Source organism: Epinephelus fuscoguttatus, linkage group LG18 (assembly GCF_011397635.1).
Source record: "Epinephelus fuscoguttatus linkage group LG18, E.fuscoguttatus.final_Chr_v1".
Taxonomy (NCBI): domain Eukaryota; kingdom Metazoa; phylum Chordata; class Actinopteri; order Perciformes; family Serranidae; genus Epinephelus; species Epinephelus fuscoguttatus.
Window position 1 is genome coordinate 30391709 of NC_064769.1, and position 144179 is coordinate 30535887.

Genomic DNA, 144179 nt, shown 5'->3' on the forward strand with positions numbered 1-144179 from the left:
GGGCAGCTCCCTGTGCTTGTTACATTAATTTCATGGCTCTTGTCAGTCCTTGTCTCAAGTGTCTTTCCTGACTGACACTTCACTAAATGTCATCACCACATTCAATTTTAGAGTGCATGAAAATTCTTGAGAATGCAGCAGCACTGAACGATTTACTGTAATAGCACCGCGTGGTATGTAAAGAGCTGTAAGGCTAAATCCTGCACACACCTGGAGGAGTTTCCAGGAGAAATGTCTGTTAGGAGAAATCCATCCAAAAATAAAGGAAGTGCTGTTGTTGTGTGTGACTGGCTCAAAGAAACTGAACAGGTCTGACAGTCAAAGGAGATCCGACTCATGAAAGATTACTGTGATACTGTCAGTTTGACCACACAAAGGCAGATATACTACAGCTGTTTTGCCCTCAGCAGGAACGAACCATTATGTTTTGAATCTCCGTAGCTCAGTTTGCATTGAGATGTTTTCAGTTCTTTTTGTTAAATGGCTTTCTGTCACACATGCACACTGATTTTGAAAATTACCTGAAGAGATTAAAGTCACACAGTTGCAATATTAAAGACACGACTCTACTGGAGATGCTGTTTTCTTTTAAGAGTACATGGGATTTTAAGAAATGGTTGGAATTTTAATCAGTCAGCCCTCTTGTAGGTATCCTAAGCTGTCTAGCATGTAGCAAACATGATGATAATGAAAGATACACTGTACAGCTGCAAGTATGTGGACACCTGAATATTACACCAATATCAGAATCATAATTAGCTTTATAAGCAGAGTGTGGTAACACATACAAGGATATTATCTGGTCTTATGTTGCCTTCAAAACCTTTAGGTTATGGTTAGGAAAAGATAATGTTTTAGCTTGAAATTAGTCCATACCCATTGAGTACAGCATACCATACCATGACTTAGTCATACCAAAAATTAGGGAAAAAAAAAACAAAAAACATTGGGCCACAGGGGGAGCCACAGTGATCGGTCGCATTTTAGCCATTTTTAAGCATTTTTCTGTTGTTATAGCGCCACCTAGTTGCCAATTAATTTCTCCAGTCACCTTGAGGCGTCCTGTTCTACATATCTACCAAGTTTAGTAAAAATCCATATGGTGGTTAGGCCTAGATAAGAAATTAGCTCTCTAGCGCCCCCATTTTGTTTGATGGGGTCAATAATGGAGGGGTCCCCTCAGATTATGTGTGGTCATATGCCTACAAAGTTGCGTGGTGATGGGTGAAACCCTTGAGATGTTATACACCTTTATGTGATGAGCCACGCCCTCCGCAATATTCATTGCCTTATAGAAGCTCAGTTTGAGTAAGTTTTCCAACTTTTGCCAAGAGGGAACTTTAGATATTGGTCCCTAGATTATGTTCACCCAGTTTCATGCAGATCGCTCAAACTTCCTAGGAAGAGATCGATTTGAAGTGTTTTTCAAAAAATTCAAAATGGCAGAAAATCTATATAACCGGAAGTTATGGGTTCTTGAGGCAAATGTGTTCCTCATGAGGAGAGGCATCTCCGTGCAAAGTTTCATGTCTCTATGACGTACGTGGCATGAGATATGCCCATTCAAAGTTTGCAATTTCAACCGGTTGCTATAGCGCCCCCCCTTTGGCCAATTGATGTAATATTGCTTCATTCAACAGTACACAGTAATGGGTCGCTAAAAAACACCCACATTTGGTGCCCAAAATCCACTTGAAAAAAAAACAAAACAATAGGGCTGCCCCCTGAGAGTTGATCAAACGTTAGTCAATCAGAGAGGTCATTTATCTGCAATATTTCATTGGTCACTCATTCGCAGAAAAAAACAAACAAACAAGAAGCTGTACCTTGTCAAAATAAATCAAAACCTATATGACTGGACCATGTGGGAGTTTAATTTGAAAGGACAGCCAAAGGAAGAGGCCACGCTCAGCAGTCAGACAGGACTCACGTTACAAACCAATCACAGCCGACAGATATCTTTCCCTTCTTCTGTAAATATTCAGTCTGATAAATACGGAAAAGTTGATCATGTTAGTGCAGGGCTACCCAGAGCTTTACATCTGTCCCACGGATGATAGGCCTACACACTTAAGAACATCACCTTTAATTTCCATGGCTGGTTCCTGCGGTTATTCCACAGGCTAGTTAATAACATGTCGGGCAGGAAATCCAAAGTGTGGGATCATTTTGAGAAGGTGAAGGACGAACCCAAGGTGATATGTAAACTCATCTTCATTGGTCGACTACAAACATGACGTATCATCTGAAACATGGAAGTAGCTACATGCCCATTAGCCCACAGCGTCATTAACAGGCGGCTCGCTCAGTGTGTGACGTGCAGATAAAATATAGGCCTATATTAATGAAGGTTCATTAGTACGGTTTGTATTTCTCTGTAACGTAGCACAGTGTTAACAATGTTACTGATACTATTCTTTCTCACACCTTCAACTCAAACCATTGTGTTGCCCCGCCCAAAATATATCATTTAGTACTTAGTCAGCTAATGGCCCTAAATGACGACTATTGGTCGATGAGGAAAATTCTTAGTCAGGGGCGGCCCTTAAAACAATCAGTTGTGTTGTATGTTATCTTGATTAGTGGTCTGCAGCTCAGCAGGCTTCTCGCCAAGGTGTCACACCATCCTCCATCTCCTCCGCCTCCTGATGACAAAGTTAGCTCATGAACTGCATCACTTAAGAAATGTTGCTATGGTACATATGAAACATGCAAGTATCATAACATATCTGTGCAATGCCAACATTTCCTTCTGCAGACTTGGCTGTGTAAAAGGATGCTTTACATACTTTAGGTAGGTGGATATGACAAGATACACAACATGCATGGATTATGTTTAGCAGTTGTTTACATGTTTACAGTGACTGTCTTAAAGATTAAAAAATGTAATTTGTGATTGTTAAGCATGTCTTCCCAAACCCGCATGCTTTAATATGCTGCTCTAACAGCCTCCACAGTTGAAATCTTGTCCTCAGTGCAAAATCTCAAAGCCTGACTGAAGACAGAGTTTATCGTCTGTACTTGCTCACTTTGAACCTCGTGCTTTCAATGTCATACTGTCATAAAACTTTCACTAAGTCACTGTATAGTGTGCCAAGGCTAACCCAGAAGTCAAGTCAGGCTGGAGCCATTTCTTATAATGGCCACATTTTTATAATTGATCGTCTTTTTTCATCTCTTGTGTCTGAATCATCCGGAATAAGTACCAATTGGGAGGCTAAACATGAATCTCAATATGACGTGATTAAAGAAGAGGGGACTAAATCAAACATTTGAAAGTGTTATGGACTGTGGGTATAACTCCAACTGAGTATTTTAAATTAGAGAGAAATGTCATTGCAGGGGGGACTGGTATTATTGCCAAATAATACTTAATTACGGCTATTTTTAATCATACCAGAATCAAAAAGTTATTAGGGCTTGAAACAACCATCGTCTCTCTGGTTCAGACAGTGACATGCTCCCTAATGAGAGAGGCTTTGAAACGCTTCACTACAGTATAGTTTTTAAAGAAAATCTCTTGGAGAGCACGTCCAGCAGCATCCCTGCTCCAACAAAACTCTCGCATTTAGCCTTCCCATCCGCAATAATTATGCAACAAGAGGTGGGATCAGGCAGGCTACCCACTCATGCTATAATGATGACCACATAGAGCCCTCAGCATATCCTCCACAACACCTGCATAATGGACTTATAGAGGGGAAGCATGGTAAAGCAGGGCGGGGGGGAGACACGGCTCCTGCATGTGTGATGGTGTCGGTGGTGATGGAGACGGAAAAAATCCGATCCACAACAAAACAAAAGCAAATCTCACATTTGGCCAAATCTGCCTACAGCTGTTCAACACTGCATTGAATGCTTTTCTCCCTCTCCTTTTTTTCCCCTCCTCGCGCCTGCACACGCGCGCACACGTCCCCCACGCAGCCGGGCGCGCACACGCGGACCTGCTTGCCAATTGCACTGCACAGCTCAGGAGCCCCTGACAGTGCCCGTGCCTGGCTGTGTGATCGCTGCCTGGCGTCTCTGCCGCTCCGCTGGATGTTTGCGCAGAGGACACCTGCCTCCGCCGCCGACTGCACCGTCCCCCGCGGCAAGAACCCAGCCTCCTTTACACCTCTTTAACTTTTGCAACGTGTGACTATCTCTTCTTCTTGTTGTTTCCGCGGGCACCTGTTCCAACACTATGCTTGCATCGGGTGAAAAAGCCCTGTAGAGCCGGGCGTTTGACTCCCAACTTGGCACTTGATGGATATTTGTGACAGCTGTGGAAAGTTGCCCTGCGTCGGGGAGCATGGGCGCAAACTTTAAAAGCTTCTCTGTATAATCAAGAGACAGTGGGTTTTTTTTGTTGTTTTTTTTTTTAAACAATGAAGGCAGGTGAGTCACCCCTCGCGTGAGAGGCGCGCAAAGCTCCGGGGCTCTCCAGGTACTGGAAAAAGGAAAGGCGACACGGAAGAAGTCGTGATCTGTGCGGCGGATTGCGCCACGGAGGACGGAGGGAACGGACCGATGAGACAACATGGGTAAGTAGGTGGAAGATTGTGTCGTTTTGAAGCGAGCACCCCGGGAGACTGTAAATCATCACTGTCCGTGTAGTTGAGCGCACTTGTGGTCCTTAAAATAACACTATGGGTTGGTGTTTGGTCCTTTGGCGCATCTCGGAGTGTGTGGATGTGGAGAAAAATTCTCCCAAATCTTTTGCGGTTTGTTCCTGCGCAGCGAGCTGGCATCTTCAGACTTTTATTTTCCTCCAAATATTTCCTTGAATTTTAAAAAGCAGGAGTGTTGGCACCTCTCAATATCAAAGGAGAGGAGAGAGACAGTCTCTCACCTTTATGATGTGGAAGGGAAGTAGCCCCTACAATGTGTCAATCGTGGGTTTAGGTGCCAGTGCAGGATGAGTTGGAGCTAAAGATGATCTTCCCCATGACGTCCTTGTTACTGGAACAAGTTTGTTCCCCCCCCCCTTAAATCCCGACCTGACCTTAAATGGCCGAAGTGTGATGAGTGCGTTTTCTGTGGCCTCCCCCCTCCTCTCCATCACCACCACCACCTCTCAGCCCCCTCCTGTCTTCTCCCTTCAAAGCTCTGACATGTTTTGACTCCGTCCTATTTCTCCTACCTCCCCTCTTCTCCTGACAGCTCTGGGCACCTACAATCTCATCCCACACTGCCTATCACCTCCTCCATTTTACTGACTGTGGGTGCTCCAGAGCTAACGTTAAATCCACCGCTCAGCCTCCACTTCTTCTTCTTCTTCTTCTCCAGTGTTTCAGCAGCTTTGCGATCCGCAGCTCTCCTGTTTTTTATTTTGTGCATATATTTGGAGGGGCTCAGAGAGGACTGTGGGTGTCCAGGATTGTCACTGCAAACGCGATGAAATGATGTTGACTTTGAAGCACTCTGCAGCTGCTCTCACTGAAAGCCTCCTGATATTTCACGCCCTTTTTCCTTTCAGTGCAACTTTACTCGCTGAAATATCTCAGTGAAGGACTATTATTCATACGTGAGGCACGCGGACGCATGCACGCGCGCAAACACCGAGAACAGGGCATGTTTGATAGGCGGCTGGGTGCAGGGAGAGAGAGCCGTTTTGAAACTGCACCACTGTGATTCATTTTCTGTCTCGACTTATCTCACTTGTTGGATTCATGCTGCTGTTATGTTTATTTTTATTTCTTATTTTTGATTTCTAAATGGACTGAAAAGCTGACACAGGCTGCAGAGATGCATGCTGCCCCCCCCACACATCTGTGCACAATTGTGGCACTTACCCAAGAAATGAGCGGCTTAGTGCAACTAATGAGCACATGCTATTACGGTTTTAATTATGTCATCACAATTACTATAAGCCAAAATAAGTGCCTGCATTTGTTTGGATTTCAAAGCTTCTTACTGAAGCTCTCTCACAGGAGCCCATCTTTATCCACTGCCTTTTTCCCCACACTTTAAATGGGAAAGTTTATACCATCTTCTAGGGGGATTTTTTTTGCACCAAAATTCCAGAATAAAACATGACATCAACATAATTTAATTATCATCCACACAGAAGGGCAGAATCAGTTTTGGCAGTGCTTGTGAGTCACAGCCAAGTAACAACTGTTCACAGTGTTACTTCAATATTGATCAGTTATTTTTCTGACAAATGCTCTTTGCAATTTCTTCCAAATTGCATGCTTTGCCCAACCAACCAACAATTCACAGCACCAAAGTATCCATTTACATTGATGTTAAACAGAGAAAAGCAGCATTTGACGAGCTGAAACTTCACATTTGGCATTTTTGCTTGATAAATGATCATCAAAACTGTTGCCAGCATTTTGTGTTTATTTGCAATTCAGTTAATAGACTGAGCGTTTCAAACCTACTGTCAAGTAATTTATTGTTTTTTAGTAAGAGCATTATTTTGACAGACAAGCCCAACACTGATACATTCCAATCACTTGTCTTTATCCATCGACCTGTTTTCCACATTTAAATTGGGAAAGCAAAGTTCATACTATCTTCAAGGATGAAGTTTTTTCCACCAATATTCCAGAATAAAACATGACATCAACATAATTTCATTATCATCCACACAGAAAGACAGAATCAGCTTTGGCTGTGTTTGAGAATCACAGCTTAGCAGCAACTGTTCAGAGTGTTACTTCAATATTGATCAGTTATTTTTTGGCTAAATGCTCATCCCAGTTTCTTGCATATTGCTTGCTTTGCCCGACCAACACCAGCATATTCAGTATACATTGATTTTCAACAGAGAAAAGCAGGAAATCTTTACATTTGACAAGCTGAAACTTGAGAACATTCTGCATTTTTGCTTTATAAATGATCATCAAAACTGTTGCCAACATTTTCTGTTGACTGGCAAATCATTTAATAGACTGAGTGTTTCAAAACTCTTATCAAGCAATGTGTTCATTTTTAATAAAAGGACATACTTTTGACGGACAAGCCCAACACTGACACATTCTAATCACATATTTGTGGCCTAAGCTGTTGAATTTAGATTCAGCCTCTGTGCAAACGATGCACAGAGGCTACATCCTCGTCTGACATGAAGTCAGGGCAGGGAAAGCAGGAGTCATTGTGAACAACACAAGGGCCAGACAGTCTCAGTCTTTATCCACTAGGGCTGCAACTAACGATTATTTTCATTGTCGACTAATCTGTCGATTATTTCTTCGATTAGTCGACTAATCATTCTGTCAAAAAATGTGTTAAAATGTTGAAAAATGTCGGTCTTTCTCTCCCAAACCCCAGAATTATGTCATCTAATGTCTTGTTTCATACTCATGCCAAAGGGTTTTAGTTCACCGTCATGTGAGAGTGTGTAAAGCTGCCAGTATCTGAATGGAAAAAGCTGCAATAAGAGTATTTTTGGGGTACTTTTATTGTACTTTTCTATGAAAAAAGACTCAAACCGATTAGTCGACTACTAAAATAGTCCCCGATTATTTTAATAGTCAATTAGTCATCGATTAGTCGACTAATCGTTGCAGCCCTATTATCTACCGCCTTGTTTGCTGCATTGTCATAGTGTAGTACATCGTCAAGAGTCATCAAGAAATGTCATAGTATAGTATTTTGTCCAAAATGGGAAAGCAAAGTTTATACCATATTCTGGGCTGAATTTTTGCAACTTTTTTCTGTTTAACATCCAGGTATACTGAATACTTTGGTGTTCTTTGGGCAAAACACACAATTTAAGAGAGACTGTGATGAGCATTCAGTCAAAAAATAACTCATCAATATCGATGTTAGTCAGAGAAAAGCAGCAAATCTTCACATTTGACATGCTAAAACTCAACAACATTTGGCATTTTTGCTTGATAAATAATCATCAAAACCATTGCCAACATTTTTTTGTTCATTGGTAATTAATTTAATAGTCTGAGTGTTTCAAAACAAGTATCAAGCAATGTATTATTTTTCAAAGAAGAACATTTTATTTATTTATTTAACCTTTATTCAACCAGGAAGTCCCATTGAGATTGAAAATCTCTTTTACAAGAGAGACCCGTCCAAGGTAGCAGCCAATCAAAACACATTAAAATGCAACAAATACAACATTTAATACAAAAATCCACAACAAAACAACTATTCAAACATAGTGGCCTCTCAAGAAAAACAAGCACATGCCTATCATCACAGTCTTTATTAAGCCCTTGAATTTATCAATGGATGTAAGTGCCTCTTTTTGAAGATTGTTCCATGTCCAAGGTGCACAGTAGGAGAACGCAGTTTCCCCAGATCTGTTAAAACCTGGGGAACATTAAAAAGCAGCCACTTAGAGGAGTGTAGCAGAAGGGTGCAGAGGTAGGCCGGAAATTTTCCCAATATTGCTACATGGATGAAAATATACCAGTGCTGTTGTGTGCGAATGGTTAAAGACATCCAACCCATGAAATCATAAAGAATGAAGTGATGAGTACGGGACTCTGCATTTGTAATAAAACATAGAGATGTGTGGTACGCTGAATCAAGGAGGATGCATGCACATACAATATGTCACCGTAATCAATCACAGACAGAAAAGCAGCATCCGCAAGTTTTTTTCTGAGCACTGAAAGTAAAACAAGACTTATTTCTAACATACTTTTGACGGACAAGCCCAACACTGATACATTCTAATCACATATTCGTGGCCTAAGCTTTCCTTCAACCTACAACAAAACTGTGCAAACGATGCACAGAAGCTACATCCTCATCCGACATGAAGTAAGGGCAGGGAAAAGCATTGCAGGAGTCATTGTGAACGACACAAGGGCCCGACGGTCTCCGCTCTGACTGTGCACACACTCGTTCTGCCGTAGTAGAGCTGCTTAGGCAAGAACAACAGGGCAATTAGGCTCAAATAACCTTCAATTTATTCGATAATCCATCCGTTTCCTAGAGCAGACACAGACAGTAATTGGCCCACGGAGCACACGTCTTGGAAACCTAAGCTGAATTTCTGGGGGAAAAAATAAACCTGTGGACACATTTTTTCCATTCTGCTTCTTCAAACTTATAATAGTGCAGTTAATTAGTGCTGCGGAGTTATTCACAGGTTTGCCACTGGCACAAAACCACTAACTTTTTCCTGCAGATAAGGCCGTTATGTTAGTCCTAGGCAGCAGATGTTGATCTAGTTTTTAAGCTCTGGTTTATTGTTAAAATTAATTAGCGCAGTCAAACTGCAAAGTTCTTATTCAAATAAAATCCCTATTATTTCAAAGACAAGGTCTCTCCGTTCTGCCGATTGAAGCAATAGAACAAAATGTACATTTGTTTGGCTTTATGATTCTTCTTCCAGAGCCATGTTATGTATGATAAAGACCACCTATATGTTAAAGAAGAAAGAAGAAAACCTAACTAACCTTGAGCAGCGTAAATGGCTGCAGTCGTAGCACCTTTAGAAATAGCTGAAGCCATCAATAAGGATTATTCTGTCAGCGTGAGGCATGTTTCCTCATTCTGAGCCTGACTGAAAGCCCCCATCAGGCAATTTTTGCAGCAGTTTAGTAATATTCACTTCACCACTACCCACACACGCCATCAAACCGTCATAACACAGCATATCACATCGAACTCTTATACAGTACCTCCAGGTCATTCGTTTCACTTTATTTGTCCCTGTCGCTGTGCAGAGCGCCGGACTATCTTGAATTTCAACACTCCCTCAAAGTTTGCATTCGTCTTTTTCCATTTTGTATTTTTTCCTTGAAATTCTGAAGTGAGTGTGAAAGACTTCCACCAAACAGTGTGTCCTGCACATTGAACTCATGCAGTGAAATATGGGCAGAGACACAACACTGAGAACAAAGTCTGGCAGTAGGCACTTGGAGCTGAGCTTGCACAAAAAAAGGCTCTGCAACAAGAAGCACATGATAATGTATTGTGTATATTTGTATGTCCCTGAAGCACACTGCAGCCTACGTGTGGTTGTCATGGTTTTATACATTTGATTCTTCTTAATATTTTGGATTTATTTTCATGCACGTCCTCCAGTCTGAATGACAAAAGATCATTTGTTAGTGCCTTTAGAAACAGCACGTGATCTGCTACCTCAGTGGTTCAGGTTTGATTAAGTGTAGGCAACTAAAACTCCTTGGTTAGGGTTAGGGAAGATCTTGGTCAACACTGAAAGCTCAAACATGGGCATCTGATGTGAAATGGCAACACCACAGAAGCAGCAGTGTTTTAGAAAAAGGTCCCTATTTAGGCAAAATGTTTGTATATTACAGATACCCCCATTAACTTCCTATACATTTCTATTTAAGTAACGCTACATGAAATTACAGCACCACAGAACTAGCAGTACTTTGGGAAAAGGTTGCTTTTTATATGTAAGAGGTTTGTAAGGAACCAGCCAGCTCATTTCATCTTTTATATTTTCTTCTCATAAAGCACAGCTTGTCATAACTCTATACTATGTCAGATAACTGCTGTTGTTAGGATTATGTGGCAAGTTAAGTTTTAGACCTGTAGATGTCAGTTAAAGGTCATGATAGCTGATACATGGAGGTTCTAAGATTGGTTGGTGGTTCTAAGCTTTACTTTTTCTTATTTTTAGTATTTGACATGTGACAGCACAACGGTTAAGATCTGTAGTAGTATAGCAGTCATAGTTTTTCATTTAGCATTGTAGAGTTACAAGCTTCAGTTGTTGTCATGATAATCAAAGTACAAAACAGCATTCAAATGCTTTGATTTTTGTTTTTTCACCACTAAAATGGTGCAGGAAAATGAAGGGAGGTGGCAAGTGTCAGACACAAATGAGTCCAGTGTTCTCAGCGCAGTTATGGGACTGTTATCTGCCAACCCAGTCTCACTCCCAAAGTCGTCGAAATCTGGTACTGACACTGACAATAAAAACCTGTACTTTAACGTCAGCATGATACGCGGCCAGTCGCCGTTATAGTTTAATGGCGCTCGGCAGCATCAGGAGGAAACGGGGTGGGACAAGAACGACAGTTAAGCTGGCGAAAGTTGGAGTAGGGCGGGTAGGAGAGGTGCTGGATGGGTAAGACAGACATCGACTTTCACCAGGGAGAGTGGTGTTTGCGTCCCGTAAGATTCTAAAGCCAAACCCTGTTCTTTTTTCCTAAACCTAACCATGTGTGTTAGTTGTTGGAGGAAAAAAAAACCATCAACTTGCGTTTATATGCTGACGTAGTGCGTTTATTTTGAAAGAGACTCTATGTAAATGGTAAATTTACTGTGAAAACTGAAGTGTATTTTGAAAGAAGACAATGCATGTAACAGGCAGAACTTGACAAAGATTCCCAGAACATCAACAACCAATGCACCCGGGGTACCTTGCATTTCATATCTGGACGTGCAAAGTCCATGACCAAATGGGATGAGGTCGGATTGAGAATGTGTTTTATCTGCGGTTTTCAACTGTAGTGAGGTTCTTGAATTGCATCTAGTGATGAGGCCCACATGCAGCGTTCCAAGTTATTAATTACTTACAGAAACATTGCTTGCAATAGTCCACCTTCCACCTTCTCTTTCCTTTCTTTATCACTCTCTTTGTCACACACTAGTGGCACTAAGTCCCACTAAAGTCGGCTGATTAGTTTATGAGTGTAAATGAATATGATTCATTGCAGGGTGGAGGTGTTGGTCATTTCATACTACAAAGTGAAAACAAGGTAGAGATAGGGGCAACAAAGCAACTTGACGCTTATGGTGCGGGTTCGACCATTTGAAGCAATAGAGGTACTGCGTCAGATGTTTTCAGTGCATTTGGGCCTTGACTGTTGGTAGAAGACGAAGTGTTAGGGCTGTACACATACACATGGCGTGTCTTTAACCCCCAGTAAAACATGAAGTCAGGGTGGGTGATTTGGTGTTAGTCCTGTGCCTTTTTTTGTGCCTGTGGCAGCAAGTTGCGTCTGAGCTTGCTAAGCAACCCTAACAAGCATCGTATAGCCTACTTACCTGAAACCCTGAGTGCAGAGCTGATCCTCTTCCAGCCGCTGTTTATAAGTGTGTAGGCCTATCATCCGTGGGACAGATGTAAAGCTCTGGGTAGCCCTGCACTAACATGATCAACTTTTCCGTATTTATCAGACTGAATATTTACAGAAGAAGGGAAAGATATCTGTCGGTTGTGATTGGTTGGTCTTCATCACATGACATGCGATGCGCACTGCTGCGTTCCAAAAGTTGTACTCTGTTGCGGCCTCAAACATAGGCACGTCACTCTGGCATTTGAGCAAGCCTGCTGGATGTCTACATTGAAAACAATGAATTTGAGGGCACAAAAAAGGCAGCACGGGTGTGGCCCCTTAAAGGTAGGGTCTGGAGGGTTTTCCAGTTGCTGTTTGTAAACACACATTCAAATTTGGCCCCTCCTATCAGGCTCAACTCTCCCGGGAGTGCGGAGCCCGGAGGTACGGAAGAAGGCTTCACAGAAGAGGTTTGGGCAAGGCTCGCGCTGGTGCACGCTCAGACATGCTCGGGCACAGCACCTGCGCTCTCTCATTGGCTGGGGAAATCTCCGCCCAGAAGTGGTCCGAGCTCACAAAAACATCAAAATACAGTTAAAGGGCAGGAACTCTGCAAACAGAGTCACCACCACACATGAGTAGAAGCCCATAGGTGATGATTAAGCAGGATTTCATTTGTACATGTCTATATTTTGTTTTGTTTGAAAATCCTCCAGATCCTACCTTTAACCAACAATTCTGCCTTTACTCTTAAATTAATAGTGCTCAGCCGCAAGAGGTCATTTAGCCAAAGAAAATGCAAACATGGGGCGTTTCAGTGTTTAAGTTTTCCCTGAAAACTACAAAAAAAGTATATCTCTATAGCATAAATATTACTGTAATGACTACATAACAAAGACACAAAGTTAAAGTTCTGAAAACAACATCCTTAATTATTGTTTAGAGTTTGACACTCAATAAAATCTTAAGCTTATCTGCTTTAGCAGCACTGTGGGTGTGGTTTGATTAGATTTAATTGACAGTAGCCTGGCAACATTAGTAAACAACTCCTCAAATGTCATCATCATATTTGGACTCAATACTCAATACTGCTAAATCCTAATTGGTGCATGGCAGTATATGATGCAGCCCACTGGCCAAGAGAAAATGTTGGCATTCTATGTTTTGCAAACCAGATATGTTGCGTTTTTACATTTCATAGATATCATATTCAGTCGAGTAGTTCTGATTACATGTATATGAGCTTACTTTGTCATGGAGGGGTGGAGAGATGGTGGATGGTGACACCTAAGTGAGATGACTGCCGAGCTGCAGGCAGCAGATCACTGTTCGAGGCCAACAAACAAAAGCTGTTGTTTTTTTGCGAGACATTAGCAGCATGTTCAGCCGTGATTTTGCCACCAAAAGTGGATATTTTAAGCCAAAACCTGATCTTTTCCCAACCACCACTAATTTTCTTTTCGATAACTGCAGCGTTGTTGTGAAGAAAAATTCAATATATCTGCTACATAATAGTGTAGAAATGTTACATATCTGTGGTTTGCAGGAACCTACAATGGCAACATTTTTTCTGGTGGTAGGGTCACCTGATGTCACCCTTTCTCTGCAAAGCCCCACCCATCACAAACCAGCGATAGAGCTTAGATAAAAACACAAATACAGAAGTTTCTTCTGTGAAACAACCTTCACTGCTCTGACTTTGGCAGGGGGAAAAAATGTTAGTTCACGTAGCAGCTCATAGCTCATTGCAAGAAGCTGACTTAGAATGAGGTCTTCAGGGCCTTTAAACAAATGACCACGGCTTTCATTTTTCTGATGAGGGCAGCCTCTTTGTGTAAAGTATTAAGCCCCTGGAGGGACGTGCAGAGAAATAGACACGAAGGAGGGGGAAAAGATCTATTAATGTGTAATCTCAGAAAAAGTTTAAACACACAGGTTAATGTTATTTGAGGTCACTTGGACTTTTGGGAAACAGAAAAAGAAGCACCAGCAGCAGTAACATTCACACGCACCTGTGATCAGATCAGCAGGAATGTTTCATTTATGCTGAATGTGTGTTCTTTATTTAGTTACCATTGGTGCAGATGGTGCTTTAATTCTGGAGGATTCACATCAGATTTGCAAAACAGTGTATGAAAAGGTCTTTAATATGATTTCATTCACAACCCTTTCACAGTCAGGAGGAACAGCATAAAGGGCAGTTCAAGGTTCAAATAGGGAAACAGAAAATTGCTTTGTCAAGGCTACGTACATACAGTGTATATACAATGGCATAGTGTGCTGAATTCTGGTTGAAGGTAAACATTGTGTCTTGAATGGACCTGCTGCTGACCTTCACTGATTGCCTGCATACCACACACAAAATCATCATCCATGATGTCAACTCCTCAGTCTTTACAACCGGCTCGCCTCATAGTGGCCGGCTTAAACTTCTCGGTCTGTGCTGATCTTTTGACACCAGCACTCATATCGATTAGTGCAGCTCTCTGCCTCTCTGCCTCTCTGCACGGATTTCTAAACCAATAACGTGTGAGTGTGTGTGAGTTTAGGTCCATAGGAAAGCCGGTGTCAGTAAAGTTCCTGATATGGGTGATATTATGGTCCTGTGAAGAGTTTCAGCTGTCACTTTATGACAGGCTGAGTCCGGATGTTAAGCGCCATGGGTGGAAAGGTGGAATACTTTCAGTTATATGGCTGAGTTATCGTCCGCGGCTGCTGGAGAAGCGAAGTGTCTGCCTCCTGCTGCTGTGTGATCTGAGGAAATCTATATTTTCTCATGAAGGGAAAATGAATGTCCTTCTCTCTAAATTGATTATTAAAAATAAAATAAGACAACTAAAACTCAGACCTCCTCACCCCAATTAGACGCCATCATATCAAATAGTTTCCATTGTGCTTTAATCATTTTTTAGGGAAAGGAGTTGTTACGTTTTTGTCTATTTTTACAGCCAAGGAATTAAGCTACTGCCAGTGTCTAAGAAAGATAAGCAGCACAGTAGCCGGATGAAGAAGCAGATATCAAGGCACAAAATAAAATCTGTACACTGTTTCATAAATTTAATTATCTATTGCTGCAGTTTTGCTATCTTTGATGGATCTTCATCAGGCACGAACCTCCTGTCAGATCAAAACACTGCAGCAACAGATAATTAAAGTTTTAATGGGAATATTAAGCAGTGTGCAGATTTCACTTTTGCCCTGACCTCGCCTAACTACCACCACCCAGCACTCGATGCACACGTGGTTTTATTAAACACACGTGGTTTTATTAAAATACAATCAGGCTGCACAAACATGCTTAAACAGATGTACGATTAGGATATTCACAAGGCTCAAAGTCAGTCGAATATCAGGCCGAGCTGTGGCTGAGAGAAAGCAGCAGGCACCAAACCAGAATGATTTGGCCGAAGCTCCTGTAAAAAGTCACTCCTCCAAGTGGACTTCCATCCAACACGTCTCATTAAGGCTGCCTTTTTCCACAGCGGGCAGCTTTCATGGCCACACAGAACCTGCTGGTGTAAAAATGTTGACATTCAAAATAACCAATTAGCCTTTTTAAAGGTCTCCCTCCTTCCAAATTATATTTTACATCCTCGACGAGCATACTTAGCGGCTTCCACAAATAGGCGAACGGTAAAAGGGTGTGATTTCTGTTTGTGATTGACTTCTATCATATGTTTGGCGGCTTCACATCAAAGTCAGAATGGAAATGTCAAAACAGATTTATTGAGGTTGATTAATTAATCAGTGCCAACAGAGTAATAACAGAGAACTGTGATAAACAATGCATTCATTATAAATTGGCTGTTTATTGTTTATTATATTCAGATGCCAGATTCTGGCTCCAGCTCCTCAGATGTGATGATTGTGACAAATCAGGGGAGGAAGACATTTCTTGAACACACTCATCTTATATGATTTGAGAAAAGTGCTGCATCCTGATTCGCTATATAATCAAGTCTGAAAGTCTTTCCAAAGGAGAATATGTTAACGCTCTGTCTCCCACACACGCACACTGTAGTGGCAGCTTGTTAAAAACCGTCCTCACCACTTCCTGCAGGATGTAAAGCAGTGATACTCAATGTACAGCCCGTGGGCCAAATCTGGCCTGTGATAGTGTGCCTGCTGGCCCACCGATCATTTCCCAACACACAGTGAAAATAAATTAATTTATACTGGCGGCTTTTTTTGTACTTTGAATGTAAATATGTTGCCAGAGTGCATTAAAAAGCAACAAAATAGGGTTTGTTTATTTAAAACTTTCCCCGCCAGAGTATTTAATTTGAAGTTGCCAGCCACCGCCAGCACTTTTGATCATGTTCACTAATATTTTAAGACCCACAGAATAATTAGTTCTATTAATATGTAAACAGTATATACATGAAACTAAAAAAGAGACACTGTTTTTTAAAGCAAAAAAACCCCATTTTATTTTATCTTATTACTTTTTTCCCCAGCACTTGAATTTGTGCATTTTCATAAAATAAAAAAATAAAAAAACATTTCGAACAACAGCCTGAGAAAAATATTTGTCAGATGGTCATTTTCAAGTACAAAATAAATTTCACATGAATATTTTTTTTCTCATTTCCTTACGTAAGTTAGATTTGTATGGATGAGAATAATGTTGATAATGATAATAAAGATAATATTCTCTGTTAGGTATAGTGGAACATGTCATGTTGTCCGTGTGTCACTGTCATGGAGATCCCGTTTCATCCCACCAAACTCGTTTGCTTCTTCTTCCAAATCGGATTCAGAATGTTGATCAGAACAGGAATTGTCAAAGTTTGACGCCATCAACTTCTCCACAGCTTACACAACTGTAACTTTTTCTTTTAGTGCAGCATCTTCTTCCAGCGGATCTTCCTCTTCATTTGTTTTTGGACACTGCAGTGGTTTTCTATTTCACAAGATGTGTAACAGCGCCCCCTATCTTATAACAGTGAAAACACGGATTGCCGGAATATCTCGTCAGTGGTGGGATAGTGATAAGAAGAAAAGTGACAGGGGAGGATCTGTGGTCCAGGCTAAGCCCTGAACATCTATGAATTCTAGAAACACCCCAAGTACATCTGACCTGTGCAGGATGGGGCTGAGTGATATGGCAAAAATTCATATCTCAGTATTTACAGGCTGACCAGCAACACACGATATACATATATATCTGTATGTACTATGAAATGGGCTACATGTTTTCAGTTATAAGTCAAAGCTACATTTCAGAATGTCACAAGCACTTTTATAAAAACAGACTGTGATCAAAATAAAATGCAGAGACAGGGATTTTATTCCACTGTTTGAAAATATACAGCTCCACAACATGTAAACTAGTCCATACCCACAGAGTGCACAGTTGCCCACGTGCAGTTTCATATGGTGTGTGTTTGGGATACAGGTCATAGGAAATTGCAGATTAAATAGTCAACTGAACCCATTAAGAAGAGCAATGTATTCAGAGTTTTTAGTACCATTGCCAATAGTGGATAGTTAGTGGGCTAAAACTGTACATTAGTAGTTGAGGTAGCACGTTGAAAGGCAGATAGTTAAAGTGTTCAGATGTTGTATTGACTTAAAAGTGGGGCACACTGGTAGTTCACATGGGAAAGGTGCGGCTAGCCGTTGTTGCAGCAGCATATCATACCATGACTTAGTCATACCAAAAATTAGGAAAAAAAAACAAAAAATTGGTCCGCAGGGGGAGCCACAGCGATTGGTCACATTTTAGCCATCTTTAAGTATTTGAAGTATCTGTTGTTATAGCGCCACCCAGTTGTCAATTAGAGTTAAATTTCTCCAGTCACCTTGAGGCGTCCTGTTCTACATATCTACCAAGTTTAGTAAAAATCAATATGGCGGTTAGGCCTAGATAAGAAATGAGCTCTCTAGCGCCCCCATTTTGTTTGATGGGGTCAATAATGGAGGGGTCCCCTCAGATTATGTGTGGTCATATGCCTACAAAGTTGCGTGGTGATGGGTGAAACCCTTGAGATGTTATACACCTTTATGTGATGAGCCACGCCCTCCGCAATATTCATTGCCTTATAGAAGCTCAGTTTGAGTAAGTTTTCCAACTTTTGCCAAGAGGGAACTTTAGCTATTGGTCCCTAGATTATGTTCACCCAGTTTCATGCAGATCGCTCAAACTTCCTAGGAAGAGATCCATTTGAAGTGTTTTTCAAAAAATTCAAAATGGCGGAAAATCTATATAAGTGGAAGTTATGGGTTCTTGAGGCAAATTTGTTCCTCATGAAGAGAGGCATCTCTGTGCAAAGTTTCATGTCTCTCCGACATACGGGGCATGAGATATGCCCATTCAAAGTGTGCGATTTCAGTCGGTTGCTATAGCGCCCCCTTTTGGCCAATTGATGTAATATTGCTTCATTGGCATCCCCCCATGACCCTCTACCACTGTGCCAAATTTCACATGGATTGACCAAGTCAGTGAGGAGAAAAACGTGGAACAGACACACAGACAGAGTTTTCATCATTATATAGTTTATATAGGTTTAAAGGTTTGCAACACAGGACACAAAACTAAAACATGAGTATATACGTATCAAGTAGGTGTAGAACAATTAAAAATCTATGCAGGGGGAGTTGAAAGGTTTCCATGGCCTTTTTACTGAATCTAGAGCTGGAAAACCATTTAAATACTTTATTTATTCAGGATATTAATCTTATTTATGCACAGAGCATCAACAGAGAGGCCGCGGGAGGGAAAGAGCGAGAGATACTTTGCCCACATTATATACATCTTATATATGAAACGTCTGTGTTGTTGCTGCATTTTGTAAACAGATCTGTGGCCTGCATCCAGACGCTGTCTCATTGTCACAAAGACTACCACTACCAAGAAGAGCGGCGATGTGCCATTTACATGTTGCTAGAAAGTACATTGATATATCACTCATAGTTGTTATATTGCCCAGCCCTATTGCAGGGGTGCCACAACTGGATTTACTTTGGGTTTTTTTTTGTCATTTTATCAGATGAATATTATTATTTGTTTATTGGCTGGCCCCTGGCCTCCTGTCATTTGCAAAAGTGGCCCCTGGGCATAGCAGTTTGAGTATCCCTGATGTAAAGGGCTCTGACTCATGTAGACAACCATGTCCAACTCCAACATGCACTTCTGGAGGCTAATAACTCCCCTCAGTCGGCTATTCAGTGATGATGAGGCTCATAGAGAGTGAAAAGCAGTTTATCCCATATGCAATGATGGATTATCAAAAACTGACCTTTTGGTGAAATTGAATTTCCTTGAGCTGTTATAGGGTCTACAATATGTGGTCATAGAAAATGGTGATTCAGAAGCTGCTCCGTTGAAACTCAAAGAACCCAAATTGTGCAACAGCAGGACAAAAAGTGGAGCGCAAGTCTTTATAGGACAAAGACACATAAAAGCACATTCAGAACAAACAACATAACCAACGACTTTAATTCTGATGCATATTGTGAGTGGCATAACACGATTTACTTTTGCAGTGGCAGTCAACATACAACATGGTTCTTACACACCTTTAGACATAGCTGTTTGTTTATGCCGTGCAGTGGCTAAAAGTCAATGCACACTTGCCGGCCAATCAGAACAGAGAATTTACAGTGGCCGTGGTATAAATGAGAGTGATAGACACGTCAATCAATAGACATGGCGTCCGGCTCAGCTGCACTGCACTTACAGTGAGAAGTTGATGTACGTTACAGGCAGTTTCTCTTGTGGATAAATAAGAATTCTACATACCGTATGTTGCTAATCCCATTGATCTGGAATGTTAATGCTTAGACTTAAAAAAATCAATACACCTAATCATGGCATCAGGTCTTTAAGTGGTAATCATTTAGGCCTTTCTCTTTTTCCTATAAAGAAGCCAGCAGGCAAAGCCGGAGCAATCTGTCTGTCTTTATTCCCCTCTTTCACTGTTACACTCGAGTAGGTCGTAGACTCGCAAGACCTCCGTTACTACAGCCTTCACAAATCCAGACAGAATAAGTGAGCAAACCAAATTGACTGTTCATTTCATTTAAATTTTTAATGGATGCTGCCCCATTTAAGCTGCATTTCGCCATTACTGCTGCGATATTAACAAGCTGCGCTGCAGTTTTCCATACATCTTCTTCCCGTTGTAAAGTATAGTATGTGTTTCGGTGACTGGCTGCTCCTCCTATCTCCGCATGTATGTGCAGCCCTAGTAGTAGTAAAATAAGCTTTTATCATAAATCAGCCGTTTTATACCGCTTCCTGCTTTTGCTGCGAGTTGAAATTACAGCTGACTCCAATTTTCAAATTAATGGGCTTAAAATAATGGGTTTTAAGTGTGTAAAAGGTACTTCATTTCAATATTGTAATGCCAGTGTGTCCAATTAATCACCATTGCATGATGGGCTCCGTGACTGGTAATATGTCACACACTTCTGTGCCCTGAAAGTATTTTTAATTTTATGTGCCTTAAATCTGAGCGCACACACTCAATAATGTAATATATCACACATGCTGTAGTGCCCTAGAATTTTGCTTGCCTAAGCTCGATCACACATCACACACTTTAAAACCCTTGGCTCTCGTGTCAGAGAGTAAGACAGTCGGGGAGGGAAGGGAAGGCAGGAGGTGGGGTTGGGGGAATTAACGAGTCCATATCTGAAGCTTTAAGTTCTGTAGGAATACAGATTATATGTAATACAGCCTCCGAGTTCTGTTGTGATCAGGCTTTCCCTAAGAAGGCACCATGCATACATTTTATACATTTTTTATAGGGATACTTTGCGGATTATAAACGGGCTTTGGATCATAGAAATGTGGGTAGTATGTGTGAATGAACTATGGTAGACGTCCCTCCATCTTACCAGTGCCAGATCTCTCTGCTCATCGCTTAGCTCAAATCCATGTGTCATCCACCGAATGGTGTGATTTTGGCTGGCTCTATAGGGCTGTTGCTCAAACTACAGATTGTACTTTCTAATTTTTGAATACCACTTACCATAGACACAAACTAGTATAGAAGTGGATCGAGAGAGACCTGCCCTTCTCTTTCACTTCCTCACAAATCAGTGGTAAAATTAGACAGAGCTGATCAAATATTAACCAAGATCCTGTTACAGTGTTGCCTATTCCTCGTCTCAAATGTCTTCGGAAACCTATTGCAGTGCACTGTTTGGCTGCAATATGAGAATGTGTGAACAGGAAGTGCGTGCTAGGCTTGGGCAGTATCTGTTTTTTCAAACCTCCATACCAAGGTATATGGTATTTGACGGTATTTGTGTGCGCAAAATAAAACTCACTAAAACCGTCTTGGTTAGTCTTGTTAATCGTGTAGTTGGTTAGTCCACTGTCCCACAATCACCGTTTACGCATGTTCACGTGTTTGAGATCATAAACGGTTATGAAAAATTAGTACACGAAAAACGTTTTGTTTTTTTTAGGGGGGAGGGGGGTGATACTAATTGTTGACTAACTGTGATAGACTGTGAATATGACAAGAAATGGTGTGAGACCGGGTTTGGCAACAGGTCAAGTAGCCTACGTGCTCCGTTCTATTAAAACGGTCTGCGTAAAAGCGCACACAATTCTGTGTCCTCTGACTGCGGATGCTGTGATTTGATGGCCTGGTACTCATTGTAGACTACTCTTATAAGACCCAATAATAATAATAATCATAATAATAATAATAATAAGTTACTGTGGACCTATATGCCATGCTTTTTAATAAAATTATCAGAGGAGTTCGCTGAAAAACAGGTAAAGTCAGCCTGAATTACTTGCGTGCGTTCCCGGTGAAAATCGCTGACATGCATGGGAAATACGGCTTCTACGGGCTCGCCATAGCTTACTGTCAGGACTCAGGGACCAGAATTCGGGATGGCGAAAAATTACCCACTCTAAACGTTTAGAGATTTTTGTACACGAACTCACCCCTAGTTTGGACAAACTACTACTTCAATCGACCAAATTACATGTGAAAATATGCTGTTTTTCCCGCTGTTTCTCTCTGCTGTATGGGAACAGCTGTTTACAGTCCTGTACCGTTATCCCCACCACTGGCAGTCACCATTAGAGGTTGGCAATATGGCCCTAAAATAAAGTCACGGTATTACAGGGTATTTGTGTGATAACAATATTCTTGATGATATGATAAATTAGTAAAAAAAAAACAACGAATTGCAACAAAATAAGTGATATAGTTTCACAGTTTGCCTTCAAATATTCAGTAAAAACGAAACAAAAATGATCTCTCATTTTTTCATCAACAACAACAGTAACTCAGAGTGAGATTCAGATTCTGTATACAATATTAATAGTTCAACAAAATAAAATGTACCACAAATTACACATTTAAACAGCTCCCAAATACAAAAAAAGTGTCCCCTGGGATATATATATATATATATATATATATATATATAGATAGATATATATATCTATATAAAAAAAAAGTTTTGTTTTTTTTAGGGGGGAGGGGGGTGATACTAATTGTTGACTAACTGTGATAGACTGTGAATATGACAAGAAATGGTGTGAGACCGGGTTTGGCATGCTCATGCCATTTCTCCTCTAATCATTTAGGCTGTAACCTGTGATCACCTGTTCATGATATATATATATATATATATATATATATATATATATATATATATATATATATATATATATAGATAGATATATATATATCATGTTGGTTATACATTACCATATATATATATATATATAAATGAACAGGTGATTTCCTTCTGCCAGAGGAGCCACTGAATGAGTTTTGCGGTACCTGGACCTTTATGCTCTGCCATTTCTGTTCTAATCATCAGGCTGTAACCACAGTTTATTGATACCACTGCAACTATGCACACATTTTATATGTAGATTTTGTAATAATGCTTTCAGCATCATGTTGGTTTACATTACCAAGTGAGAGAGAGAATGATGTCAATATGTCAACAAGTGGAAATATGGCGAGCCACTGAATAAGAATTTTTCCCTGGCGGTAAAAAGTCAGAGAAGTCTAGTAACACTGTGTTACTGCCTAAACCTAGTGGGCACCTTGCTGTTTCCTGTGCTGTAAAAACTTAGATCAAACAGTAAAACTCAGCAGTGCTGATCAAATATAAACCAAAATTCTGATACTGCATTGCCTATATATTTTTCAAGGTTATTTTTCTGGCTTTTCTGCCTTTTTTTGATGGACAGATCAAAGGGGAAGAGAGGGAGAGGGGATGACATGCATCAAAGGGCTGAAATCAAACCTGCAACCACTGCGGCAATACCGTTGCCTTTATACATGGGACACCCACACTACCTACTGAGCTAATGGGCGCCACTGCGTTTCTTACTTCATGCCTAGAATGTTTTTAGAAACATATGTAGGCTTACTGTTTAGAGATCATTTGCTACCAGCTGGTTATCATATTATTTGCTGTGGAAAAATGGACAAACCTGCATTATGTCACACACCAGTGTGAGCATCTGTCGGTCCAGTGTGGCGCAGTGCATTTAGGTAGTTGTAGGTTTTCTACCTCCTGAGCTCAAGTGAATGACATAGCCCCTTTTCTCTGTTTTTTCTAATCATATAGCACCAATTTGAAAAGGATTTTGAGTTTTTCTACTGCATAGACAGCTTAGTTTTATTTCCTGCAGTGAAATACCTCATTAATAAGAGGTGACAAATGAAAGAAAGAGGGGAGGCAAGTGTAGTATAGTACAAAACAGCTTAAGTAAAATTAAAACATAAAATGTAGCATGTCTACACTAGATTCATAAATCCATCTTTAAGATGTGGATGATGTATTACCTCCAGTCTATAACCTTGAGAAGCTGCCACAAAGAAACCCTTCCTTTTAATGTGTATAACCTGTGCTACAGTAGACCATTTAATAAGAAATATTTTGTTTTCTTGCGCACTTTTCATTTCTTTGAAGTGCCCCAGCGTGCGGCCTTAGCCCCGCTGGCCAGCCCACTTGGGCACTCTGGGTAATAGCCTTTGCATCAGTGCTCAGAGCACCGTGCATTCAAATGAAATATCAACTTGTCGCACCGCCAAGGAAGACGACAGCTGACTCTGTCGGGCCTGCCAGAATCTGCTCTGTCCCTGGAGGCTGGGGAGGGGGGGGGGGGCAGTCTCACTTTTATGGGATTTCAGAAAGGTTGCCACTGGAACTTGACCGTAGGTGAGGTAATTGGGGATGAGATATATTTTAGGAAATTATATAATAATTTAACTTTTGCTGTTTTGTGCATTCACAAGCTCATTTTAGTTGACATTTAGTGTGAACATTTGAGTCTAACTTCAGCAAACTACTCCCAGTTGGGGAGTAGTTGAGCCCAGAGGGAAGCTGGAGCACAGAGGCTGTTCTGTAATGGATATTCATTGGCTGCGATTGCATCTTCATCAAACGCAAATTGTGTTGAAGCATTATTCGCTGCACGCAATAAAATAGCAAGCAATGTGCTCCAGATTTCTTTGAGGCACAGCTACCCATCTTGTCCCTCTCCAAGAGCGCCATTTTGCTGGCTCAAGTGCAACACACTGGGTTTTAACTGAAATCAGCTTTAAATAAATGGCTTTAGTGTTGCATCGTGGGCGATGTAGGCGCCAGGATTTGACATAGGAGAAAAATACATTGAATTGTTGGTCCCTCTGCCTTGATTTTATGTCATTTTCTAACGTATATAAATGCATCATAAATTGGTGCAATACTCTTCATTTAGGATTTAATCTATATTTTTTGTATTGCATTTTTAATTCAGTTTAATTCAAATCAGGTCACCAAACTACGATCTCTGGAAAATTGTAGCAAACCTTTGTTTAAGAGGTCAGTTGAATTGCAACAGCACAAAAGAACAAAAGTCTTTGAGTTCCACTGTCTGTTTCAAAATAAAAGCCCTCTAGCATTTCATACATGATCCAGACATATACTTTTTACCCAGTCTCGTTTTTATAATCAGGGACAAGGTATTTAAGTCAGGAACAGTTTAATCAAAGAAAATTTCCATTTGTGGTATTACGTTTGGCAGTATGGCTCTGTACTGGGGCCTACGTGGAAAGCCTTATGGCAGAGACAGCACACCTCTCTGCCCTTCCATGTGCAAACAAGGAAAGCCTGAGGCAGAAAGAGCAAACTTCCCTGCCCTTCCATGCGCCTACATGGAAAGCCTAAGACAGGGAGAGCAGCAGCAAAGACCCCCCAGGAACAAAACAGAGCAGCATCAATGACAAACAGAAATGACATTGATAAGTCAGACACAACATGAAAAGGAGGAGCTGGGGTGGAGGTGGGGTGCAAAGCAGCTTGCAAAGGAAGCAGCAACAGTAGGCAGGCCAGAGCAGTTTAAATAGGGCACACTGAATGAGATTTGCCAATTGGTTGCATAGACGGGAATCATGTGATCTATCAGCTGACTCCCTTGCATCAATCAGCTGATCCTGATCAACTGTCAATTACAAAATACTCAAAAGTTATTGAAATATATTTTCAAATAAATAGTTGAGGTAATGTCCCTGTTTAGTATCTCAAGTTAACTATGAGGAAAATTAATATCTAAAGAACAACAAAAGTCACTCCCACTCATCAATCTTTACTGCTGGATGTTCAGATCCAGATTTATATGGCTTATTTATGTAGATGTTGATTAATTTCAGTTTGATATTTGTGATCCAAATTTATTTAGGTATTACTTTGGCTTAGATGTTCAGTCAACAGTAGTTTCTAATAAAGTCCAAGGTTGTTTATATCTGACACTGTTTCAGTTGCTATTTCTCACCTATTCCAAATTATTGTTATTAGATCAGCCTTTAAAAATCAGTCAACCTCTACTGTGTTGGTTTCACAGGTGGATCCCCTGTGGAAAAATCAGAGCTACTATAGGCTCAATTCACCTACATTCTATGACAGAAATCACTCAGTGCGACAGTATTATCAAACCCACAGCCTATCACATAAACTGGGTTTGTGTGATAGGCTGCGGGTTGTATTAAGTTGCCATTTTCATCCACTGCCATTCATACTTAAAAAGTTATTAGGCACAGCTTTATCTTTGTGATAAGTACACTAATGTGTACTTCTGTGTTACTGCACTGCAAGTTGTTCAAATCTCCAAGATTTAACTTCTACGAGATATGAAATCTCCACAGCCCTGTGGCTGTGATTGGTCATGCTCTACTAAGAAGAGGGAGCCAGGTAAACAGATGTGTGTAGCTTACCACATGAGATCAAATCTCTTCTGAGGGGGAGCAGATAGCGATGCCTGCCTGAGCTGTGGCTGCAGCATTTTCACTCATATGTGAGATTCTGACTGTTTTCTCCCCGCAGTGACACATGTATTGATGTACATCCGTAATATACATTTAGCCATAATGGCCGTTCCAGGCGGCTACTTTCTGCGGTTGCTGTCGGTCAGACTTGGAGACAAGCGTTTGAAATGATTCATGTGAAAATTGTGTATATTTGGAAAGCTGTGGGAGGCTCTCGCAGCTTTCCCCCATTGTTCTGCGGGAGTCCTCGTGCCTTGCTTCTTACAGCATCTGATGCATGAAGAAACAAAGAGGAAAACCTGACTGATGCCTGTGTAGAATACCACATTTAATGACTGGACCATCAATCTGTGCTAAAGTGAAAGTCTCTCTTCATGCTGCTCTGTGCAGTCTCTCATGGGGGCCGGGTGTACACATGTCCAGCGGGTTTTTGTTACTCTTCTGTCTCTGCAGAAATCCATGCTGAACAAATGTGTGCTAATTAAAAATAGTGTCTTGTGGAGGCGTCAATGAGCCAGTGGCTAAATGTTGTGGCTTTCTATCACATCGCACAGCCTGGAGTTCTCTAACATCTAAAATATGTTTGGATCCTCAACTCCGTTTGATCCCAAATGTAGTTTTAGTGATATGACATCGTGAGGTTTCCCTAAGGGCTTCACAACAGACACTTCTCAATGGGATTATCATGTAGGGAAGACTGAGGACTGGGTATAGTGCCATGGATGCTTGGACTACCTAATGGAGGTGATGGAAGTGGCACTGCATCTTTTGCTTGGAGGACTCAAGGGATTTATTTATAGCTCCCAAATCCACATAGCATGCATCTTCACTCAGTTCTCATACACTCACTATCACTAGACCTTATTTACTTTCTCTATTGTCTTATGTCCTCGGAAGGCTCTCCTTTTTGCTTGTACTCTGGCATATCCATGAAAACCCAGCAATATCTTGCACTCTTTCTTTGCTTTACTTCCATATGTTATTTTTAGTAAATAATAATCTTTAAGATTAAATGAATAATATGCCGAGTTCACACTACATGATACCAGCACCGTTGCCCGACGCAGTGTTGTATGGTATATCGTTTCATCTCATGTAGTGTGTCATAGCAGACGACAGCTGACGCCACGCCTTGGACACCTCATGACATTCCAACAGAAAGTCTAGCATGTTTGATTTTATTTTTGTCGTTCACGACTTTTCCCGTCGCAGCTGTCACTTGGACCAGTAGAAACACAGAGCAATCTGCTGTCGTGGACAACTGTACGTCAACGACACCCAAGTTTTATTGATATTTCCTCTAGGGGTGTTACCACAACAGAGCAAACAGGAAAAAAATATGGCATGAAAGAGCACAGGCACTTTAGCTACCCAGTGAGTACTGCCATTAGCATCAGTGGAGCAGAGAATGTTATTTCCTCATAATGGAAGATATAAAGTATGAAAATTAAAAAATAGTTTTTGCGCCGACACAGTTCAAGATGTCAGAGATGTTACTCTTTTTTTAAATTGAAGAAAACAAAGAACATGAGGTCGTCATTGGTGTTACTGTACATGGTCAAATCACAGTACATTTTTTAATTACATCCAGGCATACAGTGTCACATTTTTCTCAACAGCATTTATACACAATCCATTTCTCACAGTATTTTATACATTTCTACTATCTCTAGCCTTAAAATAAAAGCAAGTCTCTCCGTACAGTATATAATCCCCAGCCACTGGACCAATGTTGGAGGGTTAATTTGCAACCATTTGCAAGTTATGGCTTTCCTGCTACTTGCCAAAAGTATCTTTAATAAATATTCACCTTTGTGTGGGACAGTTTCAGGTATTTTTCCTCAGTATAATGTGACAAATGAGTAGACTAAATCTATCTAATTATCTTGTGAATCTCAGCTGCAATCTCTTGCCATTATGGTTGTATTTTTGGGCACACCCAGAAAACATGATAATGATTGGCCAAAGCTTACTTTTTTTCTGATAACCTAAGATTTAGTTGTTCAGTATGTTTTTATGCGGAGCTGATTTATCTGCAGAGGTCTTTTCCTCTTCGAAACAAACAGTCATGGTAATTTAATCAGTAAAAACCCTTAAAGGGATAGTGCACCCAAAAATGAAAATTTCAGTCATTATCTACTCACCCATATGCCGATGGAGGTTCAGGTGAAGTTTTAGAGTCCTCACAACACTTGCGGAGATCCAAGGAGAGAGGGGGTAGCAAGACAACTCCACCTAATGGAGGCTTACGGCGCCCCAGATTCAAACATCCAAAAACACAAAACTGAAACCACAAAATATCTCCATGCCGTTCGTCCGTAGTGATCCAAGTGTCCTGAAGCCCCGACATAAAAAGTTGTTTCGAAAAACGTCATATGAACTCTGTTTTTAGCCTCATTGTAGCCTGCAGCTCTGACTGCTTCTACACCAAGCTCACGTGTGTGCGCTTGCATGCAAGACCAGCAAAAACATGTGAACACGCATGAAGGCGGTGCCCGTGTCTCACAGTCTTGCGCAAGCGCTACACACGTGAGCGCGGTCCACAGAGAGGCAGTTAGAGCTACAGGCTACAATGAGGCTAAAAAGTTTAAATGACGTTTTTCCAAACAATTTTTTATGTCGGGGCTTCAGGACACGGACAAGCAGTATGGAGATATTTTGTGGTTTTTGGACATTTTAATCTGGGGCGCCCAGCCTGCATTATGTGGAGTTGTGCTGCTACCCACTCTCCCCTTGGATCTCCGTAAGGGATGTGAGGACTCTAAAACTTCACCTGAGCCTCCATCGGCATATGGATGAGTAGATAATGGCTGAATTTTCATTTTTGGGTGCACTGTCTCTTTAGTAAAGCAGTCTCACACCACAAATCAGTGTTTATGTGACACTGCTCGTCACAGATGAGCTTCTAACTGCAACAAACAACAACACAAATGGCACTAGTGTTTGGTTTGTCTGTTGTGGGCTGCGTTAGAAACATGGCAGTTGTCCATGCAGTCTCCATAAATGAGTACCCACTCCCTATGTAGATATAAATGACTAAGGTAAGAAACAAAACCAATTCTTATTTTCAGGTGATTACACACTGAATAAAATATATTTGTTTTATTGTATGCCATTTCTGCCAATATAAATCTTACACGCTGGGCCTTTACGTCAGTATTTATTACCAAATGAGCTAACACAGTGGTGTATGAGTTACGGCCCACTGATGAAAGTATTGCAGTAATTATGAACTGAGTTCTGAGGGTGATGATTCACAGAAACAGTGCTGTATGAACTTACTGCTTATGCAAACCCAAACGTTTCCCTCTGCTGCAGCTTCATGTTTAAAGCATTTAACTGGCAAAACAAAGGTTGACAGGGAATGCAGTGTGTTTGTCAGTAAGCTTGGCATCAGAAGGGCATCTACAAAACAGGACAACAGTCAGTTTCAGCATCTGTTGAAAGCAAATGAGTTGAAATATCGCAGGGAGTAGTGGAACAGTCAGGAGGAGCCACGGTGAGCTGTTAAATGAAGAGCTGCAGGTGACAGGATGCAAACCTCCAACTTAGCGGGGTAACCAACTCTTTTCACTGTGCCCTGCTGTCTGCAGACTCGCACCGTGTGCAGCATAAATCCGATCACAGTTGCTCACAGAATGAAGGAGAAAGGCCAATTAGTGCCTGACTTCTTTATTAAAACGACAATAGCTTGTTTTGTTCTGTGACCTGTAGAATTAAACTGCATTTGTTACCTCTAGTAACTATAGGTGACGCCAAATCAACCACGACTGAAATCTTTGAGACTGCCACTTTGAATATAGCACAACACACTTTTTGATTGCCTGGTTAGGAGGGAAATCATAACCATTAAAAGTGACAGTTTTGGTACTTTGGCTTTTTTAAGCATACTGAACTACTAAACTCAAAAGAAAATAATCTCTTAATATACCTCAGCTGTCTATCACTGTTTATTTTGATGCTATTCTAGATACACATCAATAATTTGTTGACATTTTGTATTATTAAAATCACAAATTCAGAGGACTGTGTATTCAGCTTCAGCAGAGGTACATCCTCTTTGAGTGCTTTTTACTCATTACATGACAGATGTAATTGGGGCAGATCCATTAAGCTTATACAGTGGTGTGCTCCAGAACATGTGCCCTAATTTAGGAACTTAGGCTGCCGCTTTCAACTTCCCTCCATGCAATTTTAATAAATATTAACTGTAAGCCCCAAACAACCTACTGTTCCACCCCAGACACAATGCAGCCTGCAGGAAATATTAATAGCTTGAGTACAAACTTTGAAGTCACTGAAAAGATGGCTTGAAATAGTAAAAATACATATGGTATCCAGGTTAAATGTCTCACTAAGCATCCAAAAAATCATGGTGACAATAAACATTGATAACTATTAGAAAACCCACATTAAACACAGATCATCTCATCACATCATCATCATCACAGGACATCTCTCTAATACATCAGTTACATATAACATATAGCTTATGTTAAGTGATGGTGAGCAATTTACATTATTAATCTCCATGTTCAGAACATTAGAGATGTGATGTCTGGAAAGGGAGAGAGGATACAGCTCCAGCTGGGAGACATAGCCGTTATGTAAAACCCATAGCTTTCTGGGTGAAATTCTTGAATCGGTCTGGGGAGTGAGCGCTACATAAATTGGAGTTTGTGTGGATGACTCCACCACAGTTTACCAGAACATGGGGCTGATGGTTTCTCCGGATGCACTGCAGAAGGAAAATAAAATATGGACATGTTGTCATATTGGATGGATCACCAAACGGACGGATCAGACACAGTGTCAGGAGGCCCCCTGACCTTCACTTGCAAATTGTCGCTCAAATTAACTAAGTACTGATTAGGGTGAGACTCCAAATGACCACAGATACCCCTTTTCCACCAACATGGAACAGTTATAGTTCCTGTACCATATTTTAAACTCTTCAGGGCATTTAGACCAAAAAAAAAAAGGCAGGTTTTCCTAGAACTAAAGTGCGAACTGAGATGACATCAGCAGACGTGTCATATTCTACAATTTGGCAAGAGAAGATGGCGAAGCATGATGGAACTAATTATAGCTAAAATACTGAGTGATCAGTTGGTTACCTTGTGGAACTTTGAGAGGATACTGCTTTACTGACAGCGTCATTAACAGGCGGCTCGCTCAGTGTGTGACGTGCACTTGTAGATAAAATATAGGCCTATATTAATGAAGGTTCATTAGTACGGTTTGTATTTCTCTGTAATGTAGCACAGTGTTAACAATGTTACTGATACTATTCTTTCTCACACCTTCAACTCAAACCATTGTGTTGACCCGCCCAAAATATTGAACAGGCGGGCAACTAGTCGACTAATGGCCCTAAATGATGACTACTGATGGACTGGGAAAAGTCTTAGTCAGGAGCAGCCCTAATCTTTTTCAGGTTGTAGAGGTTGCTTTCCATTTAAGTAATGGAATTTTCTGAATTTACCAGACTGTGTTAGCTGGTCTATGATTTGCTTTTACCCACTTAAGTACTATTTGGACAGGAAAAGTTTTACATAGGGATGTGGACTAATGTCAGTTTATGACAGGATGTCTGTAATATAAATTTCCGATTCACACAGGACAAGAAATCTCCATAATTCTACCAGAGATGGGAGTGGTAACTCAGTTTGCACCCTGGTGTCACCTTCCTCTCGACATGTGTGTGCTACGTTGCTTCCTGTGTTACGTTTATTAGCCCAATATGAAATATTGCCCATGATCAGGATTGTGTGTACACAAAGATTAGCAATATCGATTTATATTAGGCCTACCTAACACAACCAGAAGTCTTGTGGTTCTGAAAAGTGCTTTCTTCTCGACCGTTTTGATTGGTCTCCCACGTAGGGCTATGCGATCATTAGAAGAATGTCCACTTTCACAACTGCCGACAACACTGAATGCCTCTTCAAGCACCTCAATCATCGAAAAAATGCGGAAAACTAGTTGTAAGTGCAGAAAAATGGTTGTTAGCAGGATGTGACGAAATATTTACATACATTTTTTCAGAGGATCGCGATCGCACGGGATTAATATACCCAAGGTGTTTTCTCTGGACCATTTTACAGAAGGTAAAAGTCGCTGTAATTTTTACTGACATTATCCGTAATGATCACAGACATGGCACGTTCGGATGGGACTAAAATCCTTGGTAATAATTACTTTACCCCATGTCTCCATGTTAAACTAATCCCGTCTGAATAGGGCTTTAGTCGTTATATCCACATCACTGATGATTATCAAGAGTCATCACAATATGGATGTTGAGGTATTAGGTCAAACATTTTTGTGATGTTTGATTTTCTCCACATCAGCCGACCCTAATTCGTCAAAATTTGCAATACTGTTCAGATGCTTACTATTATGTACATAATAACCCAAATAACAGTTTGAAGGCTGCTGTGGATTTGGGTTTCTGGTAGCTTTAAAACAAACATTAAATAATTGAAGTAAAATAAATAAAACATCCTTTTATGAAAAAGTCAAAAGTTCATATTTTTTGGCTAAAAACAAACCTGCCTGTACTGAAGTATAGCATAGTGACACACAGGTAGCTTGTGATTTATGCAGATCAAGGAGGACAGTGCATGTTTGCTGCCTCTTTAGCATGAAATTGTCACAGTGTTGTGTGACACCCCCGTAGTTGTGGCATAATGATGCATAATAATGTCCTCTGCATTGTATATTTCAGACAACGGATGAAGGGATTTTTTCTTTAGTTACAGCCTAAAGTGCAACAGCAGGTCAGCACTGAGAAAAGACAAGTGATTCTCTGTTTGTAAAATAGTTCTGTTCTGGAGTCTTGCCTTGAAGCCAGCTTTCTAAGGACTCATCAATGTGAATATAAAATGACAAGAATGCACAGGATGTGCAAATTTACGAATTTGCATTGTCAAGTCATGCAATTTTCCATCATTACTGTTGCCTCCTTCTGTCTGATTATGTCTAACAATGTCTGTCTGTCTGTCTACAGAGTTCTGGAAAGCAATATGTCTCTTCAAAACTTATGTATACGGAGTAGCACTTTCTGCCAGCAAGCTGATGCATTTCTGTTTTTATATTTACGTCATTGGCTCGCTGTCATTTTACAAACCTTGTTCAAGGTCAAATCGTCACTTGCTATGCATATGCCAAACAAATCACAACATTTGGGGTTTGTGTGTGTGCACTTGTACTTTTAGGACCAATTTGTGTGTCAGACCTTGAGAGTAAGGACATTTTTGGAGAGTGAGGACAGTTTGTCCAGACCCTACCTCCACAAAGGGCTGTTTGTTTAAATGTTAAGTCTTGTTTTAATGCCTGATGTTAGTATCAGGTCTAGGTTAATATGTATGTGGTAATAATGGCTACGGATATAGGAGCTAAGGAATGCAGTATGTCAGTGAGGGTCCTCACGAGTATAGTTGCACCAATGTGTGTGCTGTACACATAGCTCCTGCCAAGCACAGTCCGTGGGCAGCTAACATCAGGTCAACTGTTCATAAGTTATGTTTTAATATGCATGAATCAATGCTAATGTTTAATCATGAGGAATATGATTTCCTTGTTCTGTCAATATGTGTTTTCTCATATTGGCAACCCATGTGTACAGGAAGAGATAGGTGAAGGTATTCTTTGTTCATATATAATATATGCAGAGACTTGTAGCCCAGAGCTTGGTGCAATAACAGCACTTTATTAACAAAAAATCCAATCAGTAAAAATAGGGGGAGGAAACTTTAACTGAAGAGAAGACTAAAAATACCCGAAGAGAGAAATCAACCAGCAGCTCATGATGTCCTGAAATACTTTAAACATCGAGTGCATTTTTAACCTTTAAAGGAGCCGTGTGTAGTGGCATCTAATGGTAAGCTGAAATTGAACTCCTGAACTCCTGGTTAGGATTCCGTCAGTGTTCATTGTTCAGGAGGTTTCTACCAGGAGCTGAATTATCTGCAGAAGTCTCTTCATCTCCGACAACAAACAGAGCAGGTGAATTAAATCATGAAAAACACAGAATAAATTAGTTTCACATAACAATCAGTGTGTCTCCAACGCTGTTGGGTTCCCCTGCCTAGCATCTGCTAGTGTGTGCTCACCTTTCTTCTCTGATAACTTAAGATTTAGACAATCAGGAGGGTTTTACTGTGAGCCGAATTATCCGCAGATGTCTCTTCCTCTCCAGAACAAACAGAGCTGGGGAGTTAAGCTTGTAAAAACACTGAATAAAGCAGTTTCACATTTGAAAGATGTTGTTCATCGCTGTTCAGCTTGTTGCAGAGGGGCTGTCGACTACAGTGGCCGAGGAGAACACGGAAACTTGAAAAGCCCTGTCTAGAGCCAGTGTTTGGTTTGTCCATTTTGGGCTACTGTGGAAACATGGTGATGCAACACTGCGGCCTCCGTGGAGAAGAACCGCTTCTAGTGTAGATATGGATGGCTCATTCCGACGATTCTTATTTACCTATGTTACTATATAACTACTACAACTACTACTTTACTTTACTTATTAAAATATATTCCATTTCTGCCCTAAATCCTACAATTTGGACCTGTAAAGTGATAGTTTGGTCAGTGTATTAACAAAAGTAGATGATGCTCATCAAGCCCCAAGTTTGGAGAAACAAACAGGAATACCAGTACGGACACAGAGTAACGTAAAAAAAAAAAAAAAAAAAAACCACCTTACCTTGCCATCACACAGCCCTTTCTGGCACTACATTTTCTCTACTATTGTGCTTCTGTATTCCTACACACAAGCGCAAATGTGCCGTGCACCGGATAACCCATTTAAAGAAATAATTTCGCTATCTCTCTCTGAGTTTAACAATCACTCACACACACACACACACGCATACGCAATTATAATCTTAGCAATTCAACAAATGATAGTTCTCCACCACTCAAATTAAAAACCCCATACCTGTGACAGCATTTATTATTAAAAACTACTAGACCTTGAAACCCACTATAATATAAAAAACCTAATTGGATACCTGCTGTAACTACTGCTTTATACATCTCCACAATGCTGCTCGTCATCCCTGCCCTCACCTACCTCCTACTCACAGAACCATTGCCATCTCAGCCTGTCCAAACAAAATTAACATCCTTTATGCCTTTGTAGACAAGCTTCTTATTGTTAATTGTCAAATCTGTGGTTGTTAACATGGAAGCAGCTGCTGCAAAACCGAACAGAGAGCAGAGAGGTGCCTGCGGGGAGGTAAAAGTACAATATGAATATCCTTAGTCTGAGCATTAGTCAGAGCAAGACCAGATGAGAGCCCTGGGTCAAGGATGTGTCCCTTGACATATAGGGCCGTCACAGCATATTAGGACAGTGACACATCTTCTAACGGGTTGGCTGTCCACTGCAGGGTATAGAATCTGAAATCAAACAAGACTTTAAGGTTAAAAGGGCCAGCTGTCAGCTTTAATTTGAAGGTGCTGGCATCAGGTGACGGACTCCGATGGTCAAGAGCATTCCACTCGTCTGCCATTAAAAAAAAAAAAAAAAAAGCCTTGATCGCCTTGCCTGTATGTTGAGGATCATTGTCCAGCTGGGTTGTCCTAAAATTGTAGGACAACGTAAAAAAAAAAAAAAGGTGCCAGGAGTCCTTGACTGGTCACACGGTGTGGTTAGAAGCACCCTCCAGCAGAACCTGTAATTTGTCAGTCGTTGCATTTGCATGGATTTTAAAGGGTAAGGTTGCCATTGATCCAGATTACAAGATATTTATATTCATAGACTTGATCAATACAGGTTCCACCAAGACTGACAGATAAAGATCAGGCAATTTCAGACAGATCACATCTGAAGCCGTATTCACAAACATTTCAAGGCCCCTGCGTTTTAACAGCCTCGGGTGGCTTTTTGAGGTTTTCAGTGAAAGTGAAGCATTTTGCGTGCTGCTTTTGCGTTGCTGAGCACCTCACATTATTCCATGCTGCACTTTTGACTTGAAAGCCTCAAACTGAAAAACTCAGAGACGAAAAGAGTGCTCAACATTATAAGCGTTTTTACCCATTGTTGATTCCGATAAAATGAAAGACGAGCCTTTTGTCGTGGCAATAACAAGTAAGGAAAACACTGTGCACAGTTTGAATTATGCTAACTTAATCTGAGCAAACTGTAGTCTCAACTACTTTCTAACATTTTACCAACCATAATTACGCCAAACCATTGACAGCAGAACTCACAACTTGGGAGTGAGTTACTGCCCCAAGCAAGGGAGTTCAAGTATCTCGGGGTCTTGGCGGTTTTGCGAAGCATCTGCAGTGATGCGGGCGCTGTGCTGGACCGTTGTGATGAAGAGAGAGAGCTGAGCCGTCCCAACCCACACCTATGGTTGTAGCCATGGGTAATGACTGAACGACTGAATTAAAGAATGAGGTCGCAGATACAAGCGGCCAAAATTAGTGTCCTCTGTGGGGTGGCTGGGCTCGGCCTTAGAGATAAAGTAAGGAGCTTGGACATCCGGAGGGAGCTTGGAGTAGAGCCGCTGCTCCTTCGCACCGGGGTCAGTTGAGGTGGTTCAGGAGGAGCCTCCTGGGCACCTCCTGTTAGAGGTGTTCTGAGACCCCAGGGCAGATGCAGTACACGCTGAAGACATCATATATCTCACCTGCCCCGGGAACGCCTCGGGGGTCCCCCCAGGACGAGCTGGAAAGCGTTGTTGGGGAGAGGGATAAGTGCTTTACAATGGATGGATGGATTGACAGCAGATTGTCAAAGTATCCCCAACTCATCCTAAAATAAGCTTAGAAGCAACCATTATCCGAAGAAAGTTCCTGGATCAGCTGGTAGCACTCTGCGATTCCTTCTCTTTCTGAGGGTCTCATATATCCTTGTGGATCTCTTTTTCTTGTGACCAACATATTATTTGGGAACAGCCTCCCACATTTAATCAGAGCCAAGACAAGTACCCTCCACCTGTCCATTTTTTATACAGACCACCTGCTCTGTCTTACCGGGGCCTAAGAATACCCCTAATGTAATGCCTAAAAAATGATTGCAGGAGTCTTACCATAGGAGTGGTTTAGGAAAATTCTCAGAGCAACTTTGACGAAGAGGGAGACAGAAACTTCTACCTTAGTGCGGAGGTGTGGTTGACCCCATTGCTTGGTGTGATACATTCATTTCAATGATGTGATTGGTTGTCCTTTTGTGACCCTGGAAGGTGTGGATGTCCAGTGGAAATTAAATGAACTGCGGCACAATATGAGGCACTGAAAGTGCTGTAACTGTTAGCATGATCATCCTGCTGATGAAAGTTGACACAGACTCAAGTCATCACTGCTGCACTGATGGTTCTTCCAGTAGCCAAATATGTTAGTGTTGTGATCATTTTGTTTCTGGGGTTGTGATGTAATTGCGTTGGATGGGAGATGTGAGCGTATCTCTAATGAGTAACCATAAACATTATCCCAGCACGTTCTAATCTGTAGCCTTTCATTAACTCACTGTCATTCAGCATCATTTCTCCTACCTCTTTGTCTTTCTGCCATTTTCTTCCTCTGCTAAAGAAACTCTTAAGCCTCTTAAATGTCCTCCCCCTACTCCTAACAGTTTTTCACCAAAGCAGTTCTCTTAAGGGCTAAGATGCTTTGTGAATAACTTTTATCTTTACAAAGATCCAGTCTTAATTGTAAGGAGAACTTCTAAGAAAACGTGGTAATTCTGAACTTTTTCTTAATGGAACCTTCAAGCCTTTGTATTTCTGTGAATTTTGTTGGAAAAAATGAGAAATATCTGCCAAGGTCAAGGCCCTGGAGGGCCGTAACCCTTAATGGAATTCTGGACTGCCATTATCCCAGTCTCCTTTTTATATTTAACATACAGTGTATATTCCAGTGGATAGGGAACTGTGAAAACCTCTTGGGGTGGGGAAGGGTGAGGTCTAGCTTTTCTAAGAAATAGGAGATGGAGAGTGCAGACAACGATCACAGCATGTCTCACTGTAAGGTAGAAAAGACGCTGGATTTTTCTTTGACAAAGTGAAAAATGCAACCATTTCCCTTTTTACATCAACATCGGGATCAAAGGGTTCATGCAAATGATGTGGGGGGGCTTGTGCCTCTCCTGAGAAACAGCACTTTCATATGGTCCTTTGAAAGTTCTCAACTCTGTGGAGTTCTTGGTTGTTTTAGAATTAAGCACCGTGTCTCTCTGTGTGATTACCCTTGACAGATAAGTAGAATGTTTGCCCAGATGTTCATCATCCTTGAGAAGTCTTTGGTCAGCATATAAAAATGTTTAAGGGGAGCATCATCTTAATAAGTGTACATTTGCAGAAACCAGTGTTATTCCATGATCATAGGAAGAGAGAAAAGATTGGTACACAAAGTATAGATTATGATTCATGCTACAGCTGCTTTAAGAATGAGTAGCAGTATGGAAGGGTATAGAACTGCAACGATTAGTCGATTCATTCATAAGTTGATCGAAGGTTTATCTGCAACTATTTTGAAGACTGGATTAATAGTTTCTGCCAAAATGTCCAAAAAATACTGGTTTGAGCTTCTTAAATGTGAGAATTTGCTGCTTTTCACTCATTTATGATAATAAATGAGTCTTTGGGTTTTGGACTGTTGGTCGGACAAAAGCAGCAAATTGTCACTTTGCATTTCTGCAGCGGCCATTTGTTAAAGTCAGTATTTTGCAGTAAGCTTTCATGACTTACTTCTAAAGATTATTTTGCTATTTAAATCACCTGAGCTTTCTGTCTAGTTTTTCTATTCATATGCTTCAGCTCTTTTTTTTACTATTTAAGAAAAAACTTTAAATGATCTCTAAATCTGTTCAAAAGGTTGTGAATTCCTTTGCTTCACAAAGGATACAGAATTTTTTATTTGTCTCTGGCCTTTTCTAATATAACACCTGAAAATGTGACTTCTGTAAAAATCCCTACATTCCTCTCATTCCTCTTCTCTCTCATATTTTCTTATAGGTCCATTGCTGTGTGATGGACGACTGACACACCTCCTCTTTCCTCTCCTTCTCCTCCTACGGGCTCCCCTGCTGTTCAGCTTTGGTGAGCGCACCTGTCCCAATAGCTGCCGATGTGAGGGGAAAACTGTCCATTGTGATTCGGCTGGCTTCTTAGATGTCCCAGAAAACATCTCAGTAGGCTGCCAAGGCCTCTCCCTGCGCTACAATGATCTGCACACCCTGCTACCGTATCAATTTGCTCACCTCAGCCAGCTTCTCTGGATATACTTGGACCATAATCAGATTTCAGCTGTTGACAGTCGAGCATTCCAGGGCGTCCGCAGGCTTAAAGAGCTGATACTGAGCTCCAACAGGATCACATCCCTGCACAATTCAACATTCCATGGAATTCCCAATCTTCGCAGTCTGGACTTGTCCTACAATAAATTGGAAATCCTGCAGCCGGGGCAATTCCATGGCTTACGGAAACTGCAGAACCTACACCTTCGCTCAAATGGTCTCTCCAACATCCCGATCCGAGCATTCCTGGAGTGCCGAAGTTTGGAGTTTTTGGATTTGGGCTACAATCGAATCAAGGCTCTTACCCGCACCACCTTTCTGGGGCTGCAGAAGCTGATGGAGTTGCATCTGGAGCACAACCAGTTCTCACGGATCAACTTTTTCCTGTTTCCACGCTTAGCCAATCTGAGATCACTCTATTTGCAATGGAACCGCATTAAGGTGGTTAACCAGGGCCTCCCGTGGACTTGGTATACACTGCAGAAACTTGACCTGTCTGGAAATGAAATCCAGACCCTGGACCCTGCTGTGTTTCACTGCTTGCCCAACCTTCAAGTCCTCAACCTGGAGTCCAACAAACTGTCCAATGTGTCTCAGGAGGCAGTGTCGGCGTGGATCTCACTGACCTCCATCAGCCTGGCTGGAAACATGTGGGACTGTGGAACTGGCATATGCCCACTTGTAGCTTGGTTGAGGAATTTTCGGGGTAGTAAGGACACCACTATGATATGCAGCAGCCCAAAGTATCTGCAGGGAGAAAAAATTATGGAAGCCACAAGGAGCCATGGTATTTGTGAGGAAACTGATTATGTTCTGACAGAAACACCCTCACCAATGTCAGAGCTCATTTCTGAAGCCACCGGTGAACCAACCTTTGCCCCCACTAGCGGCTCTCCACCTTTGCCACCAGCCAACACCTTTGGTCCTGTCCCGCCTTTCAGACCTCGACCGATTCCTCACCCTACCTTCCCAGGGCATATGAGCAAAGACCCAAGAGACTCGATTCCTCGCGTACGACCCACTCTCCCACCACCCCCAGAGCTGGAGCACATGACTCTGCACAAAGTGGTGGTGGGCAGCGTGGCACTCTTCTTCACCATGTCCCTAATCTTGACAATTATCTATGTGTTGTGGCGGCGCTATCCCGGTGCAACCAGGTTGCTGCAGCAGCGATCCATGGTGGGGCGGAAGCGTCGCAAAAAGAGTCCTGAGCCGGAGCAGAACCTGAGCTCCCAGCTCCAAGAGTATTACATGAGCTACAACCCTGCTGCCACACCAGAGGCATTGGAGGTGCTAGGCAATGGCACTGGTTCCTGCACATGCACAATTTCTGGCGCCAGGGAGTGTGAGGTATGATTCATCGCATCAGCCTAAAAATAAAAACTCAAAATCAAAATACAAAGGCTCGACAGAGAGGTAAATCCTTTATCAAGTATGCCCTGTAAAAAGACACTGTTGAATCACAGTTAAGCATCCTTGATTCTTCGTTCATAACATGCTTGAATTTGAATGTTAGACGTCTCCAATTATTCAGGTTTTACCTTAGAAACTCTAATGTGGAAAACAGAAAATAATTAATGTGAGCCAAAGAAAGCAATCTACAAAATGGGTTCAGAGGCCCAGAGTTTAACAAAAATGCAGTACCAAATATTTGTGCTCTATGGTTAATTGAGTGTGGCCTTAACACTGAATTCATCTCTATTGAATTTGCAGTTCAAGGCCTCACAAATGTTCTTCACAATATATCAACTTTCAGGCACCATGAATGATTGGACACTGTCTAACTATTTTGCAGACACCACACCAAATCAGCATGGCATGGCTCATACATGTTTGGCGTGTGTTTGCACTGTATGTGTGTGTGTCTGTGTGTGTGTGTTTGTTTGGGGGAGAGTTGAAGGTTAATTTGTGTGTAGAACTGATTTCTCTAGGAATACGTTGTTTTATGTATTGCTCATGCAAACTTCCACACTGCCTTAACTCTTTTCTGTACACAACATTATCGATTTGTGCAGAAATCATGGTAGGGGTGGATGAGGTGTATCGGGAAGTGAGAGAAGAGAAACATCGCTTGAGAGGTGTTTAATACGACTAAAAAGTGGATCATGCAGACTTGCTCAGTACAAGGTTAAACATCCATTATGGGTCACTAAGGTCTGTGTGGTCTTGTGCATGGATGTGCACTGCAGCTGCCCTTCATGTTAAACTGAGTTTCCCTGGAACAGCAACAACGGAGATTTATGGTAATCTGCACCGAGGCGAGGCACTACGGTAATCCCAAAGCTTATGATATGGCTTAAATGTGGATCCCTCTGCTGTGATAAGGAGTATATTTATAAACCAGGGTAATTACACTCAGCTCGCAATTGCAGGTCGTCTTGGTTCGATCTGAGGAAGCATCTTTGGATGCACACCTGTGACAGATTCACCGAGAGTCAGACAGAGTTGAAAAGGTTAATTGAAACATTCTGCTTGCTAAATATTTTGTTTCAAAAGAAATAAAAAGAAGTACTTAATAGTAATAATAATGACAATAAACTTTATTTAACTAGCACCTTTCATACAAAGAATGCAGCACACAGTTTTTACAGTAAGGGAATTCAATGCACTGAGTGCTTCAAATGAAAATAGAGAGAATGAGCATAAAGCAGGCCAACAAGGCTATTCAATATAAAAGGGTAATTAAATACAATTAAAAAACAAAATATTAGATGAAAATATAGTACTTAAAGCCACCGTTGCTCAATATAAGCAAAACCATAAATCTTAAAACCATAAAATTGTAAAATCATAAATTATAAAGCTCTAAAAAATGTAGTAAAACATGTTTTTAAAAATTGCAGCAGTGCAAAGTGTAAAAAAAAAAAAGTTTCAGGCCTGTATCAGGGAAGTCATAGCTAGTTATAGGCTCAAGTGAAGCGATACATTTTTAACTTTCTTCCTGAAATATTTAGCAAACTGACTTCCCTGATATCTGTAGGTAGTAGGTCTGACAGAGGCTTCATCCCCAATTTTCTTTTGGCTGTTGCTGGGAACCTCCAATGAACTAACAGGAGATGATCGCAGAGTTAACAAGGGAGTTAGCAGTAGTTCGGTCCTAGCACATTCAGGGCTCTGTATACAAGCAGGAGGACTCTGTAATTTACAGGAATTTACAATAAGTAACATTAATTTTCACAACAGAGACAGAACGTGCAAAACTTTGAATATATTGTTACGCTGCTATGCTATACCTGGCTTGTGAAACCTCATTAATTAAGGCTAGTAAGCCCGTAACTTAGTGTTGCATTAGACATGGGAAACATGCCTGGACTTCCCTGGGTGAGTGTGACCTCTCCTATCTGCGGGTGTGTGTGTGGTTGACTCATTACCAGGCCACTGCTCTTGCTCCTTGCAACCAACTAGCTTGGACCGGACTGCTCTGCTGGACACTCCTAGGGTGTAGTTCCATCAGACCAGTCGGCCAGCTCGCTCTTCTTCCTGGTTGTTTGGAGTGAATGTGTATTGACATGGATAATTCGTGGTGGCGTGTCAAACGCTGTCTCTTTTGTCCTCAGAGTGTCTTGCCTCCGGCGTCTCCCCCGTGGCGTGCCCGCTCAGCTCAAAGGCCTCACCAGCTCTCCCTCCAGGTGCGACTTATAGTGGCTAATGAGTTATTACCACGTACCACCAAGTGTGACATTAGTGCTGACCATGCCTCCTACCAGCTGCCTAAACCACACCCACAAGACATTCATTAAACTACCAACAAAGCTATCATAACAATATGTATATTCTGAACTTCAGGCTTATAATTGTATTTTCTCATTATTGGGAAAATACAAAAGGCAACAAGAAAAACATTTGCAACATACACAAATATTTGAAATGATTATTTTCTACGGAACAACCTGTGCTGTATAATGTAGTAATGGTATTATACTGTACCTCACTGCAGCTTTTCTTTTACTGTATTTTTTTTTAACTGTTTCAGGGAAACTTGGGTATTTTCAGCTTGGACCCTATTTTCTCATGATTTTGTGTCTAACTGACAAATGGAGACAACAATTTTGGAAAATGTTCCAGTCTTGAGCGAGAGCGCTCCAGGCGCAGCTGGGAAAGGGTAATTGAGAGCCTTCAATTTACGTCCATTAAAAGTGTCTGTTTTTGCCAGTGACACACTCAGATTGTTATTTCAGTCAGGAACACTTCAGTCAAAGAGAACTAAATTTTCATTTGCAGTATTACATTTGACAGTATGGTTCTGTTCTATGGCCTCTCTAGAAAGCCTCTTCCACATGTCTACATGGAAAGCCTAAGGTGGAGAGAGCTCAATTCTCTGCCCTTCCATGTGCTTAAGTAGAAACCCTTAAAGGGATAGTGCATCCAAAAATGAAAATTCAGCCATTATCTACTCACCCATATGCCGATGGAGGCCCAGGTGAAGTTCTAGAGTCCTCACATCCCTTGCGAAGATCCAAGGGGAGAGGGGGTAGCAACACAACTCCACCTAATGGAGGCTGATGGCGCCCCAGATTCAAACGTCCAACAACACATAATTGAAACCACAAAATATCTCCATACTGCTCGTCTGTAGTGATCCATGTGTCCTGAAGCCCTGACATAAAAAGTTGTTTGGAAAAATGTCATTTGAACTCTGTTTTTAGCCTCATTGTAGCCTGCAGCTCAGGGTTCAAATGACATTTTTCCAAACAACTTTTTATGTCGAGGCTTCAGGACACTTGGATCACTACGGACGAGCAGTATGGAGATATTTCGTGGTTTCAATTATGTGTTTTTGGACGTTTGAATCTGGGGCGCTGTAAGCCTCCTTTAGGTGGAGTTGTGTTGCTACCTCCTCTGCCCTTGAATCTCCGCAAGGGATGTGAGGACTCTCAAACTTCACCTGAGCCTCCCTCGGCATATGGGTGAGTAGATAATGGCTGAATTTTCATTTTTGGGTGCACTATCCCTTTAAGGCAGAGAGAGCAAACTTCCCTGCCCTGGAGAGCAGCAACAAAGCCCCCCCCCCAGAACAAAACAGAGCAGCATCAATGACAAACAGAAATGACACTGATAAGTCAGACACAGCATGAAAAGGAGGAGCTGGGGTCGAGTCAGGTTGCAAAGCTGCTTGCAGAGGAAGCAGCAAGCCAGAGCAGTTTAAATAGGGCACTCTGAATGGATTTGTCATTTGGTTGCATAGAAAGGAATCATGTGATCTATCAGCTGACTCCCTTCCATCAGTCAGCTGCTCCATCAGTTGATTGGGCTGTTTGAGATGTGTCCTGCCTGAACTAACACTATGCTCAATTAGAAGTGTCTGATAAAACTATATAAAAGATCCTAAAGAACCTTTGGCTGGTCTGTTTTGTCATTGTGATCAAGTCTTGCTCAAGAGTGTTCAGTGTCATGGCTGAATATTTATTTGAATTTGACAACATGGAAGAGTCTGCAAGGTTTTAGAACAAGATTTCTTTCTCTTTGAGTGAGACTTGTTCACACACTTAGAAACAGACAGGCTCAGCAAAAGTTAAGGAAAAGCACTTAATGTCTGTGTAGGGTTTTTTCTGTGATGTTGTCAGGCACTTCTAATAGCAATCTGAGCCTGTCAGTGGCAAACAAACACGTTTAATGGATGTGAATTGCACAGATGCCCATAGGGACTATACCGCAGCCTGTTTCACCGCTGTGGCTTAAACGGTCTCTCTCAATGCTGGACTACTTTCAAAAATAGGTGTCCCAATTAGTCACTTAGACACAAAACATGGACAAACAGTGTCCAGGTAAAGAAAAATACTGAAGTCTCTTTGCAAGAGTGAAAGTATTTATTCAATATATTTGATTACGCACAGCATAGGATATATTTTATCCGTGGGATCTGTCAGCGTTACGGCAACTTGAAGGTCAAATAAATATAAAGCAAGTCAACAAAGTCAGCCCACTCTTTATAAGTCATAAATCTCTTGATATTGACAATGGAGCAGTTCCAGCTTTTATCTTTTTTACGTCCACTGTAAAATTGTTCTCAAGCTCCTACTTGCAGTTATGGCAATTTTCTTTATTGCATCCTTCCTCGTTCTCTGTGAGGAGATGGAAAGCTTGACAGTTACAACAGAGCGAGTTTACTTACATGATGAGCCCTAACATTCAGAGCTATAGTGGAACCATTGTGATTGCAACGGATTATGATTCATGCTTTTGTAGCGTGTGAGCATTTTGAAAAGACAGTGGTAAAGAACAATATTATGAGATCAAATTGATTTCTGCGGCTTCTCGAAGCACAACTGAAAGAAGATGTTTTATTCCGCCTTTGAGCTCACAATCTGTATGCGCATGATTTAGTAAGGCAGCAGCTAATCAAGCAATCAGGGACTGGGACTGTCTTCGAGGTGCTCTCTCCAAGTGAAGGAGCACTTACAGAGGTACAGTCCGATGGTGATTAAGGGGCAAAACCAATATTAAATCTAAACCCAATTAGGATGCTATTCATGCAGAAAGCTTCGACTCCTTTCATAAATTCAGCAATTCCACTTGCATACTTCCTCAGTTTCAACTATGACTCATGTCTCCATGGCTGGGTGGAGAAGTTTTGAATTTCTCACTGAAAAAAATTCATGTTTGCTGAGAAACACTCAATTTTGTGCCACAGCTTGATTTAGCATGTGCCACACTGTAGAACTCCACAGTCATCCAGAAACTATTGAATGCACATTAAAGAATGTGGTTTTGTAAACACAGAAGCAGGTCCCTGAGCAGCGACATCTACCCAGCACTGAACTACTCTCCAGGGATCAAAAATGCAGTTTTCTCAGAATAATCAACTGTGGGGCCTGTGCACTGTGCATGAAATAAAAAAAAACACGTCTGTATCCATTGCTTGATATGTGGGCCGGCCAAATTAATCACCTCTCATTATCTGCCAGGTTTTGCAAAGTTCATTAAGTGTGAGTTTGGCCCCTGATATGGTAACCTCTGTGGCATTCGCAGGAAATATATCTTGTGACGGGAGAAGAATGTTGGAGAAAATAAATTACGTTCCTCTCTGAATTCAGACTTATCCAATTCTGCTTCACAATCCTACAGAGACTTGGTTAAAAAAATCTCAGGCACAGCAGAAAATAGATGTTGTGATTATTTACATTCCAAATTAGTCTGTAGCATCCAAGTTTTCAGCTTTGTAGAATCGGAAGAAAACAATGTCTGATGTATATTTAAAGAGATATGAACACATTAGACATATTCCAAACCTGCCGTTTACATATAATCAATTTAAAGCTTCCATGCTCTATGCTAAATATAATATAGTATGTCATAAACAAATTTACTTTATGACATACCGATTTATTTCAGGACCTAGAAACAGGCCCAGGCAGCAGTGTGCACAGCGCTGTGCCTGCTGTGTTAGTCATACATCTGGCACCAGTACGCAGCTTGACTTCACTTTGCTACAAAACAAAATCGGTGTTCTGTTTCTCTATTCAAGCTGCAAGTATTTCTGTAGCAATCAGCGTCACTGTATTGTCTCTCTCTACATAACCATAATCCAAATCTCATCATCTCAAAAACAATCTCTCCTTTTCAACATCACTGACGGTCGTCTGCGGTGGTTTGTTGAGGAAGGGGGGGTTCTACACTGTTGCTTGTTTCAGGCGTTAAATAATTGAGAAGCTGGCTTAAGCTTGGTTTAGTTTGATGAAAGTGCCATCTTGCTGGCCAGCGCAGCTGGCTGTGCCTTTCATTATGGCTCTGTGCAGCGCCAGCAGTCTCTGCGGATGGCAATGTGGAAGAACAAAAGGCAACACAACACATTTACCCTGCCGTGGCTAGGATTCAGTGAGGTATTGTCAGGGCTGACACAGAATGGTGTCAGAGCCCAGCAGGGAAACAGTTTGAACAGTACACTGTCTCTCTCACTTTGGGGTTGGATACTCCAAACTTAAAAGCCCCTGAAAAACCAGACAGGTGTCATTATTTACTCTGGCTGATTGGACTTCTGCTCTTGTTGAAGTTGTGTGCAGCTATGCTGGCAGTTTGCTGAAATCACCAAAATGTATTCACTAATGATGCCTAGGGTTGGAATCGTACACAAAATTCCCGGTTCGGTATGTACTTAGGTTTTGGTATCACCGAGGTGATTGGTCTGCTGATCTGCTGTATCAAAAATTGGTATATTTTAGATACAGCAGGTAAAAAACAGAAAACAAAAAAAGTAGATTTATTTTTAATGTTGATATGTAAAAGTGGTTTATTGTCCATAATTGTTACTGTGAAAGTAACTCACCACTCAAATATTGGCATATTGTTCATAGTAATAATAATGATAATAGATTTTTTTTTTAAATTCATTACTGCTTTTTTGATTGATTGATTGATTGATTGATTGATTGATTGACAAGACTCTGACCTGTTAATAATTCCTGAACTGCAGTTACCGCTCGTTTATACAGAGTAGGCTGTAGGCAACAGACTGACTACAGTGCACATGTGAAGGCACATTATAGTGGAGCTCACACACTTTTTAGCATTTGCTTTAATTCAGTATTCTTTCCTACACATATTTTAGTGTGGCAGTATATCTGCAGCAGTAAACACTCCTGTAGCATTTCCAAATCAGCAGAGAGAGGCTGTCTGAATGCTGTGGGGAGAAGGACTCGCCTTCCAGTCTGTTTTTGTCTCGATCTGCAAATTGACACATTCAGGTGAAGCTCTCTGACATGAAATGTTCGCAGTGTTTCTGCAGAAACACTGGACTTCAGCTGAACAGTGTCTGCATACAGTTCGACACAAATCGTTGAGCTTGACTGACTTGGCAAACCGGGCTAAGCTGACTAGCATGCTATGGCTGATAGATAGACAGCAACTGGTGCGCTGTCAGAGTGTGCCAGGTAAAACTCACTCTCTGGGATTTCTGCTCCCTTCGTGTGAGTAGTAGACATAAATAGACAGTCCAGTCAGGACCACTTTAGAGCACACCTCTCTGCCCTTCCATGCGCCTACATGGAAAGCCTAAGGCAGAGAGAGCAGCAGCAAAGACCCCCAGGGAACAGAACAGAGCAGCATCAATGACAAACAGAAATGACATCGATAAGTCAGACAATATGAAAAAGTGGAGCTGGGGTGGAGGCAGTTTTCAAAGCGGCTTGCAGAGGAAGCAGCAACAGTAGGCAGGCCAGAGCAGTTTGAATAGGGCGCCTGGAATGAGATTTGCCAATTGGTTGCATGGAAGGGAATCATGTGATCTATCAGCTGACTATTTGCTTGGGTTACAGGGTGAACCGAACAGATGTCACATACCAAACCAAACGTTCTGACAGCTATAATGTCTCCTACAAGGAGAAAAGAACCACAAAAGTGTAACAGACTGGTCCTAGAATGACTGCAAGGCCATCAGCTCTGGCAAATCCAACACTAATACTGATTAAAACAGTTACATTTTTCAATGTCAAAGTGCAGTTTCCAAATTGCCAAAGCCTCAATTGTAATTGTAACTGACAACAGTGCCTTAACAAATGGGGTGATGGAAATAGTTGATTCAAATAAGACTTGAGATTCTTGTCTTGTACGATTCTGAATCAAGTCAGAGATAGTGAAAGTAGCACATTTAATCTTCAAAGAAGCCTTGTGTTTGGGTGCATTTTGGATCTAAGAACTTGATAAGTATCTTTGCAAGATGAAAGTGCATCATCACCCAGAGACTAGCTTTAGAGAGTGGATCGTTGAACTCCAGCACTAACAAACGGGCCAACCAACCAGCACACACCACACAACTTGACAAAACTTCAGCCAAGGAGAATGACTCATTTTGACAGAGTTGTATCAATACAATTTTGTAGATAATGATAGATTTCCCTGGTACTAACCTTTCAGCACAGAGAGTGTACTCCACTGCCAGAGATATAAAAATATAGACAAACGCCCTTCTATTTTTTCCTTACTCTCGAACACGTAGAGTCTGGAGTACAAAACTGGTATTTCTGTTGTACAACAACATTCATCCAGTGGAAAATAACGTCACACATTCATTTAAGCTGTCTACTCCCACGCAGATTTCTCTGCTCAATGTGACCTTCATCAAGACTAATTAGCTGAACTGCCAGTTAGATTTCATATTGCATATCAGCAAACTAAAAACATGATATTCATTCATGAGACTGAGAATCTGCTCTGAATAGCTTTTCGCATGTGGTGTTTTACATCAGTGTGATGTCCAGATGGAGGGCAAGCAACTGGAGGCAAAGACTACCAGCACTGTACAAATGCCTTTGACTTGCGTTGTTTACAGCTGTTCCAGTCAATCAAATATGGAAAAACAAAGGCCTGAAACGTTAAATGCTCCAACTTTAATCCCCCAAGTTGGGTGAAATTACAGTGTGCTGACACAACACATTCTCACGATCTTTGTTCACGGACTTTCCACGTCCTTGTATGACGTGAAAGCTACCCTGGGTGCGTTGGTTGTTTACATTCTGGGACACCATGTCAAGTTCTGCCAGTTACATGCATTGTCTTTCAAAGTACACTTCCATTTTCACAGGAAATTTACTGTTTACATACAGTCTCTTTCCAAAGACTCGCAAATTGACGTTTTTTTTTTTTCCTTCAACAATTAGCATACGTGGTCGGGTTTAGGGAAAAAAGCACAGGATTTGGTTTTAAAAGCTCACAGGAAGCAAACACCGCTCTCCCGTCTGAAAGTCTGTTTGTTGGACCCATCTACCAACCCTCCTGCCCGCCCCACTTGGACTTTCGTCACCTTAACTTTCATTTTTGTTTGGCCACGTTTCCTTCTGACACCACTTGGTGCTGTTAAAGTGTAATGGCAATTTGACGCATATCATGTCAGTAGTAAACAACGGCTTTTTTTTGTTAGTGTCTGGTTAGGTTAGGTTAGGTTTTATTGTCCCCAAGGGGAAATTCTTTTCCATAGTACTGTACTTGTTGAAAAACAATGACACACAAACACCGACACCATCAGAACACATCACACTGGCGAGCAGCACACAAAAAGCAACAACATACAGCATATAAACATGACGCAATCAACGGGCCCTGTTGTTCAGAGCAGCTATGGCTGCGGGAATCAGGCTTTTCCCAAAGCGAGCCCTTCTGCACCTCAGCGTTTTATACTTGCGTCCTGGCAAGATGTTCGTTTAGTGGGTGTGTGGAGTCCTGTTCTATTGAGGTTGCGATACGTGTGATGGCCCTGTTATTAAGTTCAGTGAAGTTGGGTGCGGGAAGACAGATGATTTTTGCGGCAGTGCCAGTTATGCGTGTGAGTTTAGTCTGGTTTTTGACAGAGAGCATGGTATAGAAACAGGTAGAACAGTGCAGCAAATACAGTCCGTGCTGTCGCAGCACAGCGTGCGCCATCTTGAAATCAAGACGCTAGTATAAGTCACTGCCCAAGCACCGGAATTCATCGACTTCGGAGTGAGACCGGGTTGGCTGTGACAATATCGCCGTTTTTTTAGCCACAACCCAAATTTTTAATGGTGTTTCACTAATCCTCCAGGAATAGTTGATCAGGTAGGTAAAAAATAGTGTCTAAAGTTAGCTAACGTAGCCTGACAGCAGAGTTGAAATATAAAGGCAGTTATACCTAAGCATATTTACTCACCCTGCCAAAAGCAAGATGGCAGTTGTTTCGGTCGTGGACCCAACCACACACAAAATAGTTGTAGACTCTTGTACGCTTTCATCTGCTCGCTGTGTAATTTTGATAACATTAGGAGGTGTAGAGGACGAGGTAATTTGTAATGACGATCATATCCACACCAGGCGACTTAGTCAAGTTGTTTGGAACATTGCTCTTCTTCTTTCAGTGTGAGTCACATCCAACATATTTCAGTTTTCTGACAATAACTGCTACCTGCATATTCATCCAACCCTTTTATGTGGTTGCGTTCACACAGTATATGGATTTATCACCCCCTGCCCATCTGGATTTTGTGCATCATTACAGTGTGATTGCAAACAAGCTACTGAATCGTGACACCTCGAATTGGAATCAACTTGCAATGCTTTGTACATAAACAACCTAGGTGATTGCTTGGCAGGAAGCTCAGCAGTTGTCAAGTGAGAATGATGGACAGCTGGCGAACAAAGTTGTAGAAATATAATTATTTCATGCTTATCACCACGTCTGAGTCGGGACCTCCAGGATCCAGAGCTCTGAGGCAGCTCGTCCTGTCAGTCTGTGAAGCTAACGTGAATGTTAGCTCAAGCAGCTACACTGCAAAGCTGTCAAATGTATCACAAGGTAGTCTGTTTGATATCAGAATGCTGTCAGAGAGTGACTTACCAGCAGTTTGACATACAGAGTGGCTGCTATCAATAAATATAATGCCACTCTCCAATGCTATGATTATATTTCAGTATTATTTTGTAATGCAAGTTTACCCATAAAGTAATATCTAAACAGATGTGAGCTAAATTGGTAATTATTTTGTAAACTTCTGAAAGAGTATTTAGAGAATAAATATATATTTTAAAAGAAGTGTATTTGAGTCAGAAAAGTGTCAGTCAAGCAGCATCTGTCACAGCCCACGCAGTCATTAGAGGTCTAATCAAACAAAACAAATACACATGTATATGAACCATATTTACTGTAGGAGTTCTAAAGCAGGCCAATTAAACAATTATTGGTAGAGCATACAATATGGTTGCAATATGAAAATTAGGTAGCAACATTTTATAGACCATGACTCAGCTGTCTATAAAATGACTAATGTGTCCGTGGACAGTTTAATGTTCTCTGTGGTGTTCTCTTTTTTACAAGCAAATACCATTCACAGACTCAAAATATTCTTTAAAGAGCTAATAAAACACAGTAAGATGTGTTTTTTGAACTAGTTTTGTTTTATTTTTTTAGATAAAAATGTCTTTAGAAAGTCATGGCTACAAGAGACTGGTGAAAAAGCATATTTTGTGGTATTGAATTCTTGAGTTATTCAGCAATATTTGAGCGTATTTAACTGCTATTAAACTACACTGATGAAAATTCATTTTCTTCTCACAAACGGAGCTCATCGTATCAGGTTGTAATTAAAGACTGCATTCTCACTTTCAGATTATTGAATGCTTTTAGATATTTTTGGAGATAATATAAAAATAAATTCTTAAATCAGCCATTGTAAATAAGAGTTAATGATAATAGTACAGTTCTATACAACTGAGTTACATGTACTTCCTAAAAGTTTCTCTCTTTGCATGTACGGCCCTGTGATGATGAAAATGTCTTTCTGACTGCCAGATTATACCTCAGATAAATTAGAAGAAAACCAGTTGGACATCCATCCATCCATTTTCTAACTGCTTATCCCCTTAAGGGTTGCGGGGGGGCTGGAGCCTATCCCAGCTGACAATGGGCGAGAGGCAGGGTTCACCCTGGACAGGTCGCCAGACTATCACAGGGCTGACACATAGAGACAGACAACCATTCACACTCACATTCACACCTACGGACAATTTAGAGTCACCAGTTAACCTGCATGTCTTTGGACTGTGGGAGGAAGTTGGAGTACCTGGAGGAAACCCACGGTGACATGGGGAGAACATGCAAACTCCACACAGAGGGGCTCCCCCACACCCGGGATCAAACCAGGTACCCTCTTGCTGTGAGGCGACAATGCTAACCACCACACCACTGTGCCGCCCCAATTGAACATACATCCATTAAATGTTGTTTAAGGCAGTGGTTCCCAACTGGTCCAGCCATGGGGTCTGGACTTCTCTTCAGTCATTAGTTCAAGGTCAACAAAGATTCATATATTCAGCGTCATACTTGCATTGGCTCATGATGCCTTGTGAGTTTGATCGATTGTGCAGTTGTAATGTCTAACAGCAAGACGCAGCAGTAATACAGAGACAAGCTTTTAGCCTGCAGGGCTAACTGACAGTTGTGTGATGTCATCTCAACAGACAGTAGCTAGGATCTGCAAATCAACAGCAACACACTTGACCTTGATACTGTCTTTCTTGTTTCCCCTTGGAGGGGGGTGAGATTAGAACTTGAGTTAACATTAGCCCAACTTTATGTATGTATTTGTAAGCTAGATACCTGTTCACCAGTCAGTTGAGTTAGAAAGTAAGTAGTAATAATATATTAGAACATGGCACTCTTAAATACTTGATTCTGATTGGTCAATCAACAAAATTCTGCGGTGTTTATTTCTTGAGGTATCACCGCTGCTCCGTTGCTAGGGATGCCATAGCAACGGCATTAGACTGAGGAGCATCAAAATTAGTTAACGTTAGTCCACACAGCTCTCCCAAGCTGGCCTGGAGAGCAGGGAGATCATATCCGTCACTGGCCATAAATGTGAGGGCAGCCTTCGCAGCTACTGGGCACCGAGCATATCCGACTGGGAGAAGTGGAGTAAAATCCTGCCCTCCGCTCCAGAAAACGGCCGCAGTTTCTGGTGAACGCCTCTCCTCTGGCAATACACTCTGCCAGCAATTTAATAATATGGATGCCAGTTGTAACATTTGAATGTTTTAATAGTAAGCCATGTTCTAAGCGGGATAATGTATAGTGAGCCGGCAATCTGGAAATCCATCGGTAATAAAAAAAAAAAAAATTTAAAAAACAAATTTTTCTTCCTTTACCTCTGAAGGCACAGCCCGGAGTTTTTCGACTAACTGGAAGTGCAGGGGTCTCATGCCCCTCACTTCCGGTGGTGCCCCCAGGGAATTGCCGTGTTGTTTACAAATACTTCGGGTAGAAAACCAGCAGAGTTTAGCTATATATCACATTTTTCATGTCACTATATCACCGTGTAGACTAATCTGATGTTTGTTAAGTCTATAAACACAATGACTGAACAAACGTTACTATTTCTGTGTGCACGTAATTAATATGGTTATCGTAGATTAGCTGGGCTAACCGTTAGCCGTTAACGTTAGCCGTTAGCGTTGTATATAACCATAGACTATAAAAATAAGATAATAACTCATTAAACGGTCCGTGAATAAAATATTTTTTCCAGCGAATATCTTAGTTACAACATGATTGAGCTAGCAAAGCAGTTTTGTGTTGCTATGTGTGGTATTTATTAAGTTATGGGAAATCACAATGTCTAGAAAGCATCAGTGGCTGCAGCTGACAGGGACAGTTAGCAAAGCTAACATCAGGACGTCATCTGTTAAAAGCCTCCCGTTGTCGGATACGACATGAAACTACTCCAGGTAGCTCAGTCATGTTGTAACTAAGACATCCGCTGGAAAAAATATTTTTTTTCACGTTGACAAGACGGCATTACTGGAGCGGTCGCTATGGACGCGGAGCTTGCTGTTTCTCAACAAACTCAAAGCTGTCTTCCACACAGGGCTGCCGACAGATTCCACAATGTAGATTGCGGAATCTGTCTTGAGAGATTAAGTGAGCTGGTGACTGTTGAAAAATAACTCCCGACAGGGGAATGGAACCATTGGTTATTTTTCAACAGTCACCGGCTCACTATACATTATCCCTTACATAATTGCCTCCCCCTCTCCCTTAGAATTTAGATTTCTGACTAACGAATGAATGGGTTCCACAAAATATACAGTTGCTTATGTCTGTTTTTGGCCGCACACGTAAATGAGCCAAGGCCGTACTCTAAGACTTTCTTTACAGTTGGCAGGTCTGTGACTAAGTCATGGTTGTGACTACATTTTGTAGATTGTGGTTACAGCAGAGTGAGGATAACTAGCAAATTAAGAAATGCAGTTAATCAACCAACAACTTGCAAAATACATCATTTGTTGCTGCCCCCTCGAATGACACATTCAAGCCATCCGCAGGACGACATCATTTGTCTTTGTCCACTGTTGGAAAAATTAATTGGTGAGGTTTAGAGACATGGTTGAAAGAACTGTTAAAGTCAGAAAACACCAGGGTATGGGTTGAAATGACCACTTCGTTTTGATCAGGGGGCCTTTATCGTCATGGTTACCATGATAATCACTTGGTTACAGTCAGGGAACAAACAGCGGTCTCCTTGTTTAGTTGACTCAGGAAGTAACACCAGGTAGTGGTAAGCCTTGTGTTTGAATTTTCCTTTACCAATTACATGTGAGCCAGACAGCTGATCACTAGATCTCACACAATAATTCTCTCTACCTCCCTGTGAACCACTAACGATATGCTTGGGAAAACATAAATAAATACAGGGCACACTGAGCATTGGTGCACTTAATTATACTGCACATTTGAATCCCATTACAGTTAAGGAGTATTGATAAGAGTACTGGGATGTATTGATTCTGATAAGCAGCACAGGTCTCAATAGAATACTAACAACACCCATCCCTAGTCTTCATTACTCTGCACGACTACAGCATGTACAACTCTGAGAGGAAATACTTTCATGGCACAAACAACCACACAAACAGTCCAAGAAATCAGCACTCAGTAACTGTTTTTTCTCACAGGAGACCATCACAACCTCAGTTTAGCCAGTTCACTGACTCTCTCTGGTCTTTTTCCTCAAGCACTCCCTGCCTCTCGGAGATACTGTGCCCGTACCCCTCCTCCCCTCAGACAGCTTTGAAGAAAGAAGGATGACACACAGCCAGCCACAGCACTCACTTTGCATGTCCCCTGGCTAATTTCCCCTCCAGTTCCGTTCCACTTGATAGGCGTTCCTCCAAAAAACATTTAGAAGAACACTTTCATTTTACGCTCCCTCTCCCCTTTACCTCATCAGTTTTAAGGAACCATTAAGAGCTTAAGTGCAAGCAGGCGTGCAGCACGGAGAGAGATCTCAATGAATATACAGTAGGTCTCATATTCCACATTCCAGTTAAGTCTTTTGCTCTCCCCCTAAATTCTCCCTTCCAGGCACAGAAACAGCAGTTTTTAATGTGTGCATCATAAAATCCTCTCTGGCCTTAAATTATTAAATTCATCATTTCTGTGATCAGGCAGGATAGTTTTAAAAGATTGAATTATTAAGAGAGTTTTATAGTTTATAGAAAGCTTTCGGTTTTTTTGTTCAATGCAGCTTTTAAACTCCCAGTGTGTTACACTCGAGTGGGAGCGAGATCATGCTGCTCTTGTCGGCCAATAAATGAACAGCTTTTAATGGAAAAGGGGGTAATGAGGGCAAGATATATGTTTTTCTCTGCCTGGCTTGAGTGTTTTTCCAGTTGAAAAAAAAACTGAAAAAACCTTCGTTTATCATGATTTCAAAATGTGGACAGTGAGAACAGCTGCTCAGATGACAATGCCGGCAAACCCCTTTGGTGAGAAGTATTTCCACTTATTCAGTGCAGCAACCTCTTAAATATCTCAGAGGGGCAATTTCATGCCCTCTTCCCTCGATTGCTGGGTCATCCTCAAAAGAATTCCCTGTAGAGCCTGTGCTGGATGATGATGCATGTACTGGAATGTTGTAAACGTGGCTCTCTACCTCAGGCGCTCCCCTCTATTGCACATGCAGAAATACAGTCATACATACTCAACAGAAACCCCAATGAGCCGTGTATTATTAGCTGCATCTGGAGCTCAGTTTGGCCCTGCAGCAAAGACAAATAGGGATCTTCTGTTTTACTGGATATCACAACAAAAACACAGAGAGAGAAGATTCTACAGCTGATTTTTGAAAGTGCGTGTACGCATGTGTGTGTTTGTGTGTCCGACTAAAAAGGGGGAGTAGAGTTCAGTGGCAACTTATATAAAAGATCCACCCCCTCTATTGCCCTAAATTGAATTTTATAATCTCCTACCTGCCCCCCCTTTTCCTCTTGCCACGGGCTTTGGCAGCCCCTGCATGCTTCATCCTCAGATAACAGTAGCATCAAGCCACCCACATTCACTTGTTCTGTCAAAAACACACAAACATCTTATTCTGCCATGGTCTTTGTAACTGCAAAGCCAGCACAAGTACACAACCGTCCAAAAAAAATGTGCAGATACTGAATGGAAGTAAGTGTAACTAGCAGTATCGTGACATTACTACACTGCTCAGAGAGTTTAATTAAAATGAACAACACTCCTGCCTACACATGCTCACACAGTCCCTTTATGAGGTGCATTGCGGCAACTTTAGACACAGGAAGTAGTGAATGTGTAACATAAAACAATCAACTGATTAATTCATGAGTTTGTGGACACAAATAAAATCAACAAGTCTAATTAAGAAAGAATGCCAATCATTTGCTGTTCAGCTTTTTAGATGTCAGTATCCGGAGCAGACCTCAGGCAACCTCCAGCCCCATGATAGAGAAAGATGTGGAATAACATGCAACAAAGGTCCCTGGCTGGATTCCAATAGACATTGCAATGCACCCATTTCAAATGTGATCATCCCAATAAATGGCTGTTATCAGTGGTTATCAGCTTCATACATATGGGGTAGAAGAGGCCTGTTACACCTACCAGCAGGCTCAGAAGGATGTTATCAGCCCATTTAATGGCTGTCAGGTTTTGGTTTCACTCTTGTTAGGTTTAGGCACTACGTGGATAGGTTTAGAAAATAATCTGCATAAGATTTGTGCAACTTAATGTGAGGTAGGTACATAACGATTTTTGGTTTCAAACAGGACACAGACAGCTGTCTCCTTGGTGAAATTCTTGTGTTTGTTTGACCCATCCACCAACCCAACCTCATCCCTACACAGAATTTGTCACTCTTGCTGTGCAATGTCCCCTTTCTTCCGCCTTCGCTCCTGTCATGGCCAAGGTCCTCATTCCATTCTAAGCTCAGTCAACATTAATGGGGCTTTAGCAGTCTGTCAAATTGATTTGGCATCTTCGAATGTTACACTCTCTCTGGTACTACTTGTGTTTCTCCTAAGAGTGTTTTCTCATAGCGATGGATACCCTCTGTTAGTTGCCGTGACAGGACAAAACAAAGATGAAGGATGAAGATATGCACTTGAACTGCTGAAGCTTCACATTAGCTTTGGATTTTGTCCTCCGCTTCTTACTTTATAGTTACTTTACAAGGTGTTTCTTCATGGCCAGTGTGAAGAAGATTGATAGAAGTATCTCAACTCTCAGCATGCATATGGCATGTAAAGACACAATCTAAATCTATCCTCTAAAGTCTCCCTCCAGTCAAAAATGTATTTTGCTTAATTGTCTTTTCACTTAAATGTTAAAAGGAACAAGACAAGTCCTATAGCCATGCTGGCGGCTCTCTGGGGCTGCATTCAGGCAATGCTAACATGCATAAGCATAAGGTTTACTATGTTCACAGTCTTAATTTAGTGTGCTAGCATGCTGATGTTTGCGAATAAGCAGTAAACATAAAGTGCAGCTGAGACTGATAGGAGCATCATTAGTTTTGCAGGTATTGGAAAAAATTAAACATTGATCTGACGATGGTGCTAGCAGAGTAGTTAAGGGTCACCAGAGCTGTCACAGTTCATCCTTAGGGGGACGTGACTGTCTGTATTAATGCTTATGACAATCCATCCGATAATTGCAATGACATTTCAGACAGGACCAAAGTGATGGACCAACCATCAGCGACTACCACAGCTAAAAATATGATCATTGGTGTAGCAAAACCATGTTTTTTTTTTTCTTCTTTATTATCCTGTTAGTCATCTCACATCCTCAGACTGAACCCTTGGAGGAGCTCTGAAATCCAGGTTGGGAACCACAAATGATAAATCATTAAAAATAATCATAACTGACTATGAAAATAGTCATTAGTAGGAGCCTAAGTGTAACACTGTTCCTACAGGGGATACACATACACACCAATCAGTCCATTTTTTTCTTATTTAACCTTCCCTTTTAGCACCTTTGATTCCTCGTTTGCAGTTTTATCGGCAACTGTGAGCCAACTGAGTTTAGACGGTGTGGGAAAATAAAGCCTGCAGGAAATCAGCTGGAATCAAAAGAGGGAAGAAGGAGGCACCATGCTATTCCAAGTGCTATTTATATCATTATGAGATTGGTGGATAATGTGCAATCAGGCACGAAGTGGCATGAAATCACCTCTATTCAGAGAGCGCAGGGCTGCAGCTTCTTTAGGAGGTTTGCAGCAGTGACCAGTTTACTCAAACGATGAAGGATTGAGACAAAGCTGTCTCCGCCACACATACTGAGGCATGGGCCTTGAAACAGTGTGAAGTGCGCATAAAAGTCTTAAAATGCTTCATTCTTCTCTTCAAGGGAGACAGAGCACTCATCATGTTTAGAGTCTGAGTTTATGTGTTGTATTATTAACCCTTTGCTATCGGTCAATTTATTTATCACATGAAATCATATAAGATATAGTTCCAGTAAAACCTAATCCCATCAGTTCCTTCACTTAGTGCATTAAAAAAGCATGCCATAATGAATATATGAGCATGACTGAGGGAGGGAGCAGTCTTAGGCAGTGATCTTTGTGATCCTAGTGGCCACAGTAGAAGCTCTCCCTGAGTCTCTCAGTGCTGGCTTGGTGTATCTGTTACCTTCTTACCAACCTCAGCAGAGAGAAAAGGCTGTTATCCGCAGCATGACTGAGATCTTTAACGATGCTCCTAGCCTTATTCGTGCAGTGCCCTTTGTATGTTTAGCTGAACAAACCTCTCTTTGCAGGGCCTTGCAGTCCTGTTTGGGGCTGTTTCAGGCTGTGATGTTCCCCATCAGGAGGCTCGCAGGAGTAGAAATTCCTCAGTATTTGAGGGGATAACTAGAATTTCCTCAAACGTCTGAGGTGAAACAGTCTCTGCCTTGCCTTTTCTCACCACTAAGTTAATATGCAGTGCCCAGGTCAGGCCCTAGGTGATGTGGATAGAAGGTCCTTTAAGCTATCCACCATCTCCACCAAGGATCCTTTGATATTGAATGGGCTGTAGTTCTCTATCATCTCCTTAGTGTTTTTGACGTTCAAGAGTCGTCTACTTTCTTCAAGTAGGCCCTCTTTGATCAGACCAACCCAACCCGGTCTCACTACAAAGTCATCGAAATCCAGCGTTCAGGTAGTGACTTGCGGAGTCAGACAGACGAAAAAAGCCGTCCTTTAATGTAGGCATGATACACAGCTGGTTGCCATTATAGTTCAACAGTGCTCGCGGCATCAAGGGGAAACGTGGCGGGAAAGGAACGAAAGTTAAGGTGGCAAAAGTCTGAGTAGGGTGGGCATGAGTGCTGATGGATGGGTCCCACAAACACTGCCGTTAACCCAAGAGAGCGGTGTTTGCGTCCTGTAAGATTATAAAGCCAAACCCTGTTCTTTTTCCTAAACCTGACCACGTGTTTTTGTCGCCTAAACCTAACTACGTGTTTTTGTCGCGTTGCTGTACGGACATAGTGCATTTGTTTTGAACGAAACTGTATGAAAACTGTAAATTTCCTGTGAACACCAGAGTGTATTTTGAAAGAAGACAATGCATGTAACAGACGTAACTTAACAAGGCGTCCCAGAACGTCAACAACTAACGCACCCAGGGTACCTTTCACATTGTATGTGGACGTGGAAAGTCCATGACCAAACGTCTATATGTGACAAGGTCAGAGTGAGAGTGTGTTAGTCCACCATAGCTGTGCTGTCTGCAAACTTGATGATGGTGTTGGGGTCGGAAGTGGCTACACATTTGAGTGTACAGGGAGTTCAGCAGGGGGCCCAAAACGCAGCCCTGTGGTGCTCCGGTTTTAAGGATGAGGGTGAAAGAGGTGTGTCCACCCACTCTAACCACAAAGTCAAGGATCCTCATGCACAGTGACACGTACAGTCCCAGCTCCTTGAGCGTTATGATAAGCATGGGGGGGACTATGGGGTTAAACACAGAACTGTAGTCAATGAACAGCAATCTTATATAGCTCCCTCTCTTGTCCAGATGGTGTGGTGTTGAGGATGTGTGCCATAGCGTATTCTGTTGATCAACTGGGACCCTAGGTAAACTGTAGTGGGTCCAGTGTAAAGGGTCCAGTGGGTAGTGGGGAGCAAATGTTATCCTAAACCAGATGTTCAAAGCTCTTCATCACTGCAGAGGAGAGTGTCAGCAGTCAGTACTCAGTCAGGCAGTCTGGTTTTGTTTTCGTGGGCACAAGAATGATGGTGGACCTCTAAAAGCATGTAGGTATGACAAACTGAGCCAGACACAGGTTGGATATCATTGCTGTTCAGCAGATAGTAGTTTATACTGTAATTTGCTGCAGTTCATTGTTTAGTGCTCTAAAGCATATTAGGTAAAAACATGTCCATTCAATACAAGTTAGAAAATATCAATACCAGTTTCACAATGATGTTTTTCAGGAGTGCTTCATCTTGAACTGCCAGTATCATCAGAATCATATTGTGCAACACCGTCTATATTTTATAGCCCCATCTTATCTTGATTCTTTTGCTTTAAGTTGCAGTTTTTATGCTGAACCCCCACCCCCCCCCCTTTTTTTCTCTTGTCACATTAATTTTAATTTTACAAGGCTCTGCCTCTTTCTCTGCAAATGTTTGAATTATTAAAGTGTGGTTTTCTGAGGGGAGCAGAGACATTTGTGGAGATCACATATTTTGAATGGTGCCCTATAGGCATAATGTTCATTTGCTGGAATCAGGCGGCAGCCACAGCCACCCACGGAGGCCACTCCTTTTTGTAGAACAGAGTAATGCCGCCTGAAGTTGCTTTGCTACTTAGAGTGACCCCTGTTAGTTTGAAAAGCTTGAAAATATATGCCATTGTAACAGAGGGAGTAATAATGTGGAGAGAAAGTTTTGTTTGTCCTCCAAAGTTCTGACTGTCAGCTAGATAATGTTTTTTGTATTTGGTGTAGATGCAAATGTATGGATGTGTTGTCAAGCAGTCATTTGCTGTTTACACCACAGTTACGAATGCTAAAAATGTCTTTATATTGGGTTAAAAGTAGAGTTTCTAGTTTTGCCCATGCAGTCAGGTGTACAAGCTTAAACCAGTTTGATTATATGCAAACTTTTATAACATTTTCTGGCAACATCATCGCCGACATCAGCAAAACTGTGCTGACAGCATAACAACACTAAATCCAACTTGCATTGCATGAATAGTAAGGAGTATGACTTGATTAACATACTATTATGTTTATAAATGGACTAACTGAGCCACTAGTGTCTGACAGGCCCGGAGCAGAGCACCAGCAACATGAAGGAGATCAAATTTCAGTAGAGGGGGAAAGTGCAGGGCACATTGTGTTTGATTACTAGGACATTCGTGTGTTTTGGGGGGGTGGCGAGATGAAACATGGGATCAGGAACACTAAAACTGCACCAATTTGGCAACATTTTGGATTTGAAGCCAATGAAAGCGGTGTCTTAATTAGCGACGCATTGTGCCGCTTGAGCTGACCTTTTGTCAGATGCCTTGTTTCCATTCACTCCTGTCACTGCTTCGAAAGCACCGCAATTGACGAGGAACGGCTGATGCTTGAAGTTGAAATGAGGAATTACTGACACAATACCTCTTTACTTCACGACAACAACAAAAAACAAAAAACAAATTAAGGTGGCATTCAGAAACTGGTCCAATCTGGTGTTTGGCTTTATATCAAATCAGTTTGAAAACTACACCCTGGTCCAACCCTATTTAGTCGGGATTTATATTTGGCGTCAGATCTATGCAGAGCCTAGAGCATAGACTACACATGAGCATTTATACTTGTGCGTAGTGTTTCTGTGTCACAGTTACATCTCCAAAATACTAGTAAAGAGTGTAGTTGATTAAAAATACACCCAAAACATACATTAAACACACATTAAACATGGCTTAATAGAGACAATTTCAAACACAACACAAGTACACAAATCAGTTTCACTGTAACTCGCAGCATTCACAGACAAAGCACTCGTCTTTTGCTGGACTCATTTTCCCCACAAATACAACATGCTAATGTTTTTAGCACAAGCCTATGGCATTTAACACTGTAAAAATGAGCCTAGTGGCTAGCACACTTTTCCTCTACTCATATGAAGCTAGGGACAACAGCAACATTTAACAAAGGTAACGTTACATAATTAGATTCAATTACAACTCACAAGGTTCACTGACAAAATAACTGTCTGATACTAAACACATTTTCCAAATATATATAACATGCTAATGTTAATAGCACAAGCCTATGGCATTTTATATATTATATACTATAATATATGACGTAATAAATAGTATATACAGTAGAATAGACTCGTCATTTTATATGTGTACTCCAGTGATGAGTCTAGTAAATGGTGATGTTGGCTTGATTTCAGATGACTTTTACAAAGCCACTTGATACTCAGTGTCTCTCTGATGGTGAGTCTTTGGTTTGGAGTTAATGTTTCCAGAGATGCAGTATGATCTTGCTGTGGTTATTTTGCCTTTTTTGCATGAGCTTCTGATAAAAAAAAAAAAAAAAAAAAAAAAATCATCTTTTTAATAATTCCTCCAAATTGATTCCCCTCTCCTTGAATCAGTTCTTGTAAAAACGAATGAAGTGAGAACCGTTTAAGAGGTCGTGGATCATAAACTTTACAGCCCATTGGTCCACACAAGGCGTGAATATGTGAGCACAACACCATATAGGAGCTCTAAACTTCCAAAGCAAACACATGTAGTCTGAGCCTGTGGACTGTGCACCTACTGTGGAAGGGAAGACAGTGTAGTGCTGAAGGTTGTGTCGAGAAATACTTTTATAATTGAATAGAATGTATCATCGTTGTCCACCACAGTGGAAATTTGTTTTCGGCCCACCGAGACGGTTACAGTTAGTACATGTTACGACAAATTGCTTTTCGCAATTCATGCATTTAAACAGTAGTTCATTAAGGAGATGATGCTTTTGCTTTTATTGTTTTAATTTAAGTACTAAATAGTGAATCAATGTGACCAGCTTTAGGCCTTTTCATTGTAATGAACTGAGATCTGTCAGCGGCCTCCTAATAGTGTTTTCATAACAGGCTGCTTGAAAAAGTCCAATGTATCACGTTCAGGACCATGATATCATTTGCATTCTATTTTCTGTTAAATGTCACATTACGCCTGCTATTTATTAACAGCTGAGTATGACACTGTCACTAGTAGTTGCAGTAGGAGTGCTAATTGCACAATTGCACCCTCTGGCAAGTGTCAACAGCCACTCCAGTGGGAAGGGGAGGGAGATGAAAAAGATGTCTCCTGCAGCTATTTGGCAATTCTTCAGGATCAAATCCTATTATATCAGAAAGTCACAGCTGATTTGGAACATGTAAACAGGATTTGCATGAAGAACCTTTAACAAAGAAAAGGAAGACAGAAAAATCTCATGCCTTGTTGTTTCCACTGGTGTCCAAAGATATTAAGCGCAGTGACACACATTGGTGTTACTGGCACTGCTTTATCATGGCAGCGTTCTGTCCGAAATTAAGTTAATGAATTATTTACGTGAAACAAAATTGGAAAATAAAACTCAAATAAACATGCTTGTCCTTTTGGCAAGAAAACTAGAAACTTGAGACCCAATAGGCTAAATATAAAACTGTGTTTTCTGTTGGATAAATAAGAGCACTGTGCGAAGTTTCTGTTATATTTGGAGGCATTTAAATTTATGTGGTGTGTCTCCACCAACCCCTTAGAGGCGTCTAATTTGGCCTGGGTTTTGTGATGCTGTGTTATCCCCTCGTATCTGTGGCAGGAAACTAATGTGGCATCATGAACATTTCACCCTCACGTAACACAATACGGTATAAGTGGCACATCTATTTGTGCAATGCTGAGGCAAAAATTATACATCATCAGACAGTGAGACAGTTCAATGAAATAATTGATACATTCCAACCCTGATCCTTATCGCAGCTATAGAAACCTTTTGACGACAGGCCTTTTGATCAAAAGGTCAGGGCCATTTTAGATTCGGGGGTGGGAAAGTGTATGAGTAACGCCCTCCCCCTCTTTCAACAAGTACCAGAAATGCAACTGAATGAGGCAACATTCACTCAGAGCCTGGTCGCCTGTCATTTTGTATAATTTGCAGCATTGTCTCTGAATGCAAACGCTCTATGCACAACATGTCAGACACTTGTTTTCCCAGAGTGGAAGGATCACATGGATGAGATGAATAAACACAGGTTCAGTAGGCTCATATTTGATAATTTGGTTCAACTGCACTATTTATTTGAACTGTTTTGTACTGAGGATGAAACACAGATGAGATTTCAAACACTTACATATGGCTATGTCCTATATGTGTCTCCTCAGTCAGATCACAATTAAGGCTGCCCCTGACTACAAGTTTTCCAAGTCGACCAATAGTCATCATTTAGGGCCATTAGTTGACTAGTCGCCCGCATGTTTATGATATAAATTTAATTATTAAATTATGTATTTTGGGCGGGGCAACACAAATGTTTGAGTTGAAGGTGTGAGAAAGAATAGAATCAGTAACATTGTTAACACTGTGCTACATTACAGAGAAATACAAACCGTACTAATGAACCTTCATTAATATAGGCCTGTATTTTATCTACATGTGCACGTCACACACTGAGTGAGCCGCCTGTTAATGACGCTGTGGGCTAATGGGCATGTAGCTACTTCCATGTTTCAGATGATACGTCATGTTTGTAGTCGACCAATGAAGATGAGTTTACATATCACCTTGGGTTCGTCCTTCACCTTCTCAAAATGATCCCACACTTTGGATTTCCTGCCCAACATGTTATTAACTAGCCTGTGGAATAACCGCAGCTACCAGCCCTATTGACCTGAAATCCTGAGTGCAGAGCTGATCTTCTTCCAGGAGCTGTTTACAAGTGTGTAGGCCTATCGTCAGTGGGACAGATGTAAAGCTCCGGGTAGCCCTGCACTAACATGATCAACTTTTCCGTATTTATCAGAATGAGTATTTTCAGAAGAAGGGTAAGATCTGTCTGCTGTGATTGGTTGGTAATGTTGCTCCTGTCTGGAGGAGAATAACAATTTAGCTCGTAGTAGTACATATCCATAGACGAACAAAAAGACATAGATGATTTGCATTAATGATCCGGAGTGAGACAAAAGTTTTAACTTCAGAGGCTCTGGCTCGCACAGCACCCTCACTTATACAGATCAATGCTCTCTCCCCCACATAGATCATTCAGTGGTTGCACTGATCGGGGATTAGACAAAAAAAACACTAAAACAGCAGAGTGAACCTCCTATGTGAGTGTAAGAGTAAAATGCTTGAGTCTTTTTTACTGTTTCTTTAATGGGACACATTTTAGTTTACTTCCAGCCTAACTCCAGCTATGGTTTTCACAGAGGACAGGCTGTGAGTGACCATTTCCATAGGCCGCTTGATGTCGTTACACTTGTGGGGAGTCAAGGTTACATGTATGTCTTAGAACTTTTCTTCACCTGGCTGGATTCAAACCACCTAACTAGATTTTAATCCGTCTCAAATGCTAGTTGGGTGCTTTTAAACGCAGCTTTTTTGAGATCAGAGAGCTTTCCAGTCTGCCCAAGGCACATGAAGTGACTAAGTGTAAATGGGGTCAGTGACACTTATGATTCATGTAACGGTTCATCTCAGGTCCTGTTGCCTGTATTAAAGTTACCATAACCCCAGTGGGGTTGGGTATTGTTCACATTTAAACCGATACCAGTGTATTTGCTGGTACCTTGAATTTGGTACAGGTTTTTTCAGTACTTTGCAGTTTCTGTAATAACACAAATTAAATTTTTAAACCAGCTGCAGTCAACAAGCAATTCTGCTCCTCTGCCCACACAGAGCGTCTCTGTCTGTCTGTCTGCATGTGTGTGTGTGTGTGTGTGTGTGTTTGTTCTTGTACATGCTACACAGTGAGGACCAACAAACATATTTGAGCAACAGAGTGAGGACATTTTTGCGAAGTGAGGACATTTTGGCCAGTCCTCACTTTTTCAAAGGCCTGTTTGAGTATTAAGACTTGGTTTAAGGGTTCAGGTCCGAGTCAGGTTTAGCTAAGTTTGGGGTAAGGGTTGGGCTTAGGCATTTAGTTATGATGGTTAAGGTTAGTGTAAAGAGCTACGGAATGCATTATGTAAATGAGGGCCCTCACAAAGATAACAGTACAAGTATGTGTGTGTTTGTCTCTGCTCGTCTCTCTCACTTTGTGTTTAGACAAAACTGACAAATATGTTAACTAAGTACATAATTTAAAAACACCGTCACAGACAACAGTGATACTAGACTATTTCTAAAATTAAATAGAAAATAAAATAGACCAGATAGACCGCAAGCATCTGTGCTGCAGTGATAGTTGTGGATTGCTAGGAGGCCAGCAGAACTCTGTGGTTGGCTCCCCAGCTACAGGGCACTTCATGGTGCTTCCACCTCCGGGGAGCTCCATTGTCTCCACCGCAAAGTGCCCCAAAGCTGGGAAGGCCTCCGTGAGCCCTGTGGCTGGCTTCCTGGCTTTGGGGTGCTTTGCAGTGCTTCTGTCTACCGTCTAAACCCAGCCCCTTCACCCAGGTGTGCTCTTAGGTACTAAAGCTCGGTACACAGCCCTAAACTTCAACTCCAACTTGGAGGCAAAATTGTATGTTCTTCACATAGCAAACAGCAGGGTGGTGTGTCTTACTAATTACTAAAGTTTGCACTTTGTGATGATTTTACTAGGCTTTGGAAATGCAAATAGGTAGCCAACACAAGCATCCACAACCAGTGCTGAATTATGAATCTAATGTGCAAGTTTTTGTGATAGCTGCTAGATGCTGACTGCCAAAATATTTCTCAATATGTTGAAGTGAATAGGAAAATCCATTTTCCCCCTTGAGCCACAAAGTTATAGAATCTAAATCTGACACTGAAAAACTAAAATGTGATTGGAAATATTTTGCTTGAATGGTACACCATACTGTAGAAAGTACATGTTATACATTTTAAAATATCATAAATATCCTGGATTGAAGCTTCACATTGGTGATATTCACGGTATTTAATTTCAGAAATAGCCCTTTCAACTCCCTTTTTCCGTCTGGTTTACTTTTGCCTCATTTCCACTGCATGATTCGACTCAACTCAGTGCATCATTTTTTTGTACCAGGTGCTTTTCTCAAATTGGATTTCACTGTAGATAGTACTGGTCAGCGTAGGCCAGACTCTTTGCAGTTCATAGTGTCATCGTACAGAGCTGCTGTGCCATCATCTTCAAAACAGCACAGCACGTGTTGCTCCTTCCAGCTCTCACTGGATCCTTTCATCAGCAGTCAAACTCTGTCACTCAACCACAGCATGGTTTTGCTGGCTGTTTTTTTTTTTTTTTTTTTTTTTTTTTTTTAAAGTTAGGGTCAAGTGAATTAAGAATTGGAGGCTCACTTGACGATAGCCCCATTACCCATCCATGTCATGAGCTATGGTTAATGACCGAAAGAATAAGGTCGTGGATACAAGCAGCTGAAACGTCTATCCTCAGAAGGGTGGCTTGGCTCAGCCATGGAGAAGGGGTAAAGTGCTCAGACATCCGGAGAGACCTCAGAATAGAGCCACTGCTCCTTCGCATTAAAAGGGGTCAGTTCAGGTGGTTTGGGCATCTGATTAGGATGCCTCCTGAGTGATTCTCATTAGAGGTGTTCCGGCCATGTCCAACTGGGAGGAGGCCCCAAGGCAGACCCAGTACATGCAGGAGGGATTACATATCTTGTCTTGCCTGGGAAAGCCTTGGGGTCCCCTAGATGGAGCTGTAAATTGTTGCTGGGGAGAGGGATGTCTGGAATACTTTGATCAGCCTACTGCCCCCGCTTCAAATAAGCGGTTGACAATGGCTGGATGGATCCACCATAGCTTGACTAGAAATGGCAGGTTTGTGCAGAATGTACCGTGTTGTGCCAGTGACAGTTCTCTTTGACCAATCAGTAGTCTGCAGTGTTTTAATTGTACCTCCTAGTATCGGCTCAGCTTGCTTGGAGCCTCAACAGAGGTGGCACCAAGTACCAGGTACTCCAAGAGCTCTAAGCTAGCTGATTCAAGCTGAGCCATGCTGGTACCATGCAGTGGAAATGAGGCTTTTATCCACAGTCAGCTGTTACATTGCCAACAAAAAGCCATCAATATACAGTATGTTTGACCCAACAGCTTTGCATGGTCAAGATCATTACTGAAGACACACAGTATATACATTACAGCAGCATTACATTGTGAATAAACAATGGCTTGTCTGAGAGGCTAAATCTGAATTGACTGATTTCCATTTTACTTCTAATAAAATGAGAATGTACCAGTATCTGTCCAAAGGGAACATAATTAATCTCTAAAAGGGTTTTTATCATGATCATTACATTGAGTCTGGTTTAATTTACATTCTTCTCTCTTACTGATGCCAAAAACCCTCTCCTGTAACAAGTGGCCACAATACTGTCCAGTAGAAATAATGGAATAATAAAAGTGTTTACAACCATTCTGTCATACTTGATCATATTCACATGCATTGTTTTGCATCAAGACAGGCCTGAAACGAATTTCATTAAGTCAAGAAGTACAGATTTTGATTTCATATGATGTTTATTGAGTCAGTGTGGAAAGAAATGATTTACAAAAGCTAAATATGTGACATTTTCTCACATCATATGCAATAAAACGATGTAAGAGTGAACACAAACTGAGAGGACTTGCTGCTGCACATTTTGGCACTATACTATATGAAGTCACGAACCAACAGTCTGCCGTCGGTAATGAGTTATTCATGCTTATGAAATGTTGATTAATTGAACTGTCTGTGACCACAGAAAAAATACACTTGAACTCTAATTTAGAGTGACTTTTTCTTTCCTCAATAAGGTTATTTCACACAGCAGATCATTACAGTCCGTCCAGCACTTATCAGTTTAACTCTCTGTGTAAAAATAAAAGTCAATAATAGAAAATGAGAAAAATTGACTTCAGTTTTGTGGCCTCTGTGCAGCTTGGAATAATGACAGCATATTGATGCCTTGTTACCTGTTGCTCACATATGGATCACTATTTCCAAATACAACTGAGATGCCCTTGAGTATGGACTAGCTAATTGTGATCAAAGCAAACACAGAAACCCAGCTGTAGAGTGTTAGTTGCAGGGAAGAACTGAAGGAATGTCCTGTGCTGAGATGAGAGGATCTGCAGGGAGTCGACATGACAAAAAGCAGAACCCCTGTGTCGCTCAGTTTCCAACTGGGCCCCAGAAGACGTGAGGAAAAGAGAGATTTGGATTTGAACATAGACACAGTCTTATTATAGTGGCACAGTGCACAGTAGGGATGGGCTACATAATGATATACGCCGGGAGAAGATAGAATTCGTCAACTGTCAGAGGTTTTTTCTATAATGTTTCTGAGGAATAAGCTATCTTTGCAGTATTTCTGGTTGTACAAGGACATTGTGGGCATTGTTGAAAATCAGCGAGCAGGACTGCTTTATTGAAGTACGGATATTTTTGCAACAATATTTAGTGCAGTGATTTTTCAGGTATAACTTTCAGTGGATTTGACAAAAAACTGACCTTCAAATCCAAATCTTTTATCTACACTGAACAAAAATTTAAACCCAACACTTTTGTGTTTGTTCCCATGGCTTCATGAATTGAAACAAAAGATCAAAGACTTTCTTTATGCACACAAAATGCTTATTTCTCTGAGATTTTACACACAATCTGTGTTTGCTTCCCTCAGGCAAATGCTTCTGTAGCCAACACAGACAGACACAAGATGGAATTCAAGATGGTGAACTCTGTCCCCGGTACATCCTTGGCATTTTCTAGCACATTGTCCTTGATGAATGCATTTCAGTGCTTGGCACATTTGCATATTTGCACTCCATCATGTATAAACGTATAGTGTATAGTGTGTTAACACTTCAGTCTTTAAGGGCAGCCTTAAGAGAATGTGACAAATAAACCTTTGAATACTTGAAATCACAGCTTGGCAGAATAACTTCTTCAGTTTTATGAATTGAATAAATTAAGCAAAAAATCAGTAAACAGTACACTCATCAATTATATTTAGAGTGCAAGTATGAAAATGTTTGAAGCAATGCAGTGGATTCACTAAGCACAATGTGCTAGACAGGGCCAAGGATATACAGAAGTCACAGTTTACCATTGTGATTGCATCCTGTGTCTGTGTGTGTTTGCCACAGAAGCATCTGCCTGAGGGTGGAAGCTGGAATAGTCTATTACCGGGGTGGTGAGGATCCTTCATAATCCTGCTAGTGCTGGTTCTGCACCTACTGGTGGGTAAGTCCTGCAGAGTGAGGAGTGTACATCAGATGGTCTGCCACTCTGTGTAGGGCATACAGTATGTTCCTGAGTGGTGATAACCCCCTGTTAGGATGTTTCCCACAGCACGAGAGGAAAAGGTCTAATTTCCTAAGCTACATTGCCTTGCCTCTCTCACCAAGGTGTCTCTGTGTGTGGACCATGTCAGATTCTTAGTGATGTACACTCCTAGGTACCTGAAGGTGCTAACCCTCCACACAGTTGTGGCGTGTTGTATCAAAATCTGTCACATGACGCAACAGCTCATTTCTAGAAAATATGGATTTCTGTCAGCATCTTGATTCCTGGTCATTTGAGGCTTTGTTTTACTTAAATTAAAGTTCAGTCAGAACAACTTTAGTCAAAGAAAACTATATTTCCATTTGCTGTATTATATTTGGTGGTATGGCTCTGTTGTGCCGCTCTGCCTTTCCTAGGCGAAAGCAGAAAGCCTCTTCCACATTCCTACATGTAAAGCCTTAAGGCTTAGAGAGCAGACCTCTCTGCCCTTCCACGTGCAAACGAGGAAAGCCTGAGACAGAGAGAGCAAACCTCCTTGCCCTTCTATGCACCTACATGAAAAGCCTAAGGCAGGGAGAGCAGCAGCAAAGACTCCCCAGGAACAGAGCAGAGGAAATGTTTAGGTTTTTATTTATTGTTCTTATTTATTGCTTTTACCGTAGCTTCTCCTCTGTCCCATGCTCTTAATATGTTTCCTTGACAATGTGATGCTGTTTAGGGATAGACCGATATGGATTTTTTAGGGCCGATGCCGATACCGATTTTTTTCCATCACCCTTAGCCGATGACCGATTATGGACTGCCGATTTTCTTGAGCCGATATTTGGGGCCAATACTGCTTTTGCTCCCTCAGTTTACATAAAAAAAAAAATGACACAATGATAACTAATATTACAGGTCTCAAGTTTAAAATAAGAAACATTTATTGAACAGTAAAAAATACTAAAAGAAGATGGAAAGTTGAGTTAGAACAGGTAGAATATTATTATTATTATTATTATACATTCAAATAAAAAAAAGAGTTCAGTGTTCTTAAATATTCCAGTAATGTCTTTATAAAATAAACAAATATTTAAACTGAAGCATAAATAAAACAACAACTACTGTACACAGTAGGATTCAACAGCTTTGTTCAACTTAACCACATACTTTCAAATGAAAAAAAGTGCCAGGGAAAAATAAATCCGAGAACCCACGCGCGTATTGGCCGATGCCGATACAAGCAAAAAACTCAAATATCGGCCCAATATATCAGCCGACCGATGTATCGGTCTATCCTTAATGTTGTTGTCTGATGTATGCATGAATGTACATTGGAAAAGCTACAAATGAATTGCCCCTTGCGGGATAAATAAAGTTGTCTGAATCTGAATCTGAATCAGAGCAGCATTAGTGACAAACAGAAATGGCATTGATTGATCAGACAGCATGAAAAGAAGGAGCTGGGGTGGAGGCTGGTTGCAAATCGGCTTGCAGAGGAAGCACCAACAGTAGGCAGGCCAGAGCAGTTTAAATAAGGCGCCCTGAGAGAGATTTTGCTTGCGAATATAGACAATATAGTCTTGTCTTCCTGCACTGTGTTGTTTGGTATGCTTGTTTTGGTTGTGGGACAGCCCCCCAGAGTACAGCATGTGCTCCCAGTTTGGAAGGCCAATGGACTCTGTATGTATCTTTGCGGCCATTGTTCTGCAAACTCTAAAGACCTTTTTTTCTCTAAATCATGATACGGTTATTGTCAATATGTAATGTGACGTATTATGCTTACTGTTTGGAATTTCAAAAATAAACTGATGTCAATAGAAAGCTAATACTTCCTCTTTCCAACAGTGTATAAAACTCAAATTGTGTTTCAAGGTCAATGTGACTAGGGTTTTTAGGTTTGGCCAATGTTTTTCTTGTTCCCTTGTTTTCTCTTATGTGTAGGGTGTGTGACGTATGGTACATAGGTTGTTGTCAATTACTAAGAGACACACCTACGGCTAATTAATTCCCCCACACCTTTGCACATGAAATGGGTGCAGCAGTTTCCATTCAAGCTCACTCTTGATAAAGGTCCAGGAGGATGGAAACAGTAGTGTTTCTGATCATTTGTGAAGCTGAGCCAGAGCAGTGTGCTTGATTTTCTGTTCAAAAGGTCAGTGTGATTGAAATGCTAGAGCAAGTCAGTGTCCCGCCAATCCTCAGAGGTGTGTAGTTCTTGTGATGCGTCTTCCCAAAAACTCTACTCGCGTCTTGATTTTGCTGTCATTTGGTAAGAGGTTGTTGGCTTTGCACCATAGTCCCCCACAGGTTCCTCACCTCTTCAGGCAGGTCTTCTCGTAATTGTTGGTGATCCAGCCTGTCACTGCAGTGTCATTAGCAAACTTGACGATAGAACTGGATCTGTTCCTGTTCGTATCAGGCAATCAGACGAACACATTTTAAATTTCATTTTTCATTTAAAGCATTTAAAAAAGCAGAAAATTGACAAAATGGGTTTCAGTTTAATCTTAAATGTATCTGCCAACAAAAAAATGTAGATTACATTTTCAAATTTCCCATTATTTTTCTTAATGGAAAATTAAACTGATAAGCAATGCGCTGCTGATCTCCACCATGTTACTTATTTGCATAGGTGTCCTGCAGGTTTGAAGGAGAGCTATAGGGGAAAAGCAAAGTGGCCAAAACTGCTGAGGCTAACATGTCTTAATAATGAGGAGATGTGGAGAGTTCACAAGTTCGAGTGTGAGAGAAGAAGTAAGAGCGGGAGAGAAAGCTAGAGTGTGTGATAATGGAAGAGAGGTGGAGAGAGGGGGAGAAGTTAGGTGATGCATATCTCAGTTGCTAAGTTTTTTATATTGATAAGGATTGTACAGTCATTTTTTGCACATTATCTTTGTCTTTTTTGCTAAGCTGCTGTAGCAGTGAAATTTCCCGCTGGGGTTTAATCAAGTATCTGTCTATCTTGAAGAGATCCTCTTAATGCCCTGTTGTCCATGATGCAACACTATTTTGTATTCTTGTAGCTTTGTATGATGAAACCCATTTCAAAGTTGTTTGACTTTATAAAACCTGCACAGTCATATACTTGTCAAGCTGATATCAGCCCCTTTCATGTTTAGCTAGGCTACATGTTGCCTAGCAACATGAGCAGCAGGAATTCTAAGGCACAGGAACTATTATTTTTGTGATATTTATTACAAAAGAGCAAGATCAAAAAAAAGTTATGCAACCAAACAACACTCATAAAAAGATTTTTAATTTGAGAACATGGTTGTTGGCAACTGTGTGTGGTGTTAGAGGGAAAACATGAGTAATGGATGACGCTGTGGCCACGTCCTCATTACACCAGCAGAACATACCTCTGTGGCTGTGATCCCTTAGATGTTTCATGTATCCTAACAAGGGTAAGAAATTATTGCTTTATTTATTTGTTTTTTTGAAATTTACTGTGCAACACATGATCTATACTGAGAGAGACCTGGAAGGGGAGGGGGACCGGCTGCTCCTAATGTGGTCATCCATCACCCACGTAAATCACAATCATCATAAATCATAACACTCAGGCACAGATAAACATGCATGTGCATGCAGTTGCATAAATATGCGCGCACGCTGAGAGATTTCATCAGGGGACGTGCTCGGTTTGCTCCCAGCCGCAACTCACTGGATCAGATATCCTCAGGGAGATCTTTGAGCTATACCTTTAGACCGTGGCTTGCATCTCTTGCTTAATGTATATACACACACAAAGGCGCTCTCTGTTTAACATCAAATGATGCTCTTTTAGAGCAGCTCACTTCTCAGTGGCCCACTTACATATGGGTCACTTTACCCTTGCCTCGCTTCTAATAAAATGTATTGTGTGTTGTTAGACACAGGGATAGTGTGAGGCGTAAACGCTCTTAAGCACAGTCAAGTTTCTTTCCTCTAAGGTACTGTAGATACTCAACACAGAGACATCTTCATTATAGCATTTAACTAGATATACCGCATTATGGTTTTATGCTTTCACCAACCAGTCGAGCTGCAGTTTACGTCCATGTCTGTCCAGACACATACGCCATTCAGCCAAAACATTAAAACCAGTGGTGGGTGAAGTGAGTAACATTGATCATCTTGTTACACTGCAATGTTCTGCTGGGAGACCTTTGGTCATGGCATTCATGTGGATTCCTCTCATGGCAACGGCACTTCCTGACGGCAGTGGCCCCCGAGCAGAAAAATGAGCCATGCCACACCACAAAAACTGCTCAGGAATGGTCCAAGGAACATGTCAAAAAGTTAAAGGTATCGACCTGGCCTCCAAATTCCCCAGATTCAAATCTGATCGAGCATCTATGAGAAGTGCTGCTACCTCAGAGGTACCCCTGATCCACAGTGGGGCCTCCCTGGATCGTACTTGTCTCTGACATGTCAAACCATGGACACATGACCTCTGGAGGGTGTCCTTTGGTGTCTGGCACCGGATGCTGGCTTCGGATGATTTGAGATCTGTCAGTTGTGAGGTGGGGTACCAGCACTTCACAAGATGCTCAATCAATTGTGGTGTGGGAGATTTGCAGGCCAGGTCGACAACCATTTGGCTGATCAGCGTATGTAGCCATGACAGTTGACAGTGCTTCAAATATGGATGTTACTGCAAAGAAGCTACAAATTCAAACACATGGACGCTCTTAAACCCAGCAGAACAAGAAGATGTATACAGTCAGCACAGTTTCAAGGTGGGCACCAAAGATTCGTGTCTCCAATTCAGTGTCAGACCAAGTGTCTCCCCTTTATGGGGTTGAAAAGTGTCTTTGCAGAACATTATGACATCACAGTGTTGAAGTTGACCTTTGACCTTTCAATGTAAAATTTCATCACTTCATTATTTTATCCTGTCAGATGTTTGAGTAAAATGCGCCAAATCAGTTTATCCTTGAGTCCAAGTGGATTTTTGTGCAAGATTTAAGAAAATTCCCTTCAGGCATTCCAAACGGACAGCCTGAAAACATTTTGCCTTCGGCCACGGTCAGAGCTGGCACAGAAGGATAACAATAAATGTATGTTACACAAAAATCTACACAATTTCCAAAATAGCCTTTCGTAGAGCTCCCTCATGGCTGGCTGGTACTGCTGTACATGCTCTTACAGTTCTAATTAGGTGAGGCCATTAAAATAAAGTGTTTACCCTTTGACATGTTAGTCAAACTGGATGTGACTGCTCTTCAGCCTGACTAATTATGTACTATAAATGATGTATTTGTGGTGTAATGGTACAGTTTACATTCCATATGTTTTCCTTTATTGGCATCCTGCAAATATCTGAATGCTGGCACTCGAAAGTTTGCATTTTCAAGCTAAGTCATACAGCATTAGCCTGAGAACCAGACAAATCTGCAAGCTCATGTTTCATTTCCTCTGGCAGATGCGTCTCTCCCCCCTATCACTCTAACATATTTCCACTGGACCTGGCCAGTCACAACTGTTTATCTAATATAGATAAATTGATGACTGACAGCTTGTAACCCTTGTGAAGGAATGTTGTTGTGTCACAGCCTTTAGCCTTTGTCAGAAAGAAAATGGATGATAGTCATGTTTGACGCAACAGAGGGGTCAGCAGAAGGCCTAAAAGACGCCTCGATGCCAAGCTACTTGACCTTTGTTATGAACGCACTCCTTCCATCGTCTCCCAGTTGTGGCGGAGGAAGTACAGCTGCCGAGATAAGGGTGCGTAGCCGGCTGTGTTGCCATAGCTCCCAAGGTTAAGGGGAAGGGAGACTTCCCTGTGCTCCAGGCTCAATTGACGAAAGAGTCTTTTTAGATATGTGCATTTTGTTAGAGGCAGTCGGGGAGAGTTAGAGTGAGCCAGGTGAGTGTGCGTGTTGTTTAGTAGGAGCCAATAGAAACTTCACAAAGCCATAGATTGGGACAGAATAATCTTATTTGGGAACGTGGAGTAACTTGCAAGGGAATACTGTTTGGGTTAAGTGCAAGAACTGGGAAAGAACACCCTCAGAATCTCTGGACAGCACACAATCCCCCAATCCCAAATGGATCCCTTACAGACTCGTTGACTCAAGCCCTAAGCCCTTACACACCTAGGACGCCACTTCCCCTCACGTGAACGCGCAAAACCAAGGGGAAGGGCAAAGACAAGGGCTAAGGGGAAGAAATGGAATTGGTCCTAGGTCTGTAAGGGCATAGGGCTTGAGTCAACAAGTCTGCAAGGGATCCATTTGGGATTGGGGATAGTGTCACACTCTGTATGTTGAGCTATGATTGTTCTCAACTGAGTCTTCATTAGATACTGTGTGTGATCCAAAGAAGTCCCCTAAGGTCTTCAGCTATTAAATTATGCACTCTGAAAATTCTTCAACAACCCTATATTTGAAACTTCCGTGAGATTTTATGTTCTGTGTATCAAGTGATCATTTTAACCCAAACCATGATCATTGTCTAACCCTATCCAGGAGCTTTTTGAGCCTAAACCCAGCCACACCCTATCTACAGTGTTAGCACCCCATAAAACAGTGAGACAAAAATATTTTAAAGTGGCTTGCAACAATCTGGCAAATCCAACTTCGACCTTTGTGGTAACTTTATGCTTAACACAAAATACATGATGACATGATTTATTCTCACACACTCTTGCACCTGTGAGCATAGACCTAGCTTAGTAGAGAGAAGCGCTGTTTAGGCATTTTTTTCGAAAACAACCAAGATGGCTGCAGCTGATGTGGAACTTTCCCTTGAAGTACTATTTTTAAATTTTGATGGCAACACCGGCAGCGCTTGTTCATGATGCAACACAAAGACAGCTCATCTCTGCACGCTGTAGTCTGTTAACATTTATCCGTCACTCACTCAGTGCTAGGTCACGTGTTTCATTGCTCTGATCGGTTGTAGGTCTAGCCAGAGGCATTTTGGTCCACAGTTGTTAATGACACCCTTTGGAAATCGAAAATGAACTGAGAAGTTCCAGTCTAATTCACATTTGCAAATTGGTCTGGTAATGCCAGGCTAATACAGTATGGCTGGAGGCAAAACATTGCACTTCCTCTCAGGATTTATGTATTCATACATTCATGCTCTCAGCACTAATATTAATCTTGGTGCGTATTATGTATGTATTTAAAAAAAAGATGGGAATGCCTGTCGGAGAGATGGCATATCCTCCCCAATGTTTGTGGAAGTAACAGGTTGGATTTTTTTTAAAGACCATTAAGACAATTGAATTTCCCATGGTACATGTATTGCATCATTAATGTGTTGTGTTAATAGTCTGGCCTGACTGCTGTGACCTTGCTGAGAACTAAATTAGAAGCCTTTAATGAATGGCTTCTCGTCAGACCATTAACAGGAAGTACATTAATTTACCTTTTATTCCCACTGAACACTGTCTTGTTATCAAAGAGAGGTTCCCAATTACTCCACACCAAATGGGACAGACATTTAAAGACATCTTTTGTTCACAGTGGTCTAGCCGCCATTTCATTTCTTTACCAGGGCTACTGAAACATCAAACACAAAAGAATCAGCCCTGCAACTTCTTAAAAGTGAAATGTCGCTTGGTCTTGGTTAATCACAGGATTGAGTATGTGTTTGTATGTGTCAGAGAGAGAGATAGAGCGCTTAAGAAAAAGTGTAAGTATCTGTGTTGGTGAGATCAAGAGCTTACAAAGGAATCAGCTCCCCAGGAAGAGCGTCCTTAACAATTGTTGTTTTCTTTAAGCTTGGTCGTGTTTCCTTGTCCTTTGTCTGCATCGTATATGGAGATTACAGCTGATCTATGTCTGCCATGATCTCATTTGACAGAGTGGGGTGAATCTAAAACACACATGCAAATACACACTTTATATATGTACATGTGCAGCTTTGTTCGCACATACACACTGGGTGTGTTCTCCAGACCAAAGTTGCAGTGAATACAGTATTTCAGTTTTTAATAGCTTGACACATTCAGCCTATTTCCTATTGTCTGCCTCTTTTCTGGTCTTCAGGGAAAGAAGGGAACATGAAACATCACACATACATACAGGCAACGGAGTGGGGGAGATAGAACTGGGTAATTGGAGCCCTGAGTGGAGTAAGAGGCCTGTGATCCCTTTGAGAGTGGCTGCTATATGTCTGTTACTTCCAGCTGTCCTGACTGAGAGCAGACTAATTACACCATGTTTGTAGCCTGCTAATTAGTGTCCTAATTAAAAACCCAGGCGGTAGAGGGGCTGGATGAAAGCAGGGACAGCTCTGGACATGTAACCTGTGTTCTTGAAAAGACCCCAACGTAAGTCTTAGAAATGGTCAGTTTGCCTTTTGAATGCCTGCATAGCAGCCGAACAGCATTTATAATTATGCACCTTTCAATTATGTTTGTTAGTGTTGTTTTGTTGTGTATGCAATGCTTTCACAGCGGCGTGGAGAGACCAACACAGCGCATTCATATGTGTAAGGCTCATTGTTTTCAGTTTTCACAGATATATTTAAATTGTTTTTCTCCAAGATTTTTCCGACTGATCAACGGAATTCATTGTAAACAAGGTTCTTTTGTGATGTTTACAGCTCAGAGTCCTGTGCATGTTATCTCAGATGACATTCCAGTTTAACAGGGAATGCATTTGATGCTTTGTTCTGATGTTTACAAAATTATATTGCTCGGGTTAATTGGGTTGGTGTGAATAAAACTGCCATGTCACCATCAACTTGTGCAGGAAATTGAAGGTATTCTAAAGTTTTATGTTGTCTTACTGTCACACTGTTTACCTGCCGTGCTACTGAGGCTGCATCTGATATCATGTATCTGAAGTAATGGTTACACATTGTAACCCCAATTCTGTGAACAAGGCCATTGTACATGTCCTGTGCTTATAATTCTTAGGGCTCAGTTTTCATGCTAACGCAATGCCAGCAGAACAACCCCACAGCTAAGGTTCTGCTGTAGAACACAAATGGGATTTGTGTGACCAACAGAGACAGTCAGAGGTGTCAGTGGTCATTTTTTGGTAGCCTTGCTAGCTTCAAAGAGTGAAAGAATTGTGCAAGTGGTTGTGCTAGCTTGGCTACCTTCGTCTTTCATGTGGCCCTCACCTTGCAGGTCGTAGCAGTCCGTCAAGAGTCCCCTTTTTTGGAATGCTTGTAAATTTACATGTAATACTGCATATAAAATTACACAAATTTCAAATTCACTCTCACTACAAATGCTTGTGCACACACTAGTGCAAGTCTCTGTGGCTTTTGTTGCCCATTCAAGAATAAAATATGTTGTTTTCCTCTGCATGGTATAGCAAGGCTCTACTTAACTCAACAAAGCGGTGAATACTATCTCACACCTGGTGCTTACTTTGGTACCACTTCAGTTGAGTCTTAAGTGCTATATCGTAGCCAACTGGACTTGCTTGAGTTTCTTGAAGAATTTTCACCTCTCATCCAAGAGGCTTCTTCAGTTCTAATGGATTGGTGCAGAGCCACAGGCTTTACACCGTGTGTGGGTGTGAACCCTTACAGAGTCGTTGAGGTCACATGTGAGCTCTGAGTTTCAGAGTCGTTGAGTGGTTGACCTGCTAGGCCATCATGTGTGTCATTAGGGTTAGATCAGTCCAGGGCCCACACCTGGACCCAACTATCCCTAATGAGTTGTTGACCCACCTGGCCATCACGTGTGACCTTAATGATTCTGTAAGGGCTCACACCCACACATGGTTTAAAGCTTGCGACCCTGCACCAGTCCCTTAGAACCGAAGAAAACAGAAGCACGTCCAGCTGCCTACAATATAGCACTTAAGATTACGATGACCTGGATGACTCTTCACCAACACTCAAGTCAAGGTTCCAAGCAAACTGAGCGGATACTAGAAGGTGGGCTTACAACACTGCAGACAACTGATATGTCAGTGAGAATCATCACTAGAATTGTCATTTGTAAGATATGGAACAAGTAGCCAAGCTGCCCCCAAAAGTGGCCAAAACACTATGCCGGAAAATGGGTACAGTACTTTGACAAACTGACAAAGTGCAGACATTCTTCTGTTTAGTTGCTTTTGCAAAGATTCAGGGAGTGTCACATTGGAGATGATGTCACAGCAGTTTCACACAGGATTGCTATGGCGATAAGCTGAGAATCCCACCGACACCAAGGAGGTACTACGCACAGCGGAAAACAAGATAGAGAAAAGGACCTGGTACCAGTCGAGTTGAGTTGAGCTGTACCATGCAGTGGGAAAGAGACAGTAAACCTCATTTCATTTAGCCTCTTTCTGTTTTATGTAATGTGTTCATCTTGTGTGTAATTCTAATGCTGTTATGGCAGAGTGTGGTTTAGGTTTAGTGGATGTTCTTGTCAATAATATCACCCACTACTATCCATAGAGTGTATAAAGACCTTCATTTACATTTGTTAAATCCTTGTAGCTATCATAAGACATCAGGAATCATTCAGGCTTTCCATAATTTCTGTACTTTCAAGGGCGTACTGCATGTTTCCATATCTTACACACCACTACAGGGGACATCTCTAGACTCACAGCCAGTCCCTGCCTGGATTTCACGCCCCAGGTTGGATGCTGTGTGTGCCGTTCATCCCTTGTGACAATGTGTTACGGGACTTACTTGTGTGGTGGCTACATCAGCCAAGTAAACTTTGGCTATCAAGGGGAAGTTGTCTAGTCTGAAACCACCAGGATCACCGCCAGCTTCTCATGTCTTGTTTTTCCAACAACTAGGAGCTCATGCGGGGGAAGAAAGACAGAGGAGCCTTTTTTGTTAAAGTGCGTGTGCAAACACAACACTCCCCAGGGTAGATTGTTATGGGGTGGCACAAGATCCACAAAGGACAGTGGGTGTTTGTCCTTGAGGCAAACAAATACCCTTTCTCTATCCAAAATTCAAAATCAGACTCAATTTTTCAGGATGCATCTTGTCAGCTATTGGCTTGTCTCTGGACATCACATTAGCCCTGGTGTTTCATATGCCTGAAATGTGACGTCCTCTGAGGCAGAGATTACTTGTGGCACAGTGGCATAGGTTCTCTGAGATCTCAAACAGTGTAAATAGCCAACAGCTACTCGTTTACCACACGCTGCTACTTTGCACTGGTGGGAAGGAAGGACCCCTGACCATAATGTTTGCGAAGTTTATCCTGGGCTCTTGCCAGCTTGTCATAACTCTCACTTTGGCTTGAACCAAGGAAGCTAGGAAGCCTTGCTTTTAGAAATGAGAGTTCCTCTACTTTAGTGCTTTTCATGAAGTAGAAGCAGCATTTTTAGAGGCTGCCATGGGCGGTGGAGGAAGACAATTGCTCTGTTTTGAAAAGCCACCAGTGCTCTCCATTGTCCCAGAAAACAATGCTTTAGAAACGGAAAAGCAAAGTAAAAGAAAAGATTTTAGTTCCCTTTCTACCACCTACTTTCTCCACTTCTGTGAGAGTGCACAAGTGAAGCATATGTCCCGGGTGACAGATGACAAAGTCTCTTCATGGCCGCACAGCGGCACTTATTCCTTGTCGCTATGAAGGAAACGAGCGGTCAGTCTTCAATGCCGGCAGCAGAAATGATGAGGATTTGTGGAGGCTAGGACGAAAATATCCACAGCCTTCCTGTCTTTTCATGCAAAGTGATGTAAAAAGCACCGTCTTAAACTTATGGCTCTAAGCCATCAAGTGACTATTGGCTGTTTGCAATGCAAGTGTTTGAAGAAGTGTGAGCAGCAGAGTAAATTACAATACTCCTCGTTAACTAAGCACTTGAAGAAAATCATGTTGAAGGAGCATAATGAGTTTTCGTAAACAACAGCTCAGCTGTGTCCACGAAGCAAACATCTGAGTGGGGCTGAAATAACTACATGATACTTTATGCAGTCGTGATCCTAGACTCGGAGGCGCATTGCAAAGAAGCCCATCAAGAGGTCAGGTTCCAGTGGGAGACTAACTTCACTCACTAACTTTGGGGCTAACCCTTTTCATTTGAATCAGCAGGTGACAGGAAACTTGCCTTGGGGCTTGAGAAGTCGTCGCATTTATTCATTGACAAATGGCCTAAACTGTACACACATAGCACTGCTATGTTTAACGACATGCCTCTCTGCTCCGGTCACCACAGCCTTTCTCTCTGTCTCTCAGCAGCAGCTGCAGTGCACCTTATAGTGCCTTTATGGGAGGCTTAAGGGGTTATTAATTGTCATTAGAAAATGCACCATCACGGGCCCCTTTATCCCAATTTTTCTTGTAATATTAGCCTCTCCTAACAGTGCACCTGTGACTTTACAGCTGTGGGGAAAAACAGCACAAAATAAAGACTGTGAAGTAAAATAATTGGTTAATGTTTTGGCTCTTGTTGTAAAGGCTTTACCATCAAATAAAGCATAATGAGCCGCGCAACAGCTGGCCCTTGACCACAATTTTTTTTCAAGAACTTTATTGCCATTATGCAAGCATATTGAAACCCTTTCAAACACTGTCTTACAAGCAATGCACTCCTGCAGTCACTAGACAAGGTTTGTGAAGAGCATCTCTTGAATTCAGGCATAAGTGATGAGACTGCAATTACTTTCAAATTGCTGCCATGTCTCTGCATTTGACCACAAACTGGATTGATTCATGTTGTACAAGGCGCCGTGTAAAAATTAACATTTGCTGATGAGCTAGAGATGCTCAGTTCCAGGCAGAATGCTAGATAACTTGAAACATGTATATAACATGTATAAGACTATATACATATCTATAAACAGTTTATGTTGTAATTTGTACCACTTGGCATGTTTTATTTGGTAGTCGTGGATGTCTTGTCTCTTGTCTTATTTTCCTTGTTATACCAGATAAATAAGTCCGTCAATGGAAGCACATGCTGCATTACCAATTGACCCTTCGCTAAGTCCCTGGGTGCAGACTGGCCAATCATACCATCATTGTCTTGTGTGGCGATCAGCAGTGATGTGGTGGTTCACTTTTACACTGTGATCTGTAGTCTATAGTTCGGCTTTAGCTTCTAACTATCTTTGTCTTTTTAACCTGTTGTTGTTGCTGAGTCACTTTGACATCCTGGATATATCCTTCAAACACAGACTGTAGACCCCTCTTGTCTGCTTCTCTCTGGAATCACTGTTTCATCTTTCCAAAAATATGATGATATTTCTTCAGGGAGTGCAGTTAGTTACAGTGTGGGCTCCATGTTTACTTCGACAGCTTGTCGGACCATCACAAAGGGGCAGGGCTTTGCGAAAGAGCAATTGCAATGGGGGAAATGTGTCTGTGATATTAAATATTGTGTAATGACAAAACAAGTGGGTAGATGATTGACTAATTTCATTATTTATTGCATCGTTTTTCCGATTGGGTGATGTGTTCCCGTTTATGTGCCTGATCAGAGGGGTGTATACCTCAGCTTCTGTGTTTGTTGCTTGCTTCAGTGTTCACCTTGCTGTGCATGTGTTCACAACACAGCCTGGGCTTCTGCTTCGAATTGTTTCTGTTTTCGTGCTCCGCTGAAATTGTCTAAGGTATGACAATTGTAGCTGTCTTCACTTCACTCACATCCACCTGAGAGATAGATAAAGAGTTGAGTGAAGACTTATCAGCCTGTTTGATAAGGTTTAAATAAAAGTAGTGCTCTGGGCGTACTCGTCTGAGCCCTGTGTTACAGAGATCTGCTTCATACTGACAACAATCTCAGCTTGAGCAGCAAAAACTTGAGCCGGGATAATTTTCGAGCCGATTCCAAGAGCTTTAGAAATTTGCTTAGCCAGGCAAAACTCACAGCGTTTGCGTTATTAAGGCAATGTGGATTTACCTGTAGCCAAGTCGCAAATAGGCCCTTTTAAAAGGTTAAGCTGTAAAGTGGAGGTTTCAGAGCACAAATGCTCAGAGACTGCGTGTGTGTGCCCGCGTGTCTGCCGCTTTCAGTATGAAGATCAGCTCAAAGCTTGTGGCTCTTAAATGAGAGTAAAATGTCAAAATCTCTCACAAATTTTCAACAACATCTCAACAAGCTTGACTTGACCTGTGGGAAAGCGCTGACATTTAAAGGTCCCAAATTATTCACTTGTCATGATTCCTAATTTACTATTCCTAGTGATACAAATATGCCATGTGATAGGAACGGGTCTGTTTATTTCAAGTCAGTGTGTTTTATAATGAGTGCAGACTAACATTTCATTAGAATAAATTACAAATTAAAGCAGTTGTTTTGTGAATTACTGAGAATGTATTGAAACATAACATGGTGTTCCGTTTATCCCGTTGTATTTATATATGGCTGCATAGTCAGTAACCTTAAGGGTTGCTCCCATGATTCTTTGCATCCTTTTTAGAGTATTTGAAACTTTAAGGTTCTGTATGCGTCACTAAGAGCATTAAAATAGCTCAAACCACTATTTGCTATGTAAGGTGGGATTTATACTTCTGCATTGAATCGACGGCGTGCATATGTCAACGCATAGACGCTATTGCCTGATGTGCACCTCCACAGAAATGTAACTACACGTTGCGGTGACGCAGGCCTCCTGTCTATTTCTGTAAGCTGAAACCATTTCCCTCAGTGGAAACTACGCTTTTATTTATTTTAATTTCACAGATAAGAAACAATAATTTGCGAAGACAATAAAGCCTCCACAAGAATAGCATTTTAAGTCTTGTGTGTGATTTATCCTGGCTTCATATGAGTAGAGGAAATTGCCACTAGTCGCTAGGATAATTAATACAGTATAAAATGCCATAGGCTTGTGCTAATAATGTTAGCATGTTATGTTTGTTTGGAAAACATGTTTAGTATAAGACAGTTGTTTTGTCAGTGAACCTTGTGAGTTGTAATGGAGCCGGATTTTTTAACGTTACCTTTGTTTAATGTTGCTGTTGTCCCTGGCTTCATATGAGTAGAGGAAATCTCTGCTAGCAGCTAGGCTAATTTATACAATGTGAAATTCCATAGGCTTGTGCTAATAACATTAGCATGTTGTATTTGTGGGGAAAATGTGTCCAGATAAAGACAAGTGCTTTGTCTGTCAGTGCTGCGAGTTATAGTGAAGCCGATTTGTGTACTTGTGTTTGAAATTGTTGTTAAGCCATGTTTAATGTGTGTTTAATATGTGTTTCATGTGTGTTTGAATCAACTTAATGTTACAGCACTTCACAAAACCCCACCGCCGACCAGTGGTGTGGAATTGTAACTGCAGAGTGACACAGACACACCACCACACAAGTAAAAATAGAGTAATTGAACAGAGTAATTGCACCCTGAGCAGAGAATGAAGTCTTGCTACCTCTGTGTGTCGTAATCTGAGCTTCTCTGTGGTTTGTTGTGGTATGTCGGTCCAATTGCGCATGTCAGTGCATGTGTGTATCTCGCTGGCCAGCTCATGGCCATTGCTTGGAATTCGCGCATACAGTGGTAACACTAATATTGGGATGGTGACGGCCCGGAAGCATAGCACCCACCCTTTGGTTCCCCCCAGGCTAACACTGCTAGCTCTCTCTCATGGAGTAAGCACCATTTGCAGCTAGCTACTGGCTCAGCCGCCTCCATGTTGAGAACTGTATCCCCTCAACTCATACACAGTGACCTTCACATATAGCGCCGACAAAAGCTAGCTCTTTTTTATTTTTTTAAGAGTCTGATAGCACAAAAGAAAACTTTGGAGTTTCCCACACATTCATTCACTTGTGGCAGCCTACCACAATATCAGCATTTGCCACCACATGTTGACTTTCTAATTGTGGAGCTGGACTGTTTAGAAACACTGTTGGAAAATATATACCGTTATTCAGAGCACCACTCTCTCAGAGCTCAGAGCGTACTCTGGACACAGAAGGAGCAGTGAAAGTAAAACTTAACTGTTCATTAATTCATATAGAAATAAAACGCTCTATTTGTTAGAACAACAGCACTCTCATTTTAGTGTTGTCCATCGTTTTTCCAACCTACCTTAGATGAAACCGGCTGCATTCCCATGGGAACTTTTTTGGGAGGCCAGTAAAAAGTGCCTGACAGTAGTCAAGTCGGCTCGAGCTAAAGGCATGAATCAATTTCCTGCATATTTTTCATTTGGAAATGGTCGTACCTTGTGGTCGTACCAGCAGAAGAAAAAAAAACCCAAAACCTTAAAGTTTGCTGATCAGTAACCCCCCCCCCCCCACACACACACACACACACACACACCTCCCCCCACCCCCAGCGTCAGCTACTGCCATCCTGTGAATACAAAACAAAACGTTATCATTAAAGTATATTCTGTGTGTAGGAATTGTTAATTTTTATAGATAGTTATTACATTGGTTGAAATTATAGGTTTAACATACACCAAACACAAGAGACAATCATGAAAGGAAGAAGGAACAAATGATAATCACAACCCGGGTCTGTCAACCTGGTTATTGTGTGAATTAAAAATCATCCATAAATACAGTATGTCAGAACTGTATTCCTGTTCTAAAGATATATACGAAAACACACTTCTGGAAAAAAAAAAACTGAAACACCCTCTCTGGCTGGCGTGTGTCATGTAATTAACTTGCCCACACTGAAACTGTTACAGTTGGTATTCCAGCTATTGTTCGGCTGCCGATCAATGCCTGACTGGAGGGTAATTGGAATATCTATTGTTGCAAACAACGTGACATAAAGTGACAAAATGTTTAGGTGAGAGGGTTCAATTGAGCAGCTTTTTAATTAATTATTGCAGCCTCAAATTGAAATTTTCAACATGAATACTAAGAGTTCTTTGTCTTGAGCTTTCACTTAATCTCTGTAAGACATTGGGGGAGTCTCTCCACCTCAGCCTTCTAAGCTATCTAAGTACATGGGATTTCATCATCTGCTTAATTGCTTACCCTAATTTGCTTTGCTGGCACTGTCACAGCCCCATTGTACTGTTATCAAATCACTGGACACTGTAATTAACTTTACATTGTAACCACCACCTCTGTAACTGGCACACACCAGCTGTTAAATGGTTTTTAACTTTACTGTCTTCTTTTTGTTTTTTTCTGTCCTCGCAGAATGAGTATACATGCCCACGCCCCCTACCTGGTGCCTGGTTGGGAGATGTGCCTACCATCCATTAACCCCTAAAAGGAACTGCTTTGGTTGGCGCAGCAAACCACACTGACACAGGGATACAGGAGAGAGACATATGCAGAGAACCCATCAGGATCCTACTCTCATTCTTCAGATTCATTTTCAAATTGTCCTCCACGCTAACAAGGGCAACCACTGACCAAGACATAGAGGAAATAACACTGTCTTTTTCTTTCTTAAGATTTTATAATGTCTTTTTTGTGGCCTGTGGTCTTTGGTCATCAGCTTTGCTGCATTCCATCATGCTCCATCACTACACGGACACTGACACAGACGGTTGTGGGAATGCAGGCCTTGGACAAAGACTCGTGAGCACTAATGGATGGTTATAACCAACACGGGAGCTTATTGTATAGACTATAAACCCTATTGTCTCCATGAGGACAACGTGGCATTGTTTTAAACACAGGCGATGAGACTGTACAAATCCAAGAGGCTTTAAAAAAGTGTAAACTGAGCAATGAATCCTTAAAGAAAATGCACTGAACAAGTGGCTCCGACCGCTCTGCTAACAACAGCTGTGTATAATTTAAAGTGATTTTTGATTCCATATGAAGCATCATGTTATCACCTTTCAATATATATATATATTTTTTAAGGAAGACTAATCAAAGGCTCGGATGGTGTAAATGTGCCTCACTGGAGCAGAAACATTATGAAAGGAGTTTCTGTGCACCCAACTGTACCGAGGAATCCGCTCCATCAGGTGGAAATCAAGTCAGCAGCCGGAGGATTGTTTGAAGCCTGCGAAAAAGTTGCCAGAGGAAAAAGAAAGCTATCCCCCCCAGCCAATGACCTTTGGTGAAGTTTTTTTTTGTTTGATTGTTTGTTTGCCTTTTTTTTTTTTTTTTTTTTTTTTTTTTAAAAAAGCCCGTTTTTCTAAGTTGTTTCTAATTGCAATCAAACCTCGACTATCCAGTTTGATTTGGAGGACAGTAAGGGCAATCAGACGCAAAAGAGGGAAAAAAGAAAAAGCTCTTATCAAGGGTGAAATGTAATTTTCTGAAATTATAATGTTGTTAATGTTGTAGTTTATGAATATGTGTTTCTGCCATCTTCAACACCAAATACCAAAGAGCCAAATGGAGCGAGTTTTTTTTTTGGCTCTCCCAACCATGAGTTGTAACAGATCCAGGATTTGCTCTCTTAAAAGAAATCCATGGAAAAATCAAAAGACGCCTCAACCTCCCTCTCATCCAGCAGTGCTCCATTATCCAATTGGCTTTTCTTTTTTCTTTTTATTTTAAATGTGTGTAATGTGTACGTCTTTGTGAACAACCGATCTTGAAAGATAACTCCGAGCACTGCTCACATTTTATGACTTACGTTGAATACATGCTTCACTTTCCTTAAAATGATCAACCCGTCTCTCCCCCCTCGAAGAGACTGCAGATGTTGCTGTGTGTGTTTCATCCGTTTTGAGTTCTGAATTATATCTGAGACGCATTGAGTTGTGGATTGTTTGTTTCAACCTTCAGACATAATCTTTCTACACCAGAAAATGATCATTTTCTATTGTAAATTTCTGCTTTCCCCCCCTTGAATTTGTTGATATTTAGTAAGCAGCTGTATTCTTTGTTCACTTTCAACAGTATGTTTTTTAATGAAAATAATGACTTTATTGGTGAGCAATATGAATTGGTCAAATTAAAATATTCATTAATCATTTTCTGTCTTCAAGTATCAAGCATTTTCTTCTTGTGTGTGTGTGTGTGTGTGTACCGGCTGCCCACTGTAATTTAATAAGCTTGTACCCTGTTCCATGTCTCCATTCACGCTTGTTGAAATCTGTCCTATTCCCCACAGATCTCCGGTGACGAGGCTGTCACATCAACATTAGCCTCATTAATTTAGAGAGCAGAACATTGATCTCTGTTCGACCGTTCTGTTCACGGTGACGCTCACTGTGGGCCCCACCAGCCCTCTAATTACGCTTCCTGTGTAATGTGTTGCATATCTCAAGAGGGGGCCCTGCTTAGTGAATTTGCTCCACGTTCGCTGCACTTGGAACATGTCAAGCTGTCAGCTCAGAGGTCCAGATGGCCAATCTGCCCGGCGCTCCCTGTGGTATTTTCACATACTCCTCTCTACCTATCTCCTCCTTCCACTACACTTCTCCTTCAATCTTCTCGTCTTGCTCTGTGTCGGGTGCCTACATCTCAACCGCTAAACTTCATTATTTATGACGTTCTTGGTCAGTTTACTGCGTCTCTGTCTCCTTTTGTGCCCCGCTCCCTTCTTCTGTCTCAGAGGGTCAGTTCACCCAAATTACACAATGATATTTATCCTCTTATCCCTATAAAATCATGGATGGTTTCAGTTTTACGCTCAGTTTCCTACAAAATCATAGACAGTATCAACAAAAACTGAACATTGCACCTGTCATGAATGTAGGATTTATTGCAGGATTGCTGTAATGGATTGCATTACTTTCAGCGAGGAATAAACTGGCAACCGAGTGTACATGTCAAGGCGCTGAGATTTCTGCTCCCACCCCAGTACATTGTCGGTGAATGGAATTTTGTTTGTGATCCTCAAAGAATTGAAAACATTTAGCTCCACTGGGATTGCCGACAGTGAAGTCTGTAGATTATCCAGAGTAACTGGGGCATTGTTTCTGTAAAAATACTTTTGCTGTTGAGTTTGTCAAATGTGATTTTTTTTAAGCTTTAGGGAGCACAGATAAAAATTCCATTTACGTCCATTGTTTTTAGGCAGCAAAAGAACCTCAGAGACAGATTTCACAAAACTTGTGCACATGAAATTGAAACTATCTGTCAGGGCAGACACTACTAGTGGCCAGTGCTGGCATGATTAGTTGATTAATGCATTATTTACAACAGATAGTAGAGACACACTGAAAACTTTAACCAATGTAGGGCTGCAAATAATTATTATAGTCGTAACTGATTGTCCCTCCGAGTTTCTCAAAGTCCAGGGTCACATTTTCAAATGTTGTTTTGTCTGACTGTATAAAAATAACGGCTGTCACCCACTGGTTTGTGGTCTGTTGAGTTTGGCATTTTGGCCATCTTGGATTTTTGGAGCCAGAAGTGACCATATTTGGACTAGAGAGTGGTACATGGGAGGAGCAAGGATCTGACTTAGAGCCTGAGGATACTATACCCCAACATTCATTATTTTCAGTAATTGCTTATCTCGTTAGGGGTCGCAAGGGGCTGGAGCCTCTCCCAGCTGACATTTGGTGAGAGGCAGGACAGGTTGCCAGGCTGTCACAGGGCTGACACATAGAGACAGACAACCATTCACACTCACATTCACACCTACGGACACAGGGAGAACATGCAAACTCCACACAGAAGGGCTCCCCTAGCCTGGTTTGAACCACAAACTGTAAGGTAACAATGCTAACTACTGCACCACAGTGCCGCCCCTATACGCGACAGCATGGCTGAATCCAAATGTCGGCCCCATCCTTAGTTATGAACTTAACTTTGAACTTTAAATGTAAACAGGTAAATGGACTTGTGTTTGTATATCCCCTTTCTGGTCTTCCAACCACTTTAAGAACTTTTACACTGTATATCACATTCACCCTTTCACACACATTCTTTCACACACTGGTGACTGGGGCTATCACACAAGGTGCCACCTGCTACTCGTTCAACCATTTACAGGTACTTACACCATGGCACATGCATCAGGTTCAGTAACTTGCCTAAAGATGCTTCAGCGTGGACTGAGGAGCCAAGGATTGAACTGCCATAGATCTGCCGATCTTCACATCAGTGGACGACCTGCCAAACCTCCTGAGACACAGCCGCTGGTGAGTATTATAAAAACTGACCCCAGTGCAGTTGTCACGAAAGGGTGAATCAGCTCTAGAGAGCAAAAGGTATTTTGTACCAGGCTGTAAACATGTTTATTTCTGCTGTAAGGTGGGCATTTAACATGGAGGTCAATGGGAATTGACTCGCTTTTGGAGCCAGCCTCTAGTGGCCATTTTAAGACACTGCACTTTTTGGCATTTCCATGGTTGACTTTATTTTTCAGCCACGCAGGTTGCTGCTTGCATCTAGCATTGACGTCGTTTATCATGAAAAATAAAAACAAATATTTGCTTGTAAATGTTAAAACGTTGGTTTTCTGACTGTTGATTGGAAAAAACAACACATTTAAAGATGTGACATCACGGTTTGGGTAATTATGAAGCTCCATTTAATAAAATTAACATTAAATTAAAAAAGAAAAATACTTGACAGATCAATCGATAATGGAAAAAACCATTAGATGCAGTGGTACACGAGAAATGTGTTAGTGTAATTAGAGCAATTTGACCCTTTAAATATCTTGTTTTCTGTCATTCAGATTGTAAATCTCTGTGCTTGGTTTTGTCCTCTGTATTTCGCGGTCCCCCCGTCCTTCCATTCTGTGTCTCAGTCTTATCCGCCGCTCTCCTCTATGATCTCCGTAACTCAGCCTCCGTCTCTGGCGCTGCATGTGCAGTGGCAGCACAGACAGGGCTGTATGCCTGCGAGCAGACACCATGCATTATTCATGTGGCTCGGGCTCCCTGTTGACCCAAGTCCAAACAGTTGGCAGTCTATAACACTTCCACAGAAAGGCCTCAGGAAGAAAATGTTAGACTATAAGCAAAATACACTGAAGCCGCCGCCATGACATTGGATACATAACTTTCAGACGATGCCTCTCCATCCACTATCTCAGATTATATGATAGCTTGAAGTGTGTGGAAACCTGTGAATCAAAGACATGCACACACAGGTCAAGCTAGATAATAGATCACAATACAGACACATGGGAAAAGCTAGAATTGAGGCTTTTCGATTTGATAAGGAAGATGAGATTATTTAACTTTATAAAAAACTTTAGCAATATTATTAATAATTTATAAAATATAATAATAATAACACTTCCCTTCTTTCTGTTTTATTCATTCCAGCCCCACCCGTTTGCCAGACAGGAATCCAATGACCTTTTAGACCTAAACTAGGAATTAAATACATATACCAATTTCCTCCATCACCCATGATGATATCCGCAGAAATAGCTGTGAGGATACATAAAGCACATGTGCACATACAAGGTCATCTAAGGATATACAGAACACTTTTTGTCTTTGATAAGCAAAGGCTGAAAAACATCCTCCTCTTCCTCCTCCTTCTCCTGGTCTTCGCTTCAAACAAATGTGCCACTAATAACTTTGCTTTACCTCATGACGGCTGACTCACTGACGAATCATTCTTTTCATGTTAGGCATGTTAATTTGATTTGACACTTCAATGTGAAGTCTCATTCAGAAGCTGTTTTTATTTTTTTTAAAACAGCAATACGTACGCCTCTCTAGGAATGACTCCTGATCACTCATAACCTCATATAATCTCCAAGTTGGAGGGCAGCTCACTGGGAGGCTTTCACTTTAATTATGACTGTCGGAGCAATTAGTCAGCGACTCAAGAGAAATGAGTGAGAAACTAAAATATCAAACTCCATCATGGAGCGAATGGCAACCCTTTATGTAAGCACCAGTTATTTCAAAACAGCCACTGCTGTCGCAACCCACACCAGGAGTGGTGTTCAACAGATCATGTGCTTCAGCCATCTGCTCCTGACTGGGGGACTGCGGGGTTCTCAGTGAGATCATCTCTGATTCCATCATCGCCAACTGCTGGTCTGGTGCTTTCTCCTTATTTTAAAGATTCTTCAATCAGGATGAGCAAACAGTGCCATGGAAACCAAGGAAATGTTTGCTTTCCACACATGTATCATTGATTCTCAAAAATGCAGCCTGTAAAGCGAGTCCCAATTCTCAGCATTCATCAAAGTACATATTCACAACCTCTCCCAGAGCCCAGCAACTGTTAGCCCTCTGAGTTTACCTCCCCCTCCCCCCACAGTGTTTTTACGATATCCCACAATGAACACACAAGGAATCCAGGAGGAAATTAAAAAGAGGCACTCAAAAGGAGTCATATTTCAATCAGCTGACACATGAGGAGTGGATTAAAGTGAGTGAACAGAGATGATATTTGGGCCCAATCTTAATACACCCTTCACGCCTACCAATTAGTCCTTACCCTTACGTTTTGCCCGTTCGCGTCAAGGGGTAGGGTGTTCCAATTCTTGCTTGGAGAGGAATAGGGCAAACCTCCAAACAGAAGCAAACTTTAGAGTGTTATGAGAAATCATCGGCTGGATGACACAAGCAACAAACCCCCACAATTGTATTTTCTTTGTTAATAAAGATTTTAAAATGAAGGTAACTATCGTTTTATCGCAGTACGTCGAAATTGCTAGTATGCCAGTTTCTTGTAGGTAACCAACTAAGGTTACATTGTTACTGCTGATTTGTTCATGACAGGGTAGAAGCATGAGCTGCTGTTATTAGCCTTTAGAACACCACAAGTACCCTCGTAATGAAGCAGTGTTCTTTTTTTATTACTTGTTTGATTGATTAGTAGCATAAAACGCAAGTGTTGAACAAACTGGGAGCATCCTGACAATGGCTAAAGGATGCCTGTAGCCCACGCAAAAAAAAAATCGCCACTCCAAAAGATGACATATTTGCAATGTCCGGCAGCACTCGTTGTGTATGTTTGCGTAAACACCAGCATGAGCGACTACTGCTGACATGTCAGAGTCTTGAAGAGTTTTTCCATATCATAAGGGAAGATTTCAACCACTACCCCTTGTAACTTTGTTCCAAGGGGCAAGGTAGCAGTCGTAAACAAGGGGTGGGGCTTAAAATAAGAAATGGGATTGAGCCTTGGTGACTTTGACCATGTCACTCCCTCATGTACGCATCATCAAGAGAGGCAAATCATGCAAATGTCTGAGGAGCCCCCAAAACATTTGAGAAAAGGTGGCCCCCTAGTGGCCGCTTATAAGCCCCATTTCCACCAAACACTTTCGGTATGGTACCTTTGGAACCAAAAGTAACCCTTCAGACATGGTAACTAGAGCCTAGAGTTTCAACCCCAACCTCACTGTTTTTCCTCCTTTACCTTTGTCTGTACCTTGTTTATCGTCCACAGAACGAGGCTGCACGCCAACATTTCCAGAACAAAATAGAACAGGCTGCAGTGAGAGTCTCTCTCCATGGGATATTTAAAAATAGCAGGTCTGTGCATTTAGTCCTCCTAAGGCAAGCTCAGGGGTTTAGTGTTGCCATAGCCCACAGGAACAACACTCTGCAACACTTTTTTTTTTCTCCAAGTGAGGATTGGGATATTTGCAGTTCACATAATCCGGTCAGAATTAATAGATATTTTGAAAGGTGTATGTCATCCAAGAGAGAATATACAAACTAAAGTAATGATCAGAGTTGTCACAGTGAAATTTAAGGTTCGCTTATGGATTCTCAGTCTACAGCTGCTGTGAGAGGCAGCAAAACATCCTTTGATTTTATACAGTACAGTTTACTAATCAAACTCTCCACGGTATGAACAGTGGTTACATGAACCTCAAAATCAGCCACAACGCTCTGAGCAGAATGACCGTCCTCTATTGACCAATCAGACTGCAGTGTTCACAGCTCCACCTTTTAGTACCAGATCTGTGTGCTAGGTACCCCAGCAGAGGGGGGACCAAAAATGGGTATGATACAGAACGGTTCCATTGGTACCATCCACAACTTTTCACAGTGGAAATAGAAAAAAAACGTACTGAACTGAACTGTACCGCACTGCTCGGTAGAAATGGGGCTATATTGGCACATTTTGCAAAGACCATTATTAACCACCTTAAACCTCAGATGCATGCCCTTTACAGTGCCCTACCACTGCTCCCCAAACCCTCCAACCCCTTATAGCTAACCATGTGACAGGCAGATATCGTTAGCTAGGACAGGCAGTTAGCTACCTGTTAAAATTAGGTGTTACCGTCAACACAATGAAAAAGGTCCTTAGTGGGTTTTTTTGCCTTGGGCCCCCCAGAGTCTAAGATCCAACAAGAATACACCAAACTCAGCTCAGCAGTGTAAAAGCAGCACCACTTACTGCGTGGCCATTCCCCCAACAAAGCACCTCCAGCCGTTGCAGGGAATACGCTATCAACACCTTTGTGAAGTGAAATGAATAAATCTAAACTGACTAATCCACCTGATATGCAGCAGCAGGCCAAGACATGTCAGCAGCAGATGATTATCAAGTTACGGATATTAACATCAGATATTCATGCCGTGCAGCAGATAGTCTCTCTTTATGAAATGCCATGTCGTGTTGACAAGCAGTAGATGACCATCAGTACATGGATATGAACCTAAGATAGGCCATGACTGCAGCTGAGCGAAACAGCAAAGTGAGCCATTACATTGGAGTTGAAATAGTTTGGCTGAAAAGTGTGTAGAGAAGCATGAATGTGAATACCTCTCCTGTATGAGACATATTGATTTTCCCATGGAGCCAGTAATGGGAAATAATTACATGAATAGGCGGGAGTCATGTTTACACTCTGAAAGCCAACATACATTACACTCAACTAGAGATCAGAGTTTGCATTGAGCCAAAAGAAAACAACCACCAGCCTCTAACACTCAAACATGATTATTTGTGAATAAAAAAGCATAAATGAATGAATAAAAGCATCATAATGCCCCTGACAAACAATAACCAAGAGAAACATGAGCTCAGTCGCAACAAGGAATTAACTCCCAATCAATACCAATACAAAAGCAGCACTTGGGATAATTGCATAACGAGAACAGAGCAGTAACCAGCACATACGGGGCATCGACTGCAAGCTGCGAACACACACTGGCTAAACACAGCCAATGCATCTGATAATACACATGTTAGCAGAAGCACCACTTACCATGCCAGAGTGAAGCCGTGATCTGTAGCTGATGATAACCCCCTCTCTGGGAAAATTGAGGTGTTGACAGCAGGGCGAGGAAAACTCGCTTCTTCCTAGAAGTGGCGCTGAGGCCAGCAGCTTGACATGACCAACCGCCCACTGAAGAGTCATCTAACAGTTATCTAACCTCAACTTTTGCAGCAGAGGTTGCAAAGGAACTGGACATAGCAGCAGGCGAAACAAAGATTATTTAAATGAACCGCCAATTAGCCAAAGGGAACACTGGATACAAGGCAGTAATTTTAATATATAACGGGGGGGACTGTAAGAGGGAGGAGAGCATTAAAATCGAGTGGAGAGCAACACTAAAAGAACTAAGGAGTGCAGGTCAATTAGGAGGTCAGGTATTAGGCAGGTCAAAGTAAAATTTATTACAAAAATTAGAATAGATACAGTACTAACCCCATGAGTGCTGTAGATAAGACCCTAAGAGACCAACAAATTCTCACTCCGACCTCGTTACATATTGACATGCTTGGTCATGGACTTTCCACGTCCATGTACAACATGCAAGGTACCCTGGGTACGTTGGTTGCTGACGTTCTGGGTCGTCGTCTCAAGTTCTGCTGGTTACATGCATTGTCTTCTTTCAAAATACACTTCGGTTTTCGGAGGGAAATTCACTGTTTACACACAGTCTCTTTCAAAATTAAACGCACTATGTCAGTACAACACGGCAAATTGATGTTTTTTTTTCTTCAACATAAACGCACATGGTTAGGTTTAGGTGGTTGAGTTTCGGAAAAAGAACAGGGTTTGGCTTCAGAATCTTACGGGAAGCGATCACCGCTCTTTTTGGTTGAAAGTCAGTGTTTGTTGGACCTATTCACAACCCTTCCCGCCCTCCCTATTGGGACTCATCGTCTATCCCTGACGCCGCCGGGTGCCATTGAACTATATTGGCAACTGGCCGCATATCATGCCAACGGTAAAGGACCCCTTTTTTCATTGGTTTCTGACGCTGCAAGTCACTGCCCAAGTGCCGGATTTCGACGACTTTGAAGTGAAACCGGGCTCAAAAGACAGTAAGTTAAGATACTAAAATACTATTTCCTGAAAACAAAGCAATAGTCATAAAAAAAATATAAAAGGCCCGCGTTAAAATGTTCTTAAAAATGTCTGGGGAAGCAGCAGGAGGATTAAAACAATCAACTGTCCTTATCTCAGTTCGGCAGAGTTATCTGGCAGCAGGCTCCAGCCAAAATGGCGTTGCGACACCGTAGCTCCATCCCTCCATGTTGGAAGTTTGCGTGCCCACAGGCAACCTGTAATAAAGACAACCTGCAATCACTGGTCGACAGCACCATTACTAACTACACCCAAGTCGAGGTGGGGGACACTCAGTTATTCGTGCAGAGCTCCCAACTGTGTCTGATAGCTATGAAGCGTTGTAGTGCTGTGTCCACTGGTCACTCCTCTGTGCTGGCTTCTCTCGGTGGACCTCCTCTGAATAGACTGCCAACTGCCGTGCTCCTTCAGATGCGGTGTCGCCTCACCGCTTTCCCCTGGTGCTGCTTCCTTCACGCTTCATCTGCTCCGATTTCAGTGCTCCCTTCGAGCAGTCCTGTTGGCTATTCTCTCTGGCTGTCACGCCCAATCCAACACACCTGGCCCTGGTCGCTGAAGCCCTCCTCTCCACCACTTCATTGGTTGTTCTCCAACACAGTCTTGTCTGGTTGAATGGCTGCATTGTCCATCTGTAAAAGACTTTTTCGCCAGGTAAACAAAAAAGAAAACAGTAAAACCAAGCATAATAAAACATGCAAAATAAAACACAGCGACATATAGAAGCACAGCAAAATAAAAGAACATAATAAAACTAGCACTTCCACCTTGTGACAGGACCCCAGAGCCTCCTGGCAGATTTGGACCCCACCAGTGTTGACCACATGGCTACGGCCTTGGTTGGATATATACATAGCAACATGTGGAGAGATGTGACTGTACAGGGTTTTTGAGTTGTCTGCCTGAGCTTAATCACGGGTTTCCATCATTCTGTAACCTCCAGGAGTTTTGTTTCTGAAGTTCAGCTGCCACATTTAAATTGTAAAGCATTTATAGATGAAAAGCCAGTTCTATAATTATGCTCAATGATGAATAAGTATGGTTGATCAGCACAGACTTCAGCTTCTTGCCAACCTCCAGACATCATTGCCTAAATGATGCTGATTAATCACCCTTCACATAGAAGGTCCCTCCTGAAGAATCACTTAAAACTTCTCACTCTGCTAATGACTCCCTCAGGACCGTCCATACGGTCAGTCCCTGCCAGTCTTTCACCAACGTCTCTATCTTAATACATCAGGCAGCAAGATTTATACGAGTCTGGCCAAAGTGTAAACTTTTAAAAGTTAATTCCTATCCAAAGCCCCAGAAAACGATAGGATTCCTCTGATGGAAACTCTCTACATGACTCCCAGGATGGTCAGTGCATCATGACGAGGAGAGTTCTGTGATTAGTCGCGCCAAGGGAGCCTGGCCACGAAATTACCAAAACAGACGCACTCGTCAGGGCGTACTTGACCGTGACCATGGCCAAGCCACTGGGTCTGCGAAAATAGGGCCAGCAGCATCCACTTGTGCACACAGAGCAGCGACTAACAATCAATTTCAGGTGTAAGGAGATAAATACAAACGCTCTGTGAAGAGAAAGTAATGACAGCTGCTGAGTCCGAGGACAGGCAGGATGGACATCTGAAACGTGATGCATCATTATTAACATGTTGCATAGAACAACACATAGTCATTGGTAATCAGCCTGTATTTGTCTGCATATAAAAGAGTTCTTTCAGTTTTGCCCAAATACCCTCAATCTGTTTATCCTGCTGTAATATAGTCTTCACACAGGTCTTAGATTCGTCATTTGTATGCACGTGGGCAGGCCAGCTCCCTGTGTTGGTAAATATGCATATGCATTCATATTTCCATAAGCATTCTGTATACGTGTATATCATGTATTTAGATATATAAATAGCAGAGGTGGACTCAAATCATTGTTTTGCAAGTCATAAGTAAGTCTCAAGGCTTTGCATTTAAGTCCCAAGTCAAAACCAAAGTCCTAAGTTTGAGTTTTGATTCCTAAACAAGTCCTAATGCACCCTTTACCAAATGTAATGCCATTTTAACAAGAGGACACTGGCCACTTTATTTAGTACATCTTGCTGGACCCCTTTTTGTCTTCAGAACTGCCTTGAGTCTTGGTGGCATAGATTCAACAAGGTGCTGGAAACATTCCTCAGAGATGTTGGTCCATATTGACATGACAGCATCACACAGTTGTTGCAGATTTGTTGGCTGCACATCCATGATGAGAATCTCCCGTTCCACCACATCCCAAAGGTGCTCTATTGGACTGAGATCTGGTGACTGTGGAGGCCATTGGAGTACAGCGAACTCATTGTCATGTTCAAGAAACCAGTTTGATTTGAGCTTTGTGACATGGTGCGTTATCCTGCTGCTAAGGAGGTATCCTCTTTAACTTAATTGGTACAAGAGGCCCAAAGTGTGCCAAGAAAATCTCCCCCACACCATTACACCACCACCAGCAGCCTGAACTGTTGATACAAGGCAGGATGAATCCATGCTTTCATATTCTGAGCCTACCATCTGAATGTGGCTGCAGAAATCCAGACTCATCAGACCAGGCAACGTTTTTCCAATCTTCTTTTGTCCAGTTTTGGTGAGCCTGTGTGAACTGTAGCCTCAGTTTCCTGTTGTTAGCTGACAGGAGTGGCACCTGGTGTGGTCTTCTGCTGCTGTAGCACATCTGCTTCAAGGTTGGACAAGGTGTTGTTGCTTCAGAGATGGTCTTCTGCAGACCTTGGTTGTAACCAGTGGTTATTTGAGTCACTGTTGCCTTTCTATCATCTTGAACCAGTCTGGTCATTCTCCTCTGACCTCTGGCATCAACAAGGCATTTTCACTAGATATTGTTTCTTGTTCAGACCATCCTCTGTAAACCCTAGAGATGGTTGTGTGTGAAAATCCTAGTAGATCATCAGTTTCTGAAACACTCAGACCAGCCCGTCTGGCACCCTCAACCATGCCACATTCAAAGCCACTTGAATCACCTTTTTTCCCTGTTCTGTTGCTCTATGAGTAAATGTATTGAGTTGCTGCCATGTGATTGGCTGATTAGCTATTTGCATTAAGGAGCAGTTGAACAGCTACAGGTGTATATATGCCTGTTATTTTTTTTGGCCACCGCATAATATTTTCACACAGATTAAATGATCTTGGTATGATTTTTTTTCCAACTGGTATTCAGTAATGTAATTTTAATCCTTTGTGGTTTTCTTCTGCAACTTTTGCACCAGTTGTATGTCTTTTTTGACTTTGTCAAGTTGAGTCAAAAGTCATAAACTATGTGACTTGAGCCTGACTAGAGGTCAATTGATTCAAAAGATCAGATATATCGCTGCAAGCTCAGTTATAAGTTTGTTTTTTCCGGCATGAGAAATTTTATTTTATGCTGTGAAAGCATCACAGTTTTTAAGCATATGAATCATACATGTTCACATGTGAGAGTTTTATTTTGTTCATTAGGTATAAATCTTAATCTCACTTTGTTTTTATTATGTCTTATTACTAAAGGTGTATTTTCTTGTAAACTGATTTTCGGTTGTGGATTATCAAAGGCCTTATCAGTTCAAGGTAGCTCACAGATATAATAGATTCTTGCAAAATTTGACTGACAAATATTTAAAATGTCTTCAAAGGCCCTGTTGCCACATCACTGTTGAAATACTGAATACAGCCTACCCAGTATCTTTACAGACACATACTGTCATTCATCTCATGATGTGACCTTGGCAGGATTTTAAATCGCTACCAGTGGTTTTAGAGCTTTTGTGTGACAAAAGAATTGAGTAAAGATCAAATGTCCATCATTTTTCTGTTATTAGCCAATGCCTGAGATGTTTGCTGCTGTTACTTTAGATATGTGGGCTTGAGATTAGCATGCGAAGTGTTGTTAAGCTATGGCTCTGTTATGTGTGTGTGTGTGTGTGTGTGTGTGTGTGTGTGTGTGTGTGTGTGTGAGTGTGTGTGTGTGTCAGAGAGAGGGCTGTATTTGTCCTGTGACATTCTTGCTGCTCTCCAGAGTCATAGCTGTCTTGAGGATTTCTCCATAACAAAGTGATTTAAATGTTGACTCAATTAACCTCAGGACTGAATTTCTTTAGGGAGACGGGGATGTTTGAAATGAGGCTAGAATTATTAAAATATGCATGAAAAACGCACGGAAACGTTTCATTTAAAAAAATAAAAAAAAAACATTGCATATTCCACATAGATGAAAACAACAGAATAGCTGTGGTAGCTAAGTTCAAAAGAAGTCAAGTTTATCAATAAATCAAGGCTGAAAACAACCATGGGGCAATCACAATGCTGCAAAATAACCAATCAAACATGCACAACGCAAACAGTAATACATTCACAGCTATGCTGACTTGCATTAGAATACTTGAAGAATAAACTGAGTTTTGCTGATTTGATTCAAAGAGTGCTCTTCCACAGTCTTGGGCTTGCAACCTCAAAACACTCTCTGTGGAATCACTTAGAGCTTTATACGAGCTAACGTAAAAAGGTCTAGGCCGTCCGACCCATTTAAAGCCTTCAAAACAAGCAGCGAAAACCTGACAGTCAACATGGGGTCGGACTGGGAGACAGAGAGGGAAATAAAGTACCAGGATGAGGTCATGTCATCTCCCCAAGCACCAAGAGCTGAGAGGCAGTGTTTATAGCAGCTGGAGACAAAACACAGGCAGGGAACCAGCAATGTTGAAAGAAGAATATTGAAGTTGCAACTACTGGCACTTTTATCTAGATGTTAAATAATGAAAACATAACAAGAATGATATAGTAAGAAAAATAACCTTGAGGGCTCAATCAAAGATCGAACCAACATTTATAAAGATTTTATCCAGGACACAGGACCTAGAACTCCAATGAATAAACATCAAAATAAATATCAAATGTAATTCAGTCAGGACCACTTTAGTCAAAGAATACTCTATTTCAATTTGAAGTATTAAATTTGGCAGTGTGGCTCTGTTCTCGGGCCTCTCTGCCTTTCCTAGCGCCTATGGAGAAAGCCTAAAATGGAGAAAGCTCACCTCTCTGCCCTTTCACACGCATACAAGGAAAGCCTGAGGCAGAGAGAGCAAACCTTTCTGCCCTTCTATGCCTCTACATGGATAGCCTAAGGCAGGGAGAGCAGCAGCAAAGACTCCCAAGCATCAATGACAAACAGAAATGACATGGATAAGACACTGTTGACACTGATGACTAATGACAATGATGAAAAAGAGGAGCTGGGGTGGAGGCGGGTTGCAAAGCAGCTTGAAGAAGAAGCAGCAACAGTAGGCAGGCCAGAGCAGTTTAAATAGGGCACCCTGAATGAGATTCACCAATTGGTTTCATAGAAAGGAATCATGTGATCTATCAGCTGACTCCCTTCCATCAATCAGCTGCTCCATCAATGACTGGGCTGCCTGAGATCAGCTGATGTAGCTAGGATATGAGCCGAGTTTGGCATCTTGTCCTGCTTGATCACTATGCTCACTTAGGCTGCTACTTTTATAAAAAGGACATACATATTTTTCCATGTAAGTCGCACTCCAAGGTCCTCGAAATCCAGCACTTGGGCAGTGACTTGCGCGACTGACACCATCCTTTAAGTGTTGGCATGATACTGGCCGGTCAGCGTTGTATTAAAACATGGCGTCCGATGGACAAGAACGAAAGTTAAGGCGGCGAAAGTCCAAGCAGAGTGGGTGGGATTGGTGGTGGATGGGTCCAACAAATACCAACTTTCACAAAGTGGTGTTTGCGTCCCATAACATTCTAAAGCCAAACCCTGATCTTTTTCCTAAACCTAACCACATGCTTTTGTTGCCTTAACCCAACCACGTGCGCTAGTTATTGAAGGAAAAAAAAGTCAATTTACGGTGTTGTACCGGGTTCTTTACCATCGGCATCATATGCAGCCAGTTGCCGATATAGTTTAATGGCACCAGGCGGCATCAGGAGGAAACGTAGCGGGATAGAACGAAAGTTACGTTGGCGAAAGTCCACCGTGGATGGATTGGTCCAACAAACACTGACTTTTACCCGAGGGAGCGGTGTTCGCTTCCCGTGAGATTCTCAAACCAAACCCTTTTCTCAACTGCATGTTTTTGTTGCCTAAACCTAACCACGTGCGTTTATGTTGAAGAAAAAAAATGTCAATTTGTAGTGCATTTATTTTGAAAGAGACTGTATGTGAAAACAGAAGTGTATTTTAAAAGAAGACAATGCATGTAACAGGCGGAATTTGAAACGGCGTCCCAGAACGTCACCAACCAACGTACCCAGGGTACCTTTCATGTCGTATCTGGACATGGAAAGTCCATGACCAAACACTGATATGTGACAAGGTCGGAGTGAGAATGTGTTGGGTATTTTGCATGCTGGATCAGTTTATGTTTTCAGTTTTACCTGTGGTTTTCCGACTACTACTACAAGTTAAAATGTCTGCTGTAAAAAGGTCCATCTAGACTGATGAATAGTGCCACAGGTAAGAGGAAAAATATGTATTTTGGATTTTGGGGTGAACTATCTCTTTAAGCTGGGTGCTCTGATGTGTACAACGTAAATGTCATGACAGTATACATATAGTTGTATTCAGCTGTAAAGAGGCAAAAGACTGAATGAACACAGGAAGCAGACGACATCAGCTGTCTGTGACCACCAGAGCAAAACGGGTCAAAGTCATCGACCAGGAGCCGGTGGAAAGGTCAAGGACTCCATCCACATCCAGTAACAGAGACTGTGCCTGAGATAGGGGTTACAATCTCCATCTCACCCCCATTTATGACCACTTGCTATCTTGTGACTGAAGTTCCATTCATAGGTCACGAGACGACCCGTGAACCAGCATGTTTGCTGATGAAGACTGTGCGACGTGATTGAAAGCTATGAAAAAGCTAAGTGGATCTTTAAGTTGAGATTATTTTGTCACTCATGCTGTCCCTAAGGTTAAGAATGAACTTCAAAGCTAAAAACCACAAAGTAATGCTGGGAATAAGGGTTAATTATAGTGCAGTGTAAGCTTCAATGTGGCTTTTGAACATTGAAATTTGGCAAAGCTACTTTTAAACTGCACTGATTCAAACTAAATAGACAAAATGTTGTAAATGCATTTAACTTGACTCTCTCTTGTCATCTCCAGGCATGTGCTTTTTAGAAAACGTTACCAAGCTTCAAGGGTCATGTATTGTCATTCTGCAGCACAGGGTTGCACAACAAAATGCAAGCTGTGGACCCGTTTGATATACAGGGAAAAAACAAAACAAACATATTTTTATGATGGAGTGTGGAGGATGAGTTGAGGACTCTTACTGCCTGAAGAAAGAAGCTGCTCTGTAGTCTGGTGGTACACAGCGGATACTTCTGTATCCTTTGCCAGATGGCAGCAGGGTGAACAGGCTGTTTCTGGGGTGAGTGCTGTCTTTTAATACTTGTATATTTGGGCTCTGTGCAGGCACCTCGCCTCACCCATCTCACCAGTGCTTGGTAGATGGGTATCAGTGATGTTCTGGGCCGCTTTAATCACCCGCTGCACAGCCCTCCTGTCTTGGGCCGTGCACAAGCCATGCCAACTTGTAATGTTTGCAGTAGGGATGCCTTCTATTGCTCCTATCTAGGAGTTGATAAGAACTTGGCATGGGAGTTTAGCTCTCTGAAGTTTTTCTTAAAAAATACAGCTGATATTTGAATAATAAATGCTTCACTCTCTCTCTGTATCTCTGTTGTGCTCATATTCTTTGCAATTCTGCTTTAAAATTATTGAACCAATCTCAAATATTACCTTGAAACTAGAACTGCCCGCTGATAGTTGACCAGTAAGGTCATTAGTTGGCAAGATTTCATTGGTCACTTAGTTGTTAGAAAACAAAAACAAACAAAAAAAAAAATCATTGGTCGACTACAAACATGACGTATCATCTGAAACATGGAAGTAGCTACATGCCCATTAGCTCACAGCGTCATTAACAGGCGGCTCGCTCAGTGTGTGACGTGCACTTGTAGATAAAATATAGGCCTATATTAATGAAGGTTCATTAGTACGGTTTTGTATTTCTCTGTAATGTAGCACAGTGTTAACAATGTTACTGATACTATTCTTTCTCACACCTTCAACTCAAACCATTGTGTTGCCCCGACAGCATGTTTGCCTCATGTCCTGTTTACCCGCTAGCAGAGCAGCTTGAGATCATCTCCCCACCGAGCTTCCAGCACCTTATAGCAGGTGCACAGATGGGTGGGACTTTTGTTCAGTTTCATACTCATCAAACTGTTCAGTGATGCCTTGATTTTTGAACCTTCTTTCAAAGTCACTCATCTTGTCAGAGCTCAGTTGGATTTGCTCAGTAGTGTATGTCACAGTGCATGATATGGATTGTAATTGCTTAATTGTGTCATGCAATGAAGACATCTGTGTCTCTTATGTTTCTCCAATCATCAGGTCCTTTAACTCTGAGCAAAATTCACGCAAGGATGTCTAAAAATATCCCACACCATGTGCTATAGAGGTAAGATGCCAACATGAAGTCAAAATATTTGTAATGGCTATTTTACTCGTTACAACACAGTAAAGCTCAAATATTTATTTCAGTGTGTTAGCAGCATGATCTGTTATCATTCTCAGGTTGCCAGATTCCAAAGCTTTGTCATACCCCTTTAGCGTCTCTATAGCCCAGTTTCCACCAAGCAGTACAGTACAGCTCAGGTCTACTGAACAGTCCCACTGTGAAAAGCTGTGGATGGTACCAATATTGTTCAGTACCGTCCCCATTTTTGGTCCCCCCTCTGTTGGGGTACCTAGCACACAGATCTGGTACTAAAAGGTGGAGCTGTGAACACTGCAGTCTGTTGATTGGTCAGTAGACGACGGTCACTCTGCTCAGGGCTGAGTTGTGGCTGGTTTTGAGGCTCATGTAACCACTGTTCATACTGTGGAGAGTTTTGTAAACTGTAGCTGTAACTAAGTAAAATATGAAAGGATGTTTTGCTGCCTCTTACAGCAGCTGTAGTCAGAGTAAAAAATAGTTCACTGGGCCGACTGCCAGTGACTTGTAAGGTGGAACATTAGCCCGTTATGTCACTCAATGCATGAGTTGACGATTTGAATCAATCAACACACCTTAAATTTCACTTTAACAACTTTGACCATTACTTTAGTTTTTATATGACATACACTTTTAGTGATGAGTGGATCATCAAGCATTTATATATACATATACATTAATTTCAACTGGGTTATGTGAATGGCATATATCCCAATCCTCCAAAGGTGCAATACCTTAAGTGTTTGGTGGAAATGTGGCTTATGTAATACACAGCCAAAACATTGCAATATGTGATTAATGCTAAACAGCTGCTGTTAGGTTAAGGCAACAAAACTACATTGTTAGATTTAAAAAAAGGTCATGAGTTTGGTTAAATAAGCATGTTTGTAATATAACAATAACGCAGCGTGGCATTAAAATGTCACGAGTGACGTCAGTGCATGACGAGGGTGAGTAAAGAAGACATCAAGTTCTGCTGTGAAGTTATTTTAAAGCTTGGTGCATCTCACAAAGATGCAACACACTGAGGGCCATGACAAAGCACTTCTATTTGACGACCTGGGGATGAGACAAGATGAAGCTCAATCACAATGTTTGATCACTTACATGTCCAAATTTGTGACATACACTAACTGTTTGGTATGATTTTTCATTACCCAGGCAGTTTTCTGTGGGCGCCTGTTAACATTTAAAATGGTCTCAAAGAGGGTTAAAGAAGCCCATATAAAAATCCACGGTGTGACAATCTGCTCTCATCTTTCCTCAGTAATTTTGTCTCATTTTATTACTCATTTAATCTGCCTTTATTAACGACCCATTGGCATGGCTCCCAGGAGGAACAGGATAACACTTTTCAGTGTAATGCAGTCCATACGAGAGCTCAGTAAAAAATTTTGCATAAATTAAAATAATAAAATAAGATAAAATAACAAAAATAACTAAATAATGCAACATTTTCACAGCTTATGGCATTCATTTTAGTTGAGACTGTCACAAGTTATAAGCCTAAGGTAATATTTGAGACTGCAGTTTTTACTGTGTGTAAGAAACAGACACTTCTTCATGTCCAACAGGATGTTTTTTAAGGTTCCATTTGTGATCGCCGCTCCTCTTGGCCAATTCAGTTTGATTTTGTAAAGTAAACAGATGGGCTCTCACTTCACAAACGCAGATATCAAAAGACAAGTGCTCTGTGGATGCAAGGACATATATGAGACACAGAGGAAGATGAGAGAGAAGTTTCACTTTACTTGTATTTAATAAATGGGCTTCGTGCCTACGCAAACTCACAGTCTTCATCAGAGTATGTAGAAACAAGTGGCAGCCTTTACCAAGGCTGCTTTCAGTTGTCTTGCTTTGGTCCGAATCAGGGACTCATTTTGTTATGAAGTTGTATAACTGCCTAGAGTTGGTTCATGTTCTCACGGCAGCATTTACAAGTGAACCAGATAAAATACCTTGTGTGAGAAAGCTGCTCGTGATTGGTCAGAATTTCCATGTGGGAAAAATCCAGGAAGTAAAGCAAACATTGAAGAAGAGTACACTTGCAAGATAAATGTGACACTTTCTAATGTCACAATGGAGGGACAACTACGCAGGTTGATTTTAGCGCTGCTCATCGTGGACTATATTGCTGTCATTGTTCATTTTAGTCAAAGCATACAGTTTGAAAATGAGGCGCGGCACCAACTAGAAAACAATGTTTTGATGCATTGGATGTGCTGAATGTGCATATTAAGGCAGTACAGGAGGAGGTGCACATTAATAATCCTCCAGGACTGTAACATGCTCATGTTTAACCCAAACAATGTGTCATGTGACTGCAGTTGCTTCACATCCAGGTCGGAACACCTTCTCACCACAAACGAACCACAACAGAGTTCATTTGTAACCAGACCAAGACCACCTCTTCAAGAAGGTCTCGGTCCGGTTGTTTTGGTGCACACCTGAGTGTGACTGCTGTGTTCACACCTGCCCAAACGAACCGCACTTTGTGGGCAAACAAACTTGAGTTTGATTGAACCGAACCAAACAGGGCAGGTGTGAGCACACCCTAAGATGGCAATCAGACAGCAGCTCATCCAGCATGTAGTTGCAAGGGGTGTAACAAGGAGCAGAAAGGCTCAGCATATAACTCCAGTTCTCAGATCACTACATTGGTTTCCAGTTTATCACAGAATCAACTTCAAATTTTTATTCCTTTTCCACAAATCATTGAACAGTTTAGGTCCAAGATAATTGCTGATTATTTCCACTAAAAGCTAAACATGGAGAAGTTGCTTTAGATTTCATACTGCTCCAGAAGAATTTCCAGAAGAGCAAAGGCTTGGGACGATGCTATGCACTTTCAAATCCAAGCTAAAGATGTATCTTTTCACCACTGCTTTTAAATAATTCTCTTTTAAATCAATTCTATTTATTTATTTGTTTCTGTTTTTTTATTCTATATGCTTTTGATGTTTGTTTGTTCTGCTGTGTTTTAGTGTTTGACTTTGTGTGCTTTTACCTGTTTGCTCTTACTTTTATTCTATGTGTCTTTGATTGCTGGCTTTTATTGTTTCTATTGTTTGTTTCTTGTGCTTTTACCTGTATAATCTGTAAAGCACTTTGGGTTGTTTTGGGTATGAAAAGTGCTCTTTAAATTAACTTGCCTTGCCTGGTAGAAGAATAGGATTCAGATTCTTTCTTGAAAGAAACTGAACACATACATCAAGATTTAATTGTGAATAAAATGTTCTTGGACTTAAGAGACTGTTAGAAAAGGATATCAGACTACACTGGCATATAATTCGTTGATTATTGGTGAGAGGGATGTACCCCCTGGGGAGTAAGAAGTAAAAAAAAAAAAATCCTCTCAACTAGATAAAGAATAAGGAGATGAAAATGGGAGGGTATTTTATATAAATGTTCATCTGACCTCATTTTCTTGATTATCAAAGGAGCCAGGACGAAAGACAAGAAAGGAATCTCTACAGCTGGAAGTCACACATCAAGATGAAAATCGCAGATTCCAAAAAAAGACCAACCGAAACTGAAACTCAAAAGACATGGATGAATTCACAAGAAAACTCAAAGACCTAAAATTGCTGAAATCTTTGAAACTGAAAGAAATTAAAAAGAGTATGAAGAAAGAGGAGTCTACACATGGAGCATAGAGCAAATACAAGGAAAAGACACATCTGTTTCTTTTACGCTCACTAGCCAAGATGATGATGATGATGATGATGACACAGCTAAGTGCATATTGCTTCTTTTTTTTTTTTTAGCCAATGCAGAACCACCAACCAACCCAAACAGAGGACGAGGAAAAGAAGACGGGGGCAGAGGAAGCAGAGGGACAGACTCTGCCGACCAATCACCAGTGCAGAGCTAGAACTTTTAAGCCTAGTTCAGACCAAAGATTCGCGTAGAGACGAGTTGAAACAGGCAGCTACTTGCAATGCGCTGTTCTGCAATGTTCTAAAAACCTGCTGGTTCACACCAATACAACTAGATGACAAGGTGTGTCATCTCAGTGCAACGACTTTCTGTACTTCTGTTCTGATTTGCAGATTTTCAGGCTTATGTTGTGGCTGGATATAATTTGTAACTTCTTAAAATATGAATGAGGATAGTGATAGTGAGATACTGGCTACAGCTGCATTCGTAGTAGTGATGAAACGGCGAAAACAAGCATCAGATTGACTTCATTCATATTAGATACGCCACAATTATATAAATAACAAGCGCCAATTAAGCAGTCAGTGAGAATGTGTGTGTGTTAGAGGGCAGAAGCACATACAGCCAGCAGCAGCAGTGACCCACAGTCTGACTCCAGCGCACATGAGAATGGAAACAGAGGGCTCGGCGGGGACAGAGCACCTGCCACAGCAAGCAAGCAGGCTGTCTGCGATAATTTTGACTGGACCGGCAAACTTCACTACAAGCCGACTGGCTGTAGAAACAGGTGTACTTTACTTTCTAAATCCGGCCACCGGTGATTTGACCAGCTGAGCTGCAGGTGACACGACCAGTCAGCTTGAGTCGAGCTCAGACGGCCAGTTCACACTGTTGCAGCTTTTCTCTGCAGTGTTCTACAGTGGTTTCGCCTCGTCGCCAATCATTGGTCTGAACTGGGCTTTGAACATGCGGGGTCTATCCCAAACTGAGGGGGTCAAGTGGCATTCTATCCTGGGAAGATTTTTACAGCAGCTATATGCACAATATCAATAGCAAGCCCTTTGAGATAATAGACTAACTACAAATCTGTTCATCATTTGGAAAAAAAACATGATAGTTACCAAGAAAAAATCCTTCCTGTAAAGCCTACATCCTTTTTTTTTATATGCAATTGTTCTCCAACTTTCTTTATCCGTCTGAAACTATTTCACAACAAATGTTGAGGATGACTAATTTTCACTCCTGCCACCTAGAAGGAGGCAAAAATTGCCTGATGTTGCTATTTTTAAGTTACATAACACAGGACTTTGGCTCAGACTGCATTGCTAATTTTAAAATCTTTTGTTATACTGTGCTTTCACAGAGGGAATATTTAGCTGACAAATCTGCTATATTTGAATCCATGCCATAATACTCTAATTACAAATCAAGAATCCCCAATGATGCCAAGTCAATGTGGCCTTCAGTACTCTAGCATAGATTTGAAGCTTTTGAGAGAATAGAGCTAGAGCTAGAATAGAGCTGCCAAAACCACCCTCTGCTCCGCCCCTGCCAGTCACTAGGAGTCACATGACCAACAAAAGTTATCAAAATCTCAGATACCCTGTTGTCAGATGAATGTTGCTCTGTATTGTCTGAAGCAGTGGTTCCCAACTAGTTGGTTGTGGTCCAAAATTAGGTCGCAGGTCCATTCTGACTCACAAACATGTCAAGTTTGTAAAAACACACATTATTTTTGAGCACAGTGAATTTCTGGCATAGAGCTTTTATTCTGAAGTGCCATTTACTAATGCAGAGTGAGTGACTAACGGACAGCTACTTGACAGAGACAGAAAACTAGCTCAACAACATGGCCGAAGGTGTGGACCTTGAACTAATGACGAAGAAGAGATCTGGACCTTGTGGCTGAACCAGTTGGAAGTCACTGGTCTAAAGGAATTACCTTTGAACCTGATGATATGAGGGCAGACGTATCATCAACTTTGTGGATGATTCCATTTCGTCCCTGCCAGGTAATGACAAAGCTGACCATGGTCGGGTGGTGGGTGAATTTAGTGTCTGGTGCGGACGCTCCTGTTTGGATTTATGTGTCTAAAACATATGAAAATGATAAGTGACTTTCGGAAGAAGCCTCCTCCTACGCTTCCTGCTTTTATGGCCAGCCTGTTGAAGTTGTTTAACAGTGCAAGTACCTTGGGACAGTTATTGACTGTAAGTTAACCTTTGACCCTGTTGTTTGTGTATCAAACAGCCCATGTAGCCCAAGAGCTTTAACATTGACAACACCTCTACGAGAATGCTTTATTCTTGCTTTATTGAATCAGTGTTAGCTTTCTCAGTCCAGGTAATTTACCCTGAAAAATAGGAACAGTTTAAAAGGCATTGTTAGGGTGTGCAGGGAAATTGCAGGCACCAATCTTAATGACCTCTCCCAAGTGTGCAAAGTCAGAGCCACAAAAGAAGGCCCAGTCAATTCTTGCTGACCCTAGTAACCCTTGGTTCAATGAGCTCAGGTTTCTTTCATCTGGTTGTAGATATAATCCTCCAAGATGCAAGTACAATAGATTGAAAAACTCATGGTCTCTGCTGCTTTCGGTCTGCTGAATAAGATTACATAGTCCCCTTGCTTTGTTTGTTTTTTTCTGTGTGAAGTGTTTGTTTGTGTACTGATTGTGTGTTACTGCTGGCTGTACAGCAAATTGCTCCTCTGGGATAATAAAGATTACCTTGACCTTTGTCCTTGCTCACCAATCTGACCTTGGGTCCAGAAACGCATTGTGCCCTAAATTATATTTTTGCCCTTTTAGCAATAATCCTGCACCTATGACATTCTGCAGAAAGACTGACCGTAACATAGAAAAATTATACAATGGTAAATATTAAACGGCCAAGCATAACTTATCCAAGAAAGAAAGGATTGCATTGGTTAATTTGGCTCAAAAGCTATCTATAGAAGCAGCATCGCCGAGTGCACTCTAGACAAGAGCAAGCTGCTCCACGGTGGTGTCACAGCTTGTCAAGGAGGTGAGTCACAGAAGGCTCCTGGTGCTAACATCCATGAGGTGGAATCCCTTCAATGAAGCAGTGTCCTGAATCACTGAGATCCCCAGCAGCGACTTGAATGGCCTGTGCGTCAGACTGGGAATTAAGGGCTCCACAGACAAGGAGTACACAACATTGTGTTGTCCTGAAGCCCCTTACTGTTGCATTACACATCTTACAGGGGGAGGATCACTTTTTTATGGCACTCTCCTACCGACCCTCGAAGCCCTGATGTCAAGGACAATTGACCTGAAAGCCAGCCTTTCTAAGACGACAGCTGACCTGTTCGACGCTATTATACAGGTTGGTCAAACAATACTATATAAGTTGATGTAGTAATATCATGCATTTTGCAGTAAATTAAGGGCCCTAAGGAGTGGACTACATGTGCTCCTAATTGAAAACAATTAGACTGTACAAAGAAATTTGGGACCACAGTAAAAAATATTCACATAACACAGATATTATCAAACAATTTTTCACGTACATATTTATGTATGTCACATTTTGTCAAATACTATGGCAGAAGTTTGGCAGAACAGTACTCTCTGGAAATGGACTCTTGACAGAACCTATTTCCAAATATATTGACGTCTTCTTTATCTTCATTAAACCTTTTGTATCTTTTGTAATCTCCCATCCTTCTTTCAAGATATCCATGTTCCTTCTAGACTTGCTATTAATGATGAGGTCACATCCTGCTTCCTGGCCACAGTGGATGTGGAAGCCTTATATACCAACATAGACCACAAAGAAGGCCTTGATTAAAGGCCCTACAGGAAGTAAACCACCTACTGACATCTTATTAAGACTTGAGCAAGAACGTTCCTGGTTCAAATCCCAGGGTGGGAGAGCCCTTCTGTTCAGAGTTTGCATGTTCTCCCCGTGTCAGCGTGGGTTTTCTCCAGGTACTCCAGCTTCCTCCCACAGTCCAAAGACATGCAGGTTATTTGGTGACTCTAAATTGTCCGTAGGTGTGAATGTGAGTGTGAATGGTTGTCTGTCTCTATGTGTTAAGCTAGGTTTATGCTTCTGCTTACCTACGATGCAGAGGGCTTTGCGGAGGCGTTGCGTCCCTCTGCAACCGATGCAGAGACGCAACGTGCGCCTCCAAAAAACTGTAACCACGCGTCAAGGCAACGCAGACCCAACACAGACCGCAAGAGCTATGATAGGTCCTTCAAACTACATCATTTCCGGCATTTCGCAAGCTTTCACTTCCTACTACAGTCCCACAACACCGCCATTGAGTCTCCATGGTGATCAACTGTGTTTTGAGTTTTGATTAAAAGATAGATCAAGTTGAAGAGCATTTAGCATTTGTTGTTCAATGTCGATCATTTCGAGCTCCAGCAACAGTCTTTCTCTCTCGGTCGCCATCTTCACTGTGACGAGAGCAAAGCTGGAAGATAAACAAACAATGAACGAGCAATGACCAGACATCACAGAGGCTAAGTAGGTATATAAAAGAACACCGCGCCCACATGCCTTTTGGCGGGGAATTGCATAGCGACATAGACAGAGTGCACGTTGCTCGAGTGTACGCAGAAACATAAAGAAACTATTAGGCTTGTGATAGTCCGGCAGCCTGTCCAGGGTAGGCTGACCAAATGTTCTCTTTTGCTCAGACATGTCCACTTTTCACGTCCTGTCCGGGGCGTCCGGGGGTGTTTATAAATTGATGATAATGTCCGGTTTTCCTTGTGTGTGTGTGTGTGTGTGTGTGTGTGTGTGTGTGTGTTAGAGTGCATATTTCTGTCCGAACCTGTCTGAACCCGACAGTCATTCTGTTTTGTTCTGTCCGAAACCAAACCGAGCCTGACATTATTTAATTACTAAAGCACTGAGTTTGTGTCACACAGTTGTTATGGTTACAGGCTATTTAACAGGCCGGGCATGCGCCGTGGGTGCTCCGCGGAGAGGGAGACCTCCGCGTTCGAGTGGGCGGCGGGAGGTCCGAGGCTTCCAGCGAGGGGAGAGGGAGAAATATAACAAAATAAGATAAAATAGGAAAAACCTGTCTCCCTCTTTTAATTTATTTTCAGCATTTAATCAAGGCGTAGGCGGGCAGGTCCGAGGCTTCCAGCGAGGGGAGAGATTGAAACAAACAGCCAATGTGTGTGTGTTATGTTCAGGTGTTGTCACGTAAATAACAGTGCCCAAACAATAAACAGGACAGACAACAGGATTTTATTTATTTTTACACTACATTTTCACTGAAAGCTGACCGAATCCGACCCAAGCCCGAATACAATTTATACATTTTTGACTGAACCGGGCCCGACCCATCGGGCTTGGATCAAGTCGCCACACTCTAGTGTGTGTATGTGTCCCCTATCTATAGGGGCCTATTTGAATTTCTGTCTTTGAGAGATATTATTTTGTAATATAACTGAATATTCTATCCATACATATAAACTTTAAATATATTAAAATTATAAGGCATCTTTGAGTAAACTGTGAGTATCATTTAAGTATAGGCTATCTCATGGCTGGGCCGAGTGTCCTCTTTTTTGGAAATCAAAATATGGTCACCCTAGTCCAGGGTGTGACACACCTCCGCTGAATGTTGGCTGGGATAGGTGAAGTGGTTATGGAAAATGAATGAACGAACCCTTAAAAGAATGTTTTCCTTTTTCAAGATGATCTAAATCAAAACAGTAGCCTAGTCAGCCTATTCATGGACCTATGGGAGGAACAGTATGTATATTCTCCTTCAACCACTTCTAAGGTAAGATCAGGTTCTATGATACAGAAATTTATTGAAGTACTGAACAAGAACTAGTTATCATTTCATGTATAGCTGAATAGTACAAATGAAAACCTGGGACTGAGTTTACAGTATGACTTTGAAAAGAGATTTTTGGACCATAATGGAACTCAGTGAATGACACCTCCATACTATTGTTATTGGCAAGCAAACTGACAGAAACACATTACTTCGGGCAGACAGCTTTCATCCCCCAACACTTGAGAAGAACATCCCGTATGGAGAATTTCAATGTCTGAAGGGGATTCGTGATCAAGAGCTAGATTGAAAACATGTTTTCTAAACAGAGGCTGCAAAATTATTGCTATTAACAAGGCCTATACATACAGGATCCACTGCAATGGAAACAAAACTAACCAGAGGAACACGGAAAGGTTTATGTCGTGGCACAGTGCAATACTAGAGAAAAGGAAGCATATCATCAACAATAATTGGAAAATCATAGAAAATGATCCACTTGTACACTCCAATAAAACATATACTATAAAAGGTCCCATTAACCACAGTAACACTCATGTAGTTTACTGCTTGTAATGCCCATGTGGCTGTTTTTATGTGGGGAGAACAAAAGTGAAAATGAGATAGCTGAGCACAAATATGCTATTTGCACAGGAAATGAAGACCAACCCATGGCCAAGCATTATAAACAGCAGCATGGATATAACCTAGAAATAAATTAAGCAGAAGGTACTGAAGATTTAGAAATGCCTAAAAAAAGCCATTACATGTCTAGAGCCCTGAATAAAGAGCTGGATTACATTTCATATCTGTAAATTTCGTGTTGTGATGAGATGACTTATTGATCACGAGGCAAAGTGCAAATCTAACCGCTCTGTATTTCGGTGTCAGTTTGATTGTGTTTGGAATGTGTCCTGATTGTTTTTCTGAGAGTCCTATTCCCCGCCACACAACAAACAGTCATTTTAGCTTGGATTTGTAAATGAAGCGCCAGAAATTCAAGCAGCAGCTCCCCGCCCTTGTTGAGCCCTCTGTGTTGTATTTTGTAGCCTAGAAATATTACTCATGGAAAAAGATTACCGAGCTTCCATTAAAGCTGACATGTGCTGCTAATTGGGATTGAGCTTAATATGACTCACTCGTGTAGCTGCCCTGGCATTTATCTTTATTTACAAGTGGCAGACAAAAATAAAGGATATTAGCTCAATTACTATACCGCCACTAATGCCTCAAGTACATTAGAAGAAAACTGTAGAATTAGACACTGTAAAACTTTTATTGCACAAACTGCTTTTTTAATTAAAGGTACAATCCTCTGGAAGTCCCTACGTGCTGGCTCAGAGCAGATTCATTTAAACTGTTTTCTGCAACAGCCAAGTCCTGGTGCCCAGAACTGTAATCATGATATCAACCAGTCATTGTTTGTACACTTGACTCATAAATATTCTGTTCTGTGTTTTGTTAGTTTCATCAGTCTGTCTGAGTGTTTGCTTGTGTGTTGACCGTTGTTCTTGTTTTATTCTTTTCATACGCACAGATTTTAAACTGCAACATGTAATTTTAATGATTACTTGAACATCAATGCCAATCATCGGACTCATGTTGGAAATTAGTTTCGGCTATATAAACATGCACAGTACATTGGACACTGCTTTTGCAGCTGTCAGTGTTTCTCTGTAGGCTGCTCGTCCCTTACAAGTACAAACTAATGATAATAATAATGTTAATAGAATAATAATAGTAATAATAGTTGTGGCCTAACAATCATTTTTGTGACTCGTCATCCTCAGTGATCAAATCAGATGATAGTATCCATCTATGATTATCTGTGCTCTCTCAAAATAATTATAGCCCCACGTTTATTACGCATTTCAGATGCATTTAAAAGGGAACACCACCTCAATTAAGACTTCCTATATGTTATTTTCATGACTGCGGAAAGGCTATGGAAATAATGTTGAATTAATATTTGTAAACACGAGCTTCTTCTTCTCAAAGCCAGAAACCAGAGTCTCAAATTTGGGATGTCAGGTAAGCTATAGTCTGGAGCAGCTCCATATGGGGGACTTATTTCATAGACCCACATAATCTTTATTTTCCTTTTTTCAGTTTATTTACTATTTACTTACTTAAGGCGTTTCTCAATCTGTGTTCTTGCCTGTACTTGGGTTCTTGCGGAGGTGTGAAACTTCATCAGTCGCAGCCCACGTACTGTTCCAATTCAAAGTCCGCATCTGGCCAAGTACAGTCCAAATGCCCAGATGTGAACTTGCTCTGCCCGTTCCATCGGGAATGCATCGGGAGGTGATTTGTGTGGACTTTTGACAGCCAGGTATCCCAGAATGCATTTCTCACAGACCAGCGGCAATGGCAGCCATCCTTGGAAGTTTGTACTCCCAAGTCAAACTTGCCAAGTCCGAACTCCCAAGTGCGCAATTCCAAACTTGGCGTACTTGGTATTGCGAAACACCTCTAACCTTTATTTAACCAGGAAGTCCCATTGAGATTGAGATTTTTTTCATAACAGAGAGACCTGGCCAAGGTAACAGCCAATCAAAACACATTTAAATGCAACAATTACAACATATAATACAAAAATCCACAATAAAACAATAACTATTCAAGAAAAACAAGCACATGTCTCTGTCAACACATTCTTTATGATGCCCTTAAAGTCTCTAGTTCTAAGATTGTTTCATGCCCATGGTGCAGAGGAAGAGAATGCAGTTTTCCCCAGATCTGTTAAATCCAGGGTACATTAGAAAAGAAACCACCTGGAGGAGCGTAGCTGGTAACTACCAGAGCTGACACACAGAAGGGAGCAGAGGCAGGCTGGAAGTTTGCCCAATATTGCTTTACAGATAAAAATATAACCGTGCTGTTGTGTGTGAGTGGTCAAAGACGTCCAACCCACTAAATCATAAAGAATGCAGTGATGAGTAAGTGACTTTGTGTTTGTAATAAAACATAGAGGTGCGTGGTACACTGAATCAAGGCTTCACAAAATGGAGGAGGTTGCATGCATCTACAGTATGGCACCGTAATCAATCACAAACAGAAAAGTAGCTTCAGAAGTTTTTATCTTAGCACTGAAAGTAAAACAGGACTTATTTCTAAAATAAAAGTTAATCTTTCCTTTAAGGTTCCTAACTAGAGAAGCAACATGTGCATTAAAGAAAATGTAATGCCTAAATGATTTTTATTCTCTATAGTGTTCTCAGCTCTGAAACAGAAAATGTACCCATAAATGAATAACATTTCCCTGGCTGCTCTCAGTGTCATCAAAAACATCTTTTGCAATTCTCTTGCTGAATCTAGATGTCCACCCTCTGAACTTGCAGACTGAGCCCTTGTGGACTTCAGCTGAACATAGTGTGACATATTTACCGTCATCACTTAAAGGCTGTAAGGGCAGAGACTGCAAGCGGATGATAGACAGCCCTCGAGACTGTTTTACTCGTTGTCATGGAAACGTTCAACCACCGCTGCTGTCATATTCATATATATGTCATATAGGTTGATGTATAGTGCCTACTCATGTGTCCGTGCAGATAACAAGATATAAATCCCATGTATGGCCTATTTTGTGATACATCTCTGTACAACATACAGGCTACATGTGTTTAAAAACAGAAATGTTTGTAAATAAGGACAGGACTATAACTCAAATAGAAGCCCTGCTGCCATGATAATAACATGCACTTCTACACATCTCTGTATCATGATGTGGTTGAATATTATTTCTGGCCTACACAATTCAAGTGGCATTTTAATAGACCTAACTATCAATAACTATTTCAAACATTCATATGTTTTTTTCAGCAATTGAAAAAACCACAACGTCGTGTCTGTATTGCAATGCATTGTGGGTTATTAAATCAAGTCTGCTGAAGTCTGCACCCCAAGCGGACCCTCTGGAAGAGTGCTGAAAGTCCACTTGGGGACTGGATGAACTGTGGATTTGGGCAGTGCTTAGCACTCCCAGACTTCCAGGAATGAGCCCCCAGTGTCTGCGAGTCTGCAAGTGCGGTTAAGTCCGTATATTTGGATTCAGCCTGGCTGGTCAGTCACTCACTCTACGAGAGGAAACAACACTTCAAAATAAGAACTCTGTGCCAAGTCAAATCACCTTGCTTCAAAATAAAGTGTGTTTTTTACAAACTTGACATGTTTGTGAGTCACTTGGGGTCCATTCAGAATGGACCCACCAGTTGGGAACCACTGATCTAGACCATCATTTCTAATTCACTATGGAGAGGCTCCACGCTTAACACCCTATGACATCACAAATTTGAGTTTCAACACTAGATTTGCGACTTGGGGCATAGTTGTTAATTTTTACTAATATTTTTGGACTATCTTAGACCATATAAATAACATGTATGAATTTATAAAATGGGGGAAACTCCCCCTTTAAATTACGATACATATGATAAAGTGCAGGTGGGCGGGGCGGAACCATGGAGCGGAACCAATGTGCGACGTTGTTCACTCAGGTGATTATTAATGTGACCGGAAGTGTACAGCGCGCCAAAATCGAAGTTGCTAGTAAGGTGCTTAACAAATACCGCGTTACGGACTTTTAAATTATTTTCTTCCCAAAGTATTCACCGAGTCAAAGCGATAAACGTTGCAGCATTTGACGGAACAGTTCCAACTAGTAAAGAAAGTGAAGAATATCCGTTTCTATGTTGATTTAACGATAACTGCTACACAACAGTTAAGCTAAGCTAGCTAGCTTGTGAAGCTAACACGTTAGCGGCGGCTAGCGGTGGACAGGTGCGGCTAATTAACGCTCTTCCTTCCCTCCTCGCATCGTCTGTGTGTATCTGGACCACTGTTACCACTTCTTTAAAGGGTTTGCAAATCAAAGCAATATTATTTTAACTTTACCAAGCCCACTTATACAAATGTATGACTTTTTAATTTGCTATTAAGGCAGATACTAGCAAACGCTGTTCTCAGAGCAGTTACTGTGGCACTGCCTGGGTGCAGGTGACTCCTCGCTGCATTCAAACATGCTCTTTTCTTGACTGCCACGCAAGAAACTGTTGTTTTCACGGAGGGGTGTAAAACTCACGGAAGGCCCAGTTAGTGCAGCTGGCCTTCCACAGAGAACTTCTAGAAGAGCCCAAATGACTGGAAAGATATTATCGTCACACAGCTCTGTGCAGATACTCGCCGCCTTCAGCTATTTTAATGGTAAGTGAAGCTCATTATTAACCCTTGGCTTTACTGTGCTTTTGTTCTGCTGTGGATTAATCTGTACTTCGCTCACGTCCGCATCCGTCTGGTTTCCTGTGTTTAGTCAACATTGTCGCTGTCCTTGGTGCTGAGTCGTGGATGTAATAAAATAGTGGCGTGGTGGGAAAGCTTTTTCTTTTCTGTTTTCCTTTCTGCTGGTGTTGAGCATTCATAAATGTTAGGTCTGGTTTGAGGCTGAATGCCCTTGAACTTCTCGAGGCTTGGTCATTTCCTCTCTTTCAAACAGCGTCTGAGGCTGCCTGTGCACCTTGATGCTCATGCAGTTGTTTATGCGTGTCCCCCATGTGGAAATCTGAGTGGAAATCAGATTTGTTCTGTCGCCGACACTGCACTGTATATAGAGATGTTGAGTTGTTGGCCCGGATTCAGCCTCGGCTGGCTTAAATGAAACCAGGGAGAACAGGCAGTTGATCCAGTGCAAGCTAGTGATAACGAAGACAAATAGAAAGCCATGGTGCCAGACGACTGCTCAACGATCAGTGGGTGTTGGAGATACTCTCTAGGAGAGAAATGGCAATCGACAAAAATCCTTGCAATCAACTGGGCAATCAAGTGATAACAAATAAATCACTTTCTCTTGGATGTTGTCATTCTGTGATTGGTTCACGCAGTGATATCTACAACCCTGACTACCTGATCTTGACATCCCCCTGTGAGGTTTCTAACACTCTCTTCAGAGCAGAAATGAATTGTGCAGCTGGTTTGTGTAATTTCCAGACAGAGTATTGATATTGAACAATTCTGCAAAGCCCCAGATTTCATAAAACGAGTCCAACAAAATTAAACAGATACTTTTGCCTCATGAGATAAAAAACACTGTTGAATGTTGGCATTGGAAGCAAATTGATCCTGCAACATCATGCAGTATGCACATTAATTAAAAAGAAAAATTCTTTTAACTTTGAAATAGCTAAATCGCAGCTGCAAAGGCAGCTGCACAAATGACTCATTTACTTTTCAAAACAGCCTCAAAAATAGTGATGTATGTTAAATGCAGGGAAGCTGCTTTGGCAACGAGGAGCAGAGGCCATAAGTAAACCCTTGCCAGCATTAACTGAAAGGCACTTCATGGGATATTTGCATAACAATGCTACAAAATGCAGCCTAAACACAATTGTGAGAGTTGAATCAACCCCCTGCTGACATAATTTAAAATAAATGAACATTATAAGTTTCACAAAGGCAGTATTTATTCCAGAGTTGCTGAATTGCATTATGGGACTCCTGGTTATCACGCGTGTCTGTATGACTAGATATAAGTCAGCATAACATATAGTATGATAGCAGCATCAGCTTAAACAAATAGGGTCTGGTTTTAACTGTAAAAGGAGTTGTTTATGGTCACTAATATTGATTACACTGCACTGCAATGTATAAATTTTTAAAGTTGGTGCTATTGCCTGAGGGCAACACTAAGGCAAGTGCTGCGACAGGTGTTTACAGAGGCTACAGTAATTACAGCAGCATTACTTATGGGAAACAAATAGGCACAAAAACACACAGTGCACAGTGCAGTGTTCGAGGAGGATAGTGAAAGATGCTGATCTGTCTTTTCTGTTTTTAATTTATGTACCAAATTTTTGGCTCTCAAAGTTTCGGGGCTGAGAAATTAATTATTGTGTTTCAACCTCATCTAAAGAGCATCAAAACATCTAGATAACTGTCTTCCCTCCTGATAAGTGATGAAACACGATATTCCCCCTTTATTATGATATGACTGTGTTATATAAATGCTGCTGGCTGCTTTGTGTCAATGTGCTGCTTTTCACAATGAAACTGTCAAATTAGGAAGCTTGAAAATATAAACATTGTGAGCTTTCAGACTTCATCAAGGTGACAGGGTGAAATGTGAACATTGCCTGTTTAACAAAGATGACTTTTTTAATATTTATTGGAAATTAGACGTGACAGTTCTCTCCCCCTTGCACTGTTTAGCCTTTGACATTGAAAAGCTGATATATTTGTGACTATCCAGTTGATGGCATGTTGGTGTTATAAGTCATTTACACAAAAGATTTAGTAGATTTTTCTAAGAAACGCTCATTATTTCACAAAGACTATGGGGTTCACAATCAATGCCAAGAACTTGATTGCATTATATGACAATAAGACAGCAACTGATAAGGCAAGTTGCCACTCCCCCAGGTGGGTTATTGCATGCATACCTGAAGCGGGCAATGTGACTAGATACTAGAATTTCTAATTTTGATGTATTAGCTTGAAAAATATTTTGAATATGACAGGAAAATTTGGTATTCACAGCATGAAATTCAAAATCTTAGTATATAATGACGAAAACTCTGTCTGTGTCTCTGTTCCACGTTTTTCTCCTCTCTGACGTAGAGGGTCATGGGAGGATGCGAATGAAGCAATATTACATCAATTGGTCAAAGGGGGGCGCTATAGCAACCGATTGAAATTGCAAACTTTGAATGGGCATATCTCATGCCCCGTATGTCGTAGAGGCATGAAACTTTGCACAGAGATGCCTCTCCTCATGAGGAACACATTTACCTCAAGAACCCATAACTTCCGGTTATATGGATTTTTCAGCCATTTTGAATTTTTTGAAAAACACTTCAAATCGATCTCTTCCTAGGAAGTTTGAGCGATCTGCATGAAACTGGTTGAACATAATCTAGGGACCAATATCTAAAGTTCCCTCTTGGCAAAAGTTGGAAAACTTACTAAAACTGAGCTTCTATAAGGCAATGAATATTGCGGAGGGCGTGGCTCATCACATAAAGGTGTATAACATCTCAAGGGTTTCACCCATCACCACGCAACTTTGTAGGCATATGACCACACATAATCTGAGGGGACCCCTCCATTATTGACCCCATCAAACAAAATGGGGGCGCCAGAGAGCTAATTTCTTATCTAGGCCTAACCGCCATATGGATTTTTACTAAACTTGGTAGATATGTAGAACAGGACGCCTCAAGGTGACTGGAGAAATTTAACTCTAATTGGCAACTGGGTGGCACTATAACAACAGAAAAATGCTTAAAAATGGCTAAAATGCTAACGATTGCACTTTACCTATCTGCCTTTCAACGTGCTACCTCAAATACTAATGTACAGTTTTAGCCCACTAACTATCCCACTATTGGCAATGGTACTAGTGTACTTTCAATATAGCAGTTGTACTATCAAATTCACAGAAACTCTGTCTGAATACATTGCTTTTCTTAATGGGTTCAGTTGACTATTTAATCTGCAATTTCCTGACCTGTATGAAACTGTACGTGTGCAACTGTGCACTCAATGGGTATGGACTAGTTTCTATTAAATGATGAATATAATAAGGCTGTAAGATGACAATGACTTATTTGTGGTTAGTCACAGAGAACAGCAAAATAACTGTAGTAAACATAACCAATATCTAAAACATATGTACATTAGAGAGGCAATCTCATCTGGCAACATCTGTAGTTAGAATCAGAATCATCTGTATTTATTCTGTTACAGGTGTAGTAACTGTGGTTTAATGCTATGGGCCTGGGAGTTCTGGGAGCAGCAGAACAAACCATTGTTGTTTTAAAAAAGAAGTCAGACAATAATTGGCCTTTTTCCATCATTCTGGGAGCAACCACGATCTGATTTTATGCTGCAGTCTGCGGACAGCAGGACATGGTGAAAGTGAGAGTTGGTAACCTCACCTAGTTGGAGGTGTGCAGCGTGTTGCCTGCAGCTCTTTGTCTAACCGCTCACTGTGGCTGCTCCTCCTTGTTCCATTGCTGCCTGCAATATGTCAAACTGATCTGCTGTCAGAAGATGCCAGAATTACATTTTTATAAACAGAGGTAAGGGCAGAGCTCATTTACAAACACAGTGCATTCCCTGTGCCCCCCTTCATGATAAAAGTTAGCTTGTGTAGAGCCAGTTAAATGCTTTTAATGTGAAGCTGCAGTTCTAGGAAATGTTTGATGTACATTAGCAGTAAGTAAGAGTGAGAAGAGGTGGCGCTATGGGGGAACAGTAGTGTGTGTGTCATCATGTGATCATGATCATCAGAAGAGTGTTACCAGTGTAACAATACTGTGGAGAATGAGTATTGAAACCATTAAAAATATTCAGAATAGATATGTATCGATAATTCTGACAACACTACAGTGACATAAACCTCTGAGCAGCACTGTGGAGTCCCTGAAAAAGCACACTTGTCCGCTTTACCCTTATTCTCAGAGGGGTCAAGTCAGAAAAATGGTAGGTACATGTCTTTTGTTTTTTACATGACGTTTGTTCAGAAACTCAGCTCCACATGAGAGCCTTTACTCTTTCTTTCAACCTAAAATCATCAGATGAGTGACCAAAAGGTGCAAAATAAAGTCACACAATTTGAGATGTTGGGCTGTTGGTCTTGATCCACTCGGGACCGGCTTAAATGAAACCAGGGAGAACAGGCAGTTGATCCAGTGCAAGCTAGTGATAACGGAGACAAATAGTAAGCTATGGCGCCAACAGAGTCACACACTACTGTCCAATGATCAGTGGGTGTTTGAGATACTCTCCAGGAGAGACAAGGGGACTGACAAAAATCCTTTCGATCAACTGTGCAATCAAGTGATAGCGATTAAATCACTTTCTCTGGGACGTTATCATTGTGTGACTGGTTCATCCATCTTACGCTTATTCGAATGTCTGTTGGTGGTTTTGTGGGCGCACAACGCGTGTGTGGCTCTGCTCCAAGCCTCTCAGGCAGGTTTTATGGCTCTCAGGGAAACAATGCAAGGCATGCTGTATGAAAGCTCCATTTTCTCCCTGTAAAGTGGTTTAAACACAACATGAGCACTCTGAAGCCCTTAGCTTACAAGCACAACTAAATTTTATGGTCAGAATCTTAAATGTTAAAAATACAAATGAGATGGGATGCAAATATCTCCAGGTATTGCTACAGAAAATAGTTTCCTCATCATTTGTCATGAGCAAATGATTAAATTGATGACATTGTGGTGAGGGTCTTAGAGTTATTAAATCATTATATTCTAATTTTGCAATCAAAAGGGGGAAACTCAAGTCTGTTTTTTTTAACAAGTTGACTTTTTGTAAACTTGTTATGAAATGAAGTAGTTTTATTGGTAAATAAGACATGTACAGTAATAAGATGAAAATGAAATGTTATTGATAAATACTTTATAATGCAGTGTTAAACAACAAAATAATCACACTACATAGCACAGAACATTTTTAAAGCATAATATTTTATCTGCACACTTTAAGTCAATGAGTCATTAGTTCAAATAATTAAGCATATTAATTAATGCCACAATTACCTATATTATACGCAGGGATGTCCCAGTCTGGTCTCAGAGATTGGTATTGGGGCCAATCAAGGCAATTTTTTTTAACTGATCCCAATCGGCTGTATGGAGCTTTATTGAGCCCGATCTGAACCTTTCTTTAAAGCCTCGGTGTGTAAAAATGGTGAGTAACGGTGATATCAGCGGTCAAATTCTAGATTGCAGCGCTCACTCGCGCTCACTCACCCCTCCCGTCGGGTAAGTGACGGTGGCCTCGTAGGACAAAAAGCCTTGCGCAGACAGCAGACTTTTTCGAGATTTTCAGGAGTATCTAGCAATGAGGTGAATATTTATTTAGGAATCTAAACCATGTTACGATATGTTATAGCTTACCAGCGAGATATAGGTTATCTGTGAGATATATGTTAGGAGTGTTTTATTTCTAATTGTTTTGGTAACATGAGCATTAGCACAGTAATGCTAAAATAACACGTTTTATATGATAGGCACGGCACAGTGCGGCAAATATAGGTTGGTATGATTATAATATATGCGTTTCCAGAGTGTTCTTCCACAGGACACAGGGAGATGAGGAAGAGGGAGAGGGAGAGGAGGAAGACCAGGGAGAGGAAGGGGGCAGCTAACTATTTAGCTGTAGCTCTGGGATAACGTTAGCCAAGGCTAGGATAACGTTAGCACATAAACATAGCCGTCACTTGAACTTAGACGAGAGGGAAAAGTAGTTGCAAACATGAAGCCAAAATGATTTTAAAATATCAGATTGAATGACCTGTCTAGCAGAAAGCAGGCAACCTCCGCATCCCTTGTGAAATCCTTCTCCTTCAGTAGTTCTTTCCACATGGAATAAGCAACGCCAATTTTAACTGTCCCATCCTCGCTTATCTGATCTTTTTCTTTTGTTTGGTGGCGTGGTTTCCCTCTTACGGAGCAAAACGTATGTGTGGACCTCCATTTAAAGTGCGACAGAATCATAAAAGTACAAAGCAGGTTCATACAGAAGCGCCTCGGATTGATCTTCACCTTAACCGTCTCCAGTGACGGCAAATTCTAGGTAAATGCGAAAGGCGAAGCGCATATATCCTTTTCGGCCACTGTATTCAAGTATGTCGACGCAAGAAGGCAGCCTCCAGTAGACTGCGCCCTGCCTGTATATATATATAGAGAAATCATTTCAAGCCTATGAGAAAGCTTCCATTTGTATGTGAATTGCATTACACTTTAGTAAATATATATTTATGAAAGCAATAGTTGATATTTGCTAACAAACAACCACATAAATTACACATTGTAACTTTAAGGAACAGCTTAGATGGAGGTTTATTTTTCTTAATGCATTGCATCGCACATATTGAGTTTTACATATACATCAGATTGATTTTTATAACTTAAAAGTACTTTAAGTGTGCACCCTGCAGCAATAGAAGTATCAGATTGGGACTCTAAATACTAAATGACTCGGATCAGGATCGAGGGCAAAAAACAAACAAACTCTGGGACATCTCTAACTATAACATGATTTGATATGATATAATGTAAATCAGACTTATTCAATCTCAAGTTATCAATAATGCAGTATGTGAAAATAGGAATAGAAAAGAAAGAATCAGCTCCAGTAAAACTTTACTTGTTCATTCAGTCTAAGAAGGTGGAATGTACAGGTATTTACAGGTCTCTGTTACAATAGGAATATATTACGATTGGTTGCTGAAAATACATTTGAGAAGTAGATTTTAACCTTTACCAGTGCATTTTGATTCTGAGCCAGCAAGAGGGCTGCACTTATTGCCAGTGTTGCTATGACCATAGCTTTGCTTGTAGACATATGCATGAGTTTGGATGATGGTTTTTGCTTGGCGGCACCCTGAACAGTTTGACTGTGCTGCACTGCTTCCCGCTCCTCCTGGGTCAGGGTCATTGGGCAGAGTTCAGCCAGTACTTCCAGAGCAGCTCGCTGACCAGCTTGTACTGCGCCACTCATGTACCCACACCACAGGGTGGCTGTCTCTGTGCCTGCCCAGTGGATCCTGTAAATCAAGAAAATCAGTGAGCCATACTAAACACTGAGCCTTATGTTGCTGCTTGAAGAGGCCTTCAATTTATCCTCTGTTAGACTGATAACATCTCTTTTAGCCCATTTATGTAGTGTCTTAAGCCATTAACACTTGCTTACATTATCAGTTTACACGTGAAGCTGTTAACTAGTAAGATTTCCTTACTGACAAGCTGAAACAGATTTGTCCTTTGTTGGCGCTTATACTCTCTGTTCACTGAAATTTGCAAGTACATGCTCAGCAAATGAGGTTGAGCCTGTTCAAGCCTGTAGGGACTGCTCACTGGGAAAGCTCAATAACAATGCAACGAACAAAGTCAAGGGTATCTTATTAACCTTACAAGTTCCTGCCCATGGTGCCAGAATTTGTTGTAAACACTATCCCTCATCATGTGACTTGGAGTTGGAATACTGTTGTCAAAGTTAAACTTGAGCTGGAGTATGCAGACTGCAGGGCTTTGTCATTGGCAAGATGGTAGAATTCTCGGTTTGATTGTGTAACATTCCCAAAAAAGCACTGTAAAATTAGCAGTCTTGTGCAATGGAGAAAATGGATTGGAGTCAATGCTTGGGAGGAAATATGTGGCAGTGGGTGCTGCTGCTGCCAATTGCCAGGCCCCCGAGAGGTTGAAGACAATGACTGCAGAACTGAAGATGATGCATTATAGTCTCTCTTTACCAGAGGCATTGTGAAAACATATCACTACTCACCCCTAAATAATGGCAGCTTAGCAGCAGGTTAGCTACCTCTCTCAAAGCTCCAATCCATTGGTCATAGAGACAAGACTGAGGGAGTGATAGAGAGACCATTCTTTGGTCAGAGAAACTACTCCTCAGCACTTTGTGTGATGTTGTGAAGAAAGACAAGGTTCACACAAGGTGGTTGATGTGCTCAAATTTTGAGTGGGAAAAAAATCAAATACTGGAATAGCTTGAAAATAGCTCCCTTTTCTAACAAAATGCTTAAAAAGTCCTTGAAATTGAACCATATAACGCTGTCTTACATTTTGCTTAGAACCAGAAATTGTTAGGCTTTTTTTTTTTTTTTAAATTCTGACACATTCGTCATAGTTTATTTTTACTTTGCTCAACTCTTAAAACCTGCCAAAAACCAGTCGGTCTGTGTTGCCATGGCTAAACTAAACATGAATTAACTCATTGAGCCGGATTTTCACCGTGATTTCTTTTCTTGTCACATTAGTGATGTGCCAATGTGATACCTCCACTGAAAACTGAAAGTGAAACGTAAATTCCAGCTGGCATAATTTCCTTGCGCTACTTTCAGATGGTTCTTTTTTTAAAGGTGACTTCTCTTTTCTTGTGTTCTCTTTTTTTCTGGTAACGAGTTGACAATTCTGTTTGCTATCAGGCAAGCTTGGCATGGTTTCTCCCTCTCCTCTTGAGCTGTGTGCAGACAATCAGTCCAGCAGGTGTGGGGCAGCCAGGAGGACACTGCTCACTGCAGGGTTCAGTTGTTGTAAGTTTCTCTGGTTACACTGATGCTCTTGTAATAAAAATGTTCTTTGAAGATGGTGCATCATAGGGCTGCCCCTTGAAAGTCAGAAAGTTGGAGATTTGAATTCAGTCAGAGACCCCTCAGTCAACTGAGATTGCTTCACGTCAAGCAGTTGTTGTGCTGTGGAGTGTACCTCTGGGAACATTTTGGTCCCCAGATTTTGCTGCAGAGTGAGTGCTCGCAGCTCTCTAGTACAGACAGCTGCTGATGTGATGCAACAGCACAGAGGAGGAAAAACTTTCCACCGTAAGGCTACGAGATAACATTATTGACCCTTCCTGGCTTTTGTTTGATATGTAGTGTTGGCAATAGGGCTGCCCCCGAGTAGTTGAACAAATGTTAGTCGACCAGAATAGTCTTTAGTCAGCAAGATTTCATTGGTGGCTTAGTCACAGGAAAAAAAAGGGGGGGGGACTCAATTAGGAGCTGCACCTTGTCAAAATAAATCAAAACTTATATGACTGGACCATGTGGGAATTTAATGTGAAAGGCCAGACACAAGAAGTGGCCATGCTCAGCAGTCAGACAGGAGTCATGTTAATTTCCAGGGCTGGTACCTGCGGTTATTCCACAGGCTAGTTAATAACATGTCGGGCAGGAAATCCAAAGTGTGGGATCATTTTGAGAAAGTGAAGGACGAACCCAAGGTGATATGTAAACTCATCTTCATTGGTCGACTACAAACACGACGTATCATCTGAAACATGGAAGTAGCTACATGCCCATTAGCCCACAGCGTCAATAACAGGCGGCTCGCTCAGTGTGTGACGTGCACTTGTAGATAAAATATAGGCCTATATTAATGAAGGTTCATTAGTACGGTTTTGTATTTCTCTGTAATGTAGCACAGTGTTAACAATGTTACTGATTCTATTCTTTCTCACACTTTCAACTCAAACCATTGTGTTGCCCTGCCTAAAATATACACTGCTCAAAAAAATAAAGGGAACACTAAAATAACACATCCCAGATCTGAATGAATGAAAAATTCTTATTAAATACTTTGTTCTTTACATAGTTGAATGTGCTGACAACAAAATCACACAAAAATTATCAATGGAAATCAAATTTATTAACCCATGGAGGTCTGGATTTGGAGTCACACTCAAAATTAAAGTGGAAAAACACACTACAGGCTGATCCAACTTTGATGTAATGTCCTTAAAACAAGTCAAAATGAGGCTCAGTAGTGTGTGTGGCCTCCACGTGCCTGTATGACCTCCCCACAACGCTTGGGCATGCTCCTGATGAAGTGGCGGATGGTCTCCTGAGGGATCTCCCCCCAGACCTGGACTAAAGCATCCGCCAACTCCTGGACAGTCTGTGGTGCAACGTGGCGTTGGTGGATGGAGCGAGACATGATGTCCCAGATGTGCTCAATTGGATTCAGGTCTGAGGAACAGGCGGGCCAGTCCATAGCATCAATGCCTTCGTCTTGCAGGAACTGCTGACACACTCCAGCCACATGAGGTCTAGCATTGTCTTGCATTAGGAGGAACCCAGGGCCAACCGCACCAGCATATGGTCTCACAATGGGTCTGATGATCTCATCTTGGTACCTAATGGCAGTCAGGCTACCTCTGGTGAGCACATGGAGGGCTGTGCGGCCCCCCAAAGAAATGCCACCCCACACCATTACTGACCCACTGCCAAACCGGTCATGCTGGAGGATGTTGCAGGCAGCAGAACGTTCTCCGGCGTCTCCAGACTCTGTCACGTCTGTCACATGTGCTCAGTGTGAACCTGCTTTCATCTGTGAAGAGCACAGGGCACCAGTGGCGCCAATCTTGGTGTTCTCTGGCAAATGCCAAACATCCTGCACGGTGTTGGGCTGTAAGCACAACCCCAACCTGTGGACGTCGGGCCCTCATACCACCCTCATGGAGTCTGTTTCTGACTGTTTGAGCAGACACATGCACATTTGTGGCCTGCTGGAGGTCATTTTGCAGGGCTCTGGCAGTGCTCCTCCTGTTCCTCCTTGCACAAAGGCGGAGGTAGCGGTCCTGCTGCTGGGTTGTTGCCCTCCTACGGCCTCCTCCACGTCTCCTGATGTACTGGCCTGTCTCCTGGTAGCGCCACCATGCTCTGGACACTACGCTGACAGACACAGCAAACCTTCTTGCCACAGCTCGCATTGATGTGCCATCCTGGATGAGCTGCACTACCTGAGCCACTTGTGTGGGTTGTAGACTCCGTCTCATGCTACCACTAGAGTGAAAGCACCGCCAGCATTCAAAAGTGACCAAAACATCAGCCAGAAAGCATAGGAACTGAGAAGTGGTCTGTGGTCACCACCTGCAGAACCACTCCTTTATTGGGGGTGTCTTGCTAATTGCCTATAATTTCCACCTGTTGTCTATTCCATTTGCACAACAGCATGTGAAATTGATTGTCAATCAGTGTTGCTTCTTAAGTGGACAGTTTGATTTCACAGAAGTGTGATTGACTTGGAGTTACATTGTGTTGTTTAAGTGTTCCCTTTATTTTTTTGAGCAGTGTATAATTTAATGCTCACATTAATACTGTCAACATGTGGGCGACTAGTCTACTCATGGCCCTAAGTGACGACTGTTGGTCGACGAGGAAAATTCTCAGTCTGGGGCAGCACTAGTCAGCAAAAAATGTTGTTTCACATTTCTGATTCATAGTTAGCTCAGTCAGCTTGTTTACTACATTACATGAATACTGCTGCCACACTGAACATCCTGCTGAGCCCATTTAAATGTTAAAACTTTACGTGAAGGAAAAAAAATATTCAACTGACATAATTCTGAGTCAGGTTCAGCCCTAGTGTAGCTCTAAGCAGCATTGCTCTCATGCCATTATTTTGTTAAGGATTCTATACAGGTATGCCTAGAGAGTGTGATAAGTAATCCTTCACTGTAAAAAGAGATTTTGATCACACCATTAACCCTAAGGGGCCCGAACGACGCAGAGTGCATTCAAATTCACACCTGTTCTTCTCTATTGATTTTCTTTGCGACCGTGTGTCATAGCGAGAAGCCACGCATATCACGTGAAACAGCGGAATCGTAGCTTTCCGACAAGACCAGCCACTTGTCGGTAGTCCAATGTTTTCACAGCTAAAAAAAAAATGATAAAGTTACACTGAAATGATGTATAACAGAGCTTTCATACAGCTCTGCACATTACTCTTGGATGGATTACTCGCGAATGCAGGCTCGCACAGAAATGCCACGCATATCAGCGCAGGAGCAGAGCTTTCCAGTGATACCACACACATCATTGTGCTGTCATCCCATCATGCTATAAGTCCAGATTAATTGTCTACAATATAAAAACCTGACGAAAGTCTTTACAATCCATTATACAGATCTTGTTATCGGTCACTTCATATAGTGAGGAATATCGTATCTTACCACGTCTTAGGCTTGTGTGTGTTTCTCCCTGTCTATCCACATTTGTAGTCCGGCTTTCAGGATGCAAATATCTCCATATTGTCCAGTTAACACTCCATCAAACTTTGTATGACAAGACCAGCCACTTCAACTTTGCGTACCCAGACAACAGTAGCCTAATTATGCATGCATGACAGGGCCGTAGTCACCATATACATTGAGGGGGACATATGTGTCCCCCAATGCCCAAAATGCCCCCCCCCCCCAATATATAACTGAAACTGAAAAACAACAGCAAACTTTGTTTACTGCAAACAAAGTGGCAAATATTATCTTGGAGGATATCATTGCATTTGGTTGACTATTTTCTATGATCTTAGAAGTAAATATTGCATGTTTCTTTCAGATAAAACGCATTTTTGACTTGTGAATGAGTCAATGGAATTTCTTGCTATAATGAAAAAATACTGGCAATCATGTCCGCCTGGCACAAACCACATGTTTTGGTCAGCTGTAAAGTGACAGAATGTCCCAGTATCATGGTTATTATATTGCCAGATTCCAGAGAGTCTCCCCTCGTCATATATGGCAGAATATGTCATTTTCCAACTTGCTATGGTGAGATACATGTAAAAATGTAAGAATTTAGTAAGACGGATTTGTTTTTTTCATTGATATAAAAATTTATATAAAATACAGGCACATAGAAGGACATGAAATGATGGCAAATCTGGTTAGCCCAGATTGTCCTGAAAAAAAAAAGATACAGCATGTGTATGTAACCTTTATAATGACTGTGATATAAGCTTAAAAGTAAAGGCAGTAAAAATACCCCAAAAACGCCTAGGGCCCATAGGGTTAAAGTAAAACATTTATATTTGAAAAGGAATGCTTTGCTTTGAATGAAGTCCTTGAAAGTGAAAATAATAGTGCTTAAAAAAAGAATATAAAAGCCCTTAGATTTCATTTTGTAATTTCTGTACGAACCCTGCAAAAGAGAAGGTTCAGTGCTCTTCCTGCTTTGCTGGTTCAGCGAAAACTAAAAGCCATTGCTCTGAGATACAGATGGAGGGGCTGGTCTTTTGGCTAGTTTCTGTGGCACCACTGATTGGTGAGGTGGAGCTGAGCCACAGCCCAGCATGAATAATGCACCCTTTCAGTTTTAGCCTTCCATTGGTTGCTTGTTGGGGGGAAGGAGAAGCAGCGTTAGAACAAAAGTGGAATATGAGAGATTCCCAGCTTCTGCTCAACAGCCGGCCACCCTGCAGCATGTGATAGATATGATCAAATGTAATCGCATGTTGTGATGGAGTGTATGACACTTTAGATTGGGTTATGCTTTGTGGGTTGAAGGAGTTGCATACAGCCTCTCAAGAGAAAAGACAGCCCTCTTCTAGAAGGTTAAAGTGCTCTACAAAAAGTAGGAATTTATTAAAGACTGTTATTCAGAAACTTGTGCAATTATATTCTTGTACCCAGAGAGACAAATGATCTGCGCTCTATGAATGCTTGTGATTATGCGTGCCTTAAGGCAAGAACATGCTAATCAGGGCTGCACATAGGCGAACATGCATGGAGGTCTGTTAGACATATTCACTTGTTTTTTCATTATTTTACAGAATTGAAGTATAACATGAGTGGGTTTTTGTTACAAGACCGCCTCCTAAAAGTAGCTTTATCAACCAGTCAGCTCACATGACACTGAGTTCGATGCAATGCAGTGTTGAAATCTATCTGTGCGTTTTAGCTCCCCTGTGTGCGATTATGAAGTATGTGTTGCATGTCTTCTGAGAACCATAATCCTGAGCTTACTGAAGGAAGCTAATAAGACTCAACTACCTACAGTAGGTGTCTTGTTAACTCCACTGGATTCTATTCTTTCACATCTAACGTACCACTGAGACACAAGACAGTCCACTGGGTCACCATTCGAAGGACACCATATACATATAGCGGATTACAGCTCATTTATTCACGAGCCCATCATATTTGCTTCAAGGCTCCTCTGCTGCTCTATACCGGCCCCCATCCCTGTACATCAGTCAGAGGAATGGAGAAGGGCTCTCCCTTAGCACCTTTAATCTGGCCAGTATCCTTGATAATTAATTTATGTCATCTGAACTGCCAAGTTAGCGGCCTCAGCAGCAAACAAGCCTCTCCTGGACTCAGACACACTTCCATGATGCTGTAAAGCAGGCTATGACAATGAATTTCACAAAGGGACGTTGCTATTCAGCAAGGGTGCTAACAAGAAATTGGATGAGTAGTCAGGAGTGAACAGAGGATCAGTGTGTGCCAAAGCTACGATGAGAAATGCTCAGAAGCATCTTGGGAGTTCAGTTCAGCCTACAAAAAGATTCCACTCGAGACTTCATCAGCAGAATATCCAAGAAGACGACCTCAGACTGAAAGGCCTTTTGGCAACATGTCAACAAGCTTGGAGTTAGTAATGCACACCGTCTGCCTATCCACTGAGAGGCCTCCTCAGACTGATATAGACTGCCTAAAAAGTGAGTTTCTGAACGCTGCCTGACGACACCTCCAGTACAGGACCTCTGTCTGCAACACTTGGTGAAATACTTTTGTTTAAGGATGCTCTGTAATGGATTTAAACAACAGTGCTAGAAGTGTGAAAAAACCCAGTAATCAATTTCCTTGATGCAGAGAACACAAATGGGATACCATGGAATTTGCCAAAATGAAGAAGCAATTTATAAAAAATCTAGGTTTTCCCTACCATTATAAATGTTTTTTTCATAGCGCCCAAGCTGACTGAACAGAAAAATCCATGCTGCAATGTTTTGGTGTCATTAGAGGCATGCTGCTGTGTCCTCTGCTCTGTGTTTGTGTTTCACAGGGCAGGGCTAAGCTCCACACTCACTGGGTATAAAAAGTTACTTAAGGCAAGAATATACAGTCAGCCAGCTGACTGGGCTTGTCTGCTCTGCTCTTTGAGACTTTGCTCTGCTCTGTGTTTGTCTGACTCCAACTTAAATGTCGGCTGGGACCGCAGAGATGAGTGACAGCTCAAGGTGGACGGCGAGATCAGTGCGGCACTGAAATAGCCTACAGTGCGATACAGTCAACTTGTAGTTCATCTTCACAAAATGCAACAGTTGCAAACTTGTTTTAATTTAATATCTAAATATTTGGGGGATGAACATGAAGTACATTGTGAATCCTTTTAATGCTTCCACCCTGAGACTTACATTACTGGATGAAGCAGCCATCAGCAGTAATGTAAACAAACCAGACTGGCTGACCAACACACAGCAGCATTAAAGAGAGGCCGCACCTTGCTGCAGGAGATGTTAAAACAACACAGTGGGGCATGCCGCCTCCCCCTTATTTTGTTATTGTTATACAAGCAGGAGACTGTAAGATGCTTTAATATAAACTAATTTTTAAAGTAAAAAATGCTGCCAACTATTTATTATTCAACAGTATGTGAATTGCAAACTGTTTCCTGTGAAATATAACAGTTCACAAACACTGGACATATTGCTGGCAATCACATACCACAGTGGGTTACCATTAGCATCTGCAGATGGATACAATCAGACTGGCACTCCCTGGTTTAAAAGCTGGATATGAAAGCATTTTGGCTAAAAGGTTGAAGGGAAAAGTGACCTCGCCGAGAGCCACTCTGTAAGCAAGTAAATTCATCTGTTTAATTATGGATTACTACAAATACAACAGGTCTGTGCTATGTTTTAAAAGTAGTAAGTAGTCGTACAAGAGAAAGATAAATCATGCATTGTAATGCATCGATAATTCATCCCATTGTAGCTCTCTCAATTGTAATCAAATCATAACGTGCTTGGAGACTCCCACCCCTAGTGACAGCTAACTGTGGCTTAATCACAGTTTTTTTCTCCATCAGACAAACAGATCAAATACTTCTGTGCTTCTTGGGTGGTCGAGAGGCATTGCTGATGTTTCATCATCATGCATCAAGCATTGGTCACCTGTAAATTCATTTCAGTGGCCCAGGATACACATGACCACGTCCGCTTTTAAAAGTAAGGTGTAGAACAATGGAAACACTTTGCAAATCTATTAAAAAAGCCTGATGAAGGTCTAGTACTGAAATGTCACAAATAAATTATATATTGCAAGTTAGACAGTGTGCGGGAGTCCTTCTGCAAAAGTAAGGCATGAAAATATATGTATGAAAATAAGATTAATTGGATTATATTACAGATTGTGAGTAAAATGATCATGCTGTATTCTTTGATACTGGGTTGACGGTTGACATTACTGTTGGACCCTACGGTCATCCCACAAAACTGAAGGATAGGACAACTGCTAAATTTAATATAAAACCAAGATGTGAAGCACTTTATTTTACAAAAGCACAGAGGTTTTGTCTTATAACAATATTGAAGCACTGTGTTTATTTTAAGAAGTGCAGTATTGTATTACACCAAAGTTATTGATATTCTTTAAATTTTGAATATTTTCTTACTGACTTGGTGAAATGTAATTCATCCACCGAGTGATTAGAAACTCTTTCTAACTACAATATGTGCATAAAACACAGAACTCAGAAAAACTCAATGGAAATTGGAATTTGGAAAAACTTGGATTTTAATGGATTTTAAAGGGCCATGTTAATATAACCAGACTTTTTCTTTTATTTCTCATGCAGATTAACATCTAATTGACACTTGTGTATTTCTTACATAAATGTAAAGTAGTGAAATGGACAGCTTGGGCATGATGTGAGTGGACATTATCAATTCACTCGATGAGGGCGGCTTCAACCACAGGTGCTTTCCCTGTGCGCATTTGTTTTCTGCCTCCATCACTAGCAGCCATACCTTTTTTTTCGTTGTTTGAGTAGACCACACAAGGTAGCCCGGGGAACACCAAGTTTGCTGCTGCTGTCCTTGGCTTGTTTTGGCAGTTTGTCATTAGCTTGAAGGAGAATACCATTTTCACTGAGAGAAAATGACTCACCTTCTCCCGTCATGATTTTAATGTGCTCACAGCACAAGCCTCAGGTAGCCAGCTGGAAGTAGACAGGTTACCGTGAGGCAGAGTAACTTAGCTTATCATGGGAGTTAAGTTAAATGTAGTTTGAAAACATTTTTCCATGAGTTGTAATGTATGAAAAGACTTCGAATGAACAAGTGGACTACTTGATTACTTTGAGCAAATTAGTTAAACAGCATTTGTACCAGAATGAATCTGTTCCAAGCTTTTTGATCCGTATAAACGATTGATCACTGTAACTGTGACCGCTATAACGCTTTCCACTGCATATACAAATGATAATGGAAATGGAAAGCAATGTATTCACAAAGTATGGTGATTAAAAAATAAAAGAGGCAGGAGTAGTGAGGGGAGAAATCAATCAACACAACCATTACAGCGACACGCATAGCAGGTGGTGGTAAACAGTATAATGAGCGGCAGCATTATGCTGAGAAGAGTGAGAGCTTGCCAGATTGAAAAGACCGCTTTGTGGTCTTGATTGAACTTGATTGGTGTCTCGTTTCAATAGGTGATTATAAGATGGGTTAAGTGAAACTGATAGTGTTCTGTCAGAATTAATGCAATGCTTTGTTTCTGTAAATTGTTGGCAAGGGTAAAGCCTCTGAACGCGGTGGTCTGCCATTGAAAGTCTCCACCGTGGAGGATTTCCTGAAATGCACATGTATAGAATTAATCCGATCTCTGAAACGGGGAATAAAGATAAAAAGAATCCCTCTGAGCCAGTGGGATATCATTTTGACCTCCGTTGTATACAAACTGTTCTGCTGTGTCAATTTAATCACATTTCCCACTGGGCTGAGTCAGATACTATAACAGCAGATGAACAAAATGGATTTAGAAAGAAAACCGGTCCACATTGTCACCTTAAGCGCAAATACAGACTCAAGGAAGATTAAAGCTCTCTTTCTGTTCCGTGACTTTTCTCAAGCATTTGATCACGGTGACTAAAGCATTCTCCAGAATAAACCTGTTACTTACTTTTCCTACAATATGATACGCCTGATGTCTGTATACGGAAATATAAAGTGAGTTAATATGAGAGAATACTTATTCCTTTGCCCTCTATTTTATACACTACAGTTATGAAGTGCACCTGTAGTCAGTGCTTAAAATTAGAGGTGTGCATATCTGTCTCTGGTTGACAACAATGATGAACACTAATTAACTTTTGGTGCAGCCTGTTTTCACCAACAGAAATCACCCCTGTGCTTGACTAAATTGCATTTCAGTACACATTTAACAGCTGTTCTGTACCGAGATCTGTTCTAATGTTCAGAGATCAGTTGTCGTGCTCATTGCTCCTAGTGTACAGTCCTGTCAGTGGTATTACCAGTGAGACACATGACACATTCAGCTCATTAGTTTTAAGTACATGTCCCTAAACTGTGTTGAGAAAGTCCTATGAAGTTTCTGCGTGGTAGATAGTGTTGCTAACGTTTGGTGTAAGAGTGGTGAACAGATATTTGAAGATGTTCAAGAAGACCAAATTAATTAACAGCCTCATTCACAACCTTGTCTTTGTATATTTTGGAATACTGTACAATGAGGTCTGTGTGGTTGTACAGATTGCAGTTTGCAGTTTTATGCGTCTGTTGTAATGAAAAGTTGTTGTTGTTCCAATACCATTTTTGCCCTCCCAATACAGATACCGATATCTGAACTTGTATCCAATCTGATACTATTTAAAAAAAAAAAGTAAAATAAATAACAGCTGTACTAACCCTGAAACTATAGCCTTGCGTACTGAACACTTTGTTTTTTTACTGTTGGGACTTTGCAGCGTAAAATACTGTCAATATTGCTGATATTTTGCTACTGGCTAACTTTTAATGATTTACTGGAGATCAAGTCTTTTTCTCTTACTGTGCAGGCTGCTGTTTTAAAGCGGTTAAGACGAATTGATTTCTGGGAAAGCTGCAGTTTTTTCCGTATGTGAAATTACTTTAAAGTGAGTGTACTTGGTGATACCCACTCTAGCATTTTGGGAAGTATCAAAGTCATTTCCGGTACTGGTATTACTACCGGAGCAACTCTACTTTCAAGTTGGTGTTGTTCATCCTCATACTGGGTCAGAGTGCTTTCCCCATGGAAGGTTCAATAGGAGTGGCTTATATTGGAAGAGAGACTTGTTCTTTTACCTGCTTGTCTGTTGATTCCAGAAGTACCATTTGTTTCTTGCTGGCTTTTCCTTAAAGTTGTGTCAGTGATGCCCTTGGTGAAGTAAAGCAAGGAGGAGGCACATTTGTTTTATTGTATTGTCCTTGTATAAACAGATGCTTTGCTATTGGGCTTTGTGTTTGCATATCACAATCATACTGTATGTGTTTGCAGGATGGGATTTTCTCAAGGCTGTTTGATGCAAATGGCATCGAGCATTGCACTGAGTCTTTTCAAGAGGAGGATATGTGTAGGAGATTTGTGCAGCAGTTTGTGGCCTTTGCTCTTCAGATTTGACCTTTTGGTCTGTATGTTGGGGACTTTGGGGTAAACGCCTTGTGAGAATTATGCTGAACCCGGACAAAGTCACCAGCATAATTGCCGGTCAGTGCTGCACTCAATGTTCTCAAAAGTTCTTCTGTTAGACTCATTAAAGCTTGAGCTTGCTTGGGTGCTTGACACTGTTGTCAAATTGTTTGTCGTTTGTCCAGTTATGTGTTGTGTATGCAGCAGTATCCAAAATTAACTTTTTCACTTACTGGCCTAGGTGGCTGGTAGGTTTAACAAAATTCACCAGCCAAGAATATTTTTTACCTGTCACATCAGTTCATTGAGACAATAAGGTAATACACTGGATACAAACTTAAAGAGGCTAGGGCAAAATCTGAAGTAAAGATACTTAAATATATTGAACAACTTCAGCCTCAGCATGTGAATAGGTTCCCTATGGTAGGCAATCTATATGTCTTGGGCTTTTATTGTGAAAGGTAAGGACGGAAAACATGAGGCTCATGTGCTGCCACTGACAATTACTGTCCATTCAAACCAGAAGCTTCTAAAGAGACAAAGTCTCTCACGGACACCCAAGATGCCCGACTGTCAAAAATATTTGTGGCAGCTTTGGTCGCTCTAGTCGCTCATCACGTGAATCATTGAACATTTGATCGTGCTTGTCAATTTAAAGGAGCCGCAAAGCGGACTACTGCCTTGAAAGCAGCATCGTTGTTGCTTGCTGTTGTCCGGTCAAAAAGCTCACAGTTGGTCAACAGAAATAATGTTGATAAAGTGCTTTGCTTTGCAGTATGTCATCCCATTCAAACCAAGCAAGGAAGAATTGCAGGCTACGTCGCAACATTAGCCTGCAATTCTCTCCTCTATTACTAACATTACACACTTTAAAACTCACCAGACCAACCAACTACCTCCGCGACGCCGTCCCAAGCCTCATTCTTTTTATTTTGGTCTCTGTAACTGAACAGCGGCACATTATAAAGGACTGAGTAGGCGCAAACGCAAGTAATAAACTTCTCTATCCATTGTCGGAACAAGTGAGCTGTAGGAACCAAAGTTACATGGCTTGTTCTCTGGGACCCGCTTCATCGAAGCACGTCAGCATTCTGATTGGTTGTCGCCAAACCGCGTCAGAGCTCATTACCACAAAGTTAAACTTGTTTTAACTCCCCTCTGGACCTGTTCCAGTTGCTTTGGTCGCCCAAGACGCGCGGCTGACGACTGGGTCGCCCTCTGGTTGCTGTTGGTTTGAACGTACAGTTAGGGAGCCAATAAAGAGTCAGTCATCTTGGTTCAGACTACAGACCCTACTTGTTATTATTTAGTTACCTTCATAAGTATGGGCACAATGCTAGCTAGCAGCAGACCAGCAGCAAGTGATAGCATCGCGGAACAGCTGATGTCAAGTACTTTAAACAGTGTTGCAAAACAAGGAGGGCTTGAAATGGTAACCTTTGTGGCACAGTTTAAACGAGTGCATGTGTGTGACACAGACAGGAGTAGGTTTGAAGCAGCAGAGCAGTGCACCCCTGAATGATACCAAAATGTGGTAGAGACTGTCAGTATAGTTTATAGTTACATCACTATTTTAGTACATTTACCCGCCAGTGTGGCAGATAGCCTTCAGAGATTTACATGCATTTGGTGCTTGGCGGGTGTTGATTTCAGACCCTGGTACGCACTGATGTTTTAAAATAACACATAAATAACACAAATAACATTCCTGATGAATAAATAGTTATTTTAATTTGATTTGAAAGTTCAGCCTTATTGAACTTCAATCCATTTGCTATTAGACTTTAAAATCTTAAACAGTGACCTGATCATGTGCTGTTATATCATCACCTTTATGTTGATTTCACCAACTTAATTGCAGATGGGTTGCTTACTTGTATGTTGCAGAGCAAAATTAACATTCATATGGCGTTGTGTCCATGTGGAAAATGCAGGTCCAATATTCACCATTTTGTATTTTTTACCTTGACCAACTCCTCCAGGAAATATCTGGCTCTTAAGCTCCTAAATGCTCTGCGGTGTGGTCATGAGCAGGTAGTGTACAGTGGGCCTTTAGATCTTTTTCACAGAAAACAGCTGTCTGCTGCAGTGGAAAACTACACTATGATAGCCTTGAGTGTGAGCAGTTAATTTGCAGTTTACACAGCTAAACAGTGAGGAAAAGAACTTTATATAAAGATCGTTAAAGCAGAGGGGAGCTGCAATTGACAGTTATTGTCGTTTAATGTCAGTTGATACATTATTATAATATGGATATTGATTATAGCTGCTTTAAACAAAGACGAAATCTAATCTAAACAAGTTAGTATTGATTGTTGGCAGCATAACCATGACTTTAAATGTTATTTTTTTGTAAATCATAAATTATATAGACATATCAGCGTTGATCTTAGCTGAGTGCAGCACAGATCTCCAACTATGTGCAGACAGCCTTAGGGACTTTGAACGAGCCTTTTTTATTATTGATGCCCTATAAAGACCTGCACGTTTTGTCGCTCAGTGGGGCTCGTGTTTTTAGTACAAGTATTGTGCTGTGACCTTATGCTTAGCAGTCTTTTCTTGCTGAGCTGTTGTGGCCTGTGTTGTTAAACATCAGGCTTTCGATGTACAAATTGGTCTGTAATTATGAGGCATTGCCTTTTTAAGAAGCAAAAGCCCGTGCAGGAAAGACTGATATGAACATACTGTAACTCTACATTTTTATCACAAGTGGGGCTCCCTGAGGAATCATTCTGGTGTTTCAGGATGAGGAGCAGTGCTGCTGCTGCTGCCCTTCAAAAGAGAAAAGAGAGAAGGACTAATCCTCAAATGGATGAATGGATGCAAACTTCACTGTGTGG

The 144179-nt window shown here is 41.4% G+C and overlaps 3 protein-coding genes across 5 annotated transcripts in view; 2 read left to right on the forward strand and 1 right to left on the reverse strand.

Annotated features, from left to right (window-relative positions):
* Nucleotides 1-3938: 3938 nt before the first annotated feature.
* lrrtm4l1 (leucine rich repeat transmembrane neuronal 4 like 1) lies at nucleotides 3939-90180 on the forward strand. 3 transcript variants are annotated; one of them, XM_049603501.1, is made up of 4 exons: nucleotides 3939-4523; nucleotides 39148-40778; nucleotides 42986-43057; nucleotides 88467-90180. In XM_049603501.1, the coding sequence occupies exons 1-4, from the start codon at nucleotides 4520-4522 to the stop codon at nucleotides 88530-88532; spliced, it is 1773 nt and encodes a 590-aa protein (XP_049459458.1). In that variant the 5' UTR covers nucleotides 3939-4519; the 3' UTR covers nucleotides 88533-90180. The 3 variants fall into 3 exon arrangements, 2 of the variants coding, with proteins under 2 accessions (XP_049459458.1, XP_049459459.1); XR_007451664.1 differs by lacking the exon at nucleotides 42986-43057 and having other exon boundaries at nucleotides 39148-40844; XM_049603502.1 differs by lacking the exon at nucleotides 42986-43057.
* A 31162-nt stretch (nucleotides 90181-121342) lies between these two features.
* The window catches only part of vsig8a (V-set and immunoglobulin domain containing 8a), a 112687-nt gene continuing 89850 nt past the window's right edge, over nucleotides 121343-144179 (forward strand). Inside the window, exon 1 of the mRNA XM_049603519.1 lies at nucleotides 121343-121623. The gene's annotated coding sequence lies outside the window, so the exon portion shown is untranslated. The remainder of the gene's footprint in view (nucleotides 121624-144179) is intronic.
* The window catches only part of si:ch211-127i16.2 (probable flavin-containing monoamine oxidase A), a 69244-nt gene continuing 53148 nt past the window's right edge, over nucleotides 128084-144179 (reverse strand). Inside the window, exon 12 of the mRNA XM_049603509.1 lies at nucleotides 128084-128974. Coding sequence (XP_049459466.1) covers nucleotides 128626-128974 — 349 coding nt within the window. The 3' untranslated portion in view covers nucleotides 128084-128625. The remainder of the gene's footprint in view (nucleotides 128975-144179) is intronic.

Coding starts and splice junctions, on each gene's coding strand:
- lrrtm4l1 (XM_049603501.1), top strand. Junction 40,779..42,985: donor CTGGCGCCAGGGAGTGTGAG/GTATGATTCATC, acceptor TTTTGTCCTCAG/AGTGTCTTGCCTCCGGCGTC. Junction 43,058..88,466: donor CTCACCAGCTCTCCCTCCAG/GTGCGACTTATA, acceptor CTGTCCTCGCAG/AATGAGTATACATGCCCACG.